Source organism: Hakea prostrata, chromosome 7, assembly GCF_041222555.1.
Source record: "Hakea prostrata isolate BN-2017 chromosome 7, UWA_Hpros_2, whole genome shotgun sequence".
Classification (NCBI taxonomy): domain Eukaryota; kingdom Viridiplantae; phylum Streptophyta; class Magnoliopsida; order Proteales; family Proteaceae; genus Hakea; species Hakea prostrata.
The window spans coordinates 50,007,494-50,151,672 of NC_142606.1; the positions used below are offsets into that span (position 1 = coordinate 50,007,494).

Here is a 144,179-nt window from a genome sequence, read left to right on the forward strand (position 1 = left end):
AAAAAGTTTCTCACCATGGTTTGTTATTGTTTTCCATCAGCTTAAGATAATCTATCTCAAATCTCTCTATGACCCTCCTTCATCCCCTTATCCATGCGATGAACGACCACAACTCTCTTCCCGTTGATGGGTGCAATAAGAGCACTCCATGCACCCGCATGAAGCTTTGTTTCATCATAACTATGTCCCTTTGGTGCCTTCAATATCTTTTCAAAGGTGTTCTCCCGTGCATAGGAAACTTCTCATATTTTTGTAAAGGCATATGAAGAAAAAAAAACAACAAAAAATCCACAAGGATGAGTTCTAAAGAACTCAGTAAGGCAACAATTCCATACATATACCACGATCACATAGTAAATAAAAAGATGAATAGAAGAAGTGCTATGTTATGAATGCACCTAAAAATCTAACTATGTGAGTCTCTATCTAGGCAGACATGCTTTAAGATAAACACCAGCCCTCCTCTAGGTGGGTCTCGACACTCTAACCCCTCACTGACTGGCTACCTCTGTTGGGATATCAGGCAAGGGGTATGGTCCTTATCATCAACCATGGATGGGGTACAGGTCAACACTCTCTCACCACAAACATTGGTCTGAGTACTAGCACATGTCGGCGATTCTAAAGCCAATGCAAAGTCATATGGTCACACACTACATGTGGTCTAGATATCTTCCCTTATGCCTAGTGCCCTTTTGGTCCAGTATCCTTCTCCACCAAGGAATGTAAATCCTCACGAACTGGTTACCTCTTTTAGACCACATTCTTTAACCCTAGGATCATCCACATATTGTTGGGGCGGGTGTCTCTCATGTCTCCTCACAACACTTAAGCTGTCTTTTGGACGCTCATGAGCCCAACCCTAACATATGCAACACTGCCCTTTGTATGATAAACAGTGGGCCATTGTGTCTCTTCAAGGACTGGTTACCTCTATTGAACGCCCACAGGACCACGTCATTGCTATCACAAATCACTCAACTTCAATAGCCCTTCCAAAAGGGTAGTAGCATGTAAGGGTAACCTAACCATGCATCTAGACCTCCTAGTCATGAAGGACAACAACTATGACTGTGCTAGGGACATTAGAGGACAATGCCCCATAACACAACCCTTGATATCCAAGTTAGGAGTACAAAGCCCGATATTTCCCAAACCATAGTCACAACACTCAACAACATTCCCGAAAAGAAGTAATGTACAATAAATATCAATCACAATTCATAATCAATGAGTAACAGGCAAGACAATAATTGCAAAATAATAATAATAATAAATAAAGTCACTAACATGCTTAGAACAATTATCGATTCATCATAATAGGCAATTCAATTACATATGCAATTGTGTCCTTACTTGACTTAGCAATAAAGTACTGAGAAACATGCTAAATCCCTCAAGCAAATAGCCTAGTAGATCCCAGAAAACCCTTAGATTAAGATCTTGAAGTTACATTAGAGTCTAAGACACAAATTGAGCAAAGACCACTTCAGTACAACCTCTAGAACCCAACCAGTAGGTTAAGGAGGTTGATTAATTTGATTGGCCGCCCTAAGCAACCGCTCCACTCTCAAAAAAAATTCATGTCTGAAAATTCAAGCTTTTGATCACCCATCCTTGGTCTGATTTTTGGTTAATCTAGATCTAAACCACATCTTTAGAACTCCAGAGAGACCATTGAGACAACAGATCTCAAAGGGAATAATTTAGATCTACATCATCTTCTTCGGTAAGATCCACCATTAAATCGGATAAAAATCCACTCCTCTAAGCATGATCCAATCGTGATCATCGATGGAAAAGAAATAAATTAATCCAGACCACTACAATAGAACTTAGAGGAAGAATAACCACTCTCTGATAAGAAAATTCAATAGATTAAGAGAGTGGTTAAACTTACCTCCAGTTGGATTTGGAAGTCAAAGAAAAGATTCTCCATGAAAAAAGGCTCTTTTCCACCAACCACATGTTCTCCGACTCTTCTTAGTCCACGCCAGCCTTTAGGAATAAATAATAGGGAATTAGGTGGTGGAAGGCTTTAAATTGGGTTTTGGGGAAAAAAATAGGGTTTTTCAACCAAATTTTCCAATCAACCGCCAAGGGTGGTGGTTGCTTGGCCAATTGACTGCCTTAAGAAACCTCCCCTAGTACTTTTCAGTACTTGGGCATTTTGCACTCCCAATCGATCCTTAGCTCTGTTATAAGCTCAACCAACCTATGGAGGACTCTTACCTTGCTCATGGACATCCTCCAACTCGACCTTTCTTACACTGGATATCCACCTTCCCAGTCCATCCGAGTTTCGACTAAATCTTCTTTCGATTCCCACTAAGGCAGTTTCTTTGCCAACAATATCCAAATCCATGGGCTATAGGGCCGATACATGGGCTTCAATCCAAATGGCCCACAACTTCTTCCAGGTAGAACTTTGGGTGCTCAGACTTATAATTTAGGTTTTGGGTTAGAAATTTGGGGGTTATTGCAACAACCCCAAATAATGAGGGTGCCACCCCCCCCCCTCCAGTTGGCTAGGTTTGGGGAATTGTCTAGGATTCTTCCTCTGTGATTGCAAATCCTTGTTTAATGTATAATGAGTGTGGATGTGAGATATTTTATGCATGATTAAGATTTTAATTTTGGAGAACTCTATGTGGATTTGAACGATTAGTTTGACAATGATGTTTTTAGGATGGTGAATATTAGGAACAAAAATGTGGTGAATGGCGAGAATAGAAATGGCAATAATAATGAAGTTCCTCCGCCTCCTTCTCCTGCTGAAGGAAATCAAAATGCCCAATAAGGAAGTGCCCCACCACCTTCTCCTCCTGGTGGTAATTGTGCGAGACGTCATGAACATCATGGGGAATATCATGCAACAACAATAGGTGCAATTTAATCAGATGATGAAAGGGTTAATGAAAATGCACAATGCAACTTGTGGAACTCCGACGAACACTGATAGAGCTAGCACTTCTGTAGCTAGTGCGAATGCAAGTGGTTATGCTTTGGGATCACATGCTAAGTTGATGGAGCACTTTATAAAACTTTGAGTGCGTACCTTTATTGGAGTGACCAAGGATACCTTGTTGCTAAATAGTTGGATTTGGGAAATGGAAAAGGCTTCTAGATATTTGCAGTGCACTGAGGCTCACAAATATTGTGTGTAGAGTAGAAGTTACAGCATGTGAAATCCCTCACAACCCTAACCCGGAAATTTATATTGTAGGTCTAAAGACCTGAATTGAAGGAAGAAGATACCTGTGGGACATCCAAATTGAACCCATTGGATCTGACTTGTCGGATTTCAAAAGAAGATTTAGCTTGAATGATGACGAACTTCGAAGATGGACCATGAGTACAATGATGACACAATTGGAATGTCTTGCAAAACTAGGTAAGACCTCTCCATAACCTGGAAAAGGACCCAAGAGGAAGATAGAGCTTTCGGAGGACCTAAATTCATTTTATACCAAAAGTGGTACAGGTTGGTCGATTGCCTTGGTCACCCCAAGCGACCAACTCAAGCTACCAACCAGTACTGGGGTAGATTTGTCACTTTTTGAGAATTAGATTTCCGAAGCCTTATTTAATCGATTTCGTTCTAATTTGTACCATGGTTCTCCAAGTATCCGTGAAGTTTTTCGTTTGATGACTCTTCTTCTCCAAGGTTAGTGTTCACTCTCACTCTCCTAGTTCTATATTCTCTTACTATTTCTACCTATTGTAGAGATTAGGGTGAAGGTCTTATGCTATTGTAGTGGCCTACTCTTTCATCCTCTTAATCCTAGAATGAAACCCCATTCAGTCTAGTTCTTCTGTGAACTACATGGTGTGATTTCGGTAAAAGCCTAACGTGAATCTATATGATTGTATTCTCTTTGATTTGTTGATTTCCAATCCATGCTATATCATATTCTAGGTTGTTTTTATACCTTCTTCTACAATCCTCTTAGTCCTAGAGTGAATCCCCATTCACTCTAGTTTATCATGGCATAAGGTCAAGAGTTTCAATCATCTTGATTCATTGGTAGAGCCCCAATATATATATTTCAAGAGTTTTTTACTTGTGGCTCTGATAAGTGGGGTGAAACTGAAGGTACTTCTTTTAAGGCCCAAATATTACTAGTGGCCCACTTAAAAATTATTGGCTACCCATACTTAATAGATTGGCATCGATTATGTTTAGTAATTCAAATTCAGAATATAAAATGACCATAATGCCCTTTGAAAATTGATATTACTAAATTATCCCCTAATTGTCACTCAATCTCCCATAGATGGGTGAGGGGGGAACCCTTCACCCATCTTCTTTCTACACCTTACCTTACTGGAAATCACCCACCACTACCAAGAGCACTCCTTATCCCGGTAATCTCTAGGGTTTTAGAAAGTACATAGGCACCGGTTGATCCAAAATCATAGGTGAGATTAGCTGAGGGTAGATCTGCAACCAATTTCTTAGATTCTATTCCAAACCACAACATTTGGAGTGAACGTCTGAGCTATGAAGCCAACCACATTTATTCTAGGCTGCCAAAATGACAATTGCGAATGAAAGTCGAATACTTGAAGGGCCCTGGTTTGTGAGCCCAAAACCCTGACTGGGTTTTAATTCATCAAAAAACAAATGAAAAGCCCCATGATGGTTTCTCTAGTTAGAAGGGAATTCCAAATCGTTCCCAGTAAAAATCAATCAACTTTCATCTCTGCCGTTAGAATTCGGTTTCCATCCAACCAACGAAGTACCAATGAATCACTATCTATGTTTGAAAATTAAAGGGAGGGATTCCAATGTCAATTGATTCCTAAAATCGATGTTCGTAAGTGGGAGCATTGGGGTTTGCCTGGTGAGTCTCAACCTAGGATTTTTACATCCGTTCCCCTTTTCTAGTTTCGTTGGATTTGATTTATTCTATGCTGAGATTATTTGAGTAGACCTTATCACTCTTGAGCAGGGTACCCATGCAGAAACCCTAATTGAGATGCCACATCTTGTTACATCATTTGATACAGACCCCATCACTCTTGAGCAAGGTACCAATGCCAAAACTCATTGAAATGCTTCATCTAAAAACCTTGAACACCCTAGACTTCTGTTTTAAGGGCGAAGATGAAGGTGGGAAACTTTGAGCGATGAACCGAAGGGGTTTGGAAAGATAGGTGATTTTCAACAAGGAAGGTGGGGGCTGTGGTGGCGAGTGGGGAAGGTGGTTTCCAGTAAGATAAGGTATAGGAAGAAGATAGGTGACAAGAGAATCCCTTCATAGTGGGGAAGGTGGTTTCCCGTAGGGTAAGGTATAGGAAGAAAATGGGTGATGAGAGAATCCCTTCACACACACACCCCTAAGGGGAGTGTGAGTGACAATTAGGGTAATTTGGTCATGCCTAAGGGGAGTGTGAGTGACGATTAGGTAATTTGGTCATGCCATTTTTCAAAAGGCATCATGATCATTTCGCACTTAAAATTTGAATTACTTAACAGAATCAAGGCTAATTTGTTAACTGTGGGTAGTCAGTAATTTAGAAGTAGCCACCAGTAGTGTAGTAATAGATGATCATTAAAGGAGGTGCCTTTGGTTTCATCCCCACTTAATGGAAAAACCAGTAAAAGAACTCAATTTAAATAATTATAAAGCAACCCTTGGGTACAATCTCATGCAACAAAATGTAAGGAATGATAGCTATCAATTATGTGAAATTATAAATGAATCAAAATGACATGTTTATATATGTTTGTCAAAGACTTGGTATTGCCACTATAGAAATGAGGTTAGTGTCTAATACTCGATTTACATGATGGATACCTTACTTATGTGAAAAGGCTAAATACCTGAATTAGGTTTAAGGGATATAAATTAGGGCAAGTGATTACTAGTTCGTACTACCATTGTAACTATTCCATTTTAGGGAGTAGATGAAGGTAGAAATACTACCATAAGGGTAAGGCTGTAAGAGAAGCTTTTAATATGTTTAATCCCAAGAAATGTGTGGTATGTTAGTTGTGCTACACATCGGAGGCTAATCTAAGTGAATGTAAGGGGTGTAGTTGCCACTGATGAAAACTTATAGGTGAGTTGTCTAAACATTCATGAATCCAAGATAAGTGATAAGACTAGTTCAAAAGTCCGAAGTGTGATATAATGGGTAGCTCTAGAAGTTGACCTCTAGGACATGGATAATGGATTGATTTGCTACTCTAATGAGGGAAGATTCAAAGAATTTGACTATATCCATGCTTTATAGCGTGATTCATTATATCTAGTGTAGGTTTAAGTTCAAAAAGACACCTACAATGACGTGTCCTTTAGTGCCAACATAGTCATGCCATGTGTCATTTTTCATAATTTTGAAACTTGTGGCAGATTGTTAGATTATTTTATTAAATTCAAATTTTATATTAAGTTCCAAAATTAATGTTTATATTTTCCTTTATTTTAACTAATTTGATTGTGTGTGTGTGACCTATAACTTATGGATGTTAATTAGGCCCTTGATGACCTGATTGTGAGGCCCTTCATGATTTTGATAATGGGTGGTGAAGTGACCAAGAATATGAATTAGAATTCATAGGAGAGCCTTAAAGACCTTTATCATGGGTGATGAGGTGAGTTTTTTATTTTTTATTTTTTACTTTTTTATTGAATGGAGTTTTCTCACATTCAAGCATATGTTATTTTTTTACTATAAATCACTTTTGGCTCCTTCATAGCTATTCATGGCCATTACCACAAATGGGATTAAAGAAATTGAAAAGATTAACTCCAATTCATAGCCAAGAGGTGAATATGGAAATTGATTCTCCATTTAGTAGGGAAGATTGGGGCAAGGTGATTTATTCTCCATTAGTGGAGATGACACAAGGTTATTGATTCTCCACTAGTAGGAAATTCTTCTCCACTTAAGTGGGGGAGATTGGTTAATGGCTCAATTCATTACCATGAGGAGCTCAAAGGATGTAATGTGTGGTTTTTGGCCTATATAAACCCAACCCCATCCTTGCATACTATGTAATTCATATTATACATACAAATTGTATTCTTATTTACTTTCTTGCAACTTTTGGCTCTTTTTTTATTTTACTATGAGTGTTGTGCTGCAACTTTTGGCTCTTTTGGAGGGAACTAGAAGAATTGCTCCACCTTCTAGTTGGATGTTGATCTATCTTGGAGGTGATGCTACCGAACAACCCTTGGCAGTATGAAGCATCGATTACCTTAATTAAAGGTAGCACTCGAGGTGTGACTCAACCTTTGTTACTAAATTAAGTTCTTCAAATCAGCTAAGAATTTTAAAATTCTAATTCTATTGCAATTTTATTTCCTGTATTTATAAGAATTTATGATAAATTACCAACAAAGAATTAAGGCAGTTATATCCATGGAGAGTCCATTGACTACACTTCACTTTGCAAAACCTATATATCATACGGCTAGAATCCACCCCATTGAGCAATTTTTTAAAAATTTTTATCGAGAAGCCCCATGCGAAACACCCGAGACTCAAGAGATCAAGTATGATTAAGCTAGCTTATTGATGAAGGTAAGGGTAATGCTCGTCAACTTCTTTCCCTCCGCCACACGACCAAGTAAATCCGATTTCACTGATTCCAATCCCTCCTCACATGTATCCTCGTTTGTAAGCGCTGCACTCATCCATGTCTGCAAGTTATTAATGGATACAATGTCAAGCTTTCCCTGCAATGCCGTATTTGACTTGTTCATAAGATCAATGGCGTCTCCATAGGTGTCCACACAATCCTGTATAACCTTATCAGATCTAGGTTTCTTTGAAAGGAGACCATTGATAGTTGTTGCACTAGATAAGCTCTCATGGAGCGCCACGCTAGCTAGACTGGATGGGCTTGCTTGGATCACACCGGCTTTGGGGATGAGTTTGGCGATGCAGACAGCAGGAAACAACGTTGTCTTGCAATTGGTAATGATGAAATCATTGCTAGCAGCAGAGATTGCTAGTGGGAGGAGGAGGAGGAGGATCGCTGTAGAGATTGTTGTTGTCATTGCGGCCATTTTTTTTCTTTCCTTTTTTGTGTTTTAAAGAAAGAAACACTGACGGTTTTGGATGTTCTATTATTATTATAATCAATAAAGGAAGACAGATGGGTAAGGAGTTGGTGGGAGAGGGATTGTATTTATATGTGGCTTTTGGTCTTGTTTGCGTTTCTGGTAGGGATCTTAATTATAGGAGGCAAAAGTGGAAGCTTTCAATACTTTTACAATGGATGGTTGAAAAGCTATTCAAACTATTAATTTAGTTTGCTTCTTAACAGTGAGGATGGACATGAAGTGCAACTGAATCGTTAAATATCGATTTTGTTAAGATTATCCAGAAGGGATGTGTTTGAGGTTGAGGGAGTGAGGGTTGTCAGATTAGAAGCTTTACAACTGTTCTTGCACATTATTTGGCGCTCATTCTTTGCCCGTTTTGTTTGGCGAAGCAATTTAATGAGTATTCTGAAGCAGAGAAGGAATAACAATAAAAAAGATAGGTGTACACACCATACCTTAGACAACTTCAATTAGCTATTTTCCCAGGGCCATGACCTATTTCCTATTGACCAAAAATGAGGCACCTAGATCCCCGCCTTTTTTTTTTTTTGGTGGTGGGGCTGGGGGGTGTTCAATGAGCACCTAGATTTGCTACATAGCTTTTTGAATTATACTAAAATTTTATCGACAAGTAGTGCCTAGTTTGTAGGATCATATATCAATTTCGTACCAATTTAAATATCTCAGCTAGTAGTAAAAGACGGTGGGGGAATCTAAAAGTATAAAAAGGCCCGATGGAATATAGGATGTTTATACTGACTTGTAAGTCCGGAATGTGACGGACACAACTTCTTGTGCTAGAAAATGGGCCAAGCCATTAACATTTCCAAGAAAAAAAAAAAAAAAAAAAAAAAAAAAAAAAAAAATCAACTCCAAGGTGTCTTGATAAATATTGCATTTCTTAGAATTTTTGGCAAAGTGAGATTGTTGTTCATGGATTTATAATTGATCGAGTTATGGTGGGTTTCTTAAAACTCTGATCTTAATGCTAAATACTGAATCCTCGGTCTCTCTCTCTCTCTCTCTCTCTTTCTCATCTCATTTTCTTTTTTTCCTTTGGGGGTGGGGGTGGGGTCGTGGTGTCCAGGTCAAGCTAGTTGGACATCTTACCCTTGCTATGATCTTTACTGAGAAATAGGAGTAGACAATTTTACATAATTGTTCCATTTTTACTAGACATAACTAATAAAGTGGTAGAGGTGGCGTCAGCCTGAGCTAGTCAAGGTGAGTCAAATACTGAATTATGAGTTGACACCAATCAAGGCATCTTCCTATTTCCATGCCTAAAATCTTTGCCATTTAGGCTCAATATGGATTATAATGACATCAGATCATTAAGACCAAAACTTACACCGCTAGCTATTCATGACAGAATTAAACACAAAGAATGAGGCTAACCATGTTATTTTCCGGGTCAATATTTATGGTAACAATATTATGACACCCAAGCTTAGTGGTTGACTCAATTGACAAAGATCATCACCTCATAGCATGAGATGAAGAGCTCAAATCATCTTGAGTTTGGACAAAGTCCTATTGTATATTTAAATAATTATAAAACTACCCGAATGATTTAGTCAAGGTACACATAAACAAACCAAAATGAATAAAAGTTCCAAAGAAAAATATCATGACACTCCAAAAGAGCATAATTGGGCTAAGAGATGTGGCAGAAAAACAAATTTGACACGACAGGTCAACATATAACTATTCGTCATGGTGACTAATTTTTGGCCTTGTCTTGGGGGTTTTCAGTTATTGTGCACCCAACTTCCCAACTCGTGCCTTAATGGGGCTGTCTGGACTTTGTAATAGGGCCAGACTTGGACAAAGCTATCGCTGCCGTTTTCATGTTGGGCCATGTTGTAGCTTTGGTACATAACCCTATCATAAAAATGATAACTTTTTTCATTAATTACCTTATAAAAAATTCTCTAGAGGATAAAAGAGAAGTATTTAGAATGGACGGAGGTGTGAAATGTCATTAAATCTTAGATAAAGAGATAATCTAATGATTACCCGAAGTAGAGAAGGATTAACCATAAAAAGAAATGGATGGATGTACACACCACACCTTATACAACTTTTTATTAGCTATTCTCCCATGGGCATTGTGTTGAGTCTAATTCTTAATGACCTTCTTAGTGGTTACCTAGATTTGGCACATAACTTTTTGAATTAGACTGAAATTTGAGTCATGAGTAGTGCCGAAGAATATCAATTGGAATTCATATGAGAGCTATAAAGATTTTTGTCATAGGTGATGAGGTGGGCTTCTTTTTATCGGATGGAATCAACACACATTCAAGCCTAGGTTATCTTCTTAACCATTCATGAGAGTTAATAATGGGTTTCCACCGATTTGCAATGCATTTCGAGATGATTTTGTATACCACCATATACAAGCTAATAGGGCGCAAGTGACCAAGTTCCGTGTAAGGAGTACACATCCAAGGATTACTGCTGCAAATGTGAATGTGCGGAGGGACAGAGGTTGAATCCAGGGTCTCCTTGATTTTATTGCCTTCATATATGAAGGCCATAGGTCTAGAGGATGGAAAGGTAGCGCTGCAAAGGTGTGGAGGGACGGAGGTTGAACCCAAGGTCTCCTTGGTCTTACTCTCTTTATATATGGAGGAATAGAGGTTTGAACACCTGTGCTTTGTCATAAGTGTTATGAAAATGTCCAAGTTTCTGATAGTTGCATTTCATTTTCCATTTGTAAAATATGAAATCCAAATCGAGCTAATCTTGCAATGCTGATCACCAAAACATAAGTATCATTTCCTAAACTGAGCAAGGCCAAACCAAATATTATCATTTTGATATCCAAAAATCTCGTGAATGATAGGATCAGTAATATAATTATGTATGAAAGCTAATGTTTATAAAGTTTAAAGTGATCATGAATGCTTAAATACTTAAAAGTATGTGATATGGAGAAAATATAACCAAACCTAGTTCAATCTTGGTTCGACCCTCGACCCCGGTCAGGACGAAAGGAATCGACTCGCTTCCGAGTGAGCCGGGTCTAGGAGATAGCTTGCTGAGGAAGAAAACTACTTAGTCACAAGCACGCCCTAATCCGCTACGATCGGAATAGGCTAATTGACATAGATAAGGGTAGCAGCATTTGGTGGCTGTCACTTATCGCTATCATATGGATAACTACCATATAACGATTGTATTATCAAATGAGTCATCTACTAATCCAACCTAGTAGGGATCTATCACTCAACGGATCTATCCGTTAAGATCTGACAACTATCTGAAGAAGGCTCAAATACATCCAACGAAGGAGATTTGAAGGTACACTCTATATAAGACATCACCTACTCACAAGGTAGAAGGACACATACAATCTGAATTGTATTCTCGTTATTCATTCCTTAGCTCTGTGCTCCAGCAGAGCTGTTTGTGATTAAGTTCATCAACTGACTTAGCCTTCGGAGGTGGACTCCCAATCCCACAGTCGGGCCACATCCGACGTTCGTTTTTGTAGGTTATTCTCAGGACATCTGAGGGCTTAGTAGATTTTGGACGCATCAGTATGCTAGAAGTCAACACTATTAATAAGTTTGTAATTTTTGGAGGTTATAAATATAAAATTCCGTGCTACCAAACAAAATTATGAATTTTTTTTCCTCACTGTTTCCAGGATCATGTAATTGTGATTCACCTCTCCTGCATAAAGCTGATTTTCAACAAATTTCATGAAATATATGGAAAGATAGCCCAGTATGTAATGATCAGCACTTCTTAATAAAGAGGTCACCAGTTCGACACTCCCTGTAGCTAATGTAATATTCTAGACCTCTTAATATAAAGTTACTAATTTCACACACACCCCCAAAAAAAATCCCATGGAGTATTATGTAATTATATAATAATTTATGGGAATATAACTAGGTGAGTCTTGTATTAGTTTTTACTATTTTATTTTAAAAAGCCTCTATATCAAAAGAAAATGAATTCCCAGCACCTCAACAAAATGCAAAGGTCACGTGTTTACACAAGGCTTCAATGCTTCACAAGGATATGATGAGCTAGCTAAGAACTGAATGGTGCAGTGAGAATAGATAATTCAAACATATAAAAGTGAGGAATTGTTATTATTCTTCTCTAAACACAAATTTTTTTATTCTAAATTCGGGTAGTAGTAGAACTAAGATATTTGAGGAACTAAAAACTGAACCTTAGATTTGTCTTAGTCATTTTGCTTGCAATAAGCCATTGATTGGGATGTCATAAATCTTTTACTATTGTGAAATTTAGAGAAGAATGAATTTTTCGAATTTCTCGAAATGAAAACAATAAGTTTTATAAACCTACAAAAGATTTGTTCTTATATTTTTAAACATGAGTTCAACACTTTAAAATTGGCTCTCCATTGAGTTGATCGTTCACCAATTACAAGGCAAGAAGTTCAGCTAGTGCTCTAGCAACTAGAGGAGATAAAACCAGAATTTTTTGAATTTCTCAAAAAGGATTGCACTGGGACAGATTGGACATCCAAATCTTTTGGCTCTCTGAACTTATTACTTGGGATCCCAGTGGAGCGAAGCTTCTTGTGTTTGATTTCATGTCTTAAGGGAGTTTCACATCATTTTTCCATGGTATGCTCCCTTTTACTAGTGACATTTCCCCCCTACTATTTTACAATTATTACGAAATCATTATCATCTTTTATCTAGAAGGACTGGACACCCCAGTGGATTGGCAAACAAAAATGAACACAACCATGGGTATGACAAGAGGCTTGTTGTAATTTTACATAAAGAAGAACACAATGTATGGGAACTTGACGTCAAACAACATATTGCTAGATGATAACACCAATGCCAAGATTGCAAACTATGGCCTCTCATACCTTATGACTACTGATGTCAATTCTAATGTGATTGTTGTCGCTGATGTGTAAGGCTATCATGCACCTCAACAAGGCCAATAGAAAGACAAAATGTCTTAGATTACTCCTGGATCTACAAAATATGGTAACAATAAGTCTTTTGTAGGTCTATAAAAATAAATTGAATAATATTAAACCATTTTTTTTGTACAAAGGGGCTTTATTAAGCCGGAGATGGAGATATTAATATGCCTTAGCAAGAGTTGAACCCACGACCTCTTCACTAGAGGTGTTGGTTTCAACCACTAGAACAGCTCTGCGTTGACAATATTAAACATTTTTATTAAATCAAAAGATGAACAAAGAAAATTGACCGAATCGAGAGATTTGATCCATGGTTTAAAGAAGAAATTCAACCCCAAATATCTTGTGGAGACAAAAGAAATCCTCCAATGGAGATGATAATCAACAATGAAGTTTTACCAAATGCATGAATTAAAGTAGAGTTTTTTTCTATGGTGCCCCTTAGTGTGCCTCAAATTCGTGATTGCCCCCTTCTTTGGTCTAAATTCCATGATGCCCCCTTGCTTAAGGTCAAATATTTCAAGTTACCCGCTTAACAATCAAGCCTTTTGACCGTAAAGTTTGGGTTGTAAAATGACTCATTTACCCTAGCTACTATGTGAAGACAAAATTACTCTTTCACTCACTTATGTGACCCAATCCTAAGTGGGTGAAGGAATTCTTCATTCACCCATCTTCTTCCCAGACCTCGCCAAAAACCCCACATCTCTTGCAACCACCACCCTTCCTCCCATTTTGTTTCTCTCTCGCTCTTCAAAAAATTGAAGGAAAAAAATAATTAAATTGCCAACCACCACCTCTCCCCTTTTTCTTTTTACCTTTTCTTCTAATTTAGGGTTTTAATCTGACAATAATAATTTCAGAAGGACAGAGCACTGCATCTGTATGAAGAAGAACGAATGCACCTGATTAGGGATGACATTGGTCTTCCTCTAAGATGATTTCGATCACTCCGCAGCTATTGGAGGGTTCTTCTCATCGGCAAACCAGGTCCGATTTTCATTTGAGCAGCCAGTCGGTGATTTGGTTGGATATCGTCCTAGTGCTCAGAGAAGAAGATAACTTAGTGAGAGAGAAATTAGAGTTAAGGGATTAAAGATTATGGACAGTTCGATTAGAAGTCTACACTAGTTATTAATATAAGGGTTTTTAAAGAGTATATTTGTAACATCCACCTAGCCGGTACCCTACCTGGCATACCCAAGTGTGTGATCCACAACCCCAAAGAACAAATATCGAGAAAACCAACCTCCCACACATACACAATAACATAATCATGAACATGATGTAATCAATGTAATATAATATAAACAATGAGATCAAGATAAGAAGAAGAGAGACAATATAATCATAGTGCGGAAAGAAATAATACTAATATATAAATAATCAAAATGTAGAGTGTGCGGAAAATCACTCCACAACTACAGTGGAAATGTAGCTTGAACAAAAAGGAAGATTACAACCGATTTCCAAAAGAAAGGAAAGAAAAGAAGTAAATCAACTAAACTAATGTCTCTTCTGTCTTATAAGGAATGTCTTCATAAACATAAACAAAAGAAACTAAGCATGGCCGCTTCCACTCCAGAGTAGGGCTAATCTTGGTACGCAGCATAATCACTTGAGGGATCTTCAGTGTAATCTTCGTAACTACTAGCACCTTGAGTGAAGTATGCTTCATCGGTTTGCGCCTCGTAGTACTAGCCTTCATATTCTTCAATACCTACAGGATAATCTAACAAAGATATTTGCACAAAAAGGAGTGAGTTCAAAAGAACTCAGCAAGGCAAGTTATTCCACAACAACATAAATAACATGATAGCAAAACATAGCATGATGCAATATGATATGAGACAGACAATGCATGTATGAATCTAACTCTATGTATGCTAGTCTCTATAGGTAGACATGCTTTAAGTCATAGCACCATACTTCTTTGGGAAGGTCAAGTCACTCTCCCTCAACCATCTAGGTATCTTGGGCTCTACCGGTGGTAGTTGGGTCCTACATCCCTCAGGACATTCCATGGCTAGGGTTTAGGTCACCGCTCTCTCGCATCACCATTGGTCTAAGTATTGGTGCATATCAAGGTAAAGCCTAGCCAAATGCAAGTCATCTACTTAGTTATATCAACTTAGATCTAGATACATCCATTCCTCGCCCGGGCGATCCTTTCCCAGTATCCTTCACACTAGAGTCATCATAGTCCCGGACTACGAACTCATCAACCCTATTGGTCATCCAAAAATAATAGACGGGAAGCTCTCATGTCCTCTCACGGGTTGGCTACCGGTCTTAAGCGCCCATGAGCCCAAGTCTACTATTTGCAACCCTACCAATGAATGGCCTCTCATGAGTATCCACAATGTGATTCATGTCCTCTCATGGGTTGGTTACCGATCTTGAGTGCCCATAAATCCCCATTACTACCACGGGTTACTCGGTCTCAATACCCTTCCAAATCGGGTCTAATATAACAGGGACATCCTAGCCAAACACCGCTAGACAAGCCCTAGGTATGACAACCAATAATTCGGGAAAGCGTCAAAGGGCACCATCGGAAAAATCCCATACTATTCCCACTGATGTCCAAGGACAAAAATATCAAAAGGACATTCCGTAATCCCAAATCATACCTAATCAATCACATTCCCAATTCAGTCATATCATACACAATCAATATTCCATTGTACAGAAAGATACATAATAACATGATCAATCGCATATGACAATACATGAACATGATACTACTATACTTGAAGTACTTACAGCAGAAATACAATACTAAGAAGATACAATAATGGTAGTGAATCTAAGAAATTCCCAAAATAGAAACTAAGATTCACGCAATATATGTAATTATGGAAACAACTGTCCTTACCTTAAGTAGATTCAAAGATATTCCGGAAGTCAAAGAAATCAAGTCCAAAGTTAGCAAATCAACCCTAGACAAGAATAGATACAACATTAGGAGAAAAACCTAGAAGATTGGAGGTCAAACAGATCAAATCGGATGAAAGCATCAATGCTGTCCACAGCTAGCTGAACTGTCTGGTTGACTGATCCAATTGACCAGGCAGTCGACCAGGTGAATAGTAACCGAAGCCAAACTGAATTTTTTATCCGAAACCATACTTCCGGGACTCGAAACACTCTGAAATTCGAAAGGAATCTTAGGAACAATAAACTAAGACTATCTAGCAAAGATTAATCATCAAACAAGGATCAAAACCATAACTTTCTATTTAGAAAACATGACTTTCTAATTGATCAAAGCATGGTTTTCAATGAAAAACAACCATGGATGCAAAGGATAATGGAGGATCATATCACAAGGATCATTAGCAATGGATCAAAGATGAATACTATCATAAACTTAGATCTAACATGCTAGAGAATTCAGATTAGAAGAATGATCATGCTTTCATGAAGAAACCATAAGAAACATGGCTAGAATCAAATACGATGATGATAGCATTCATAGAATGAATGGAGATTCATTTTAACTCAAAGGAGATTGTAGAAGAGGTGTTTGCAAGGTTGCAATATCTTCTTCATAATCATAGTAGTAAGAACAAGATCAAACAAGAGTAAATCAAAGAGAAAACAGGAGATTACTAACCTTGAAGATGAACTAGAGAAGAAGAACAATAGATCTTGCAAGAGTTCTTCACAACCACCAAGGAGAGGCTTTGAGAGAGGCTTCACACGTTCTCAGAGAGTTCTAGCAACAAAGGAGGCTAATAACCACGAAGTCTACTTAAATAGAACCTTAAAAGACCTAAAAATCAAATATTCTTGGATCTTACAATCAGCTGGCTGAGTGGTTGGTTGACTGACCAGTGGACTAGGCTAGGACAGCAAGCCCAGACAGGGATTTGACAACCTAGATCAACTCAAAATCAAGTGGGCTTCTTCCTACTTCTCAATTGACTAGTCTAGGTCATAGAATTACCTTCAAACCATGGCCGAGAGTGCATTAGGTCCATCAACTAATCTCTCCTTCTTCAAGGTGCAATTTCTTATCAAACACTGCCAAAGCTTCCAAGTATGGAGCACCATCATCAATCTCCATGGGTTCGGAGTCAAACACCATGTCTTCTATTAAGAGGGTCCATAGTTGTCTTCTTCCTTCACTTCGGGTCTTCAGACCTACAAACAACAGGGTTCCGGGTCAAGGTTACGGCTGGATTTCACAATATTAGTCTTTTTACAATTAAGAAGGTACATGTGTCATTTAAAATCTAAACTTAACGGTCAAAAGGCTTAACCTCTAATTAGGGTAAGTTGAAATATTTGATTTTAAGCAATGGGGCATCGTGAAATTTAGACTTCATGGGAGCAATCACGAATTTGGAGCTCACTTAAGGGAGCACCATAGAATAAAACTCATTGGAGTATTTTTGAGACCTCTTATAGGGTTTGAGAATTATGGTTTGTACAACAAAATCTATTTTTTATTTTCCTAAAAATGGAAGAAAGACAAAGAAGGAATGTGATTCCTCTTCTTTCCTCCTATGGTCACCCCCAGAAGTGTGACCAGTTTCATCAATAATAGGCATAGCACTTAATGAATTTTGACATGTCAAATTGCAATACTAAACTGTGCCAGGTGAATCTGAAATCTGGCACGGTGAATTTGAAATCTTGTTTCTTGTCAGAAGCACTCATAGATACTACCACCAGGGTGTCATTCAGAGAATGCCATAGACAATCTTTTTCCATCACATAACAAATCATACACAAACTTCACTTATACCTAGTGCATCTCATTTATGCGTGAACCATGTTAAAATTTTCCTCTTCATAATTCTCTTGTGTCCACTAAAACAATAACTTTCGATAAATTGAAATGTTAAGTCCATTTGAAAGTTCTCAATCCAGCCTCACAATGGGATTCAAGCTTAACTTTATGATTTTTAGCATCAAAGCTGAAAAGAGTACGATTAACATCACTGTTGTACAAATTAGAAGTAAGGATCTGATGAATAGATTCTGTAAAACCTCCCTGAAAATTTAGCATTTCCTTCCAAACATCCTTCAATACCAATGAACATGTTGGAGCCTGTGTTGGTGAAGAAATTCTTAATCACTGTAGCTGAAGGCAAGGGAAACACGGTCCTCAAACATATTTGCATTTATGGGTAATGTCCAACGGATAGAGTTTGACACTTAAAAGGATTTTGTAAATCAGCATTTACATTTACAGTGGCGAGGCATTGTTGTAATCAATGTTTAAAATTACGTTTTGTCTTGGTGGCTCGACAAGATCAAGACAACTGAGGTACCGAGATTTGGCTGAAATCTCGGTGAATCATGGTATTAATGATATATCATGTGTTTGGTTGAGTGTTTTAGTGATTTTAGGTTGTCATGTTTGGTGTTAGTGTTCTAGTGGATTTTAGGTAATTCTTGAGTTTGATTTTTTTGTGTATAGTCTAGTTTGAAACTAATAAATACAATAGCAACCTTATTTTTTTTACTAAAGCCCAACATAAACAGGGCTTCTTAATGCACACTTGTCCACCTAAATATGGACTAAATTGGATCATACATTTTCAAAAATATGAATACATATTTCTATGAAATTTCAATAAAATTTTGAAAAAATTCAGTCAAATGACTAAATCTTGTTTTGACCCTTATTTTATTTTGCCAAGATCGAGACAAATGAAACATGATGAAATTTCATTAATATCTCAAAAACTTTTGTATGATGGTTGCAACTCAAGGTACCTAACTAGGGCGCCAAACTCTCTATGCCTCAAAAGTTCTCCAGTTATAGATTAAAGAACTTAAAAAGGAAGGGTGTGTTGAATTTATTTTAATTTTTTTTCCCAACATAAGAAAATTATATTACCATTATTATTATTCTAAATAGAAATGGTTTGAATAAAATCATATGAATATGTATATTGTACACCCCCAATCTTTGGGATTGTAGTTCAATCGGTTAGCGCACCGCCCTGTCAAGGCAGAAGCTGCAAGTTCGAGTCCTGTCAGTCCCAACCTAGTATCCGATGAATCCACCAATTTCTCTCTCCATTTTCTGTGAAGAGGGGGACAGAGAGTGGGATCTAATTCCCAGCGGTGTCTTTAATGGTTCACAATTTGGAATTTATGGCAAGTGGAGACCTTGATGTTGCATGAATATTTCATTCACCACAGGTTAACTATAGAATTTGATGAGATTAGGAATTTTATTTTGCAAATTGCACATTTTTCCTACTTTTATTGTTTATTCTTAAATTATTTAATATTATATAAGCTTCTTTCTAATTCATGAGATTTTATTATTTTTTGTACTTCTTATGTGTAGGCTAACTAAATGCAATTTCAAGCGCATGCCCATTAGAAGCAATACCAAGAGCAAGCAAAAAATAGTGTCAAATGCATGCTTATTAGAAACAATAGTACATTTATGCCCAATAAAATCAGGTCAGCTTCGTTCCAAGGAGACATATACAGGAAAATATCATTACTGCACAAGAAATATTTCATACTATGCGCAAGAAATCCAACAAACAACTCAGTATGGCCATCAAGATTGATCTTGAGAAAGCTTATGATTGGATTAGGTGGAGCTTCATACAAGAAACCCTCACACTGGCCAATCTTCCGAGTAGTTTGATTGATGTGATTATGAAGTGTATAACCACAGCACAGCTGGATGTTCTTTGGAATGGGGAAGATACAACTTTTTTCCAACCCACTAGGGGCATTCGGCAAGGAGATCCTTTGTCACCCTATATTTTTGTGATGTGCATAGAAAGATTATCACATTGTATACAGGATGTTGTAAGTGATGGGCGATGGAAACCTATCAAAATTGGGAAGACCGAGCCATGCATTTCTCATCTAATGTTTGCAGATGATGTACTTCTTTTTGCCAAAGCCACGATTGAACAGGTAGCAACAATCAATGATTGTCTCAACAATTTTTGTATGGCTTCTGGTAGCAAGGTCAGTACTTCGAAAACCAGAATTTTCTTTTCTAGAAATGTTAGTCGCAATCAAGCTAGAGACATCACCCATGTTAGCAAATTCACTGAAACAAAAGAAATTGGTAAATATCTAGGAACCCAAATTTGGAATGGACGGGTTAAGAAGAAAAATTACCACCATATTTTAGCTAAAGTGAAGAGTAGACTATCGAATTGGAAGGTTAATTCACTTTCTTTGGCTGGCAGAATAACCCTTGCTAAATCAGTTATTATGGCTATTCCAGTTTACTCTATGCAGTCAGGACCCTTACCAAAAGGAATATTTCAAAATGTTGAAAAATCAGCTAGAGGTTTTTTATGGGGTGATACTCAAAACAAAAGGCGATCTCATCTCATTGAGTGGGACACTATCTGCAAACCAAAAGAGATAGGTGGATTGGGCTTTAGAAATCTCATTAAGGTGAATGAAGCTTTCCAGATGAAGCTTGCTTGGGGGTTCTTAAATTATAATACTATCTGGAAATCAATTTTGTAGGCAAAATATGGAAGCAGTAGAAGAAAAGAGAAATTCAAAGCTAGTCCAAGTGACTCTCCCATCTGGAAAGCAATTTGTACTGTAGCTCCCAAAGTGCTGAGCAACAACAAAGTTGATGCTGGCGATGGAACTTCAGTTTTTTTCTGGGAAGATAATTGGCTGGAGGTGGGGCAGAACCTTAAGTCAAAAGCTATATATGATATACCCAGTGGAATGAGTAAGGAAAAAACATCATCATATGTGGATGGAAATGGAGGTTGGAGAAAGGAAAAATTCAAAAATATATTACCTTCTGACTGTTGCATTAAAATTGAAGCATGCCCACAACCAAGTACAGGCGAAGGAAAGGATATATGGCTATGGAATCCATCACATAATGGATGTTTTACAATAAAATATGCATATGAAGTGTTAGAAGATTCCAATAGTCTTGGTGTGGACATTTCTTTTGATAACAGATATTGGGAGGCCATTTGGAAGTTAAAGGTGCCACAAAGAATCTCTTGTTTCATGTGGGTTCTAAGTCTGAACAGGCTGCTAACTAATGATAGGGAAGTGGAAAATGGGACTCATGAACCACTCATTCTGTAACTTCTGTCTTCATGAAGCCGAAACTAGTCTACATGTATTTAGAGATTGCCAATATGCGAGTGGAGTATGGAAATGATTAATCCCAATGAATCAACAAGGACATTTCTTCAATTGTGATCGTCGTGATTGGCTTTACCTAAACATTTGTGGAAATCTATCACAACAACAGAAAGGATGGTCAGCCAATTTCGCCATCACACTATATCTACTGTGGGGTTGGAGAAATCTTGATACTCATGAAGAAGACTTCACTCAACCAGGGGGAGGGGTGGAAATGATAAAATAATACTACTCACATGTGGAGGCAGCTTGGACCCAGGAAAATAATCCACAATCATTATCATGAAGTATTAGAAGAAAGGCAAAGTGGAAAAGACCAACGGAAGGGTGGCTAAAATGCAATGTAGATGCTGCAGTTGGTAAAGAAGATTACAATCAAATTGGAGGGGTTTTTCGCAACTCAGAAGGGGTGTACTTGGGAGGTTTTGTGCATAGAATCCCCAAGACAAGTGTTCTTGAAACCGAGCTCCATGCTATTTGTGTAGGCATATGCTATGCAGTAGAAAGAAATATGATACCTGTTTACGTGGAGTCTGACTCTTCACAAGCAATCGATTGTTTGAAACTGAGTGCTCAAAATCAAGGAAGGATGACAAGGATTATTGTGGCGATTCGAGAGTTGGTAGATTTGCATGGAAATATCATCATTACTCATACTAGTAGAGAAGCAAATATGGTTGCCGTTGGGGGGGGGAAAAGAACAACAACACTGGGGCCCCCCCCCCCTTCCCCCAAAAAACCCCCCCGAGGGGGGGGGGCCCCCCCGGGGGGGGCGGCCCGCCCCCCCCCCTTTTTTTTTTGTGGTTTTTTTTCCCCCCCTTATATAAAAAAAAATATATATATATATATATATATATATTTCTCCTAATAAAAGCATGTACTCTACCTTTTCGCAAATCTTTCTGTCCTTTGTTGTCCTTAGAATTTTTCTAAATACCAATAATGTTGTACTATTTGTTATTTCTTTAGTTATTTTTGCAAGGATAATTTGGACATTGTATCATGAATTATTATGAATTTATTCTTAATTTTAATCCCAATTTCTCTCATGACCTCTTTCAATCTCTCTCAAACTCTATCGCTCTCTATATCCCTCTCCCTCTCGAACTCTCTTTGAATCTCTCTATAAATTAGCACACTCTCTCTCTCTCTCTATATATATACTTTTAATATTAATATCAGGATCATGTGTGATTCCTCTTTATGGTTTATCTATCTCTCGCTCGTTTTTTTTGGTAATCAATCTTCGCTCGTTCGGAAATTTGAAATTTGAAATAAGTGTAAGTCTAATTACTTGATTACGTGATGCTTATTTTAGTTACATCCGCTCATTGTAGATGTGGAGCCTAGCAAAATTACATATTTGGATGGGTATTAACAGAATTAACGCCAATTAAGTATGAGAAATCAGTAATTTTGAACTTGGATTTTGGTAGGTTCTTTAGTGGATTGCAAAGGGATTCGTCTGTTCGTGAACAATCATGTTTCTTCTTGATTGATTCGATGACGGGAGTCCTTGCATTGCTCGTCACTGGTGAATATCTTGTTTCTAGGGCTTGATAATTCTGGGCTACTCTCCTTCATACGATGAAAGATGAGTTCTATATATGTTCTTCCTTCTTGGTGATTATTTCTCTTGTATTTTTTCCCTCTCTTGATTTCCTTGCACAATTTAAACTAATCCTAATATTCTGTACTGTATCCCTGTCGGATTTTGTTTGGAGGTGGTGCAAAGCGTTGATTTGCCAGTAATTTCTCTTTGAATCAGACACCATATTGGTTGTTTTTCCATTATGGACCTGAAACTCAAATCCCTCTTTTTTTTGGATACTTTGCTTGCCTTCGTTTAGGCGTCGCATTCCAAGGCGGCAAGGTAGCAAAGGCATAAAGAAAGCAACGATTTCTTTTTGGTAAAACTCCACTTGGCAATGGTCTCTTTCTAAATCCTGAAATCGCTTACCATGGTCTCTATATTTTGAACTTTTTAATTTAATTATGAACTAGAGCTCTGATTACTTGAAAAGCTTGTTTTGTTTTATTTTGTGACTTCGTTTGTAATTTTGTCGAATCTTCCCGTATCGGATAAAGAGAGGGTTGGTGAGGTAGAGATCTCAAGCTAGAGTTAACGTCTTTTACTCCAACTATTCAATTTTAGTTAGAATTCCACAACTAAAGCTCCAATGTTTAGGTTTTTTTTTTTTTTTGGTAACCATTTAGGTACTTTTTTCACCTTCTTGAAAAGAGGTTCCATGGAAAAGAAAATACAAAATTAAATAATTAGTTGCTCTTAGACTTATTAGGTGCCTACATTTTAAAAATTATTGTAGAAGATGGTACAACAATTGATCTGATTGGTAATGCATTTTAGTGCTTGATATTATCTAATAATTAGTCATCCTTTGTTACAATAACAACTTATTCTAATCATGGTTGAAGATACAAGGCAACAATTTTCCCTGCTCGATAGACTTAATGATTTCCGCTTCCCTCTTAGAGAAGATTCAAGATTCAATATCCAGTGATTTTATTTTAATTTGGTTTATATAATTTCTTGTATTTGCATAAATTGATAACTTCTGAATTTATGCATAACAATTCCACAAAATAATTCCATTTAGATTAATGAATCTCTTGAAGTGTTTTATTTTTTACATATGTCTTATTAAATTGCATTACTCAATTCCTTTTTCAGGGACTCAATATAACCATGTATCCTGTTAGAAAGCATCTATGCATATATATGGAACTTACCTCAAGCTATCCAACATTATCAATAATTTGTCTCACATGATCTCCTAGCACTATTCTCAATTAAACTTTATGCGCAAAAAAGAAGGAAGAAAATGCTCATTGATGTACAAGTGATCTCCAAGATTTAAAAACTCATACTACAAGGTCAAGAGTTTGACCATTCTTAGGGTTAAGAGTGAAACCTTGCTGTATATGTATAAAGCTACCACAGGAGGATTTAATCGAGGTACGCATAATCTTTGGCTTAAAAAAAAAAAGAAAAAATTAACAAGTTTGAAAAGGTAACAGTCACTTGACAACACTTTCTTGAAGAAGAAAAGCTTCTTTACAAGTTCAAAACCAAACATCTATAAATGTGTCACTTAAATTATAAATTATTTATATGGAAGTGGAATTTGATTAGTGAACCTGGAATTTTCAAAAGAAGAAATTTAATAAATTGTCATGCAATTTAAGAAATCCTATCACCCTTTCTAAAATTGGTAAATTTTATTGCTTTAGTAATGTTATTCTTCATTTTCTATTTTTTAAATTGAGATTCAATCTTAACAAACCAACGAATTGCCATCATTAGGAATTGATTGCTCATGTTATATATTTTATTTTCTATTGGTACAAGACTCTATAATGTATAGTAAAGCATACTAGGCTCTATTAGCACCTCTTAGATTTTATAGTCGAACTATTTCATATTTTAAAAGGATTTATGTTAAAAATGAATAACAAATAAAATAAAATAAAAAACAAAAACATATCCAAAAGAATACATAAACATCAAAAATTTTCGGTCATATATAAATATCAAAAGAATTTCAATGATGCTTGCTTTATATATCTTGTTTACTATTTGGTGTAAAGCCCCTTAAGGTAAATCATTCTCGCACTTGGAGTACCTCTTAGATATCAAAGTCAAAAAAAATTAATACATTGAAATAAGAAAAAGAATATCTAAGCATTATAATGACACTAATGAGTTACTATTATTTAAATTAAGCAATAACCTTAAGAATTGAATAAATAATGTTATAGACATAAATTAATGACTTCGAAAGTCATAAAATAAAATGATGTTTAATATAATTATTTTCTCATTTGTTTTTTCAAATTTATAGTTGCTTCAATTTTTTCTTTCAATTTTATCCCCGTATATCACTACGTGCATTTGCACGTACGTTTTTTTACTAGTATATATATATATATATATATATATATATATATATATATATATATATATATATATATATATATATATTTGTGTGTAAGTAAAAAAAAAAAAAAAAAAAAAAGGAAGAAAAAGAAAAAAGAAAGGGAGGGAGGGAGAGAAGAGAGAATAAAAAAATAAAAAAAGGAAGAGTGGTATAGAAGCATAAAAATTAAAGAAAAAAAAATAAAAAATAGAGTAGAAGTTCTTGTTTATAAAGTTTAAAGTGATCATGAATGCTTAAATGCTCAAAGTATGCTAGAAGTCAACACTATTAATAAGTTTGTATATTTTTGGAGGTTATAAATATAAAATTTTGTTCTACCAAACAAAATTATGATTTTTTTTCTTACTGTTTCCAGGTTCATGTAATTGTGATTCACATTTCCTGCATAAAGCTGATTTTCAACAAATTTCATGAAATATATTGAAGGATAGCCCAATCAGTAATGATCGGTAATTCTTAATAAAGAGATCACGAGTTCGACGCTCTGTGTGGTATATGTAGAAGTCTAGACCTCCTAATATAAAGTTATTAATTCCACACACAACCCCCAAAAAAAATCCCATGAAGTATTATGTAATTATATAATGATTTATAGGAATATAATTAAGGTGAGTCTTGTATTAGTTTTTACTATTTCATTTTTAGAAGCCTCTTCATCAAAAGAAAATGAGTTATGTGCCTCAACAGAATGCAAAGATCACACGTTTCCACAAGGCTTCAATGCTTCACAAGGTTGTGATGTGCTAGCTAAAAAACTGAATGGTGCAGTGAGAATAGATAACTCAAACATATAAAAGTGAGGAATTGTTATTATTCTTCTCTAAACTTAATTTATTTTATCCTAAATTTGAGTAGCTAGCAGAACTTTAGGCTATAGTAAGATAATACTGGAGGAAACTGAAAACTGAAACTTAGATTTGTCCTAATCATGAACTTTAGGCTATAGTAAGATACTCGAGGAAACTGAAAACTGAAACTTAGATTTGTCATAATCATTTTGCTTGCAATAAGCCATTGATTGGGATGTCAAAAAAAAAATCCTATTTAGAAATTTAGAGAAAAATGAATTTTTTGAATTTCTCAAAAAGAAAACAATAAGTTTGGTAGACTTACAAAAGACTTATTCTTACATTTTAAGACATGAGGTCAAAACTTTAAAATTGGCTCTCCATTGTGTTATTCCTTCACCAATTGCAAGGCAAGAAGTTCAGCTCCAGCAACTAGAAGAGATAATACCAGAAATTTTTGAATTTCTCAAAAAGGAATGCCCTGGGGCAGATTCAACATCCAAATCTTTTGGCTCTCTAGATTTACTTGGGATCTAGTGGAAAGAAAATTCTTGTGTTTGATTTCATGCTTAAAGGGAGTCTTACATCATTCTTCCATGGTATGCTCCCTTTTACTAGTGATATTTTCCCCCTACTATTTCACAATTATTATATAATCCTGATCATTTTTAATCTACAAGGACCGGAGAGCCCTGTGGATTGACAAACAAGAATGAACACAACCATAGGTATGACAAGAAGCTTGTGGTAACTTCACATAAGGAAGAATACAGTGCATGGAACCTGATGTCAAGCAACATATTGCTGGATGATAACACCAATGCCAAGATTGCAGACTATGGCCTCTCATAGCTTATGACTACTGATGGCAATTCTAATGTGATTGTTGTTGCTGATGTGTACGGCTATCATGCACCTCAACTATCAGAGGTCAACAGAGCAAATACAAAGACAGACATTTGCATCCTTGGGGTGATCATGTTGGAGCTTCTTACATGGTGGTGACTTGAGAATGTAAAGAATGGCGTAGATCACCACAATATGGTAAGAATAGGTCTTTTGTAGATCTATAAAAATAAGTCAAATAATATTAAACATTTTTATTAAATCAAAAGATGAATGAAGAAAAAATTCAAAATAGCTGGGAAGAAAAGGTAAAAATCAACCGAACCAAGAGATTTGATCCGTGGTTTAAACAAGAAATTCAAGCCCTAATATCTTGATGAAGCTAAAGAAATCCTCCAATGGAGATGATGAGCAACAATGAAGTTTTACCACATATATGAATTAGAGTAGAGTTTTTCTATGGTGCCCCTTAGTGGGCCTCAAATTCATGACTGCCCCCTTGTATGGTCTAAATTCCACGATGCCCCTTTGCTTAAAGTCAAATATTTCAAGTTACCCCCTTAATAATCAAGCCTTTCGACCATAAAGTTTGGGTTGCAAAATGACTCATTTACCCTAGGTACTACGTAAAAACAAAATTACTCTTTCACTCACTTATGTGACCCAACCCTAAGTGGGTGAAGGAATTCTTCATTCACCCATCTTCTTCCCAATCCTCGCTGAAAACCCCACATCTCCGGCAACCACCACCCTACTGGCGATCAACCCCACATCTCCGGTAACCACCACCTCTCCCTTTTTTTTCTTTTCCCCTTTTCTTCTAATATAGGGTTTCAAAAAAAAATTGAAAAGTTCTCTAAATATCAGAGCCAAGTTTCGATCTTGGGACCTGTGGGTTATGGGCCCACCACGCTTCCGCTGCGCCACTCTGATTTGGTATTGATTATGTTAGTTTTTTTTACAATTAAGAGAGTGTATGAGCTATTTTACAATCTAAACTTAATGGTCAAAATACTTAACCTTTAAGGAGGATAACTTGAAATATTTGATTCCAAACAAGCGGGGCATTGTGAAATTTAAACCATATAAGGGTGCAGTCATGAATTTGAGCTCCCTTAGGGAGCGCCATAAATAAAACTCATTAGAGTATTGTTGACCTCTTATAGGGTTTGAGAATGATGGTTTGTACAACAAAATCTATATTTTATTTTCCTAAAAATGGAAGAAAGACAACGAAGGAATGTGATTCCTCTTCCTATGGCCCTCCTAGATGTGTCACTGGTTTTATCAGTAATATCCATGGCACTTGCTGAATTTTGACATGTCAAATTGCAATACTAAACCGTACCAGGTGAATCTTAAATCCTGTTTCTTATCAGAAGCACTTATGTGTTATTGGGAGAATGCCATAGATAATCTTTTTCTATTACATAACAAATAATACACAAACTTCACTTATGGACCTAGTATATCTCATTAGTGGGTGAGTCATTTAATTTTTTTTCTTCATAATTCTCTTGTGTCCGCTAAAACAATAACTTTTGATTAATTGAAATGCTTAGTGGTTCCCACAGGAAAAAAAATCCCCTGAAATTGGAAAGGTCAAGTCCATTTGGAAGTTCTCAATCATAGTCTCACAGTGGGATACAAGCTTAACTTTATGATTTTTAGCATCAAAGCTGAAGGCAAGGGAAACAGGGTCCTTGAACATATTTGCATTTATGGGTAATATCCAACGGATAGAGTTTGACACTAAAGGATTTTGTAAATCAGCATTTACATTAGAGTGGCAAGGCATTGTTGTAATCATTGTTTAAAATTTCGTTTTGTCTTGGTGGTTGGACAAGATCGTGACAATTGAGGTACCAAGATTTGGCTGAAATCTAGGTGAATCATGGTGTTGCTACACAATCTTGCACGTCTCCTCAACCGAATGAAACTGCAAGAATGAGCTCGACCGGGGTGGTCGAGTTTCACCTCCGACGATCTAGTTAGGAAATTCTCCGATTAAGGAAGACAAGAAAGCAATGAACAATAAAGTATTGAGTAATGATAGCTCAATTCAGTGTACCTCTCTCTTGTGTTATCATACCTTTTTAAAGCTTTTCTATGTATGAGTTTGACTGGGACTTAAACATTAGTCAATCTGCAATATGAATCTTAATAATTGAATCCTACTCAAGTATGAGTAGTTGAGTCCCAACTGAATACCGTTTCTTTGGCTACAAGTCTTATTAGATTCGTCTTGCTATTCTGTCGACCTTGCCTTGGTCGGTTCGTCTTGGTCCAGCCTGCTCGGTTTAACCGAACTGGTTCAAGCTAGTTTATTTCTCCTTTATCATAAGCCCCCCAGTCTTTGAAGTCCGGTCTTTAGGCTGTTCGGATTTTAGAGACTTTTACGACCGAACTTGCATTATGAAGCTTAGATTTCCGGCCAACATAACTTGACATTTAGAATTTGATTTGGGAAACAAATTATTACTGATGTCATCTAACAAGATGTTGCGCCGTAAAATGGGAAATGACGGCACACGACTTTTTGCACGTCCTCCTTTATTGGCACGTGGCACTACATTGATGACATCTCATAATGACTTTTTGGATTTTAAAAGTCAAGAATTTTAACCATTTTTAACTCTTCTCCTTTAGCGTTAGATTGGAATCTCTTGAAGATATCATATATTAGTTTCTTCCTGAATCGTTGGATGGTGATTTCCTTGGAGTCGTTAGATTAAAATCCTTTCGTACTCTCCCTTTTTCATCCCTTAGATCTGGATTTTGTAGAAAGTATATAAACTCATCTTTCCTTCTTCCACTTTATTTCTACTGTGTTCATTGTTTTATCTGTGAAGAAGACAAAGGTTGCAGAATTTTCAAGACCTCTTTTCGACCTTTCTAGGAGCTCTTTCTTCAATTCCTTTTGCAAGTAAGTTTGTCTTTTCTTCACGATGATTTTTATCCGCTTTGTTTTTTGCTTCGTGCTATATTCTGAGTGTATTTTGTATTTTCTTTTCATTGTTCTTCTTCTCCTTCTTCTCTGTTCGTTTTAGTCTACATATTTGCACTTGTCTTTATGGGTGTCAAGAAGATGGCCTCTAGGCCTTCTAGGGTTCCCTCTAGCCAACCCTCTTCTGAAAGTGAGACTGTTCATTCTGAGAACAGTGGGGCTTCCTCTTCTAGTTATAGTGACACTGAGAGTGATACTTCTGTTAATCCGACCTTATCTCCTGGTGCTCATCCAAACCTGCTTAGTGATGAGGAGTTTAGGTCATTAAGTATTCGTCCTCGGTTTCGTACGAATAGGAGAAATTGGTTAAATAGTCTTTCTCCATCCGAGCTTGAATTTGAGAGAAGTCGTCCTTGGACGTCCAAACACATAAACTTTGATCCTAGTAGTTCAGGTCCCAGCTTTTTTCCTTCCGAGCTGACTGAGAGTGACTTGGACCTTATCCGAGCTCGGTATGCGGTACTTGATGATTTTGTGATCAGGGTCCCTTCTTCTCATGAACGTGCTCACCGACCTCCCTTAGATGAGTTTGTTGTGTACGAGGATGCTTTCATTAGTGGCTTTAGGCTTCCCGTACACCCAGTCTTTATAGACATTCTTAATCATTTTGGGATGTGTCCGGGGATGTTGGCGCCAAATAGTTGGCATAACATAATTTGTTTTTGGGGCTTCTGTAAGCAAAATGAGGTCGGTGTGATTCCGACCTTAAATTTGTTCCTTCAATTTTTTATGCATAAGAAGCAAGAGCAAAGGCGTTGGTTTTATCTCTCAAAACGAATTGTTCTCCAATCTGGATGGGAGGGTAATTTTGTAGGAACGGGCACCCTTCCTTCGAATACCAAGGGTTGGAGATCCAAGTATTTCTTTGTTCGTCCTCCCTCTCCTCCTAGCTTTCCAACTTCTTGGCCCAAAAATCCTAGGGAGGATTCAAATTCCATCCCTCCCCTTTCTCATTGTGAACAGGAAGCAAGGGATCGTATTCGGATGATCCCCACTAAAGATCGGAACTTGTTTGCTGTGAATGGATATTGTCTAGAATATCCGAATATCCTTCATCATTGGGGGTTCTTGACTGGTAAGATGTGTGCTTTTTCTTTTGTCTCATTTGTTTTTATTTTTTTGCCAAGTTATCTTACTTGGAAATGATGCAGTGTTGCTCAGTGAGGAGGACTTTGAAGATGCTGCATCCACTATGCTACAAGTGGAGGAAAAACATCTGACCAAACCAAATAAAGCACCGGCCAGTACTGCCTCTTCTTCAAAGGGGAAAGTCTCTCGAGTTCGGAAAGAAAAACCTTTCGACCTACCTCCCCGACCATCAAAGAAAGTGGCTAGCTCAAGTGTTAGCTATGAGGAAGCTTCAGATTTTGATCCTTACCCATCTTTGGGTGAGGATATTTTAAGGATGCCCCTAGGTCGGAGGCGGGGGCCTCAAGGCCGACCAACATTCTCCGACCAGAATGGTCGTTGGGTATTGACTCTTCGGTGTTCGATGGCACTTCTTCTGTCATTTCTCGAGTTATTAACGAATGGATGTCTAGAGTTCTTCTTCCTGCTGATATGGCCTATCTTCAGGGGTTCGATCGTCTTAAGGCCCACATTATTACTATTAGGTATGCAACAATCACCTAATTTTGATGATTTATTCCTTTTGTTTTTGTGTATAACCATTTTTTTCTTTTGGCTATAGGATGGCTTGTGCTTTTGTTCAATCTGTTGGTTAGAGTATTCATTCTGCTCGGGAGGATTACTTTGCTCTACAGAAATCCGAGCAACGTGTCAAGGAGTTAGAGGCTGAAATCTCGTCCTTCAGATCGAGCAAGGATTCTTTGATTGCTCGGGAAGCTGAGTTGATAAGCAAGGTTGCTGCTATAAAGGGGAGAAATGAAGCTATAGAGCTTAAGAAGTCATCTCTTCAAACTCATTTAGATGAAACTGAAGGATCCCTGGTCGGCAAGGATGCTGAGATCTCTAGTCTCCGAGCTAAACTGGAGAGTTCGGATACTGCAGTTGCTCGTTTGACCAAGCTTGTTGAGGAGAAGGCTCCTTGCGTCTTTGAAGACATTCCTAATGAACTTCGTCATGAAGTTATTAAGAGATGGGTCAGGACGGCTAGATGCAGGAAATTTATGGCTAAGGTCGTTGCTCCAGGGTACCTTTATGCTCGACGTTAGACCTACCAAGGAATCATAGGGGCTTTCAAGGATTTAGATCTTGAGAGATTCAAAGGTTTGATCGACCCTAGAATTTATGACAACCTCAAAGTTCCTCGTCCTCAATGGTGTGTTGGTGAACCAAGATTTCCCAAGCCCCAAAATGTTGAAGTTGCTGGTTTTTTAGACTTGGATTGGGACCCACTGCCTGAGGTCGGGAGTTCAGCTGTTTCTTCCAAGGACAAGTCTGATAAGAAGGTTTCTGGGTGACTTTGTCTTTGAACAATTGTTTTCTTTTGTATGTATGTATGACCTTTTTGGTCCTTATTTCATGTAAGTTGGTCTTTTTATTCCTTTGCTTTAATTGAATTTTTTTTAGACCAAGTAATCTTGCTCGTTGCATGTTTGATTCTGGTATCTTGGAGCTCTTTGGATGCCTAAGCTTACTTAGGTCTTTTTTATGCTTTCAATGCCGTAGCTTGATTAAGGGAGTGGTCATAATTCATTCCACTCAGAACATCAAAGGTCGTGCCTTTCTTCATATTTTTCGATCACTGTAGGTTGGTTTTTTATTTGATGCCTCAATTTACTTATGTTTTTTGGTTGCTTAAGGAATTAGGTCTTTTTGTGACTAAGGAATTTAGGTCTTTTGGTGCCCAAGGAATTTGGGTCTTTTGGTGCCTAAAGTGTCTTAGGTCTTTTGGTTCCTAAAGTGTTTTAGGTCTTTTGATGCCTCAGGAATTTAGGTCTTTTGATGCCTAAGGAATTTAGGTCTTTTTTTTTCTTTCTTATTTATCCCCTGAGCATCATAGCTCGGTTTAGAGCTGTAATGATCTGCTTAGAGATTCAGAGTTTTTGGTGTCCAAGGAATTTTGGTCTTTTAGTGCCAAGGGGCTTAGGTCTTTTAGTGCCTAAGGGATTTAGATCTTTTAGTGCCTAAGGGGCTTAGGTCTTTTAGTGCCTAAGGGACTCAGGTCTTTTAGTGCCTAAGGGATTTAGGTCTTTTGGTGCCCAAGGGACTTAGGACTTTTAGTGCCTAAGGGGCTTAGGTCTTTTAGTGCCCAAGGGACTCAGGTCTTTTAGTACCTAAGGGATTTAGGTCTTTTAGTGCCTAAGGGGCTTAAGTCTTTTGAATGCCTAAGAGACTTAGGTCTTTATTCCTTTTTTCTATTTCTCCGAGCACTATAGCTCAGCTTCTGATGCCTAAGAGACTTAGGTCTTTTGAAGTTTTATTCCTGTTCTTACTCCCCCGATCATCATAGCTTGGTATTCTGATTTGAGATGTGATGGTATGCTTGGAAATTCAAGGGATTGACAAAACTTCAATAACTATATTCAACAAGGAAAAGCCTCAAAAAGTCTAAGGCATAGAAAATCGAAGACTAAGACATGAATGTCTAAAAATTTAAAAAGACTAGAAAGTACAGGTGTCGAAAACTTCAAAATTTGATGAGGACTTAATACTAATCTAATGATAGTATTTTCTCAAGTTGTTCGAGTTTCAAGTCCGAGGTATTAGTTGCTTGGTTTCTAGGTCTCGCAATTTGTATGCTCCAGGTACAACTTGTTGCACTACGATGTATGGTCCTTCCCAGTTTGGAGCTAGCTTTCCTTGATTTGTGGGATCAGAAGCGGGTGATTTTCGGAGGACTAGACCTCCAGGGAGATATTGTCTTGGTTTAACTTTTGCATTGTAATATGTTGCAATGCGTCTTTGATATTCTTCCAAACGATATTGTGCTTTATCCCTGATTTCTTCGATGAAATCTATATTTGCCCTCATTCCTTCAATGTTTGCTTCTTCATTGAATTCTTCTTCTCTGATAGATCCAACCTTAACTTCCATAGGAATCCGAGCTTCGACTCCATAAGCTAGTCGGATTGGGGATTCGCCAGTGGTCGTTCTAGCAGTTGTTCGGTAAGACCATAGAACTTTAGGTAATTCTTCTACCAATCTGCCTTTGGATTGATCCTGTCTTTTCTTTAATCTTTCGAGCATTGATCTATTGGTAACCTCTACCTGACCATTACTCTAGGGATATGCTAGAGAAGACCAGTGATGCTCTATACCATGCTCTTTGCAGAATTATTCGAACTCAGAGTTTTCGAATTGTTTTCCATGGTCGGTGACAATGATTTTCGGGATACCATACCGATACATGATATTATGTGTGATGATTTTTTTCATCTGATCGGTATTGATGAATGCCAGTGCCTCGGCTTCAACCCATTTGGTAAAGTAATCTATTGCCACCACCAGATATTCTCTGCTTCCTGTAGCTTTTGGTAGTTTTCCTACCAAGTCTATCCCCCATCTAGCGAAGGGAATTGGAGAGAGGGTTGATGTTAAGGGCATTGCAGGAGCGTGAGGTATGTTGGCATGTGCCTGGCATTTTGTCACACTTTTAGACATATGTTTTCGAGTCTTCTTGTAGTGTGGGCCAGTAATACCCTTGCCTTATTACCTTATCTGCTAGCGCTCTAGCTCCTATATGACTTCCACAGTTTCCCTCGTGAATTTCTTTTAAGATGACAGCTACCTTTGGAGCCTCTACGCATCGTAGTAATGGTCGGGTCATAGACTTTTTGTAACTTGTTGTTTCTGACTGTGTATCTGGCTGCTCTTTGTTTTACAGCTCTAGCTTCTTTTGAATCTTCTGGTATTAAGTCATTTTCCAGATAATTGATTATGGGAGTCATCCATCATTGCTCAGTGTGTATGTGCATCTGGTCAGTCAGATTTATGCTTGGAAATTGGAGCTCTTCCATGTATACGACTGGTTCTGTAGCATCCGTATTTTCTGTAGCTAATCTAGATAGAGCATCTGCTTGTTTTTTTTTTTGTCCTGGGGACTTGTTTGATTTGGATGTTTTTGAAGTATGGTCTATATTGGTCGACCATAAACAGATATCTACTCATCCGCTTTTCTTTTGCTTCATACAGTTCGTTTACTTGATTCACAATTAGTTGTGAGTCGCTTCTGATCTCTATGTTCTGGATGTCAAGGGCCTTTGCTATACAAAGACCTGCGATCAATGTTTCATATTCTGCTTCATTATTCAAGGTTTTGAATTTGAAGCGAAGTGCATATCTTATTTGGAATCCACCTGGGCTTACCAGGAGTAATCCCGCTCCACTTCCTTGTGTATTACTAGATCCATCTACCGAAAGTATCCATTTTTTGACATTTTCAGAAGTGGTAGCTTTTTCTTCTTGTTTATGCTCTAGTTCTGAAGTTTTGATGATGAAATCAGCTAGGACCTGTGCTTTAATAGCTGGTCTTGGTCGGAACTCAATTTGATGTTTGCTTAATTCGATTGCCCATGTCACCAGTCTCCTGGCCAGGTCTGGTCGGTGCAGTACTTTCTTTATAGGAAAGTTTGTTAATATTGCTATAGGATGTGACTGAAAATATGGCCTTAGCTTTCTTGCGGCTATGACCAGGGCCAAAGCTTGTTTATCTACCTCTGGATACCTTGTTTCTGCATCAAAAAGTACGTGACTCACGTAGTAGACCGGGCTTTGTTGTTTTTCTTCCTCCTATACGAGCACCGCACTGACGGCTATAGGTGAAGTAGCCAAGTAGATGATCAACTCTTTTCCGGTGGTCGGTTGTACAAGCAAAGGTGGAGTAGTCAGCTTCTCTTTTAACTGCTCAAAAGCCTGCTGACATTCTTCGCTCCATTCTGGTATTCCCTTTTTGGATATATTCTTCAGAGATTGAAAGAAAGGGAAACACCTTTCCCCTGATCGAGCAATGAATCTGTTTAAAGCAGCAACCCGACCAATGAGACTCTGAATTTCTTTGATGCTTTTTGATTGTTTCATCTCATGTATGGCTTTAATCTTTTCTGGGTTGGCCTCTATCCCTCTTTGGGATACCATAAACCCCAAGAACTTTCCTGATGATACTCCAAAAGCACATTTCTCTGGGTTGAGCTTCATTTTGTATGTACGAAGTATATCAAATACTTCTACTAGGTCTTGGAGGTGGTTGGATTGAGATGTGCTTTTAACCAACATATTTTCAACATACACCTCCATATTTTTGCCTATCTGCTGTTCAAATATTTTGTTAATTGCCCTTTGATAAGTTGCCCCTGCATTTTTCAAGCCGAAGGGCATTACTTTGTAGTAGTAACCATCCCTGTCGCTCATGAATGTTGTATGCTTTTGATCATCTGGATTCATCAAAATTTGATTATATCCTGAGTAGGCATCCATAAAACTCAGCATCTTGTGGCTTGCAGTTGCATCGATGAGTAGATCTATTCTTGACAAAGGGTAACAATCCTTTGGACAAGCCTTATTGAGGTCGGTATAATCCGTGTACATTCTCCATTTATGCTTGCTTTTTTACCATCACCACATTGGCCAGCCAAGTTGGATGATCAATGGGTTTTATGAATCCGGATTGCTTTAGCTTTTGCTCTTCTATTCAGATAGCCTCATGCTTTTCTAGAGAAAATTTTCTTCTGTTTTGAATTGTTGGAATTGCATGAGGTTCAATGTTCAATTTATGCTCGGCTACCCTTCTATCTATTCTGGGCATGTCTTCGGCCGACCAGGCGAAAACGTCCGAATTTTCTTGTAGAAATTTGGTTAGCCTGACTTTGAATTCTTCCCTTTGTTCTGCTCCAATCATTGTTCCTCGATCTTCTTTTAAATTCAAACTAATTCTTTCCAACTTTTCTACTGGTTCAGCCCTTTGCATTGTCTCTTCATCTCGATCATCCCTGATTTCGACTGACATGGTCGACCTTGTTTTTGTTCTTTTTCTCATGTAGTCAGCGGAGCATTCTCCTATACCCTCTTTTGTGGGGAATTTCATCTTCATGTGTAAGGATGATACTACTGCTTCTAGAGTACAAAGGGTTGGTCGTCCTAAAATCACATTATAAGCAGACAAATCCCGAACGACCATAAAATTTGATTGAATGATCCTATCTCTAGGGTATTCGCCGATGCGGAGATCTAATCTAATGGTTCCCTCTGCTTAGGTTGAGGATCCTATAAAACCGTATAGGTGTGTCCCACAGGGAACTAGCATCTTTTTGTCAATAATCCTGATCTGGTTTCACCTTGATCGACCTCCTTTTCTCTGTCAGATCCGTCTCCTATCAATAATCCTGATCTGGTTCTCATAATGGCTTTTTTATCAAAATTTCCCACAGACGGCACCAATTGTTGCTACGCAATCCTGCACGTCTCCTCAACCGAATGAACCTGCAAGAATGAGCTCAACCGAGGTGGTCGAGTTTCACCTCCGACAATCTAGTTAGGAAATTCTCCGATTAAGGAAGACAAGAAAGCAATGAACAATAAAGTATTGAGTAATGATAGCTCAATTCAGTGTACCTCTCTCTTGTGTTATCATACCTTTTATAGCTTTTCTATGTATGAGTTTGACTGGGACTCAAACATTAGTCAGTCTGCAATATGAATCTTAATAATTGAATCCTACTCAAGTATGAGTAGTTGAGTCCCAACTGAATATTGTTTCTTTGGCTACAAGTCTTATTAGATTCGTCTTGCTATTCTGCCGACCATGCCTTGGTCGGTTCGTCTTGATCCAGCCTGCTCGGTTTAACTGAACTGGTTCAGGCTAGTTTATTTCTCCTTTATCACATGGTATAATGATATATCATGTGTTCGGCTGAGTGTTCTTGTGATTTTAGGTTGTCATGTTTTGGTTGAGTGTTCCAGTGGATTTTAGATGATTTTTTAGTCCAATTTTTCTGTATACAGTCTACTTTGAAGCCAATAAATACAATTACAACATTATTTTTATTTTACTCAAACCGAACATAAACAAGTCTTCTTAATGCACACATGTCCACCTAAATACAGACTAAACTGGATCATATATTTTAATAAATATGAATACATTTCAATATGAAATTTCTGAAATACTGAAATTTCGATAAAATTTTGAAAAAATTCAGTCAAATGACTAAATCTTGTTTTGACCCTTATTTCATCTTGCCAAGAACGAGACAAGCAAAGCATTTAGTAATTTCATTATATCTACAACATTTTGTACGATGGTTGCAACTCAAGGAACCTGACTAGGGCTTCAAACTGTCTATGACTCATAAAGTTTTTCTCCAGTTATAGATTAAAGAGCTTACAACGAAGGGTGTGCTGAATTTATTTTTTTATTTTTTGTTTTTAGCCTAAGAAATGATATATTAAAGGAAGAGCGTGTTGATCACAGATGCAATATGTCTCGACCAAAGATCAAGATCTTATTTTCAAGATTGGCTTCAACAAAGCCACGAATCTTTAGCTGAAACTAGAGTTTCTCAAGGTAAAACTTGACGTGTGATAGACTGATTAAAACCGGTCAAAAATACTAAAATTGCGTTGATACATTGAAACCACTTAAAATAGATGGAAACTTAATTATATCACTCAGAATTGTCAAAACCCGTCCAAATTAGACACTATGAATTAACCTGATTTCTTGGAAAGCTGAATCTCAACAAGTTACCAGTGACAAGAAGACTGACAGATATACCCAGCAGCATTAAAGAAAAAAAATGTCTAACTAGTCCTTTTCCTCGTCATCTGTACAGATTTGTCAATATGGGATTGACCATTCAACACAATTCTGCATTGGATGATTCAGCTGTGAAGCTAACAATCCCTACAACCCCATCTATCCTTCATCACTTGTTCAGTTCAATTTTTCAAGATTGAATCATTTTCTCTAGTAGAAACAGCAGTTACTGCGATGTGGCATCAAGAATGGCTTAGTCGGTTTCATGATCTTTTCACGCTGAACTTGCATTCAATTTAATTGCACAGATAACTTATGGAGAAAAAGTACATGGAGAAAACCTGATATGACTATACAGATAATTTCTTACCGAGAAACAAGTACATAGAAAAAAAAAATAGCAAGACTATAGATAATTTGATGGTAATCTGCTATCCATCAAAGAGGATTTCTAACTGTGAGTTTACATAATAGAGGATAAATTAAATTTTTAATATTAACACTTTCCAGGGAGTGCTTCCCTTTGTAATGCAGATTCTCCTCTACCGCATGTGCAGCATGTCCGGTTATCGGTTGTCTTCGACTACATTCGTAAACGTGTTTTCCCATCTGCACTGTTTGGTTTTTCATTTTCGTGCTCAACGAAATTTGTCTTTTACAACAGACCTGTGCATGAGCCAACATTTTCTGGATCAAATCTTTAATTCCTTATCTGCATCCTCTGCCTGCAAATAATATACCTTTCAATCAACAAAAAGTGCTTGAAACATGATTAAGAGCAGCTATAACCGAGAAGACTAAGATGTCCATACAGCAACGAAGGTAAGATGTCATTGCAACAAGGAGGTAAGACACAGTTCACCTTAAGAAAGGGCCCAGAATAACAATCCATTGGCATGTAGCTATGTCATAACTTTCATAAACAGAAAAATACAGCAATTTTAAGACCAGGCGCGTGAAAATTTCAATTCAATTTCCTAAGGTTTCAGGGAAGACTTAATATTTCCCAGATATTCTCGAGTTAATAATCTGGATTCATAAAAAAAAAAAAAAAAGCAGCTTGTGAACTCAGGAGCTATAAAAAAGTCATGCCATAGATTCAAGAACCCTATTCAATACTTAAAGTAGAACACACACTAAAAGGAGCAGTACTACCCCTACAAAGATCCTACAACACAATTACGAAACCATATACAAAAAGAACCAACATTTGCAAAATGTGTTGTTGGTAGATATCTAAACCATGCGCAAAGAGAACAAATAATAGATACCTGGGCTCTAATGTAAGCTACAAACATCACCCTCTAGAACAAATCTTTATCAATCATAATGTAGCTAAGTTGCGCATAACCTACTCCATCTTTGTTCCACTTACATCAAGACCTTTTGGTTCCAAGTGATCTCCATAATTCCAATTAGGAATTAACTTCTGCTTTTGTCTCATTCAACGAAATAGTATCATGAAAAACATACATCTAGGAATCTCTTGCCTATGGGTTAAATCATCCATAAGCACAAATAGACAAGGTCTTAAAGTTGATCCTTGTGGTGCTTGGCTTTGCGGTTCTTGGCACTGGTTTCATGTACATGTACAATTTTTCTGTTGCTGCTGCTGCTTATCCCCACCACGTTTCGTCTGCCAAAATTCAGAGGGGGTTTGTCAGGTGAGGTTTAGTTGGAGCAAGGTTTTTAAGAGTTGTAATTACATCTTTGCAATGTGCTGAATTGGCTTTCTCTAGAGGACTCTAACGTAGGCTGCTTTTCTAGGTGAATAAAGACCATAAGAAACACTTCTTACCTTCTCCATGTGATAAGATCTCACATAGAACACAGTAGAGCTCACAATAGCAGAAAAATGGAATGACAAAAATAGCAAAAACTCAGGATTACCTAGAATCCAGCACTCCCCTAAGCAACCCTGCTACCTCCACAATCTCTCTCCATCCTTGATGCGCACACCATCCCTTCTCAGCCCCAAATCAACCTCCCAAATTCTCATAACCAGATTGCCTCCTCCCTTCCTTTGCTCTCTACCTGTCCCTTTTCTATTCTCTTTATTCCCTATATTCCTTTTTTTTCTTATTAGCTGCCTTAACTACCCAGCAAACCTTCCATAAGCATAGACTCGTGTAACCATTGGCCCATCAACACCTCCCCCCTTGAGTCTCACCTTGTCCTCAAGGGGAAAGTCAAGAAACTGCTGGTTCATTTCAAAGTATTCCTACCTAGTGTTTTCAGTGTGGCAAGTGCTTCCATTTGATCAATGTTGAAGAATGAACAGAAAGGCACTATGCCTTGGTGTGCAAGTTTCTTAAAGAGGATCTTACCTCTTTTAGATGTGTATTACTTTCTAATTTTGGTGTAGGAGTCTTGGTGAACAAGGTTTGGGATTTTTGAAAGTTTTAGTTTCTATTTTCTATTAGTTACTAATTCTAGAACTTTCATTTTCTGTAGTTCCTATTTTGGACAGATTTTTGGGGTTAGAATGCTAGTATTTTCTGTCCATAGATTGTAATTTCTTATTTCCTTTTGGAGGACAAGTGATTTGTCTCTCAAGTTGTAAAGTTAAAGCTATAAATAAAGGCTCCCTGCGATTCTAGCGCCTCAAATCTTCTTCTCTTTTCTTCTTATTGTTTCTTTTTGTTGCCGCACTGTTTTGGCTCATTAAGGTTTATTTTCTAACATGGTATCAGAGCTTTATTGACTCAAAACAGTGCAGTACCATTATTCTTCTGAAGTTCACATCTGTATTCAGTTTTCCTTAGTGCGCAACCACCTAATGTTGTACCTAACGTATGGTTAAATCAGAAAATTATATGAACTGATCTATTCTACCCATTACCTTACTTTTAAAGGTCTCAAAACATATATCATATTCTGTTTTTCTACCTCTCTTAGTCAGTTTCTAATTCTGCAGTTTGCAGAAAATTTTCTCTCTCCATTCAGCTGTTCTTTGCAGATTTTTTTGCATTTTCCCCCTACTTCTAGTTCTGGATATTGGTTGGAAAACTTCTACTCTACTAATTGTGATATCTACTACAAGTTATAATGTCTTTAATTACTGGTGATTCGACTACAAGTACTGCTGAACCCAAAGGACCACAAGTTGATCCAATGAATGTCCAGATAACCTCCATCAAACTCAAAGATGGTTCTAATTATTTGCTTGGGTCACAAGTCATTCATGTTTACATACATGCAAAAGGTAAACTTAAATTCATTGAGTCTGAACCTCCAACTAAGACTGATAAATCCAATCCTAGTTGGACTTAAGATGATGCAATTATCAAAATTTGGATGTAGAATAGCATGGTCCATGGAACTTGATATTGCACTCAATGTTATGTTTCACAAGACTACCAAGAGAATATGGGATGATTTGTGAAAAACCTATTCCCAAGCTAAAAATATGACTCGGATTTATAGTATTTGTGAAAAGTTATTTTAATTTCAACAAGCAGACAAGTCTCTACGGGATCATTATAACTCTTTTAAAGGATGATAGAGGAATTTAATGTTTTTCAACCTCCTACTATAGACAGAAAAACTTAAGGCACAATGGAATGAATTTTTTATATCTAAGTTTCTTGCAGGACTAAACCCCAAATTGAAATCTGTGAAAGGACATCTTCTTGCTGAAGAACATGTTCCCAACCTTAGTGAAGCATATGCTAGACTTCCGACAAATTGTCTTGATTAAAGGTGGTTCTTCTGGAAGTAGCTCTAAAGGAGAGACTACAGCCTTACTACATCTCATAGAAGAGGACGTGGTCGTGGTTCAGGGGGAGTGAATCGAACTCTTGGAAACCGTGGAGTTCAGCATTCTAATAAGGCATCTAGGCTTTGCACTCACTGTGGTAAAATTGGGTATATGGTGGAAGCTTGTTGGGCCAAACATAAAAAACCAAAATGGGCCAAACAACTTACCAATCACATTGTATCTGATGGTGGTACTGATACAATAGCAAACAATGATAGCAGTTTTGGATCTTCTTTTGGGACTCGTCTAGGACTCTTTGAGATAATGTAAGCCAAATCCTTCGCCGTACAGAACATTGAGGCAGCCGCTTCCACATCCACTACTATCTCATGTTGCTAATTTTCCTTTTAATTTGTTATCTGTTAGCCAGTTAACTAAAGCTTTGAATTGCTCCGTAACTTTTACTCCTCATTCAGTGTTTTCTAGAACATTCACATGAGAAAGACAATTGGTGGAGGGTGTGAAAGGAACAATCTCTACTATCTAGATTATACTGCCCCTACTGTGGCTCTTTTTGATAATTGGTGTAAATACCCTCTAGTGGCACTGTTGTTTAGGATATCTTTCCTTAGCTAGATTAAAAAATTTGTTTCCTTCTTTGCAATCTATGCCAAGGTTAAATTGTGAAGCATGTGAATTGAGGAAGCATCACGGTGCCACCTATCCTCCACGTTCTATCCCTCGTAGTGAATCTTTGTTTTCTTTAGTTCATTTAGAAATTTGGGGTCCTTGTAGAGTTAGTAATAGGCATAGGTTTCGGTATTTTGTTACTTCTGTGGAAGATTTTTCATAACTTATATGGTTATATCTTTTAAAGAATCGAATTGAGTTCTTGGCTATATTTAAAATTTTATTCATGAAATAAAGACTCAATTTTCCCTTCCCGTTAAAGTTTTTAAATCCGATAATGCCTTAGAATATGTACAAAATGAGATGTTTGGCGGTTGAACGTGTTTTATTAATTCAGATGAATGTTCCTAAGAGTTACTTGTGTATGCTGATTTAATTGTTGGTCATTTAATTAACAGAATACCTATGACTTTACCTTCTGATAAATCTCTGTTTTCTATTTTTTTCGAATAGAGAACTTTTTTTAGTTCCACCCAAAATTTTTTGTTGTGTTTGTTTTTGTTCACATAGCACATATTGTGGATAAATTTTTCCTTCGATCTATTAAATGTATTTTCCTTGGGTACTCTCATATGACCCTATTCATCGGAAACACTTTGTAAGTGTTGATGTGACCTTTTTCGAGTACACCCATATTACACTAGTTCATCTCTATTTAATGAGTCCCATGTTTTGAATGATCCTCCTATTCCCTCTCAGTTCCTTCAACCGGCAGCGGCAGTGGCAGTATCCCTCTACAGGTTTATCAGCGGCGATGTAAGTTGGCGAAGCATATTGTGGATAGTACAATCCCTCCTGTTGATGCTGGCAGCTCTCCCTTAGTGGAGGTTGATGCTGGTCCTACGGAAGTTCCCTCTTCACTGGCAAATTCTTCTAGTGGAGATCCAACTTCTGCTTCAGATGACTTACCAATTGCTTTGAGAAAAGGTACCTGTAATTGCACTTTATGTTCTAACATCGTTTATCTTGTTTATCATTGTGTCTGTTTCACATTTACCTCCCAAATTTCATTGTCTTGCCCTTTCTCTATCTTTTATTCGTATTCCAAACCATCAAAATGAGACCCTTAAAAACCCTAGCTGGAAAGTCACCATGGATGTGAAAGTGGAAGCTTTACAATCTTGTCATACATGGTCTCTGGAAGACTTGCATCCTAGAAAAGATGTGGTCCATTGTCAATGGGTGTATGCTATTAAATATCATTTTGATGGTACAGTTGATCAGTTCAAGGCTTGCTTGGTAGCTAAGGGCTATACACAAACATACAGTGTGGACTATTTTGAGACTTTCTCTCCTGTGGCTAGACTTAGTTCTATTCGGGTATTGATTTTTTTTATCAGTTAATTATGATTGGACTCTATGTCAACTACACATAGAGAATGCCTTCTCGTATGGTGACCACAATGAAAAGGTTTATATGAAGTGTTGAAGTATATAAACTTGGTGCTTCAAAAGTCAAAGAAGAACAGCCATTCACAATTACTACAGCAAAGGTTGGGGCTAGCCTAGATAAGAAAAAGGAAAAAAAAAAAAAAAAAAAAACTGGGCAGCCAAGAGAGAGAAAACAATCCCTAGGTTGATTAACCTGGCTTTAATACCATGTTAGAAAACAAGCATTAAATAATCAAAACAGGAGCTGAACTTGAACAAAGAAAAAAGAGAAGAAGAAGAAGAGAAGAGAGATGAAGAACTAGTAGAAGAGGCTTGTGATTCTTGCTTAAGAGTCTAGAATCACAGAGCACTTTTATTTATAGCTTCAAATGAATCTAATACAACTTGAGAGACAAGTAATTGTCCTCTAGAAAAAGGAAACAAAATATTACAGCTTTAGTAACTTCCTAACTCCTAAAATAGAAAGTTCTGAAAATAGAAACTACCACCAAAATAAAAACTATACTTTCTAAAAACTCCCAAAACTTATGTAGCAAGACTCCCACATTAGAAATAGAAATATAATAAAAACAATAACATAATACTGTTCACGTGAATAGTAACACATATTTTACTGTTCACGTGAACAATACCGTGAACAGTAAATAGCCCAAGTGTATATACTTCAACAAAGTATAATGTCATAAATAGACCCGCTGCTGAGAGGTTATAGGCTAACATTATTGATAATTCTCTAAGCTTTGCTGCAACTCCTTGAGTGTCCACTCGTCAAACTGTCAAAGGTTCAAATTCTGTGGTGAAGTACCTCCAAATTGAGTTTCTGCAACAGATCTTGGAAAAGAAAAGTCAAGATCCTTTTTTGGTTGAGGATTTGACCAATATCAATCCACCCCAAATCCTCCACAGCACATACTAGCCTCCCCCATCTTGGTATGTGACAGCTAGCACCCCTTCATACCACCCTCCTTTTATGTTCTTGAACTTTTAACTTGTCAAGGCGACAAGGCAAGGCGATAGGGGGCAAAAAAAAACTAAGGCAACACCAAGCAAGGTGACAAAGCATCGCCTTGACCCAAAAATGAGCCTAGGCACCTAAGCAGCCACCCAGGCGCGCCTAATCCGACACTTCGACAACCATGCTCTACAGTAGCATCGAGTGTACCAGTGCACTCCTTCCCAAGTAAGTGAAACCCAACCCTTTCCTACTCCACTCCCTCCCCTAAACCCTGCGCAACCCACTCCACCCCTCCCCTATGGCAGCAAGCTCCCACCCCTCCCCCTCCTAAGCCCAGCGGCAGCAAGCCCCCACCCCTGCCCCTCTTCAAACCCTTGCAGCAACCCTTTCCCCACCCTTCCCCTCTCCAGTCCTTCTCTGTGGCCCCTTTCTTGATCTTGGGGCAGCTTGGGAAAGAAAATAAAAAGAAAAGGAAATAAGAAAGAAAGAAAGAAGTTTAAAGAATTCCCAATATTTGTCCCTTTCCCCTAACTGCAGGTTTCCCACTCTTATCCCATCCTACCTAGGGTGTGTCAGGACATCTCAAAACCCTTTCCAACACTATCCACCATTGCACTTTAGAATTTGCAAACACCCAAAACTATCCCATCTTAGTCAGATGAAACCCAAATCTCCCGCCAATTGTTCCCATCCTATTTGGTTAAGATCCAAAGTTTCCCAAAACCCTTATCCAACTAGGTTTTGTTAAACCCTAGCTTAACTAACCCTCTATAACCAAGAAGATTTTTTCCCCAGACCACCGAAATTTTGCTAACCTAAAATTTCAAATTTTCTCCACTAAAACCATCCCATCCTAGATGGTTAAAACCCTAACCCCAGGGATAGCTCAATTGATAGCTGGTTTTATTTAAGAAGGATCCTGAAGGCTGGCCCAAAACCTGGGTTACATCAAAGAGCAATGTAAAAAAATTAGCAGGGGAATGAAAGTGAAAGGACCTGGGTAGACATCCTATTATTAGCATGGTGGGGGATCTCGCGAGATATCTCGCTTTTTCAAAGAAGAAAGATGAGATGGAGATCAAGAGAAGAGAGTTGGGAATCTCGCCATATCTCGCCCTGGAACTCACCATATCTCACTGGAACTCTCAATTTTTGCCCTTTTTTGAGGATTTCGGCTGGATTTTTACTTGCAACTACTCTTAGCGCATCTACACCATCGAAGGAAGATCAATCATTTCTCTACTTATCTTATGAACTTATGATTTAGTGGACTTATATAGAACTTCTAAAGGTTGTATAATTTTGTTATTTTATTCTTGAAAATTGAGATTGTGATACTCATATATGGATGGAATTTTGATGACATTTAGGTTATTTGATGCATTTGATACACTTGCTTTTCATTTATATGCCTTCAAAGGTTCTATATTACATATTGTATAACCTTGCATTCCCTAATCTTACAACATTTCGATTTCACAATATGGGTAGACTTAGAAATCATACTTAAGAGTTGTTTTCTGACAAATTCAAGGCCACCAATGTGTTCAAAAGGCCTTAAATAAGCTAAATACCAAGCTTCAGCCCAATTGGGACTAAAACCCACCGAGTTGACGCCAAAAAATTGCATCTCATTGAGATGATTGAGATCTCGCTCGAGAGCGGGATCTTCTACCATGATTATTAGGTTAGTAGTAATAGTGCCAACACCCCTTTAAACCCCCTCCCCGGGGAGGGGGGGGGCCCAAAATTTTGTTTTGGAGAGGGGCAAGAGAAAAGGGGGTTGTGAACATGGTAAGCTAACATGAGTGCTGTAGTAACTTCCAAGAGGAGGTGACTTTTTCCATTGCTGCCACCACATTTTGAATGGATTATCAGCACAACTAATTTGGTGAATAATCCCATGGGCAGCTAGATACTGTTGGAACTGACCCAGCACATATTCTTTGGCATTGTCACTCAATTTTGAGTGGCTTCAAACCATTTTATGAAAATGTTGAAAATAGGGGAAAACTCCATTTCTAGTCTGCATCGTACATACCCAGATGGTCCTAGAGAAACAATCTACAGAGGACACAAACCAGTGATGACTGCAAAAAGAAACTTTTCAACTTGGACCCCATATCAGTATGAACTTAATGAAATAGGGAATACTTCCATAGGAAAATGAATATGTTGAACATTGTCTATTTTTCCACAATATGGTCCCACTATAGATCATTGTGTATGAAGCATAGCTTTTTCAAAGAACTTGGCTTTTCTCACATTCATTTTAAGTTAGCTAACAGCTTGAAACAAGACATTGTAGCATTTAACTTTCAGATATAATTGACAAAGTCTTGTGATGTGATTGTTTAATATCCATATGACAGAAAGAAACTTCCAAAGCACTGGCACATGCATATATCTGTCATGGAATGATACATACCTTTCAGAATTTGAAACATGAGTTCTAGTTCTGCGTAGCATAGTATTGAGGAGCTAGTTCGGGTAACCAAAATGGATCAATTCTTGTTATGTTGCGTACGTAGTTATGATTCGTTTGAACCAGTTCATTGAAGATTATGCACTCGGGCTTCTGTCCGAATAGTAACATCGAAGAAGTAGGACATATTCTTACCAGCTGACTACTTGCCAAAGCCCTGGGCATATACAGAGAAATGCACAAAAACATTGAGTTATCAGAGTAGACACAATTACTACCTTTTCAGAAACTAATAAATTTTCACTGGTAACTAATTTTGCATGAAATGATGAATTGTTAGCCCCAAAAATAACAGATAGGTCCCACACCATACCATCGTAGTTATATACCTGTATGAACCATCAGGTTGCTTTAATGCTGCATTGAGGAAGAATGAAGCAGCCAGGCATCTACGGAACTGAAGCATGTCATCTCCACAAGAAGCAATGTGAAGACTCATTTGTTCAACAAGACCTCGTATCTGACTGCAAAAGAGCATATAGATGAACAAAAAGTTCATGTCAAAAAGAAAACATATCCATCAAGGAACATTTAAACAGTTATGAAGTTGGAAGATCAATTAGTGAGATCCATCAACTACTATGCTTTTACTAGTTCAACAACCACAACATCAATATCATTACAAAAGGTTTAAAGTGTTTGTCCGTTGATTTTAAGAGATGAGTTGTATATTTATTGGAGATGCATATCAAACAATATAGAAACATATGAAGAATAATTTACAACTGAACAAATTCATTATGTTTGTAATAAAAAATGAGGCTTCCAACGTGTTGTGATAGATATAGGCTGAGCAATGCAAATGATAGTGTTCTTTCAGTCACTGGTTTGTTCTTCATGTCTACAAGTGTGAAAACAAAGATCAAATGCAAGATTTTAAACTCTTGATGTAAGTTATCCTTCATTTTTTGTTAGAATAGCAGCACAATATAAAGTCCATGAGTGAAAATGGTTCTTTTATTGAATGCATCAATATTATTGGTACCTATCAAGCCATTTCAGATTCAATAACAAAAAAAATGGATTCACAGAGCTCTTTATTGAATGTATCAGCCACATCATATCGCATCGGTCCAGATCAACTGATACATATTAATATCTCCACCTAAGCCTTTCTGAATCTATCAATGGTATCGATACGCATCAGTCATATTGTAGCATGTAGGCTGATGCATTTCAGTATTATCCAATACAACCCACTAAAAATAAAAAATAAAAAATAAAATTAAAAACAGAGGAAAAAGAGAGAGAGATGTATTGATTTGTATTGCATGACATCAGCAGTAACTGATACCAGTACTTAGATGTATTGGCAGATACAATATGCCATGTACCAATAATTCCATAGCCTCAACCCAACTTGATGGAAATTGCTATTTTGATTTTCATAAGAAACTAATTGAAGGGAATAGAGCATACAACATAGCACCACACACTCAAAGGCGCTAACCATAGCAATGAACTACCTCCTAAAACCCAATAATCCGCACTAGGCCTTAAAAATGTGTGTAAAAATCAGAAAACAGTAAAACATCATCAGAGTCCAATTAAAGGGATTGACTGTATGGATCTTTGATCTCCACTGAGCTCTATTTTCAGGTAATACCAGGAACAAAGTCTAAGATAAGCATGTCCTTCTTTCACCACTTCTTCAATGGCTATCTTTTGCCTGCCCCGGTTCTTTTAGTTCTCTCAATTAGGATCCCATCACTCCTCCGAACTAGGGCTTCAGGCGCTCTCCATTAAACATGAGCATACCATCTCAAACAACTCGCTTCAAGGTTTATCATGTACTAGAGCTGATACTGAGATTATTCCTTACTATATCTTTTTCTAGCTTCTCGCACATCCATCTCTTTGACACCAGTTATATGACACTTCTTCGCAGCCCAGCCTCTGGCCTGGTACATCATTGTTGGTCTAATGTCAGTATAAATCTCACATATGTTCCAAAGGCATACAGCGCACTGTCGCACCTGTCGAATTCATCCAACCTACTTTAATCCTTTGGGCAACATCATCATCTCTTTCTCTTTCCTTGTTTATGATCGATCCTAAAAATATCTAAGGTGATACCTTGTGGGATCTCCCCCTTCAATATTGTCCACCTCATGATCCATGCTGGAAGTGCTAAAGTAATACAACATATATTCAATCTTTGTTCTACTTGTCTTCAAACCTTTGGATTCTTGTTCTCCAAAGTTTGAATTTGGAGTTAATCCCAGCTTTAGTCTCCTGATCTCCTCAAATAAAAAGATATTATCTACAAAGATCATACAACATAATATTACCTTTTGTATTCAGCTGCACAGTTCAAGAACTCGATCTCAAGGTCCAACTTGCCACCCAGAAAACCAATTTGGGGCAAGATCTCAGAGAGTTGGTGCACGTTTTTCTTTTCTTTTCTTTTTTCTTCCTGGGTCAACTCAATTGGCCGTATGGTTCCGCCCCTGGTGATGGAGATGATGCAGAAGCCAACACCAACACCAAGTTAAGGGCCGGCCAAGAGAAGCTTCTCGGGTTGTTCCCCAGCAGCACACAGATAAATGAAAATCTTCCTTACCTAGTTCCTTTTTTTCATAGCCATGTAATTTCGGTTATTTAAGGACAGTACAGTAATAGGGACAATCTAGCCCTTCTTTAATTAGATTGATTTAAGTCATTTTTTTTTAAATTAAAGAAGCCCATAGTCCTTACAAGGTCTACATATAAGAAGTAAAGACCTATAGTAGCTTCTATTTCATTCCATAAATAGGGCAAGTCTTTTTTCAGAGTCCTAGTACAACTATGATTCCATATTATTATAAACAGATATCCAGTTCGAGGAGATGCTGTACACTTCAGATTATTAATTATTTCCTTGGAAGTTTTGAGAACTTTTTGTGAGTGTCTGTTGCTGCAGCTCCAAATTGAAGAGACCCGAAAGTTCTAAAGGTAAGATCAACTCTAGATCCTTGCAACAGCTTTCAAGACTCCATCACGACTCTATCCGAGCATCTACAAGGCTCCCCCATCCAGTTATCTGGAAGCCTACACTTCATCCCCCTTCTTCTATCACATTTTCCCCGCTATTTTTCTTGGATTTTCAATCTTCCTAAACAAACCCCTCCCTCCGTGCCCCCCTCCCCACACCCCCACCCACCAACCCCCCCCCCCAAAAAAAAAAAAAGAGATAAAGAGGAAAAAGAATCTTTTATCTTCCAACTTTGCCATCCAAACCCAACCAAACTTGGAGGATCATATCCCTATACTGTTAACTACATTCCCTCCAAGTTTCAGCCTTTCCTACCAGCCATAGTTGTCACGGCGACGAGGCGATGCAAGGCGGTTTCGGCTAATTGAGGCGATGAGTCGACGAGGCGCCCTCCGAGGCGCTTTTGAGGCGATTGAGGCGTTTTAAGTGAAATTTTTAGTGTACATCTCATTCACTCTAAATCTATCATATCTTATATAATAAAAAAAAACTAATATCAGACTACCTCAAGTCATCCAACATACTACAAACCACACATAAAGGTCCTAAATAAAAAGTCGCGAGAAGAAAGGAAGAGAAGAAGTTGTTTGTCGCTGGCCATTGCTTGCCAGAGTGTCGTCGCGTGGAATGGAAGAGAAGAAGAGAGAAAGAGATTAGGGACTAGAGTGAGAGTGAGAGTGTGAGACTTGAGTCAAGAACTTATTCTCTTTTGATTTTGTTTGTTTTTATTTTTATTTTAACATTTGATCACATGTAGCGTCATTATACATATGCATATAGGTTCAAACAATAGATACTTTACAATCAGAATCTAATAAGTATTTCAATATATGCCTTTGATTAGGCATCTTTCTCGTGATTTAAAAAAGAAAAAAAGCGGACGCCTTATTGCCTAAAAATAAGGTGACGCCAATTTGAGGAGCTCCGAAGGAGCCCAGACGCCGAGGCGACGCCTTGACAACTACGCTACCAGCCAATCCTCAGATCTTACAAATCTTGATTTGAACCCTATTTTGACCCTTTAAAATCAAGAAACCTATAACTCCCAATTTAACCAACTCAATCACTCTAAACTTTAAGGAGTATGATCATTCTAGTAACCCCTACATTTGATCAATGTTCCATTGGATTTTGAATTTTCTATCTTAGGATCAATGCCTGCTAGTCATCAAAAAGCTTGGACTGGTTTAGAAGGTGCAACTTTATTTCCTTATAGTCTAGCCAATGTGCATCATGGTTTAAGCTGGATTCTAGGCTAGACCTTGTGCCACCTTAATACCATCAAGGTTCCCACAATCCCCCGAAGTCAGGCCACTAGGGAGACTTGAACCCATGACGCTTTGGTACCACTTCTTAGGATCAAGCGACAGCGTCTGCCAATCATCCAAAAGCTAAGACTTGTGGAGAAGGTGAACTTTAATTCTTCATAGTATAGCCAGTGCACATCACAATTCAAGCCAGGATCCAAGGGCAGACCTTGGGCCACCTTAGTATATCTAGGTCCCAACATCTTTGACCTCCAATTAGTTCTCAATTATCTCCTTTTTTTCTTCCTAAAATAATTGAAACCTCATATACTTTAGGAATTTACCATGTTATTAAACCCAAACCCAAGGTTTAAAGTATCGATATTAAGTATCGTGTCAGTCAGCTGATTTTAAGAGACATTCTCTCGTATCAAGTATTGCATTACTTTGGTCAATAGATTTTGGTTTTTAATCCAATACATACCCTTTAACAAAAAAGAGAGACGTATCACTATGTACCATATCGGCTGTATCCAACGTGGATGCATATCAGCTAGTATTGTATTGTATCGTGGGATACTCTAAACTATGCCCTAACCTAAACCAGTTCTTTGGACTTACCATACCTTTCCACATCAATCATTACCATCTCTAACACCAAGGCTGCATTTGTTTGCAAAGGTGGGGTGGAAAAAAAACATGGGTCCCATGTGTAGTGGGTGAGGGAGAAGGAAAGGAAAGGAAAGGGTTTTGTGGAAAAGTGATAGTGGTGGGTCCCACTTTTTACTTTTCCAAACTTTCCCACAAAATCCCACCAAATTTGTGGGGTTTTAAAATGCCTTGGGGTGGGAAAATTGGGCTGCCACCTCACCAGACAAGCTTCCTTGAATCAAGGAAGCTTGTCTCTCACTTTCCCACCCCAAGCAACCAAACAATATATACTTTTAGGAAAAGTAGAAAAATGTTGCTTTTTTCAAGAATTTTCCCACCCTTTTTTTTCCACCCCACCTTTATTCCAGCAAACAAACGCAGCCCAAGAGATTTAATTCCTCCCATAACAAACCATCCCAGAGATATCAGCCAAACCCACCCTATGCCTTGTTTTTGGAGCTTAAAGTTCCTCTTGACCTACATATTGGCAGCTTGGTCCTCATTCGATAGAGGCTACATTAGAAGATAGGGCTGAATCTTGGTATATAACATAGTATATAACCACCTATCTTTAGGCCTTCTGAACACAAAGGCCCTATCAGTTTTATGAGAAATATTTCTATATTAGAGTTTGATATCATACCACAAGTAACAGCCGCTATGATGAACTAGGAGTATAAAATGACCTATTCTAAACATAATATCGTCATAAAAAGTAACCAAATCAAACATTCAAGTAAAACAACGTTGTAGGCAATAGGAACATTCAAATTAGAATAAATTTGCATACCTATGAGTATTAAGTACATCACTTTATTTTGAAACTAGAAATATTCTGTATGCACAAAAAACTTGAAGAACTAGCTTCCAACAGAAAAATATACGAACTTAATAAAGTTTGGATGAGATATCTCCACTTAGTTGAGTTTTGGATCCCCTTTTAAATGTTGGGTCAGTTCAAAATCTGGTTGAACCAAGATCTTGAGTTGATCGAGATATCTCATTAGTTGTGTAGCTTTTTATTTCACCACTAATTACATCTTTCTAGTGTAAGATAGCAAGATATACCAAGATCTCGGCAGTTCTCGATCTATGTGCCTTAGTATGAGATCTTGCTAACATCTTACAAGTTCTTGACCCATATGCCTTTAGTTAAGTGGTCCATAACAAACATAAATCAGCAAGGGCTTAAAGTTAACCCTTGGAGTAGCCCAACCAAGATTAGGAATTCACAACTAGGATCCCTTCCCTCACACCGATCTAATGCTAGTCACCAAATTTGTATATATATCTTTAACAATATGCCTACATTTATAAACTACAAGACATTGATTCCCAAACAAATGGATATTAGGAAGGGAGTGAAACCCAACCTTTTCCCATGGGATTCTGGTCTCTTATACATGTAGATACAACACGGGCAAAGCAATTTGGGCCATACTACTATGCAAAGCAGGCTGATTCCTTCTAATGAGCAAGTCATAGATTTGATAGTTTATAATCAACAAATCGTCATCATACCAGATACTAGGGGGTGGAATTATTGATCCTACTCTTGGCTATTGGAGCGATCCATAACTAATTCAGGAGAATGATAACATATCTGATGTCAACAAGGGCCCACCCCTGTCTGAAACCCTGGTGTGGGCCCCAAGGCCCCAGCCAGGTAGCCCACCTAGGGCTGGCAGAACCCCAAGAAGGGGCATATTGGTCAATATTAAGCACTAATTCGCTACTGAAATTTAATTTCCAGAGTCCCAAGTCTAGTTTGAATTCTTACTTGAGTTAATAGTTGAATCGTAGTGTCTTAGGGAATCTACTTTCAAGAAGATTCCATTAGTTGTTTAACTTCCTGTCAAAAATTTGTTGTTTAACTTCCTGTCAAAATTTTTCATTTTATAATACCTTGGAATATGTTCAATGCCATATTTTTAATTTTTGTAGTACTCATGGCATAATTCATTAAACAAGGTGAGCATATACTCATCAATAGAACAGAGTTACCAAATGCAGAAACCTGATGCATGTTCTTACAGAATTTGTGTGACGGAATTTTAACTACCTGATGTCTTATCAATGGGATGTATTCTACAATCCTTTCTAATAAGTTTCCTTTCTTCCATAGCTTTTTCGGCTTTGTCACGTTTTTCTTTTCATGACAATTGTTTGGTTGTGTCTACTTTGTCAAAAATTTGGCAACTGTTTATAATAAGTGTCCCCCTCATTCTACTTGGTGCCTTTTCTTAGGGTATTCTCACACTCAAGAGTAATCAACGTTCTGCACTGTTCCCAAGTCCCAACCCACAGTTTGCCAATGTCAATGTTTCTTTCTCCTTTTTTTTTTTTTTTTTTTTTGTTTGTTGGGGGGGGGGGGGGGCATATTATATACTATCTACCTCTTTCCCCCTTTTTTCTCCTAGGTGCTAATTGAGATGATCCCATTCAAGCTTCTTTACCCTCCATTCCCAAAATATTGCATCTTGCTAGTTCTCCTGCACTCCAGGTATCTAAATACAAAGCCTAACAGCTAGTACCAATATATACACTCTTCACAACCTCCAAGGCACCAACACCTTCAACTTCAACATGTTCCTTCAGTGGAGTTCCTGAGCTCTTTGCTGTCTATGACTTATGTATGGCTTCCCATAACGGTAAATGTAGTTGTCTCATTCATTCCAATGTTGTGTATCCTACTGTCCATTTTATGTCTTTATCTCGACTTCTTATGTTCATAACTTTGATTTCATTTTCTACCTATACTATTTCTCCTCATCACTCTATGGTCCTCCAAACCCTTGCCTGAAGGCTGCCATGGATGCAGAAATGAACACTTACTTACGCGTCAGACATGGAATGCAGTAGATTTAACCCCTGGTAAGGACCTGGTTAAGTGTCCTTGAGTTTGTACTACTATCACTGTGATGTCTCGGTTGAGTGGCTCAAAGCTTGTCTAGTTGCCAAAGATTATTCCCAAACTATGGAATTGGTTACGTTGAGACCTCCTCGCCAGTTCTGTTGGATTCTATCCATTTAACTATTTCCCTTGCAGTTAACTTTGATGGGCTTTTACATCAGTTAAGCATTAAGCATTAACAACACTTTCCTATATAGTGACCTTCAAAATATCTATATGAAGCAACCTCCAGGGTATGTTGCCCGGTGTCTAAACCTGTAGAACCACTTTTCAAGGTTCATTTGCAAGAACCAACCTTAAGTCCTTCCACTTTTAATGGTGTTCACATTTAAACCACCCTTCTTCACATACTAGGCACTTTAGAAAACAGGAATAAAATAGGCAGCAACAACAACAGCAGAGAAACAGATTATTCAAATTCTTTAGCACACAAGGACATAATGGCAACCTGTGAACGTTCACAGCATGAAGCAAGGATTGGTAATTAATGAAATTTTCCTGGCACCATTTTCTCAATCGCTTCTCATTTGCTTTTTCTCCTTTATTTGCGACTATGGTCTTTTCCAAAATCTCAGTAGAAGCACGATAGACATTCACCAAGGTGAGATGGTCCCCCTCAGAGCTTGAAAACCTTTTCCGTGCAACTCGTGCCTGCCAATAGCAAGTAAATATTACCAGATTGAGATTCTACTAATAAACTTTAGAACTGAGATTGACCTAGAAGTTGGAATAGAGCTATTTCCACAGGATAATTGGACTCTACCACAAAGGCTAAAGAGCCTCAGGAGTTGCTACCTATCCAAATGCCCAACCAGAGAGCATTCTTGACCTCTTCAGCTACAGGCATTCAGACCCTTTATCAATCAAAGAAGTTATATTTCTTCCTCATTATAGGGGAATTACGCTTCCATTTATCACCAAAGAAGGTTTAGGGAGAGACATGTTTAAAAAATGTACATGACAGAAGTGTCAAAACTAACAATTTTAAGAAACAATATACCAAGGTAGCTTTAAGAAGACAGGGCCATATGAACCTCAGTGGTTGGCTGCATACTTGATTCTTTCTCCAGAAATTGGAATCATTACACGTGCATCGTAGACAGTATGAGCTCTCTACAGAAACTATCACTCACATTGTAACGATGGATAAATGATTAATTGGCTCTAGGAACTCTCAAAGTTTTGGATCCACTGGGGCTATAAAGGTGTAGGCAGAGAATATATCCTTAAAGAACCTAACGGTGAGGGAAACATACGTGGAAAATTATCACTCACAAGAAACCGCACCTGAGAACCTACTTAGAGCATACTTCTAGTATATAAATAAGAAAAACATACATTAAATGGTAAATTAAGTGAATGGCACATACCTCTTGCATCTTATCACGAGGGGCATAAAAAATAGATTCCACTGAAAGCATAGCAACTGTTATCAGCATCTCTTCCAAGCAATTGAAGTCGCTTGCTAAGATCAGAGCTCTGGAATAAATAGGGTCCAGAGGCAACCGTGACATTTGATGGCCAATCGGTTTTGACAATTTATAATCATCAGTAAGCGCACCAAGCAACAGTAACTGCTCCAGAGACTTGACAATAGCCGTCCTGTTCAGTATTGTCCAAGACTCAAATAAAGCCAACAGAAATAATTCAACTTCCAAACAGCAAAAAGTCCTTGAGGGAAACAGCACTAGAACTTTCAGTTGAAGTGGACAATAAGATACCAAACAGTAGGGAGATGACTTAGTGAAGTACAAGGTAGAAGAAATTAGTAAAGTAGCAGATTATCTACATGATTTAAATAAATAAACCATTGGTTTCTCTTTTGTATGGCACCATTAAAGAGGTTTCCCAGAGGAAGAGTTTTTAGAGTTTTTAGGCATCCCATTTAGGGATGAGTGGTACTCATTCTGTTAAGCAAGGTTGTCAGGGTGACAAGGTGAGGCGAGGTGATAGAGGGCAACGAAAACCAAGGCAACACCAAGAAAAGCAACAAGGCAGCATGTAGACAGCAAGGCGACACTAGGGTCTCCTTGACCTAGAAAAGGGTCAGGATGCCCAGGCAACGCCTTGACAACCTTGCTGTTAGGCATGATCTCATTCATTTAAATGGGACCATCCCTTCCATATACAGATGAAACTCCATGAGGGAAAGTTTTTATTCTGTTAGAATATAAGGCAAAGGGTAAATAAAGGAGGAAGAATACAATCTCAAGATTAGTGCTTGGCACCTAATGTTGGACTTTGGCTTTCTTTCTATTTTCTGCTTCCTAGTTTGGTTGGAAACCTTCCTCTCTCACAAATCCAAAATAGCATTGGTATGCTAAAAAATCAATGATTCAATAGGTCTACAAGATCATTTGCACTGGAGACAACATTAAAGTTCCTATACTCACCTTGATGGTTTTTCCAAAAAATCAAACCCTATAATATCTTCAACACCCAAAGCTTTTAGCTGCAATATGACATTTGAAAGGTTGCATCGCTTGATCTCCGGCACAGTTGAATCCCTAAGCTTACTAAATTCACTCTCTGGGTAAAGCCGGAAGCACTTCCCGGGCCCCTCACGCCCTGCACGGCCACTGCATTATACAGACAAAAAGGATAATTCTTCTCGACAAATGCAGATGTATGCAATTGCAGTGTGTATTTGTATGTAAATGTGTTTATCAGAACAGCTGTGAAAAATACTGAGCACTTTTATTGAATGAAAATATAAAAGGATAATCCTCAATATCTTTTAACTAGAAAAGAAAAAAGGTCTTTAGAAAATATTACAGGACAAAAAAATTATGACCTTGCTTCTCTCTCCCCCCAGCTACAGTCTGCAGCCAACTGTAGATTACCACTCATAATAGACAGCCACTTTGTTTAGTTGGTTTTAGAGATTCGAAAAATTGTACAATCTATAGTGGTAATTTTTATCTGGTGGGACCAAACTTGATCTATCATGTAGGACTGACGAACCTAGCCAGTAGTAGAATCAGGATTTTGTGCACTAGACCATCCAATCTGTGCATTGGTATTTCCCAATAGAGATCCAGGCTGCAATACCAATCTCTAGATAATCATTCAAATTTCTCCTACAGTATTAAATATATTGCTGAGGGAGTAACAATTCCAACTTGGCAATCCATTTAGATTGTCTTCATGAGCACAAAAATAAGCATGATCTAGTAGGTGTACCTCCTCTGAAGAGCCTGAGCTTTTGAAGTTGGAATTACAACCAATGACTCGATTCCTGTGAGAGGGTTGTAACTGCGTGCTTTCACAAATCCTGGGTCGATAACATATTTGATTCTAGGAATAGTAACAGATGTTTCAGCTATATTTGTCGCCAATATGACCTACATATCAACAATGAACATTAACTAGTAATAAATATTGATTCCATGGGTTGAAAATTTATTGAAAGGTGAAAAGACTAGCCACTGTACAACAAAAATTTTCATCAATCAGAAACATTGCCATAATTTAGCTTAACAGTACATGTTAGAAAACAAGCTTTAAACAATCAAAACAGTAGCTGAACTTGAAAGAAAACACAGAAGAAGAAGAAAGAGAAGAGAAGAGAAGTGAAGAACTAGCAGCAATTTCCTGGGATTCTAGCTAAAGAACCTAGAATCGCAGGGTGTCTCTATTTATAGCTTTAAAGAGTGCAAATACAACTTGAGAGACAAGAAAAATGTCCTCTAGAAAAAGGAAATAAAAAATACAACCTAAGGACAGAACTTACTAATTTTCCAACTCCTAAAATCTGTCCAAAATAGAGTGTCCTGAAAATATATAGAAAGTATCCACTCTAACTCTCCTAAGCCTTGTGTACCAAGATTCCTTCACCAAAAGATAGAAAGGCAGCACCAAAATAGAAGGTAAAGTAAAAAGGAAACTGCTGCCAAGGCTTGCACACCAAGGCAGCAGCCTTGAAGTCTCTGCACAACTTTCAACAGTACAAATGCAAGACTAGAAGAAAAACAAAATCAAGAGGCATGGTGACAGGTGCGTGGTCATTGTTTTTCTATTACATAAATCATTATTATTGCCTATACCGCAGTCCCATGTCACTTGCTTAAGCAGCAGGTTCTTTAAAGAACCAGATGGTTGAATGATTGTTGGTTACAAGACTGAGTCCAAACCATTACAATTACAAGTAATTCATTGAATTTTTGACTTATTATACCTACAGCAATTCAGCCTTGTCCTAATTTATTAACTGATACATATAGAATAATCACATCCTCTTTACATGATCCCACAACAATATCCACATGTCAACCAAAAATAAAATATCCACCTGAGTTTGATATTTTCTGGAACATGATATTTCAGCATATGAATGGATGTACCAGACATATGAATTATAATCCCCCTCTCAAAGGTGAAAGTAATTATCTATGAGGACTAACATTACATGGCTCTAAGGAAAACTTTGCTCAGATGAACAAAACAGCCAAGTATAAGGATCATTAGATGGCTGAAGCTGGAAAAATATTTGAAATGACATGGCTAAATGTCTAATACTGGGGTAAATTTCATGTACCACGCCTTATAGATATCTATTTCTCCCATTAAATCTGAAGAAAAATCAACTGTAATTCTAAAACCGATGCTGTTAAAACCTCAAAAAATTTATTTCACCTTATTATAATATTTCATGCAATGCATGATTCAACCCTTACATTCACCTTCTTCTCCTTCTACTTTCTCCTGCTTCCTACAAAAACACTGCCCTCCCTGATCAACGATCCTGAAGCGAGCATTGGATTCAACAGAAGGATAAAATAGCAGAACTAGAAAGCTTTATTGGTCCAGGTCAAAATTACATGAATAATTATTTTCCCGTTCTTTTCTCTTTCTTTGGTGGTTCAATCTCCTTATTCCACATTTCCGTTTCTAAATCCGTTGTTCAAACCTAATTTGGACTGGTTATATGAGCTCATTCAACTACTGTTAGATTGGATCTCCCATGCTTCAAAATCTCTGAGTATCATTATCATAATTCACAATATGATAGATCCAATTATAGTTGACAACGAGTCCATGTTCTAGAAGTGTCCCTTATCTTCTCTGTTAAAACTTAGCACTATAGCACCTTCCTCTTCCTAGGACCATATTCAAATTCTTCTTTATGGTTTGTAGTCTCTTTCCCATATAATGGGTGGGACTCTGCACTCTTGGGGGATAATGTGGCTGCTCCTACAGAGGGGTCATCTAACAGTTCATTAGGTGAGCTTGATCACCCAAGATCCATGCTAGTCCTTCATTGAAGAGAGAGTCTAAAGGAAGAAAGCGACTCTTCTTTGGATTTTGTTGAGAGTAGTTTAGGGATTAACCGCAATATAACCTGATAATGTCTTCACTGAACAGTAATCAACTAGCCAAGTGGACTAATCTGATACTAGAGAATAAAAGTGGAGGTAGTACAGGATATTTTCTCATAACATTATATTAGGCTATCTAAAGAAATTTACCCTATCAATAATAAGGACAGCAGTATTTCCAGATAGCAACCTTGGAAGGACAATCCATGTTTTCATCAAAAGCCAATTTTTGGCTTGGAGGATCTCCTTGGTTGCACATATATGTATCACCACTAATAGAAAAATGCACCATGCTCAAGGTGCACCAGTAAGACAACTAGGTCATTTAATTCACAGTTGCAAGTTACATCCTTCATCACCTTCCAACCCCCCCCCCAAAAAAAAAAGCATTTTTTCCTCCTCTACCATAAACCAGAAAAGATGTCAAAATCCAAACCATAGCTAAGGAAATAATAAATATATCTCTGCCCTGGGTGCATATTCAGAACATAAAGGAAAATTGACATTTATCATTCAGCTACCTTACGAAACCCAGAGGGGGCTGGCCTGAACACTTGCATTTGCTGCTCTGACGGAAGAGATGAAAATATAGGACAAATCGAAAGCTTTTGAGTGTCTTCAGGTAATTGTTGAACTCTCCCTCGGATAAGTCTCTCTACTGATTCAATCTCATCTTGTCCAGTTAAGAATACAAGTATATCACCAGGGCCCTCCTCCAAATGTATCTAAAAAATAACAGAGACATGTTAATCCATATTTGAAATAAAAAGATTAGTACAATTAAATTTTGCACCATAAGGCTTAGAAACTTGAAAATACTCTTTTTACATTGAAAAAAATGTCAAACTAGCCTCAAGATGTAAAACCCAATAAGGACACTCAGCTATGAACTCAAGAACAAGGGCAGTGCTAGCTTATCTCGCTCAAGAAGAGACATCTCACCCCAAACCCAAATCAGCACCAGACCAACATTTTTTTTTTTTTTCTTAAAAGAAAAATTGTCTTGGCAATCTATTAAAGACTAGAGGAAACCTGACTAAAAATTACAAAACTGAGACAGTTTTCAAGCTCATAAAGCCCAAATATAGATGTTAGACTAAGAAATATGGATGACATAATGTTGTAATGTAAATTACCTGAAAAATAGTAATCAAGGTTGCATCAAGGTAATCTGGCTCAGCATAATGGGTATAAAGTATATCTATAGGGTATGGTCGCCCTTGAACGTGAACAGCTCTTGCATTGCCAAAGTATTCAGAGAAACATTTTGCATCCAAACTTGCAGACATTATGATCAACTTCAGTGGAGACAGTTTTGTACCATTACATGGCTTCAGAAAACTAAGGTCCTGACCATCATTTTCTTTTCTTAGACTTCCATCGTTGTCTTTCACCTTTTCAAGGTTGGCACGTTGTCTTGTGGTATGTGACCTTACTTTTTGTACATTTTTCAATATGCCTAGTAACACATCAGAATGGACAGTTCTCTCATGAGCCTCATCAACGATGATAACTGAATACTTAGAAAGTAATGGATCCAATAGTGCTTCCCTGCATGGATCAAACATTAGATTAGTCCTCAACCACACAAACTTCAAGTAAACGAAATGGCTCCTATAACTCTTCAAGGCATTGGACCACCCAATACAATACAGATCTCTGATGATTTTTCAGAACTAGAAGCCCAATCAACTAGGCTTTAGAAATTAAGATTAAAGCAGAATCCTGTGAAAAGGTCAATAAATCAGATCTCAGAAGAAAATGTAACCATATGTCGAAGGGCAGAATAGTGAAGAAGAATTGCTCCAAATTCTGGATAACTAGGGTTCTGGGATAGTCCTAATGCAGGTAGGATTTTAGAAACAGACCTAAAACCAGAACTCCAAACCACTGACTCAGGAACTTCAGACAACTGTATGAACCGATTTAATGGATAGACAGTGGCTTTGAAACTATGAACAGAAACAGATATCAGATCTGAAAGATCAGCCATGAGACTGAAGAATTTAAAAATGCTAGTGAGAGAAGGATTCCAGGAAACCACTGTAAAAATTGAATTTTTAATTCCAAAACAATAGCAGAACTTGAAACCAAAAGGTTAAAGTGAAATCAAATTTTAATTCCAGTGGTTAAAATCTGTAGTTCAATTAATTCTTTGTTGGAATGGGAATTCAAACAAGAAAACACAACACACACTCTCTCTTAAGGAAAAGCCGGTATTATGCAACGATCAGAACCAGAACGTCAGTGCAAGTTTAAACAAGACGATAACATTTTCAGGCCACTAACTAGTAACAGATTCAGCAACTAGAACAAATAGATGAAAGAGAAGTCATGTTATAACTTGGAGTCAATGGAAAGACTAAAGAAGAATACAATAGGACATGACTATGCTACTCATCTAGCCTTGCTGGAATCCACCAGCAGAATTAAAGCCTGACTGATAAAGTAGTTGAATGACACCAAACAAATTCCAAGTCCCACATAAACCAGAATCTCCAAATCTCCAAATAATTGAAATAACACAAAATTGAGGGATCAGATCAGCTAAAACTATAGACTCTAATTTGATGGGAGAATATAATAGTAGAATTTAGAAATCAAATTTGATTCCAGCGGCCAGGATCAAAAGCTTCCTACATAAGGAATTCTTAAATCTGAAAACCAATGAAGGAGTCAGATAAACCGGATTAGAAATTGATTTCATTGCCACATACCAAGCAGCAGCATCAACTTAGAGGGTTTGAGTTGGGAAACAACCTCCACGAAGCAGGGGGTTGAAATGCACACATTAGGATCCTCCCCCCCGACCCCACAGTGGCGGGAGCCTCGTGCAATTGGTTAGATTTTAAGTTTCACAAATCTCCTAGTTGGAGTAGGAATTTAACACATGGCATGTGCGCAGGGGGTGGGGGATGTGGAATTTTTATGCTAAGAACAAAATCAGAACTGTAAATTGATATGAAGAGAGAAGAGAGAAGATAATTAGAAACACAAAAGAATAAGGAATAATCACACCTGATCTCATAGATGGTCACTAACAGGAACATGATCATACCTAAACTTTAATCCCATTGCAGCTCACCACCACCAGAACTCTTAGAAGTCTTAATTCTCCTTTCTTAAAACATCCTCAGTTAGCCAGAGGTGTATTATATACAAAACCTTCTGGAATTCATACATTCACTAAGAAAAGGACTCCTAATCACTCTCAAACATAAAAATTAAATAAATAAAAACCAAATATTAGTCTTAAAAACTTATTCAATATTCAGATCTAACAGTACACTTACTAAGTATGAACCGTATATACTAACTTCACCCTCACTTTGTTTCATCCCAACCCAAAAAAATAATAAATAAATAAACTTCACCCCCACTTTATTAGGCCTAGACATTAGGCCCATTGCAATGAAACTTGTAAAGATAAAGGCCCAACCTATAAGATAAATAGTAGATACTACCAAAACGTCAATTTCACTCCACTTAACTGCCTCCAGCACCTTGTACACCTGTAAGCTTGTGCATAGGCCTCCATTGGGATTAATGTCTAATTTAACTGCAGATCTTGGGGTCCAACAAAAGTTCTATTAAGGAGAGGGGGGAAAAAAGAGTAGTTCAAATAGTACCTCAATAGCAAGCCATCTGTCATGTATTTGATCCTTGTTGAGCTGGAAGTCACATCCTCAAACCTTATTGAATACCCGACCTTCTGACCCAATTCAACACCACATTCCTCTGCTACACGTTTTGCAACAGTAACAGCAGCAACACGACGGGGTTGAGTGATCCCAATAATTTTTCCATCACGACAGTATCCTCCATTAAATAAAAACTGTGGTAATTCTGTAAAACAGAAGGTAATAAACGATATTGCTAGAAAAGTGATGCTCAATCCCACAAAAGAAAACAGGAAAAAAGGGGGGGGAATAAAGAACTAGACAGTGAGCTCATAGAAAGTATTCATATATATGCTAAGTAAATCATGTGTACAATAAGTTTTATAAGTCTGCATCTTCACTTCTTCATCGCAGCAGTCTCAAACTTAGGCTCACAATGGAACTTACATTTACAATTGCTTTTTCTATCAATCTGAGGCCACCATTGTATTTAGAAGGCCTAAGATAAGCTAAACTAGAAATTTGCAGCCCAAAAGACCTTAAAAGTCTCCAAGATGGGCCACCGACTTGGGACAAGAATAGGTGGAATTTTTTTTCCTCCAACTCACTGAAATTTCACGAGATCTCAATTTTTTAGCCCACCGAAATGACCACTGAGATCAAGTTCTCGAACAATGATGTTACCATTACCCCCAGTCCTTGACACCAAGGAGCAGGCTTAATGTTGTTAACTGGGGTCTTAGTCCCTCTATTTTGAAGCTCTCCTAGTTCAATTTCTGGTCCCCTCCAACCTCCTTCCCAATGGGTTCTCTTGTATATCCCACTCCCGCACTTCTTTCCTTCTTACCCATTTTGGGTTTTATAATGATAATTTATTTCACACCAAAAAAAAAATCATTACTTAAAGTAGATATGAATGCCCAATAAGCTAAGAGAGGAAAGACCAGTTGTGGTCAAGGGAGGCTTTTACAGAAGTAAAAAAAGAAATAAGGTTGATGCTGAAGAAGATAAGAAAGTGAAAGCCCCAAAGGAGCAAAGCAGATAGAAGAAATGCAGTGGGCAGCAAATATCTAGGGTTAGGGCAAGGATCCCAAGTGGTTCCCACCATAGTCCAAATTCTGACTGCAATGACTGAAATTTCAGCTGAAATCTCAGTTGTTTCCAAAACTGAGACGAAATCCTATGGGTGAAGCTTTTTTCCAAGGTTTCAACCCATCTTGGTCAAAGGTTTCAACCAAAATCTGTGAAACCCTATTCAGAAGTCCCAAATCGCAGGCCAAAATCTGCAAAATTTCATAGAACTCGCAGGTGCTGCCAGTCATTCAAGGATTTTCCCTATTTTTGCCATTTTTCCGTTTTCAACCGCTTTTTCACTAAAAAATCATCACTCTTTTCTCTTCCTTCACCTTGTTTGCTTCTTGCTCCATGGTTATAGTCCTTATGGAGTATATGGTGGAGTTGCAAGATTTGAAGTACTCTAAAACTTTATTTAGAGACGCATCTTTGAGGGATGGATCCAACCAAGCAGTCAACTTAGAACTGAAGCCTAGGAGTTTCTTTTTGGTTATCGTGTTTGTAAATTTATATCAAATTTTTTATGTATACAATACATTTTGTTCAATTTTACAATGTTTGTATTTCGTGGAACCTCTCATGTATACTAACACTTGAATGATAAGTCTTCACTAGTTTTTTAGCAAAATGCATATGTCATTTTGTTCTTTATGCTTTATAAGTAGTACGCAAGAAATCAGACCAAAAAACCTTACTAAAACCCGTGAAACTTGGTGTCAAAACTACATCTTGATTTCAAGGCTATGCAAGAAACCAAACAAAAAAAACCTTGTAAACCCCCCCCCAAAACATGGTGTCATAACCATGTCATCAAAGCATCCGCATTTTTGGGCCAAGGCAACCTAGTGTCACCTTGTCGCCTGGGCAACGCCTTATCGCCTTAGTTTTCGTTGCCCTCTATCACCTAGCCTTCCCTTGTTGCCTTAACAACCATGGTCGTAACCTAGGAAAATCTGACCGAGATTTCCAAAATTTTGGTTATGAAATCCTTCAAAACCTTAACCCGAAAATCCATATTGTAGGTCCAAAAACCCGGAGTGCAACAAGAAGGCGACTGTGGGCCATCCGAATTGAAACCATTGGATTTGACCTTAAACCAATGGAAGTAGAGATGATGCTAAGTTGGGATTTCTGTCAGATTATGGAAGAAGAACTAACTCGAACGTTGACAGACTTGATAGATGGATCAAGAGTACAGTAATGACACAAGTAGAATGTCCCAGAAAATCAAGTAAGACATTTCTATAACTTAGAAAAGGACTCAAGAAGAACCTAGGGCTTTTGGAGCATCAAAACCCCTCTTTGACCAAAAGTACCTTGCATTGGCAGTCTACTTTGGTTGCCCCACGCAACCAACTCAAGCAACCATCCTATTTCTGGGCAAAAAGGGCATTTTGGGAAAATTAGGTTTTTGAAGCCCTATGTAATTATTTTTCATTTTAAAACGTGCCATTATGTTCTAAAGCCGTCAGAGAACTTCAAAGACTCTCTAAAGAACCCTCTCCAAGGTGAAGGAAGGTATGGAAGTATACGTCAAGGTTTTTGTCCATAGTTTTGCTTTCCAAAAGGTGAGCATTCATTCTATTCATTCTAGTTCTTCTCTTTTGCTTGTTTCTACCTATTGTATAGACCTAGAAGAAATTCTATACTTGATGTGATGACCTATCTCTACTATCCCTTTTGTTCTAAAGTGAGTCCTCATTCACACTAACTCTTCTGTGAATTTCACAGTAAGATTTCGGAGAAAACCTAGTATAGAATCTATTAGGTTTGCAAACTTTTGTTTGGTTTGATCTCTAAACCACATGAGACCATGATCTATTATGATTTCAGACCTTTATCTTCGATCCTCTTTACTCTAGAGTGAATCCCCATTCACTCTAGCTCTTCCGTGAATCTTGCGGTATGATTTTGGTTAGGGGTGTCAACGGTGCGGTTTGAGGCAGTTCTTAATGGTTTCGGGCTGAAAAACACACAGCCCAAACACGGCCCATTAGCAAAATAACGGTTTCGGGCCGGTTTCAGGTCGGTTTCAGTTTAGTGCAGTTTGGGTTCGGGCTAACTAACGGTTTGGGTTAACGGTTTAGACTCGGGTTGACTAACGGTTTATGGTGTGTAAGAAAAGAACAAGAAGAAACAATTGAACATCCTACAACAAAAACAAAAATTATATGAAAAGCAAAGTTGCTATTGGTCAATTTCCATTAAAAAAAACCCACCCATTCTATAGAAATCAAGAACCTAGATATTAAGTAGTAAAATAACTATTTAATCTTTGAATTCATGCTTAATTTTTTTAATTGTCTATGCCAATTATCTAATGGTAATATAACAATTCAAATATTATTTAATGTAAAATTACAAAACGGGTTATAACGGGTTGTGGTTCGGTTTCGGGTTAGTGCGGGCTCCACCACCCTCAGCCCAATTACGGCCCATTAAGATTCGGTTCGAGCCGGTTCGGGCTATAACAAGCCAATGTGGTTTGGTTTTAAGGGTTCGGGCAATAAATTGACACCCTAATTTCGGTTAAAACATAATATAGGATTCGTTAGGTTTTCATTCCTTTTGCTATGATTGATTCTTAAACCATGCTAGATAATGTACTACCATGATTTCAGAATTTTCTAGTTAATTTTGGAGTTGTTTGGAACCCAAACGAGAAGTTTTCTATCAATCTAGGCACTTTCTGTCTGTACACAGAAGCCTTGGTCGCCTGCCTTGGCAACCCCAGGTGACCAAGCTTGGTGTTGGCAAATTGGTGGCTGGATTTTGTTCTCTTTTCAACTCTAAACCTCTAAGGTTGTTTCTAACTTTGAATCATCATGTTGTTAGGACTCTTTGACAAGTTTGAACTCATTCTTTGACCTTTTCTACAAATGTTGCAAATCGATAACAATGTGAGGACGTTCACTTACACATAACCCTAATTACATTCTTGTTTGTAATAGGACTTGAATGATATGCTATATTGTTGTTTTAGGATTTAAAAATGATTACTATGACTATAATTTCAAAATATAGTTTAGTATGAATGTTATTCATATATGATCCATATGTGACTGTTTTGAATTTGGAATGAATTGTGATATGATAATGTGATTGGAATCATATTGGTAATGCGAATGTTAGGTTGTGGTTTTGAATTGGGGAATGCCATTTGGGTGTTTCTGTCTTGAGACATCAGTGGAGGTGGTATGGGACACAATCTTATGATGCCTATTGGCTCTTTTCATGATCACTGGATGTCATGACTAGGAAGTTTAGATGTGTTTGGTTAGAAACCCCGGCATATTTGTGTATTGATGCCGAGTGACCCATGGCACCAATGTGGAATTTGGGCGCTCAAGACCAGTAGCCAACCCGTTAGAGAACAAAATTCACATTGTGGGGGCCATTAATTAGCAGGATCGCATCATAATAGACTTGAGTTCATGGGCCTCAAAACCGGTAGACAACCCATTAGAGGACATGAGAGCTTTCCGTCTATTATATGTGGATGACCAATAGGGTTAAGAGTCCAAAGTCCGAGCTGGTTGGTGCCATAGGATACGATAACTCTAAGGGGAAAGGATACCGAACCAATTGTGAGAGGCATGAGGGGAAGTATTTGACCCTAGGCTGATGTGACTCAATAGATGACTTGCACTGGGCTAGGTATAACCCTAACACGCACCAGTAGTCATATCAATGGAGTGGTGAGAAAGAGGTGACCTAAACCCCAGCCATGGTGATAGTCTGAGAGGGATGCCTTGACCCCTTACCATAGTTGTCAAAGTGTCCACCTAGGCGCGCCTAAGCAGCCACCTAGGCAACAAAGCGGTTTTTTAACCGCTTTTTTTTTAACTCTTAATTGACAACCAATCTGCAAATGAACTCCAAGGCCCAAAGTGACAGAACATATTTTTTGCTCCGGGGACGCTGCCCCCACACCCCCGCCGGCAACAAAATATGAAGCATAAGCCATACTCAACATCAATAATCAATGAATCAGTAAATGCCAAGGCAAACATTTTGACAACCATGGTTTAATGAGATGAACTTATGTTTGTATTCTTTTTTCCAATTATTTTACATAATTATGATTCTTGAAATGTTTTTGTTTGGGATGAATGTGACTATTTTGAATATTTGTTTAGCTTATTATAAAAAGTAGTTGTATTGAAAAGTAGTTATATTGAAACATTTTGACCCAGCCGCTTTGGTCGCCTTATTGCCGCTTTGGTCGCCTTGCCGCTTTGACAACCATGCCCCTTACCCGGGATCTCAAGACCGGTAGCCAACACGTGAGAGATCAGAGTGACAATAACTTCCTTGAGGAGGCTGGTGTTCCATCTTAATATGCGTCCGCCATTGAGACTAACATCTGTTAAAGTATAGTTGCATTCTTACATACTTCTCTCATATCATAATTCTTGAATTGGATTGTAATTGTTATTTGTATGTGAACTACTCGCTGAGTTCTTTTAAGCTCACCCTTCGGGGACAATGTTTGTTTTAGATGATTTTGCAGGTGATGAAGAGATCTTGAGCTCCTGTTAAGAGATTCTTCCCTTATATTTTGTTTTGCTCATCCGTACATGTACAAACAAGATAGAATCTTCCCTACTACCATTGGGGGATGTTCGCACACAAGTACAAGAGAGACTTCCAGTGTCCCACCATTGCCATCTTTGTTCCATTCCTATGGGTTAATGGATCGCTTTCGAAACTCAAATGCGCCAAGGGTTTGGTATTAGGATTCCCCCGGCGCTACATACGTTGATTGGTTTAGGTGAGCACTAGATAGATACCTTAAGGCATGCCCCAGAGACAAAGAAAAAACGACTTCTTTAAGCTCCGGTCATGGAATGTTCTTTTTGTTCATACAGCCTCTCAATCGTGTTTATACAGCTCCTGAGAAGCATTGAGTTGAAGAGGATCCCCAATTAATCATAAAAAAAAAAAAAGCCAATTCTTCCCCTGATTCCACTAGCTATAAAAGAAGATTCATCGTAAGTAACAATTTTTTCGTGATCGCTCACAGTCGAGAAGGAAGATGGTCCAAAGGAATGCTTCGTCGCGTCATTTCGACTCATCCAATTCGAAATTGACTCAAGCTCGAATGCCTTCCTCTCAACGAGAGAGAATCCCCTCCGAGAATTCCCTGGGTCGGTACATCAATAGTTTGAAAGATCTTTATTTCATCATTCAATCTCAGCTTGCAACTTCCATAGGAATTAATATGGGTAGAGTACAGCTCCTCAATCAATATCTGGGCAGGGAAATCGCTCTAATAATATTTGTTTTCGATCTCGGTAGAAAAACAAAGCTTTCGATCAACAGTTATGGAACTAACCATAGCTCTTTTAGACCCTTTCTTTGTCTCATCTCGATCTGATGTTTCACTCGTACGGGTGTGGGTTTTGCTTCGCTATTCATATCGTCAGGTGTGAGTGGGGTAGAGAAGAAGAAAAAGAATGGACATATGAGGAAGCAATGGGAGTTGACGGTAGCTCGTGGGACGGTCCATAGTCCAATATGGAGCACTATTACGACTCCGATCAACAATGATAGAAGACGCCTTGCACGCCGGTGGGATTATGAGTTGGAAACCAATCCCAAGTTACAAGAGTACAAGCCATCGGAGAAGAAGGCAAAATTGGAAGAAAGCGGACCTCTAGAGACAAAAATTAAATTTGATCTTTCCTTATTCTTCTTAGTTGTATACTTTAGGTTTACTTCTCCACTCTAAATTACTCTGATTATTTAACATCACTTCCGCACTGTGATATTTGTTTTAAGATCCTTACTTTTGATTTAACTCTTTAATTACATTAATACACTGATTGATCCTCGCTCATGATTGTACTATTGTGCGGAATGGTTGGATGATTGTCTGAGACTTGATCTTCGGGGTTGTGGATCACACCTCCGAGTATTCAAGTAGGGTACCAGCTAGGGGGATGTGACATTGGTACCATCAACCAGCCTCGAAGCCGAGATTTCAAACCTTTGTTCCCACTTAAAAACATGAAGAGAGCCTTAGGGAAAAGATGACTTTTCACTTGTTACTCTAGAAAGCAGACATGTTCTACTTATAATAAGAGAAATAAGAGGAATTGCAAGTATATACTTACAACTATACAGAACTATAAATATATAACCAAAGAGCTCTAAAGCTCACATTACAACAAAAGCAAACAGACAAAGTTCTAAGACTTAGGCAAGGTATAGTTGTATGAGATTGAAAAGAGTCATGGCCTAGCTTATGAAATAAAGGCTAAATTTTGAGGAACGTATAGCCTAAGAGGAAGATTTAGAATTAATATCTCAAAATGTTAAGGTGATGAAAAGGTCATGACAGATCCATAGGTCTTGGGTTAAAAATTCAATCACATGACTAAAAGAACCATGACCCAAAACTGGAGTGAGTAAGAGCTCTAGATTATTGATTCACTCTGACTTAGGAAACCCCTGTAGAGAATAAAGAGGGACTTGGAAAAAACCGATCATCCTAATCGTAGCACCAAGAAGGTGAAATGGGCTAACCCGACCGTCATCGTCTTTCTCTTCATATCTCCATGTCCCAGACCCAAGCCCTTTACACTACTCAACGTGCAAACATCATTTCTCAAGCCCAGTAGCTTTCTGTGTTTATGTTGTTTGAAACCTCATGGAGGTGAGCACCATACCCGCCGTAATCTCCTGTTATTCCTTGGCTTGTTGGAAGTATAACAGGGGAAAGTTTGAATATATATAACTTGTGTTCAGGATTTAAAACAATAACTAGAACAAATGTTGGTTTTGCATGTGGTTGAAAGATCATGTTCCTGAAAACAAACTTAGTATGCCAGACCTGTATTTTCCTGTTAGTGAGAACTACTATTTTTTAATAGGAAAAGTCCAATCCTATGAAATATATTTATTTCCCCCAGATTGCCCCTCGTAGACTGTGAACTTACATACAAGGAAGACATCATCTCTGAACTCTTTAAAATGGAGTACTAGAAGTATGACTATACTCCCTTTACTAGCTGCCTTCTTCCAACATAATTATTGTATGAAATCATCCACTAAAAAAATGTACTCATGCAAATATAGCATCACACACCTACATTCATAACACTCAACAGATTCAGATATGAATACAAAAGAGGCATAATACATTTAACTTTCCTCATCAATCTCTATATCCACCACTAGAAGTGGTCAAATAGGACTCTCGGGGCATTGCCAAGGGCATTGTGGCAACACAGGAGTAATTAATAATTATGAGATCTCAGCGGTGCATTCCTTTCACCCACCATGAAGAGAACTTTCAATTAATGTATACATAGGACAGGAGTACTTACGTGTAGTTTTTCCGCTACCAGTTTCACCAACTATGATCAATGTGTCATTCTTCCTCACTTCTTCAACAAGCTGTCTCTCAACTAAAAAAGAATAGTTGACCAGAGTAAATAAAAACACAGTTAAGGAACAAGCTCCAAAAAATAATTCTAATTTGTAACTAATAAAACAGAATACTGACTACAAATGAACTTGACGGCATAAATGAATCTTCTCACACACTGTTTCATTTTCTTTATTTTTAAACGACAGCCATAATTAAGGAACAAGCTCAAGAATCATATAGAATTTTAATCATAAGGAGAAAAAATTAATGACACTAAAGAGGAAAACATTACAAGCACACACACTTGACTTTCTGATACTGACCAATTTATCCACCATTTTTTTTCATACTGCAACACATGCATTTCAGACTACAGAAACATCCTTAAGGCAGTGTATAGAAACTTGGATTATAATTTTCGATTCTAAATTCAAAAAATTGAGATCTAGAAACCACTTGAATCTTTGTATTTAAGCATCATTATCAGAGGAATTTAACCACAAATTCCCTAATTCATTGTTTGGTACTGAAGAGGTTATGATTATTTGGAATTTGAACTCTATTAATATGCATAAAGCATATTATAATAAAATAGCGAATGATCTAATCTCGATTGGACGATCCAAATTGTGAATATAAAGCTATTTAGCATTGACAGGATCCCACTTGTTGACCTCCATCAGAATTTTGATGCAAAGCATATCGGTCATTCTGTATGACTGGTCATATCGGTCATGCTTTTTCAAGTGATAATGGTTGATTGACTCAAGCCTCCAGAGGGCTATTGGAGTTGTTCACACAAGGCTTTTCCAGTTGTTGAAACAAGGAGGATCTCCAACAACTGACTGCACGCATGCTTCAAAGCTCCATCAATTAATTCACTGCCCAACTCTTACTAGAAGGCTGCCCACTTAAGTAGACTAGATTAAAAACTAGAAATAAGAAAACAGTAACTATTAAACATAGCAACTAATGCCAAAAGAAACTAATGGAAAATAGAGACTAACAGTAGGCATTATACCAGCAGTATGCAAAAGCAGCTAAAAAAGAAATCAATGCATTTGACAACTAAGTAAAATGAGATCTTCATATCTTGTAGCAGCTGATCCTCTTCTTGTCAAAGCTTGGATACTCACATCGTCCAACCAAGGGTCTTCTACTCTCACCAACACAATGTAAGGGGCTGTGACATGTTCACATGATTTCTCCAACATCATTTCATTTTGGCTTGTACATAGACTATGCAGAGTGTTCTGATATAGCCTTACCTTACAACTGTGTGGGCAAGCAACCAAGATTGATAGACAGAACCAGCTTTAGGCTAATGTGGAGCTTATCTTAGGGTTTGGTTAGGGCACAAAGTGTTAGGGAGTAATATGTAAATATTCCTTTTGTTACTATGTCCCTTGTCCTTTCCTTGTATTTACTTCTACATATGTAACCACAACAGTATACAATTCAAGGAATTCATTCAATTGGTTATGATTTCCTTAACATGGTATCATGCGCTGGCTGATCCTACGGATTTTCTCTTTCCATTTTTCTTGTCTTTTGTGTGTTAGCTTTTGGAAACTGTTTCTTGGAAAATTCCCAAATTCTTGAACTTCCGCTGTTTTCTTTCTTTGCTTTCATGGCATTGGATACATCTTCTGTCTCTGCAATCTCCTTCTCTGAAACAGTTCCTTCGCTTTCTTTCTCAAATGTGCATCATTATCTCAGTGTGAAGCTTACTCCTTCCAACTATTTGATTTGGCGTTCACAATTTCAGCCTCTGTTACGTGCCTCTGGTTTGCTAGGGTTTGTTGATGGCACACAATCTTGTCCTCCACCCTTTCTTGACTCTTCTTCTGCATCTCCTGAGTCAAATCCAGCGTTCTTTGCTTGGCAGCGTCAAGATCAGGTGTTGTTATCTTGGAATTTGTCCTCTCTTACTGAATCTGTTCATGCTCAGGTCGTCGGAATGTCGACATCTTTTGCTGTTTGGTCTGCTTTGGCTGCAGCGTTTGCATCTCCTTCTCAGGCTCATGTGATGCAACTGTGAATGCAGTTACTGACTGTCAAGAAAGGAGCTGATTCAATTGCTGATTATTTGCTTCGTGTGAAGTGTATCGCTGATGCTCTGGCTCTTGCATCTCAGCCCGTTTCTGAGTCTGATATTGTTCTCTATATTCTTGGTGTTCTCGGTACTGAGTACCAAGTTTTTGTCACGTCTGTAACTACACGGGAGACTTCCATCAAACTTGCTGATCTACATGGTTTGTTGCTTTGTGAAGAGATTCGTTTGCAATCTGCTCTTCAAGATATCACCAATGTTTCGGCTCAACTTGCTATGACTTCTCTTGGATCTCCATCTTCTTCTGTGCCTTCGGTTCGATCCTTGAATGTTCACTCCTCTCGCCCTGGTCATGGTGGCAGATATAATTCTTTCCCATCTGGTGGTCGTGGCGGCAGATTTTCTGGCCGTGGTGGTGGTGCTCGTGGTTCAGATCGATCCTATTATTGTCACATTTGTGATGGTCCTGGTCATCTTGCTCGGTTTTGTTATCACAGAACCTCTGCTGGCTCTAATTTGCAACCTAGTTCTAGTACTCCTGTTCAATATGCTGGTACTCAAGCTCATGTTGTTATGCCTCAAGCGAATTTTGCTGGTGCTTCATCTTCTAGTGGTCTCACATCATGGATTCCAGACTCTGGGGCTTCCCATCACATTTCCCCTGAACTTGGAGTCATCAGTTCTTCTTCTTCCTATCATGGTCCTGACTATGTTCGCATTGGTGATGGCTCTGGTATGCCTATTCAGCATTCAGGTTATTCTACTCTTCAAATTGGCAATTCCAATTTTCTTCTTCGTAATATCCTTCATGTTCCTTCTTCTTCTCATCAATTGCTTTCTGTTCATCAATTTGCTACTGATAACAAAGTATTTTTTGAATTTCATCCAACCTGTTTTCATATTAAGGAGCAATCCTCGGGTCGCCTCCTCCTCACAGGTCCTTTTGAGAATGGTGTTTACATTTTGCCTACTGTTTTTCGGTCTCCTACTGCTCTTACTGCTGTTCGGGTATCTCCTGACATATGGCATTTACGTTTTGGACATGCTAGTTTTAAGACAGTTCGTCGGTTGATTTCCTCTTTTAATCTTCCTACTGTAAACACTATTAATGGAACTGTTCCTGGTACTGTTTGTTCTTCTTGTCGGCCCTTTCTTTTAATACTTGTCACTAGGCATTCCAGCTCACTTCAATTAATCTTTTCTTCTTTTAATACTTGTAGTTACTCATTCGGTTCTCGGTATTACATTGCTTTTGTTGATGACTATACTCGTTTCACATGGATGTATACTATTACACACAAGTCTGATGCTCTTCATGTTTTTAAAATTTTCAAACAGTTTGTTGAAAATCAGTTCTCTACTACCATTAAATCTTTTCAGTCTGATTGGGTGGAGAATTTCAGGGTTTTAAATCATACCTTCAATCTTGTGGGATATCCCATCGTGTTACTTGTCCTTATACTTCTAAACAAAATGGCCGAGTTGAACGAAAACATCGGCAAATAGCTGAAATGGGTTTAGCAATGTTAGCTCATTCTGGACTGCCCATGTCTTTTTTGTGTGATGCTTTTGGGGCTGCTGTTTTTCTTTTAAACAGACTACCTACTGCTGCTCTTGCTTTTGATACTCCTTATCATAAACTTTTTGCCAAGTATCCTGATTATTTGTTCCTTCGTGTCTTTGGTTGTTGTTGTTTTCCTAACATGCAACCTTTCAATCGTCATAAACTTGATTTTCGTTCTGTTCCTTGTGTTTTTATTGGGTATAGTGTTTCTCATCATGGGTACAAATGTTATAATCCTACCACTGGTAAGACCATTATTTCCCGTCATGTTGTTTTTGATGAACACTTATTTCCTTTTGCTCTTCTTCTTCTTCTCCTTCTATTTCTTCTTCTTCTTCTATGTTCATTACATCCTCCTTGTCTTCTTCTCTATCTCTTGCTCCTTGCCCTTTGAGTTTTGGAATCCTTGGCTCTAATCCTTTATTAGAGAGATCTACTAATGGTTCTAGTATAGCTGGTGTTTCAGCTTCATTTGATACAACACCTATAGCACCCTGCTGGTCCAGCTCTTGAACCTAATGCACCTGCTGTTTCAGCTCTTGATTCTAATGCATCTGCTGGTCCAGCTCTCTCTTCTGCTCTGGTTTATGAAGGTTCTTCACCTACTACTGATCGTTTGGTGTCACATGATGTTTCTGCACCCTGTTTGCCTGATAATAGGCTCTCTAATATTTTGGTTGATAAAACTTCTGATTTCTTGGCTGCTAATGGGTCTCCAACAGTTTTAATGGATGATGGGCCTAATACAACAGCTTTAATGGATAATGGGCCTAATACAACCACTATAATGGATAATGGGCCTCCTTCAACCGTTTTAATGAAAAATGGGCTTATCACCACAGATTTGCTTACTAACGGGCTCTCATCAGAGTTACAGCCCCCATCATCATCAAATTTACTTGTACCGGCTAATGGGCCTACTTCAGTTTGTTTAATTGATAATGAGCCTTCTACATCTGTTTTGGGTACTACTAATGACTTGTCTATGGATAAACATAATTCATCTGTTATTGGACCATCTCGTATTCATTCCATGACAACACGGTCTCAAGATGGGACTCGGATCCCAAGGGTCCCTAAGAGTCTTCTTGCTACTCGGTATCCCTTACCAATTGCCTTACTCTCTATTGGCCCTCTAGAGAGTGAACCTACATGTTTTTCCCAGGCCTCCAAACATCATGAGTGGCGTCAAGCTATGGAGCCGAGTTTAATGCTTTATTGACTAAACAAACATGGGTTCTTACATCTCCTCCACCTGATCATCATATTATTGGTTGTAAATGGCTTTATCGTATTAAGCGTCGTTCCGATGGCACTATTGAACGTTATAAGGCTCGTCTTGTTGCAAAAGGCTATACTCAAGAATATGGTCTTGATTATGATGAGACCTTTAGTCCGGTTGTCAAGCCTACCACTATTCGCATTTTGCTTTCCCTTGTGGTTTATAGGCAATGGTTCATTCGCCAACTTGATGTCAATAATGCGTTTTTGCATGGCCATCTTTCAGAGGATGTTTATATGCATCAACCTCCTAGCTAAACTGATTCTCAGCGCCCTGATTTTTGTGCAAGCTTCAACGTTCTTTATATGGATTGAAACAGGCACCTAGTGCTTGGTTTCAACGCCTTAGTACATGCCTCATTCATCTCGGTTTTATGGGCTCCAACACAGATTTGTCCTTATTTTATTGCCATCGCTCAAGTGGACCGTTGTTTCTTCTTGTCTATGTTGATGACATCCTCATCATTGGTCCTTCATCTTTGGATATCAACACGCTACTGTCTACTTTATCCTTGGAATTTGCCCTCAAAGACTTAGGTCATGCTCGATTTTTCCTTGGTGTTGAGCTTATTCCAATGGGTGATGGTCTTCTTCTTTCCCAACAGCGTTACATTAGTGATTTATTGGCTCGAGCTGATTTGTCTACCGCCAAACCCATTGCAACTCCTATGGCCCCCTCTACTCATTTGTCTTTTGATGGGCCACATTTTCCTGATCCAGCTCTTTATAGAAGTCTTGTTGGGACACTTCAGTATGTGACACTTACTAGGCCCGACCTCTCTTATTCTGTAAATAAGTTGTGTCAATTCATGGCTCAACCCACTGAGGCCCATTGGACTGCTTTAAAACGCTTGTTGTGTTATTTAAAGGGTACTATTCTTCTTTGTTTACATCTCACACCGTCCACAACTTTTGTTCTTGAGGCATACTCGGATGCCGATTGGGCTGGATGTCCCATGGATCGCAAATCACAGGGTGGTTATCTTGTCTATCTTGGGGGTAATCTTGTTTCATGGCAATCTCACAAACAATCTACTGTTGCATGCTCCAGTACGGAAAGTGAATATCGTGCTCTTGCTCTTGCCACTACGGAGTTAACTTGGATACAATCTCTTCTTACTGAGTTGGGTCTTTCTTCTTCGAGCCCTCCTGTTCTATGGTGTGATAACATCGGCACCACTTACTTATAGGCCAATCCGGTCTTTTATGCTCGCACGAAACATATTGAGGTTGATTTTCACTTTGTTCATGATTAGGTTACTAAAAATGATTTGGTGGTTCGGTATGTTTCCACTGTTGAGCAACTTGCCGATATTCTCACCAAGGGACTTTCTACTCCTCGTTTTCGTTATCTTCGCTCCAAACTCAAGGTTCATGAAGGACCCTTGACTTTGCGGGAGGGTGTTAGGGAGTAATATGTAAATATTCCTTTTGTTACTATGTCCCTTGTCTTTTCCTTGTATTTACTTCTATATATGTAACCACAACAGTAAATACAATTCAAGGAATTCATTCAATCGGTTATGATTTCCTTAACACAGAGAGGGGTTTGGGTGGGGCTTTACGGCTGAATAGGCTTTGAAATAGGCTAGGAAGGAACAGGTGATGGTTTGGTTGAGTTTTAGTAAAAAGGTAAAAATTCTCGAATAGAAGGATTCAGAGAGAACTGGCCGAGATGGATTTTGGGGAACTTAGAGTTTACTGTTTGGTCTGAAACTTGAATCAAATCAGGGTTTGATTCCCAAGAGACATTCACAACATTTTGAAGCAGATCCAGCCCCTAACTATGGCCCTCAGACTTGCTGCCTTAGTGATGCAATCCTAGGATCGCCAAGATCAGTATGGAGGATAAACAAAGCAGAAAATAAAGGATAAAGAAAGTGGTGTCATTCTTCAAGATGATGAATAGCTCTCTAAGGCTACAAACAAGGAATCTTCAAGGTCCCACATCAACTAAGACATGAGCAAAAATTGATTCTTCCATTAGCTCCATTCATAAGCAGCCACAATGTCTTAAATATAAAGAAAATTAAGAAAATACATATTAGGTAAGTTAATAACACAACCTTTTTGTTTAAGGTTAAAAATAAAAAATAAAAAACACTAATGACTTAATTAAATGGGTAGCAAATATGCTAGATACTTAAATAGGTGGCCAGAAATATGCTAGTTATTTGAATTGATGGGTAGTAAATATATTATATTAGTTACTTATATGGATGAATAGTAAATATACTAATAATTTACATAGATGGGAACCAAAATATTTTGTCCAAGCTTGGATGATGTCAACGCACTTTCCAAGCTTGGATAATGTCAATGCAAGATTGTATCACTTAGCAAATCAGGTGAAGGCATTAAGCGCATAGGCATGCCCTACTTAGTGTTTTTTATTTGGTGTTAGTAACTTCAGTGGGCAGTTAAGTAATTCTACCAAAATTTGAATCAGGGTTAGCAAGGTCACTTAGGTCATCAGTCTTTAATTTCAAATAAAACCCACAACCTGGGGCCTGTAGTTCTTGTAGAAGTCTAATTATAAAGACCTAGTTAGTAGCTATTTTATTTACTAGTACAAGTCTGATACCAAGTCATAACTTCTATAGAATTTATTTTCTAAGCCTAAGCTTATGTAAAGCACCCCCCCCCCCCCCAAAAAAAAAAAAAAAAAAGTGGCGCCCCTGGTCAATTGGAGTAGATACCAGTTCAATGCTAGTAAGATTCAAGCTATTCAGCTCCGTTTATGTGTTTGCTTTCCTGTGTCCTTAAGAATAGTGATTTAGCTTTGGTAAGGAACCTCCAAAATGCATGCGTTTGGGTTTCTTGTGGAGACAAGCAACGATCCTTTATTGGCTGTGGATTTCAGCCTGCATGCAAGCCATTCCAGCTCCACAGCATAAATCAAGGGTCTGGCATCCAAGCAGCAGCCAGCTATACCCATCCCCTTCTTCTCTTCCCCTTTATTTTCTATTCAAGACCCCCCATTCAGTCCCTTCTCTATTATCACAAACCCAAGACTAGCTTGGGTCCTTTTGACTAACATCATTGACTCTTACATGAACGCCCCCTCATGAGATACCTTATTATAATCTAATTTGCATTAAAATACTTACATAACTTAAATAAATAGATGATAAATAGATGGACTAAACTATCCTACTTGGCTGACCCTTACTCACCCAAAAGTTATTGGACTGTAAGAATTCTTTTTAGGGGAGAAAAAAAACAGTTTAAGTATAGACAGAGAGTTTGCTGCTGGACACCAATGTGCCATTTTATTTTCCACTTGATGTAGGTCATGGAACCTAAATCGTGTTCATTTAGTGATGCCATTGAAAACACACCCAGAGTATGGACATTTTGGCCATTGTGTAATGTAATTGAACACCTAAGTTTCCAGCTTTTGTCAGCATGGAACTTCTAAAACTTTTTCTTTTGGTGAGACGGGTGTTAAAGGAAAGGGGATCAAGAGTAAAACAAGTATAGGTAGGCCCTTTTTTGGGTGGTTGGTCTGTGGATGGGTGTTGGGGAGTAATTAGATCAAGACGAAATATTGAGATAAATGTAAAATCCTTATGCAAGTGATTCCTTTTCTCTAAATGCTGCTGGCAGTGAAAGGAAAACTCAAAGAATATTTGAGGTTAAGGAGGGTAACTTGCTTGTGATATGCAAACCTGCCTCCTTTAGAGTATACTGGACTACTAGGTACTGGACAGCTTTGGCTATAATTTTACTTTTTTTTTTTTTTTTTGGGTTGGGGGGTTGAATTATTATACTTTTCTTTGTTCTATTTAAATATGCATTATACACTTCTGCAGTGCCTTCCTGAGAAATTGATAAATAGCTGGCCAACAAATTGGAAGGCCTGTTTAGATTAATGATGGACTGAGGAAAAGGTTGACAAAGCACTGATAAAGTCATATTCTTTCTCCAGATGAAATAAAGTTGACCCCCAATGAGTGCTCTCACCCATCGCCCCCGGGGCACCCCAGCCCTCCTATTAATGCAAATAGGTGCTTTAAGACTCACTGATGCACCAACTCAATGACTTAAACAGTTAAACCACACGAGACGCCTGTATTTGTGCAGCCGCCAGGATTGTGCCACGTAAGTCCAATTGGATCTGACAGGTACATTAAAAAGGTGGGGGTGTACTTGTAATTCTTAGCTTCTTATTTTACATTTACTCATTATTTTCATTGGAATAACTTGGGATCGTAGTTGTACTTGGGACATCACAATATTGACATATGAAGGTACAAGAAAATTTTCTTTCAAAGAAGTTGCCACTCAGAAAGACCCTAGTCTTCACTTACACTGATATCACCATACCATATAAGTCTTTGATGATCAAAAGCATGTGTAAATCCACTTGTTTAAGTGTTTGAGCACAATCCCACTAATTAATTGAATAAACATAATCTTTACCAAATAAATAAACAAACATAATTTAGAAGCCTCTTTGAATTACAGTTTAGTATTTTTTTAACCATTAATCATAAAACTACATTTAAAAGATAAGATGGTTCCCTACACCGATAATGTGGGGAGAATCTCCCAAGCCGCATGAATCAAAGTGTCGGATGCAGTTTCATCTGGGAATCCACATGGTCAGGGAAGATACAGTATGTCAATAAGGAATCACATAGTCAGCACATGGGAGGGTGTGGGAAAACATCCCCACATTGTTGGGTTGGGAATTTGTTTCCATCAAAGAAGTTGAAAACCACTATCGGAATCAAAGCAACTAAGTAAGGAGCCCTACACCTGGAAACTCAATGCCACTTATAGTGAAACTTTTAAACAAAATTATAATAAATACCTTCTGCAATGGGTAGAGATTTCCTCTGTCGCAAGAGTTTTTGCTTCCTGAATAACCAAAAACAATCTTCACATTCTCCACTAAAAATTATAATAAGGAGGGCAGAGGAGAAAAAGAAACCCACCTTGTAGCCTTGTTGTCATTTTTAGCAATCCTCCCATTGAATTGTTGGTTCTTCGAGAGATTCTTGTTTCCTGGGTCTGCCAAGGAAGGCATCTTCAACCAATATGTAGCTTTGCTATGGTTTGCTGCTGCAGAAAATAAAAGAAGAAAATCGGGGCGGAATCAAATTTCCTCCACTGGTATCCTTAAATACACTTGGGTGTAGATAGAATTACAATAACACTCCCCCTGCCCCCACACATTCTTCTTTTCTGAACTAAAATCAGATATGAACCACCATACTGTCAAGAAGTGATAGGACTCAAGTCATGCATTAAGAACTAAATAATAGAAAGTTGAGGTTTGTTGATAATTGCTTCCTAAATTACCCTTTTCTGGTTTGATTGGCCAATATGTGAGCCACCCTCCTATCCTGTCGTAGAATAGTTGCACTCCTAGTTAATGATAATGAAAACGGAAAAGAGAAGGGGTGAAGGATGGCATTCAGGACGGTCATGTTCAGTGGCAGACCCAGGATTCAATAGTGGGGGGGGGGGGGGCCAAGAATAGTTAATGATAATGAAAACGGAAAAGAGAAGGGGTGAAGGATGGCATTCAGGACGGTCATGTTCGGTGGCGGACCCAGGATTCAATAGTGGGGGGGCAAAGAATGAAAGCCAGTAACCTTCCTATTTGGGGTCCCACCGCTAAATTATTTTATTAAATTAAAGAATAGACCCACATATATTTTGTGGGGCCCACACTTATTTGAAAAAATGATGAATTATTGATAATGATATATTTTTTTTCGACAAAATATACGTAAAATTAAAGCAACAATATAAAAAAAAATATACACATGACTTCAACCCTAAAAAGTTAAATGCAAACCAAAATTTTCTTTGATAGGAGATGTAAACCAAAATTTTTTTTTAGATAAGAGATGCAAATCAATGGTAATTAGTTACCTACTAACTATAGACATTTTATTCACAATATAAAATCAAATAACAAAAATTGCAGAAGAAATAAAGAAACATAGAATATAAAATCAAATTAAAAAGAATAACAAAAGAAAAAAAAACAATAAATAAATTGAGAAAGAGAAAGAGACTTAATTTTGGAGTAGATTTTTTTCCAAATTTTCTTAAGCCACGCTTATAGAAAGGGAAGAGAATAAATAGGAAAAAAAGAGGATAGAGAAGAGGAGATAAGAGAATAAATAGGGATTGAAGAGTTAGTTTTTAATTAAAATAACATTTTGATTTTTGAATACCTAATAAGATTTTTTTTTTCAAAAATTTCCTTTAACCCACGTTTATAGAAACAGGAGAGAATAAATAGAAAGAAAAGATGAGAGAGAAGAGAGGGGAGAATAAATAGGGATTGATGAATTATTTTTTTATTATGAATGACATTTATACCCGTCATTTTACCTTTAAAAATTGTTCACAATATTGGGGGGGCAAATAGTGACATTTCACATGTGGGAAGAGAAAAAACCGGAAAAATTAAAGGAATTAGAAGAATATGCATAAAATTTTAAAAAATCCGGGGGGGGGGGGCATGGCCCCCTCCGGCCCCTTCATAGGTCCGCCCCTGGTCATGTTTTAAACATATAAAAAAGTAAAACAGTACAATAAAAAAAAAATACAGTCAAATACGTCAAGAACAGCAAAAGAAAAAAAACAAACAATATGTATTTTAGACATTAAATTTGAACAATATGGCACCAAAAGAAGGCAACATACAGGCATAAATTGTTCAACAATTACCTAAGTACCTCAATCTTAGTAAGCTCAGGAACAACAATCATACAAGTATGGATACGAATGCACACGGTAATAAAACAACTCGATGGTAATAATACTTTCCTAAAAGCCAACACAATAAAATATGATTGGGTTGAACAAGGCTGCTCCATAGGCACTAAAGCAGACTGTATCAGAAACATTCACAACCTAATATGAGAGATTTTTGGCACTCATGCATAATGAGATGCTAATTTTTGGTACAATCATGTTCATTATGAGATGGTAAATGAACCAAAAGATTGCTGTAAGTTTGAGCGATCTCTAATGCCTGAACAGTAGAGTTTCCTTTTAGAAGTCATGTAACTAAATGAATGAATGCAAGACTATAAGGGTCGTGAAAGTAACAGCTTCACTAAGTACAATTAATATTGAATATTGGGAAGATTTGGGTGTTTTCCATTGGCTGCGCAGGTGACAGAGGAAACTTTTGAGAAAGTCCTCAAAACTCTGGCACAGTTGGTACTCATGAAACAAATCAAATAGTAAGCTCAGAAGACAACGTGTTAATGATATAACTCGCCATTCATCTAACACTATAAGAAGACTAGCAAAGAGGGGAGTCTTATTAGATTATCAGATTATGATAGGACTCTCCTACAGCCGATGCAAGTGTAACCTCATATAAAACTCTCTTGAGATTAGACTTCATTCCTTACACTTATGAAAGATCTTATTCTAAACAACCACAACCACATCCAAACAAGTTCAGAGACAAATAAAAGCAATCAACATTGTAATAATGAACACTTCAGCTGTGTTTTTTTTTATTAATTACGGTAATGGAGCTTTTGAATTAATTAGCCATCTTTCAGGTCCCCCATCCCCCTTTGTAACATGTAGTGACTAAATGATAATCTTTTAGTGGATAGATGACACGAACCTGTTTTAAACAATCAACCTGAAGTTTTGCCTACTCTTTGAAAGCCTAAATTCGAAATTCATGGAAACACTTCCCAGGTAATCAACAACAGTAACCAGTGCCCTGCAACTATACTCCTTTGTGTTCTCTGCCACCGTATACAAGGATAAACCAATCAACTACTGGTCCGACTGCTTTTAGCCTATAGTTGGTTTCTTTACTGGTCTATTACAATCAAATATCCCTTTGCTATTGGTTTTCAAAACCAGCAAATTGACTATACCAATTGATAGACTGAAATAGGGAGAAAGAATAAGAATACAATTCAAAAATAGATATATGACTACAACATCCTAATATCTAATCACATTTGAGACCGCAAACCAACAAAACGGAGAACAAAAAATCACAACCAAAGTGACAAATTACTCAGATTATTATTTCGAATAATGCATAGATATATGACTGCGATTTCAAGTTTCACCTGAAGATCTCCGGCAGGAAACCCTGAAGTGGCCTTCTTTCCTTGAACGTTGGATACCTGTGGTAGCCTAGCAGGGGGAGTGGGCGCTAGGATTGCAGGAGGAGGAAGAAAGAGCAGAAGCGAGCAGGGGCAAAGAAGAAGAAGAACTAAAGAGAAGAGGAGAAGATTACTACCTACTACTGTAGGAGAAGTCACCGGAGCATTAGCTAAAGAGGAAGAGGAGGCTACGATTCTGCAAGTCGTAGCGAGAGAGACTTGAGTTCCGCCTCTGCAATTTGTATTTCCTTTTTGAAGCTGGGTTTGTTAAGTATCGACATGTACGGCTTGATATGCATCGATACTATTGTCGATACACATCTATAAATACTTTAATAAATATATTTTGTTAAAAAAGAACCAGAGAATATCATCCGATACGTATCATTTTGTATCTTTTATCGGAAGTTAGAGTAACCTAATTTTCTGAAAAGATAAGGGGTTATATGGCAACGATTTTGTGCCAGAATTCCCAATTCGGCACAAAATCCATTTTTTATGCTTCTGTGCCGAATTGGGCAAATTTGGCATAAAATCTATACTGAAATCTTGTATTGTTAGACACAGATGAGCACGTTTCTTTGGCCCATCTTGGCACAGAATCTTGTATGGTATATACAATTTGGCACATAAAATTGGCACCTTTTTTTTAATAAAATAATTAAAAAACTACAATACACGTCAGTTGATACACAATTCACATATAATGTTTCAAGGGATTGGAAGGTTACACGAGCTCAATAGTTGGGCTGGCACAGCAAAGTCATACACACCTCTGAGCGAGATAGAGAGACGAGGTGAGAGACCTTGAGAGCAGAATCTACAACCAAAAGCTCTTCGGTAACCTTGCTCGAACTACAGAGTAGAATCCACAACCAGAGGTCAGGGTAAGCCCTAATTTCACTCCAATCCGAATATAAATTATTGGGGGTCTTCTCGCGACAGATCCTTGAGCGAGACGAGAGAGGGGCAAAGAGACGAGAAAGAGCAGAGAGAGACGACAGAGATTATTTAACGATTAGGGCTGTGAGAGATGACCGTTGAGAGAGACGATAACCAAGAGAGAGTTTTAGAGATGACCGTTGAGAGAGACGATAACCAAGAGAGAGTTTTTTTTTTTTTTTTGATAACCAAGAGAGAGTTTTTTTTTTTTTTTTTTGAACTGAGGTTCATCCGGGTCAGCTTGCGCGCACCACGATTTACTTCCTCGGGGGGAGCTTTATATTAATGCCGCCGAGTGGGTGCGAACCCAAGACCTCCCCTAGGGAAGTTGGGTCTTTAACCACTTTAACATACCACCTTTGGCAGAGTGTTGTGAGAGTTGAAAGATACGAGAGAGATGAGAAGCTTTCAGGGTTATCGTGAAAATTACATCGATAACCCTGATCAGCGTCACGAGCGTCACTTGTGCCCCGCAAAATCGTAGAGAATTATTTTTGTGTCACAGATTTTCTAACACACGATCAAGATCGGACAATTGGATTGATTATACCATTAAAAAACTCAAAACCCATGTTAATGCCCTGTTTTTGTTGACGGTTCGATCCAAATCCTTAAGGCGGTCCGAGTTGGGTGGTTTGAGTGATATTGAGTTGCTTTAAGCCGGTAATAAAAAGAGTATATGTATTTGTAATGGTATTCCATACAATTATAAAATACATTTTAAAAACAACATACCTACAATAACACAAAAACAACGGTTTACATATATTGAATTTTTGAAAAGGAAACGAAGGCGCGAACCAAGGCAAAAGTTTGCAACTCTTCCACAAAGAGGGCTTCTGAAGGCTTCTTCGTTCTCTTTCTATCTCTTCAGTTTCGTAAGCAACTGTTAAAGCAGCGGTTCCTTTTGCAACTCTTCCACAAAGAGGGCTTCTGAAGGCTTCTTCGTTCTCTCTCTCTCTCTCTCTCTCTCTCTCTCTCTCTCTCTCTCTCTCTCTCTCTCTCTCTCTCTCTCTCTCTCTTCAATTTCGTAAACGAGTGTTAAAGCAGCAGTTCGTTATTGGTATTTGTAGTGTCTAGCTCTAAAGCTCAAGGGCGGTTCCTGTTCGGATTCGATTCGTATAGCCTTTGGGTTGTCTATGGTCGTCAAAACCTGCCAGAAATTTAACAACCACCACCAGAAGAGAATCACTCCTTAAGGCACAAGCAGAGCTTCCGTTTGTTGTCGTTCTTGTGGTTTCTCTACTGCTACTTACCCTCTGTTGTCGTGTTCTTCATCTTGCTTCCTTGGTTCACACTTCAGGTATATTATCCTTTAACCAAAGAAAAAGAAAGGGTGGATGAGAAGAGAGAAACAAAACATTCTTATCTTTTATGGATTTGGGTATTTCCAGTATTGATTAATTGTGGAATATGGTTTTGGTAAGCAAGGACATGAATCCGTTTTTGCAATTATAACTTTTGAAGTTGTTTATTTTAGCTTTTGATTGTTTTGGAGTCTTTTTTTTAGTTTAGATGCTTGAGATACTAGATTAGTCCTTCAATGTAGTTCGTCGATTTAGAAGGTGCTGGGAGAGAGGAAGAACGATATAACTTGTGGTTATTGAGTTCAGTAGATCCATGTGTGATCGGATGCAAGGTTCCTGTTATCTCATCGATTTGATTACATATGAGTTCGATGCAATGGGAAATTGTGTTAAAGTGTTGTCATCTCATATGGAAATTTGTCACCTTACATTATTTACTTTAGTTATAATTTGACAATTGATGTTGTCACATCCCCCCAGCCGGTACCCTAACTGGCATACCCGGGAGTGTGATCCATAGCCCCGAAGATCAAGTGTCGAGGAAATCATCCTCCCACATATACAATAACATAATCATAAACAAGGAATAATCAAGGTTTAAATATTACAAACAAAAGATTAAAGTCAAGAAATGAATAAACAAAATAATCAGAGTGCGGAAAATGATACCAGATATCCGAAGATATCAAAAGAAGTAGAGTGAAGCGGAAACTCACTCCACAGATACAACGGAACGTAGCATAAGTCTAAAAGGAATAACAACTTAAACAAAAGAAAAATAAGAAAGAAAACTAAACTAAGAGTCTTCTATTCTATAAATAACATCTTCAAAATAGTGGACTTCGTCAGTCCAACAGAGATGCTCCAACTCCACATTGCCTCTAATCGTAGTACGCAGATTGATCACTTGAGGGATCATCAGAGTAATTTTGATTGTCGCCAACACCTTGCGTGTAGTACGCTTCATTGGCTTGCGCTTCATCGTACTGTCTGTCATAGTAATCAGTACCTGTAGAATAGTCTAACAAAAGATTGTACAAAAAGGAATGAGTTTCGAAAGAAACTCAGTAAGGCAAGTTAACTCATAACAGCATAGATAACATATATCAGAACATAACAAGATGCAATGCAGTATGAAACAAATAATGAATGTATGCATCTAAACTCTATGTATGCTAGTCTCTATGGTAGACATGCTTTAAGTCATAGCACCATACTTCTTTTGGTAGACTAGTCACTCGACTCCAGTTGGTAGTGGGTCCTTCATCCCTCAGGACAATCCATGGCTGGGGGTTAAGTCACCTCTCTCTCACATCACCATTTGGTCTAAGTACTGGCGCATGTCAGGGTAAAACCTAGCCCAATGCAAGTCATCTACTCAGTTATATCCACTCAAGTCTAGATACCTCCATTCTTCACCCCGGGCGATCCTTTCCACTAGAGTCCTAATAGTCCCGGACTAAGGACTCATCAACCCTATTGGTTATCCACATATGGTAAACGGGAAGCTCTCACGTCCCCTCACGGATCATTTCACCGGTCTTGAGCGCCCATGAGCCCAAGTCTAGCCATATGCAACCCTCCAATAAATGGCCCCCACAATATGATTCCCGTCCTCTCATGGGTTGGTTACCGGTCTTGAGCGCCCGTGAATCACACTGCTACCACGGGTCATTCGGTCTCAATACCCTTCTGATTTGGGTTAGATATAACGGGGACATCCTAGCCAAACACTGCTAGACAGCCCTAGGTATGACAACCAATGATTCGGGAAAGCGTCGATGGACATCTTTGGAGAACATCCCGTACTATTCCCTCCGATGTCCAAGGATAGAAGCGTCAAAAGGACACTTCCCAATCCCAAACCAATACTTAATCAAACACATTCTCATATCAATCATGACATACACAACCAACAATTCATCGTACAAAAGAGAATGTAAAAGCATAATCCGATCAAGCAGTAATAAACATCACATATAAGCTTGAATAATGAAAAAGTATACATAAACAAGTGCTACTGTACTTACAGTAGTATATCAGAAGTATAAAGTACAAGAACAGTAGTTAAACTCATAGTTTCAAAAAGTAGAAACCAGAGAGTATGCGATCTATATCATTATGAAATAACTGTCCTTACCTTGATTATCGCCGAAGATAATCCAAAGATCAAAGAGATCAAAGAGAGTAACTCCAAACTTAGCAAATAAACTCCTAACAATCATAGATACAACATTAGGAAAGATGCCTAAAAGATCAGAGAGCAAACTAATCAAATCGGGCGAAAAACGAAGCTACTGACTCCTTTGGTCAAGTGCTTGGTCGAGTGGTCCACTCGACCAAGGAGTCGACCAAGCAAGTCAGTATGGAATTGTACAGACTGCTTTGGCCATAACTTCCTTGTTTGAAGTCGGATTGATCTGAAATTCGAAGGGGCACTTCCTAGGATATATTAGAATCATATGGGAAGATAAAATTATCAAGTCATGGTCAAAAATTGGGTTCTTTATTTAACCCAAGAAATTAGGGTTTCAACCTTTATGGCTCCCCAGGAAAGGTTATGATCACAGGATGAAAGGGAATTAATGATTGGCCAATTATAATAGGAAAATCATAGAAAGATCAGATTTAGATTAACATAAATATTACCCATGAGGTTTCCTCGCATGGGAGGTCACCAAAGTTTTCCAGAAATCAAGCAAGGGTTAGGGTTTCAAGAAAAATATTCAGCTAGGGTTGAGATCATGACGATGATCATAGATCTCAAAGAATCGAAGGAGATCATGGAATAGATGGTTGCAAGATTGCAGCATCTTCTTCCTGATCTCAATCAAGAATAAGATTAAAGAAAAGAAATTCGCAACGTGGAAGCGATTACTAACCTTGAATTGTCAGAACAATGATGAGAGGCTTCAGATCTGCAGAGGAGTTTTCGAAATCACCAGAGAGAGTTTATGAGAGGTGTTCTCACGTTCACAAAGTGTTTAGGAGGCAGCCGTAACAAAGAAACATGAAGTAGGGTTTAAATAAAAGTGAAAAACCCTAAAATTACAAATTCTCGGATTTCATACTCCTTTGGTCGAGTGCTTGGTCGAGTGGTCCACTCGACCAAGGAGTCGACCAAGGCAAACAGTAAGGCCAAGATAGGGAATTGAAGGATCAAATGGGCTTTAAACCTTATGGGCTTTTGCACACACATCAAGTGACATGTCTAGTGTGAGGAAACACCTTCAAACCAAGTCAGATAATACTCCAAGTCCTTCAACTAATCTCATCTTCTTCAAGCTGCAGCTTCCTTTCCAAATCTGCACAGACATCCAAGTATGGAACTCCATCATCAACATCCATGCGTTCAGAGGCAAACACCATGTCTTCTACTGAGATGGCCCATAGTTGGCTTCTTCCTTTACTCCAGGTCTTCGGACCTAAAAACAACCGAGTTACCGGGTCAAGGTCAGGGTCAGGTTAGGGCTGGGTTTCACAGATGTTCTCATTCATTTCCATATGTATTATATATAATTTGATATGAAAGCAAATGACTTCTATAGTTTTGTGGTTTTGGGTCCTCTAACCAGGCCTAAGTCCAATTTAACCCTACTTAACATGTCCTAGGTCTATCTAAGAGTAAATTGGACTTGATGCATGAGTGTGTGGATTTACATGTGTACATGGTGTCCCAAGTGGACTTGGTCCTCTTGATCTTGGTTTGTTCTTGTTCTTGATTTTCAATGATACATAATGTCTTCAAACTTCAAGTCCACATGCTAGTCTTGGGTTACACATTCTTCATGAGTCTTCATTTGAGTGATTCATTTGTTGATCCATTTTGCCTTGTTTCAATTTTATTGAGTTGATTCACTAGGCTTGATCTAATTAAACACAACTTAAATAACCAAGAACATGTGCCACAACTTAAATACTTGTCTGTATTTTAACTTAATAACCAAGAACATGTGCCAAGCATCCACCCACCCACAAGACATCACAAAGAGAGGGAAAGAACCCTCTATTCTTAAAATCAGAATGCTTCAAATTTATAAACCCTAACAAGTTCAACTAGGAACCATCAGCAAAAAAACACGCAACAAATTTAATAAGTATCAAAATGTTCTTATGTATGCTCATGCCATAAGTTTGGACAATTAATTATATTGAATGGGATTTTCATGATAAGTAACTACAAATAAGTACTACAATAGTACTATCACCCTTTCACTTGTCCAGACAAAATGACCCCAACCTTGGAAGCATTGAGTATGCCCACCTACAACATTTCTAGCAACCACGAGGACACACTAGCTTGACAAAGACTGTATGAAAAAACACCATAGCCCTCAACTCTGATAATGGTCCTCGCAGAACAACTCCCTGACTGAAGCTGTTTATTGTTTTGAACCCCATGGTGTAAATTACAAGCACAATGTTAAGATCTAAATCTCGGACACCACCCCCACCCCACCCCCAAACTGATGACAAACCTTGTAGACGAAATCAAAGTATCTCTTGACATTGAAGTTTTGAAAGGGTGCATACAACAGCAGACATTGGTTTCCATCTACTCAACAACACCCAAAGAATATATGGTAACATTTCAATTTGAACTGGTTTGTGAAAGAAGTTTAACAGCTTCTAGTGTTGTCTCATAAACCTATTTGAGTCATACAACTTCAAAGGTTGGAACAGAGACAACAAATTTTACATAAAGTGATGCAGATGTAGATCAATAACAAACAAACATCCAGAAGGCTAAGACGAAATGTTACCTCTTAACTGAACAAATTATCTAAAGAAGAGAGGCAGAGAAGAATAACGAAGTGTTGTTGTGGGTTTATCACAGAAGCTTAAGAATTGAGGGATTTTGAGGGTTTCTTCTTCTTCAAACCTTAAGACCAGTGCGCTGGAACCTTATCTCAAACTAGGGCTTCTTTCTTCTACTTCAAGATTCTTCTTCTCCTTCGATCGGAAAAAAATCAAAATTAGCGACTGAAGCTTTTAGGTTTTCTTCTTCTTCTTCAAGAACGCTAGAACCTCTCAAACTAGGGCTTCTTTTAGGTTTTGCTACTTCAAGGTGCTTCGTCTTCGTCTTCTCCTCTGCGAGCTTTTAGGTTTGCTGATTTTGATTTTGAAATGTTTCAATCGAGCTTTTCACATCTCACCGCTTTTGATTGATTTTGAAAACGTATTCTTGCTTTTGAAATCGTATATACGAAAAGAATTGGATTATCAATCGAACCGCCCAACTTGAACCGCCTTAAGGATTTGGATCGAACCGTTCAGCAAAAACAGGGCTTACACACTTCTTTTGAATTTTTTCAATGGCATTAATTGCGCGCAGACCTCAACAAAATTGCTTGTATCGTAAGCCTACAAAACTAGTACTTATCAGTTGGTGTTGATACTCTAGATCTTGGTTGGATTTTTTCTCTTTTTTTTTTTTTTTTTATATTTTTTTATTATAGAAATATGAGACCGATATGAAATGGAGAGAAGAGACAAGGCAATGAAGGAAAAGTAAAGATAAATGTGGATGAAAAGTATATTTTTGGACATTCAGTACCCTACATTGCATTAAAATATTTTTTTAGACAATACGATTTTGGATTAATATAGATAAACCTAAGCAAATCCCTAAATTAAGTCTAAAAAAAAAGAGATACAAGGTTGGCAAAATTTTAAGGATTTATTTTTTTATACAGAGATAATTAGGAATGGAGATATTACATATGCCGATATGCGTTCTCAACCATTCCACTAACCCTTCATTGGCAATTTTAGGAATTTATTAAATTAAGTTCTTAATTGTATTCTACTTCGGACCCTTGGATAATTAATTTCCATGTGTTTCAATCTTAGATAGAAAATAAGGGAATTGCATGGGGTGAGAATTGTTAAGGATGTGAACAAAAAATTTTAATTAGAATAAAAATAAAGTAATTTTTCTACATAAAAAATCTATAAAACTTTTTCTAAAATATAAATCAAAGTAAATCTTTTTTGAGTAATTTTCATCTGGACCCCCCTGAGGTTTGGTCTATGTCATTTTTAGTCCAAAAAACTGAAACTTTGCATTTGTCTCCCTTGTACAATAGAAAAAGTCAATTTAAGGACAAATTATCACTTCTATAACGAATTTGCCCTTATTCCTTTTTTTAATTTAAATTTTTAAATTTTTAAATTTAAAGGGGTTAAAGTTTATTAATTTACAAAATCAGGCCCTTCTTCATTACCCGATTCCCAAATCCCTGGTTCTACCAATTCTAAATCCTTATTTTCCAAATCCCAGTTGAAGATTAGGAAATGAAAGTTAATGGGTAAATGACTTAGAAAATTGTATTTCGTTCTTTTACTTTTGGGTGTTCAAGCGTTGACAGGTTCAGGTCCAAACCCATTAATTTTCATTTCAAAATCTTCAACTAGGATTTGGAAAATAAGGATTTAGAATTGGTAGAACTAGGGATTTGAGAATCGGGTAATGAATGAGGGTCTAATTTTGTAAATTAATAAACTTTAATCCCTTAAAATGTAAAAATAAAGAAATTTAAATTAAAAAAAGAAAGAAAAGGAATAAGGGCAAATTCATTATAGAAGTGATAATTTGTTCTTAAATTGATTTTTTTTTATAGTACAGGGGAGGCAGATCCAAAGTCTCAGCTTTTTTGAAATAAAAATGATAAAGACCAAACCTCAGGGGGTCCAGATAAAAATTTCCCATCTTTTTTTCCTGCACCGCTATTTCGTTACAACTAGGGCTGCAAGTTTGGCCTTGGTGACCCTAACCCACCCTAAGCCCGCCCTGAGCCCGAATAGGGATTGGGCTAAAGATTCCGGCCCTAAGGGCAGGTTAGGGCCAAAGGCGAACCTTGGATTACTCTCGAGCCCGCCCAGTCCATCCCACCCCATCCTTGATTTTATACCCTGACTCAGACCCTAATTTTGGACATGATTTTAGCCCTGATCTTGGCCTTGATTCTGGCCCTGATATTGGCATTGATCTTGGCCTTGATCTAGGCCCATGATTTTTGCCCTGATCCTGGTCTTGATTTGAGTTTGGACCCTCCACTCATATGGAGAGGAATTAATTCTAATCCACATGGGTGAATACTTGACATGTGTCAAATTTTAAAAACATGATCATGTTTTGTAGAAAATTAGTAAAAATAAATTATACCTTCATTACCAATGTAGTAAGCATCCATTTGATTTTGGCCCTGATCTTTATCCTAATTTTGGCTCTAGTTTTGATGTTAATTTGACCCTGATCATGTACTAGATTTTTACCCTAATCTTCTTATTAACATTAATATAGTTATAAGTCTTGATTTTGACCTTCAATCATTTTGATCATATTTGACTATAAGTTCACTTTTTATATTATTTTTAAGGAAATTTTTATTTTTGGAACTAAGTCATTTTAAGTTCCCAAAAAACATTGACTTTTTTTTTGGGACTAAGGCGAGATAATATATTATAAATAATAAAAACTAGTATATAGAGAATTAATATCTAACAAATTTACACTCCAACTTCTCATTAGGAATATTGACATTTTTCTTTTGCCTCCAATGTGATATTTCAAAAAAACTTATTAAGGACTGATAGCTGTGTTTGTAACTAAAATATCATTTTCTTTAACTATGCAAAAAATACCGATACTAAATTATCATTGATTTACTTGTTAAAAAGGTTTTAAATATGGATTTTTTTTTTTGTTGAATAAGGATATCAATGGGAGAGGTTTTCAATTTCCATCACCAAAGTAATGGAAGAGGTTTTCAATTTCCATCATCAAAGCAATGGGAGACTTTCAGAGCTCAATATAGAATGATGGAGTGTGAATTTATTTATGTTTAAAGCAACACTATCAACTTATTGACTATTTTATCATTTTGTAGGAGCTTGAACCATCTTACATTTATATGAATTTTATTTTTCATTTACTTGTGATACTTTTATGTTTTTTTTTTTAATGGATTTACATTTGAAATTTTTGGTCCAAGGATAGCACAAATTAAGGCTAAGGACAAGGCCAATCAGGGCCAGGGCTAGGGCCAAGATATGATCAATCAGGGCCAATTAGGGTCAGGGCCAGAGACAGGGCCAATCAAGTTAGTGTCACACCCCACCCGCCGGTATCAGTTTCGGCCGACAACCGTGGGTGCGATCCATCACAGGATCCACGGTCTTACCATCAATAGTAATAAATGCAAGAAATAAAAATCAAGAACAAGAGCAAGTTCAAATAATTAATAAAAAAGGATTACATGAGTCCAAAATACTCCAAGAATAAATCAAAGAAAATAATCAAATCAAAGTAGTCAAGTTTCGAAAATTATCGAGTTTAGCGGAAGCAATAAAATAAACTAAATTAGTTTCTTTCCAGTAGCTTTCTCTAAAGCCAAAGTTTTCTTTTCTAAAACAGCAAGATAGGGGGTTCTCTAGTTCTTCTCCAAAGACTTCTCAAAATGCCTAACAATCTGCCTCCTTGTGCCTTCAATGGGTGTTGTAAGCACTCCAAGCATCCACAAGAGGCTTCGTGGAATACATCTCTGTCTCCCACTGTGTGAAATCCAGCTTTAACCTTGACTCAGAAACCTTGTTGTTTGTAGGTCTGAAGACCCGAAGTGAAGGAAGAAGTCAACTATGGGCCATCTCAGTGGAAGACATGGCGTTTGTTGGGAAATGTCATGTCAGCATTTGCCACATCAACCTCCATCAGTTTTGATGATGACAAACACAATCTACTAATGTTTTCATTAAGAGTGTCTTATCTAGCTCATCACTAAAGTGGATCTCGATGCAATGTGACTAGACCAATAACTTATTGGATACTCAAAGCTCAAGTCAAGTCAAGCTATCTTGGACTAAGAACCAAAGTCAAGATGAGTATCAAGTCCGATGCACAAGATCAAGTCGAGATCAAGTCGAAGATCAAGACTTAGGTTGAATTAGGGCTTAGGACACTCTCGCATACACGCATATGTAAATTCATGTATAACATGTAATTCATTTCACTAGACTGACCTAGGACATGTTAGTAAGGTGTATGAGGCTTAGGGTTGACAAAAAAGTCCAAAAACCCAAGCCAAGTCCAAGCCCCAATGTGATTCAGCAAATGTGCACTAGATGGTCGATCGTCTAATGGTCGACCATCTAGTTTGCTGACAGTGATTATAAGTCATAGAACACTAGACAGAATTCCGTCTAGGCTACTTAAGCTAGACAGACGACCGTCTGGGTTGTTCGTCTGGTCCTGGCTTAACTTAAACGGCAAGTTTATAACAGCTAGTTTTTGAGACGGTTGACCGTCTGAGTTTGGAGTAAAATTTCACTGAAATTTTATATCCGTTGGGAGGTTGGGCCAAGCAATTGGAGGACTTCTTTATAAGCCCAACCACCCCCATTTGAGGGGTTCTACCTTGCCAACTGAGCTATTACTTCCTCACAAGTCAAAAAGCAAATACTTGAGTGATCTTGCATTGATTACTAGCCTTCTAACTCCACCCAACTTTGAAGATCATTCAAAAGTTATTAAGCAAACTCCTTGGAGTCAAGCTTGGAGTTATTGAAGGTCATTGGGACTTCTTGTTGATTCATTGCATTTTATTGAAGAATTCATTAATTGCATCACACTCACACAAGGGGTAAAGTGTCAAACTCCTTCTTAGGTAATATCCAACACTTCTTATACTTGTATTAGCTGTTGAATTCTAGTGTAGGTTGATTAGAATTTGGTATTGCGTGCTCTTGCCCGTGAACAAAGATTGCAAAAGGTGCTCTTGCCCTATTTGATAAACAAAGATTGTAAAGGGTACTCTTGCCTCGGAACAAAGATTGTAAGGGTTTGATTCTCTACCCATCGTATTGAAAAAGATTCATTAGTGGAACACTCTTTTGAGGCTAAGAGAGGAGTGGACGTAGATTTGTAAAGTCGAACCACTATAAATTCTTATGTTGTGATTGCTTGTCATTATCGAATTTCAATTTATCTTGCAATTGTAAATAAACTGAAAATTTGGGATAATCCCTAGGTACAACCTAATCACCCCCTCTAAGTTGCACCAACAATTGGTATCAGAGCGGGAGCTCAAATTGAGATTGAAATCAATCTCTAGAAGAGTAAAAGATCATGACATCATCATCCAACCAATTCTCTTCAAGACCCAAAGGACTTAATACCTCTAGGCCTCCATACTTTGATGGAGAAGGGTTTGCCAATTGGAAAACTAGATTTGAAAGACTTTGTATGTACCATTGATATTGATGTTTGGGACATAATTACATGTGGCCCCAATGAGATTACCAAATTCGACAAAGATAGTTATAAAATTCTCAAACTAAAGACCAAATGGGATGGAACTGACAAGGTCAAATCCCAAGCAAACCATAAGGCCAAAATATTTCTACAATGTGCCTTAAGTGAAAAGGTATATAATAGATGTGGTATTTGTAAGAATGCCAAAAAAATATATGAGAAATTGGTGGTTACCTATGAAGGAACCAACCAAATAAAAAAAGATGAATTTTGATGTTTACATGCTTCAATATGAAAACTTTAAAATGTTAGATGATGATAATATAACATCTTTATTTACTAGATTCACTAATATTGTAAACAAATTGCATAGTCTTGGTAAGGATTTCGCAAATGAAGAAGTGACAAGAAGAATCCTACGAGCTCTTCCACATTCATGGAGACTCAAGAAAACTGCAATACAAGAAGTGAGAAATCTAGAGAATATCACACTCGATGAGCTAATGGGATCCCTTCTTGCACATGAGGAAGAGCTTGAAGAAGATAAGAGATATGAAGAAATTCATTCAAAAGAGCCAAAGAAGAAATCAATTGCTCTTAAAAGCTCCATCAAGAAGGATGATGAAAGTGACTCCGATAGTGATATTGCACTTATCACAAGAAAGTTTAAGAAGTTTCTTAAGGGAAGAAAAGGAAGATTTCCACCTAAAGGACAAGGGTCAAAAGAATCTAAAGGTAAAAATTTGTCAAAAGGGAGAACCCCACCCACTAACATTCAAGATGTCATTTGCTTTGAGTGTAGGAAACCGGGGCACTTCAAAACTGAATGTCCTAACAAAGGAAAGAAGAAAGCTTACAAAGTCGAAGTGACCTACACTACAAGCGACGACGAGGAAGAAAATGAGGAATCCGATGAGGAAAAGATCAATTTAGCCTTAATGGCTAAATCGGATGAAGATCAAGACCATGAGGTAAATTCTATATATAATAGTCTTGATTCCATTCATGATAAAAATGAGATAAATGACATTGATGAGGAAGACTTAGTTAGTGGCTTTCAAACCTTATATAATTTAAGCAAGAAACTTGAAAAGAAAAATAAGGTCTTGAAAGGTAAAGTGTCCTCTCTTAATGACACCGTAAATGACTTACGGGAATACATTAAGAAAATAGAAAAGGAAAATATTGACAGAAATAACGCCCTTGTGAAATTTACAAATGGGCAAAAGAACCTAGATAATCTTCTAGGAACCCCCCAAAGAGTCCACAAGATAAAGAAGGACTTTGATTCAATGGTGAGACCTCCTCTCCTAGAAAGGGGAAGGAAATTCGATTTGAAAAAGAAATATCTAGTAAGAATCCTTCACCAAAACCTACAAATGTTTAAGGAAACATTCAAAGTGGAAACAAGACTTAACCTCAAACAAAACAAAGGGAAAATTGGAAAGGGAAATTACTATTCCCAAAGGAAAGGGCAAAATGGAAATCAAAGGAATGGATCAAAGAATAACCAAGGAACAAGATGACCAAACCATTCTAATCAAGGTTATTCAAGAAGCAATGGGGGAAATCAAAACCATTATGACCATAAGTGGCAAAAACCTCAAAATTATCAAATGTTCAACGCCAACAACATCACCAATTTTGGCCAAACCAAAATCAAATGATGTTTGGTTATAATTGGCCATATCCCTACTATGCACCTTATGAGCATATTCCTCAACCTCCATTTAGGTCACATATGCCAAATCATCAAAGACCTAGATGAAGCGAAAACTTCTACAAAAACACGGACAAAATGAATGGACAAAGAAGTCAAAATTTCAATGGACCGAGGAAACAAAAACCTCAAGTACAAGAACCGTTTTTGACCCAAGATTTCAAAGACTAAAGGGATATCAACCTAGTTGGTTCAACATGGAACCAATAAGATCTAACCAATTTGGACCCATGTAGATATGGGGACTAATGCATATCTTCTCTTTCTTATGTAGGTTTGCTTGATGAACACCCAAAGAAGCAAATGGTACATTGATAGCGGTTGTTCCAAGCATATGACGTCAAATCCAAAACTCTTCATAAAGCTTAGATCATATGATGGAGGATGTGTCACTTATGGAGACAATAGTAAAGGAAAGATAGTTGACATTGGTCAAGTTAACATTGGAGGTACCTCTATCTATAATGTGTACCTAGTTGATAAACTATCATATAATTTACTTAGTGTAAGTCAATTATGTAACATAGGCTATAAAGTTACATTTGATTTTCTTGTTGCTATGTGAAAGATGTGAATGAAAATCTAATCATTAAAGTTATTAGGAGAGATAACATTTATACTTGTGTGTTTAATGAATCATCTCCTAATATGACTTGTCTCATGTCACATGAAAAAACTCTAGTTTGGCATAGAAAACTAGGTCACATCAACATGAAGTTAATTGAGACCATTGCATCAAAGAATCTAGTTAGAAAATTTCCAAATATAAAATTTGATAAAAATTATTTTTATGATGCATGCCAAAAGGAAAAACAAACTAAAGTATCTCATAAGTCCAAGAACATAGTCTCCACTAGACCACTAGAACTTCTTCACATGGATTTATTTGGACCTATTACCATAGCTAGCCTTGGTGGTATGGTAAACACTATACCTTTGTCATTGTTGATGATTAATCAAGGTATACATGGACTTTGTTTCTAAAACATAAAGATGATGCTTTTGAGGAATTCATTATTCTTGCTAAGAAATTCAAAATCATAAAGGATGCCTCATAACCACCATTCAAAGTGACCATGGGAGGGAATTTGACAACAACTACTTTGGAGAGTTTTGTGATAAAGAAGGCATAACTCATAACTTCTCCACCCCTAGAACCCCCAATCAAATGGAGTAGTAGAAAGAAAGAATAGATCACTCCAAGAAATGGCTAGAACCATGCTTAGTGAATTCTCAATGCCAAAGTATCTTTGGGCGCACTACAAGAAAAAAGACCTACAGCCGCGTTTCCGCTGTAGACTTTTCCCGGCACTTCAAAAACGTTGCATAAAACGCCGGCAAAAGTAGTGCCGTATTGTTATAGCGGCACTAAATGCAAACGCCGGTAATAGTAACTTACAACGACACATTTACCGGCATTTAGGAAGTGCCGAAACAAGGAAAGAAACGAAACGCGAAACGGGCGCGCCCCGGAAACGCCCGACGAAACGGGAACGCGACGGCGACCGACACCACGGGAGAACCGACCGCGGAGGAGAGCCGGAGCGAGAGGGGGGGACGGGGAACGAGCGACACGGGGCGAGGGGGAGAGACCACAGGAGGGCGCGGGACGGAGGAGGAAGGCCGGCGGGACGGCACGCCGGCGCCCACCACAGCCCACCAACCCCACGGCCCCAACCACCAGGGCGCAAAACCGGAGCACCGGCCCACGCAAGACAGGAGAAAAGTACCCAAGGAAGGCGTGTGAGCAACCCGGGCGCGCCGCCTCCACCCCGGGAGGGAAGAAGGAAGAAGGAGCAGACTCAAACCACTGCAAAATTAAAGAGAAAGGAACCAAACCCGGGACCGAAGATAAGAAGAGTGAAAGCATTAAATGAAGAGTAAAGTTAAAGTGCAGAGCTGGCACGCGAGTTTCTTAAGAAATTTTCCGGCGAAATCCGGGTTGTGGTAACTGGACCATTCTCGAAGTTCTTCCGGTTATAAGGTTCTATTTGTGGCATTTATTAACCGCGGCGGTTGAAAAAGGAAGTGCCATAATATTGCTAGCGTTATGAGAAATGCTGGTAAAAGTAAGTTATTGCGACGCTTAAGAAATGCTGATATAGACGTTTTTCTCCATTACAGGGCGTTTTAAAAACGTCGGGATAGTTTTTTTAATTAAAAAAAAAATGGTTCTAAAAGCCAAATTCAATTTTATAAATGAATATCCAATTCCATCAATCCAAATTCAATTTTCAAATGAGTATCCAATTCCATCAATACAAATTCAATTTTACAAATGTAAATGTGCCACTTTCCATTATACATATACCAACAATCCAAAATGTATACTTGAATCATGTAATCAACAATCCAAAATGTACAGATTAATCATGTAATCAACAATCCTGAGCTTTCAAATTGCCATATTGTCCTTGCTGATGTCTTTCCCATGCTTCTTCTTGATCAATTTGCTGATGTATTTCATAAACCCACCTGCTAGTTATATCTTTTTGAGAGATGAATTTTCAGTGGCCAATGACCCTGATAAAGCTCCTGAAGCATCAAGCGCTCACAACAAAGAGAACTTTTCTTGTGTCAAATCTTCAATATGCTGCATGAAAAGAGAAATGACATAAGAGAGAGAGAGAGAGAGAGAGAGAGAGAGAGAGAGAGAGAGAGAGAGAGAGAGAGAGAGAGAGAGAGAGAGGAGGAGGAGGAGGAAGGGAGGGTGTAAAGAAGGTTAAGTAAAGATAGATTCTTGCCATGACATGAGTGTGTAGTTATGTTCAGCAGAGGTAACAAAATGACTTTAACAATTATATATAAAATATAATGTTCACGAGAAAGGAGAAAAGATTTGTACCTGCTCTAATGCTGTGAAGTCCTCATTGTGCTTCAATGAAACGAACTTAAGCTGTAGAAAAAGACTTTGATTGCCAAGGTGCATTTTCCACACGATGACCATTAGAGCTGCGAGCTTCAGGCAAGGTTGAATAAGGTGACACATTACCATTCATGGATTGTTTAACTTCAGTAGCCAAATTTATTGAGTTGGTTGTTGAGTGTATGGAATCTAAAATGTAACCCAAAAGCAAAGAATAATTTTTAGTATTTCTCCGTACATTGAAAGAGAAAATTAAAGAAACAAACAAAAACAAAAAATGAACATGGAGGGTGCAGAAAATTAAAGCATGAGTCACTTGTGGAATAATAACTAGATTGAAGAGTGCTCCTATTGACATTTTGGATGTCATGTCCCAAATGAAGAGCACTAGATGGCTCTGTAGTAAATCCAAAGGCTTGTCCTCCATGATTTCCAGAATAAGCATCCAGCTCACTCTTGTCTTCCTGATGCTGATCATAATAACCATATACAGATCTAGAAAGACTAGAATCAACTGTCTAAACAAAATCTTTTTCAGAAATATGAGACCCCCTTTTCAGTAGCCTCCCATGGATCATTTTCCTAGCATCTGATGTTTCAAACATGTACTCCAAAAATATATGGGTAACATTTCCTCTGAATCATCAACGTCCAGAAAAACAACACTCTTGAATTGAACACTGCAAGAGATCTCTCTGGCTGTGAGAATGGAGCTTTACGAGAAGCACCTCTAATAATGGCAAAGGATAAGATAGTGCCATACACTTGTGTCCATCCACCTACCTGAAAAGACAACCAACAATATTCTGTAACACCATACACAAAAATTCTAGCACGCTTGATGAAATTCATGATGTGCAGCAATAAAATTACTTGATGAGTTCTGGGGTTTTGACTTTATAATTTCGAATAAAAGGAAAATCTTATATAGACATCAAGTGAATGAAGAAAATTGAAAGACTAACCTGTTTTTGTGAGAACCAAGCTCTGTAAGTCACAGCTGTGTTCAGTCCCAACTCATTTGCTAACTTGTGAATCAATGTTCAACTCCCCGTTAATGGTATAACAGAATCTTGATCTCCACTGTAATGGCTATTAAATATATAATTAGCCCCAAGAAAACCCCGATTATTTCATCAAAGAAGATCATGTATGCAATCAAAGCAATGTGATGATTGAAGATTTGAAGTAGAGTGACTTTTAGGAGTGTTTTTACATCCCTCAAGTAGACATTTTCGGATACTCTTCATTCAACTGCACAAAAATTCACTTTCGACATATAGTGTTTTTACTATATGCTTTTGCACTATAGTAATTAAAACCTACTGCTTATGTCTTAATGATTTGAACTGTTAATTCTCCAGTTAGGAATATGAGTAGACAACACTACAAAAGTTAAATTTATAAGCACAATCCAACATAATTTTACCAACAATCTGCAGCAGCAATACAATACAGCGACAACTAGTAGCACTGAAGTAAAGAATTTCCCAGGCATGACTTCTAATTAGCTTCTTTGCACATAATTCTTCAGTCAATTTACTTAGTAAGCTCTGTTAAACATAAGATCAAATAGATTATGTTCAGTTTGAATTTAAATTCAAATCCCAAAACTAATCAAATTTGTCAGAGTTGTCAATTCAGCACACAGATCTTCATCAGAGTACTTAGAAGCTAAAGACCAAAAGCTGGTCCAGATAACGACAATATTTATCTCTTTTCCAATTTAAACAAGAGCAACTGAGTAAAACATTACCAGATAACAACAAATTTTATAGTGGATTCACTAGAATCACGTGGTTAACTTAAATCATGGTTAATTTCAGGGGATTTAGATTATGATCACCGACTTGCAGTAGGAGTTATTTTATTTATTTTAATTCATTCTCAATTTATCAATATTCTACTTATCAATAATCAAAATTAGATCAACTAAAAATCTAACATGATTAATCCGGCCAATTATGACCAGTATCCAACAAATTCTGGCCAATTCCTATTGATTTAGATGATCCTCGATTTTTGCATATCCCTGCAAGTAAGCCATCCTACACAATTTAAAGTCGAACCTGGAAGTTTGTAGAATCTGTACCTAATTTGAGTGGCATTGTTTTTTAATAAGCCTAGAGGTATAGAACAATTAAGTTTCAATCCCTGAAACACAGACATGAATCACATTTACCAATAATCTAGAATTACAAATATGAAAGAGCTGATTTAGCTCTACAGAACAACAGAAGTTGCTATGGGTTTATTGACATAGAATAGAGTTGACCGATGAATAACAGCTCTCTTTTTTTAGCACTACAAACAATTTAAAATAGTACAAAATCTTGCAAAGCACTACAAACTCATCACGTTCTCCAATTAACAACAATAAAGCTGATATAATAATCAATTTGAGCAGCATTTTGAAAACAGAGCAGTAAACACGGGAGAGTTGCAAACATGAAGTGAATAGAACAATGGCGCAAACCCCTCTCAGGAGGAGATACCTCAGAAACTGCAACCTGAAGCAGGCGAAGGGAGAAAGGAAAAGCCCCTACTGGCCAGAGTGGATCCTTAATCAACGAAAGCTTACCTGAGTTTTAGAGGGGGGAAAAGCCCTAGTTTCAGGGGAGCGGTGACAACATTTATCCCACCCCTGTCGATTTCTCTGACCTACCCGACGATGCCATGATTGAAACTCGCATGAGCCTTTCAACTTCTCGTTCCCTCACTTCTCTCTGAGAAACCCTAAACCTCCTCTCTGCAACTTATCGTACCGCTGTCTTAATCATTGATAACTTGAGCACTGATGCTTTTGATGTAGCCAAGGAACTGAAAATTTCCTCTTACCTCTTCATCGCCTCCATAGCTATGCTTGTGTCTTTGGCGCTTAATCTGCCAAAGTTCGACGAAGAAATCCTAAATCGAGGGAGCGAGAGAAATGAGAAGAGAAGAAAAAAACCCTAAGTGAGGGAGCGAGAGAGACGATCTGAGAAGTAACTTCGCCTTCCAAACTCAAAAAAAAGCGCGGTGTTTTGGAGCCAAAAATGGGCGGGCTATTTGGGAGGAAATTTGGGTTATGTGGGAAAATGCTGCTATAGGACGGCGTTTTAACGAAACGCCGTGACAAGCATGAAAATGCTGCATATACGACTTGAAACGCCGTGACAAGCATGAAAATGGCGCAGTGAAATATGGGCGGGAGGAACTTGGGCAACGACGGCATTTTTAGGAAATGCCACTAAAAAAGTGACATAGAATTAGGCCAACAACGTCATTTCTAAAAAATGCCGCTAAAAAAGTTATACAAAACTAGGGTAACGACTTCAGAAATGCCGCTAAAAAAGTGACACACAATTAGGGCAACTGCTAAAAAAGTGACACAAAATTAGAGCAACAATGGCATTTCTAAAAAAGTGAAATGTGAAAGGCTAAGAAAGTGACAACATACAACGGTGTTTATGTGATAAAATGACATACAGTGTCACTTTATAAAAATGGCGTTACATGTTACCATACAATGATGTTTTCCTAGAAACGCCACTATATGTCAATATACTACAGCATTTTCAGAAAATGCCGCTATATCCTTATTCGAAGTGTCGCTGTAGACCCATTTTCTTGTAGTGGCGGAAGCCACAATCACCGCTTGTATGTCTTGAATCATGTCTTAATTAGAAAAGTCCTAAATAAGACACCATATGAACTCTATCACAACAAAGTACCTAGGGTTGATCACTTTCAAATATTTGGATGTAAATGTATTATATTGAACACTAGAGACCTTAAAGGAAAATTTGAAGAAAAAGTTGATGATGGAGTTTTCTTGGGATACTCCCAAAACAGTAGGGCATATAGAGTGTTAAATAAAAGAACCTTAGTTGTGGAAGAATCAATGAATGTCACATGTGATGTATTCCCACCTAAGGAAAAATATAAACCTCTAGTTGATGAGGATGATGATGGAAGAATTGAACAAGTCATTAGAGAAAAAGTGGATAACTTATCTCTAGAAGTACCTATAAGTGATTCCAAAGATGGTGAGACCCCTTCTCAAGAATTACCTAAGGAGGTAATCCCATGGAAAGACCATCCCCTTAAACAAGTCATAGGTGACTTAGGTCAAGGAATCCAAACTAGATCAAGAACTCAAAAGTTTTGCAACTATGTTGCATTCTTGTTAACTATAGAACGCAAGAATGCTAAAGAGGCCCTAACCGATAGTTATTGGATCATGGCCATGCAAGAAGAATTAAATCAATTTGAAAGAAATGATGTTTGAAAAACTCATTCAAAGACCCTAAGACCATACCATCATAGGCACCAAATGAGTATTTAGAAACAAGCTTGATGAGAATGGTCAAGTTGTTAGAAACAAGGCAAATTTGGTTGCCCAATAGTATAATCAACAAGGGGGAATTGACTTTGATGAGACCTATGCACCCGTAGCCCGATTAGAATCCATAAGAATGTTATTAGCATTTGCATGCCATAAGAACTTCAAGTTATATCAAATGGACATAAAAAGTACATTCTAAATGGATTCATTATTTTGGAAGTATATGTCGCACAACCTCCGGGCTTTGAAGACCCTACCTTCCCCAACCATGTTTTCAAACTTAAGAAGGCTCTTTATGGACTTAAACAAGCTCCAAGAGCTTGGTATGAAAGATTAAACAAATTTTTAGTCCAAAAGGGATTCTTGATGGGAAAGGTAGATACCACGCTATTTGTAAAGTACAAGAAAAATGATGTTATTATTGTACAAATATATGTGGATGATATTATCTTTGATGCTACAAATGAATCCTTATGTCATGAGTTTAGTACTTGTATGAGAAATGAGTTTAAAATGAGTATGATGGGTGAATTAAATTTCTTCCTTGGGTTGCAAATTAAACAAAATGAAAATGGTATATTCATTAGTCAAACCAAGTATATTAAAGAACTCGTAGAGAAATTTGATGTAACATCTCAAAAGGCTAGTGGAACACCCATGAGCACATCTTTGAAATTATCAAAAGATGAGGATGGGAAGCTTTTTGATGCCACTAAGTATAGAGGTATGATCGGAAGCCTTCTATACTTAACGGCTAGTAGATCGGACATCATGTTTAGTGTTTGTGCTTGTGCAAGATATCAAGCCAATCCTAAATAATTTCATGTTTGTGCCGTTAAGAGAATATTCAAATACTTGAAAGGCACATCAAACTTAGGATTATGGTACCCTAAGGGTCAAGAATTCGACTTATTGAGTTTTTCGGATGCCGACTTTGCTGGTTGTCATGTTGACTGGAAGAGAACAAGTGGAACATGTCACTTGCTTGGACCATGCCTAGTGTCATGGTTCAACAAGAAACAAAATTGTGTTGCTCTCTCGACAACCGAGGTGGAATACATTGCAGCCGGTAAGGTTGAGGTTGAGTTGGTTGGGATGGTGCAGGTGAGTTATGGGCTAGGGTTTTGGGCTAGGTTTTCAGGTGGATTATGGGCTAGGGTTTTGGGTGCAATGAGAGGTTAAGATAGAGTTTCCAAAATTTCAAAATTTGAATTTGAATTTGAATTGAATCAACTAGGAAGGAAGCCAAAATGAATTGGAGCGGTGGGGTGGGAAAATTCAAAATTTGAATTTGAATTGGAATTTTGGGTGGGATGGGAGATTTCAAAATTTGAATTGGAATTTGGAAAGAGATTATCAGCTGTAACTATGGTGGGATTGGAGTGAGAGCGAGAAGGGTGGTTAAGAGATTGAGTTGCAAAGGGAAACTTGGTTTCATAAAAAATTACACGTCTAGAGATGTAGAATCGGCCAAGAGTTGGATCATAACATACATACCCGTTGTGTGAGTTGTTGTATCCAAGAAAGATACATTGTCTGGAGCGATATTGCAGCTTAATTTTGTTATAAGGCCGTTACCAAGGAAAACTTGCACATCCGAAGATTCTAAGAAATAAAAGATCTGAATCTTTGTGATATAAATCCTGAAATGGAGATTTATTCCTAAATATCGATGTAAGCTTTTTGTTAATTAAGAAGATGGCCGTTTCAAAGGCGGCTGGACAAAAAATAAGGGGGACTGAAGCACGAGCCATAAGAGCGAGGTCTGTTTCTACTATATGTCTATGCTTCCGTTCCACTCTCCCATTCTGTTCAGAAGTGTGTGGGCATGAATACTGATGAGATATACCATTCTCTTAAAAAAAATGATCAAAATATTCATATTCCTTGGCACCATCAGATTGAAAACTTGAATCTTGGAATTGAAGACATTGGCTGCATAATAATAGAATTGCTTGAATATTGAAATTGCATCATAATGACGTACAAGTGGAAAAAGCCATGTAAATCTGCTATAATCATCCAAGAAAGAAATATAATAACTATAACCTTGTGTAGATGGTGACGGAGAGGGGTCCAAATATTAGAGTGCAATAATTGGAATGGAGATACATCCCTTGATTTATTCAACTTGAAGGCAATTTATGCGATTTTCCCATATGGCATGGGACACACAAAATTGGCGAAGTAGATGAAGGTTAATGCAGGTCAAAACTGTGAAAGAGAGAGTCCAAAGTTTTCTTCGACGGATGCCCTAATTTGTCATGCCACGCTTCTTGAGACACACATTTGCTTAGATGAACAGAGGGAGATGCAATGGATGGAAGCGATAGAGGCCAACTTCAATTGATCCTTGAAGTAGAATAGTCCCCATTTTGAGATCCTTCACAAAGCAAGAACTTGGACGAAATTCCACATAAACATCATTATCACGTGTAAATTTACTCACAAAAAGCAAATTTGTAGTAATAGAAGAAACATGTAGCACTTTAGATAAGGTAAGAATTTTTGAAGGGGTTAATAGAGAAGCACTTCCAATATTTTTTATATGCAAACTTGAGCCATTACCAATGTGAAGTTGATCAGTACCATGGTAAGGCATTGTTGTATCCATGTGGGTTACATTGGATGTAACATGATGAGTGGCACCTGAGTTAGGGTACCGAGAAGGATCATGAAGCCGTGGGTGCTGCCAAGAAAGCTTTTGGAGAAGAATTCAGCTTGGAGGCATTGTCACCTGGTGCATAGATAAAATAACATTGCACCACTGTATGATTAGTTTTGTTGCAAATTCGACAAGCAACCATAGGGGTAGGGAGGAGAGATGGAAGATGTTTTGCATGTCGACCACGATTGGAGTAACCTCGAGCTCATCCTCTGCCATAGCTTTGAAAGGGGCCACGATTTTGGCTAGTGGGTGGGGTGGGGGGTTGATTTGGTGGATAGATTAACTTCTGATGAAGGCAAGTCAAGTTGTTGTCTTGTTTTATCTTTGAAGATTTCTTGATTCAGTAAAAGGCCTATAAAATCATCAAGGGGAAGAGGGTCAAGATGGGAGGTAATTGAGGTGGCAAAGGATTCATATTCATGGCCTAGGCCACGAAGCTCTCTCTGTAGTGCAAGTATTGAAAGAGTATGAGTTCATTTTAGGACAATAGCTTAACTTGGGGGCCCTGGCACTCCGAGCCACATTAGAAATTGTCACATCCACCCAGCCGGTACCCTATCTGGCATACCCGGGTATGTGATCCATAGTGCAAGGATCAAGCATTAAGGGACCATGTAACACAATCATGAACAATGATAATCAAGGTAAGAGCAATAAATAATAGATATCATGAATAAGATATGAATAGATAATCAGAGTGCGGAAATAAATGATACCAAGTGTATAAGTATGATTATAAGAAAGAGAAAATGAGCGGAAGTCACTCTCTCAGTGGTAGTGGAAAAGTAGTAAAATCAAATTAAGTTACAATCTAACATCTAAAGAGTAACTCAGTGAAAGTTAATTACATATCCCAATGTTTAACAAAAATCCAAGGGAATGGGGCACTAAGCAAGGGTTTCTTCTATCTTAATAATTATATCTTCATAAGGGTGGACGAAGAAAGCCCAGCACGGCCGCTCCCTCACCACAGTGGGGCTAACCTTGGTACGCAGTGTAATCCTCCTCGGCACCATAACCCTGATCTTCATTGTAGCTACCACCTGGAGGGTAGTATGTGGAATCATAGTCCGTCTCGTAGGGTGCACCATCGGAGTCTTCAACACCTGCGGGATAATCTAACAAACATTTGCACAAAAAGAATGAGTTCAAAAGAACTCAGCAAGGTAGTTATTCCATAATTCATAACCATATAAGTACAAATCATAACATGATGCAATATGATATGAAACACATGATGCAAGTATGATTCTAACTCTATGAATGCTAGTCTATATGGTAGACATGCTTTAAGTCATAGCACCATACTTCTTTAGGTAAGTCTTAGTCACTCAATACCGAGGGGAATTGGGTCTTGCATCCCTCTCGGACAAATCCATGGTTGGGATTTCGGTCACCGCTCTCTCACATCACCATTTGGTCTAAGTATTGGCGCATGTCAAGGTAAAGCCTAGCCCAATGCAAGTCATCTACTCAGTTGTATCAAGTAAGATCTGGATACTTCCATTCCTCCCATCCTGGGATCCTTTTCGGTATTCTTCACACTAGAGTCACGGATATTACCCACCGGACTCATCAACCCTATTGGTCATCCACAAATAGTAGACGAGAAGTTCTCACGTCCTCTCACGGATATGACTACCGATCTTCAAGCGCCCGTGAGCCCAAGTCTAGCTATTTGCAACCCTACCAATAAATGGCCCTTTTTGGGTATCCGTAGCATGGTTTATGTCCTCTCATGGGTTGGTTATCGGTCTTGAGCGCCCATCAAACAATACACTACCACGGGTCGTTCGGTCTCAATGCCCTTCCAATTCGGGTCTGACACGACAAGGACATCCTACCCACAAAACTAGACAATCCTATGTATGTCATCCAATAACCCGGGAAAGTGTCAATAGGCACCTTCGGAGAACATCCCATACTATTCCCTCCGATGCCCAAGGACAAAAGCGTCAATAGGACACTCCCCAATCCCAAGTTATACCTAAGCAATCACATACTCAAGTCCATCATAACGCATACATTTGATACACCATCATGATAGAAGTTAAATCATAACATCGAAAAGATCCATCATATATATACAAGTAGTAAGAATAATAAATCATTATAACAAGAGTATATGAAATCACAATACTACTGTTCTAAAACATGTATTGCAGTCCTATGATATTCAAAAGCAATTAAGAGGCTTTGTTCACTAAGTTATGAGCATCAAGACATAAGTACATAGCCTATGTATTTATGGCGATAACCATCCTTACCTTATGTGAAATCCCCCGGATTTCTACCCCTTTAACTGGGCCTTGATTTGGCAACAATCGTGGACCATTCAAGTCAAGCCCAAAGGATTGGAAATGGAACCAATGTTGGTGGATGACCCTTGTAATGACTCAAAAACTCTCCTAGAGTTTAAGTGAAGAGAGAAGATTAATCACGATAGTGTAAAAAGGGTGAGCTTGAAATGTCCATAGGTCAATGATGGAGAATCCGATTGACACGAATAAGGTATCAAATCGAAGATCGTCGAAAGACCTTTCCAATGAGCCAAAAATCATCAAAATCGGAGTTTGTGTGTGGGGTCCAACCATGGACCAGAAGTTTGAGCCATTTGGGTGAACCAACCCCCACCCCATTTTCTATTTAGGGGCAAAATTGGAATTTCGGATTTTTAAAGCCTTTTTTATGTTTTATCTCATCCGTAAATGCATTTTTGGAGGCTAGAAAGAGGCGGAGGCTTTGGAGAAAAGGAGAAACGAAAGAGAGGAGTGATTTCCATTCTTCCGAAGGTGTCCGTGATCCGAATCTTCACAAAATCACTAGGAAATGTTAGTTTTCTTTAACACTTCTCTTTAATCATAGTTGGTGAGAGTTTATCTTCTCTTCTTTCGTGGAGATCTTGAAAGGGAAGGTTGTTAGGTATCTTGGATGCTTTCCTTTCTTGTATTAATGTCCCTTCCTAGTTTGTGGGAGTAATTTCTCTTCTCTTCTTTTGAGGGATCTATGAAAGGGAATAATGATAGGTACCCTAGATGTTTATCTTTTCTTATATTAATGTTTCCCTTGAGTATGGGAGTAATGGTAAGATCCCATGCTAAGGTTTAAGCATTTTGACTCTCTAGGTCACCCACGGGTGATTTATGAGAGCCAAACTTAGGGCTTTTTGAGATGGGTCAAATTTAATCAAATTGAAAAGTACCCGTAGGATCCTTTTGTTGCCAATTAGACTTTCCCAAAGTTTTGCTTCATTATAGACTTCAAATTGGTGGCGAATTAGAGACCATTCACTAGTGAGGTTGAGAACTACCCTTTTTAACCTAGTTTTCAGATTTGGGTTTTCGTGGGAAGATTTTAGGATATCCTTTGAAACCCAAATTGGCTCTAATTTGTGATAATTATTTCTTTTGCATGAATAGGTTAATATATCTTTACTCACTAATTTGTGGGAAGGAATTACTGATCTTTGGAGAAAAGAATCAAGTGGAAGGTGAGGAATATACTTAACCTTATCTTGCATGTTTAATTATGTTAATTAATTTTTATTATTAATATCTTGATTTGCTTTAGTGTTATCTTGTGATTATATCTTCTATCTTTCAATATCTTTGAATAGTGATATGAGAATGTATGAGATGGATGATATTGAATGGATTGAGTTTTTCTTTTACTTAAATTATTGTTATGAAAATATATGGAAGATATTGAATTAAATTTCTCATTTTATTTCATGTTGCAAACTAGGGTTGTGGGTTCACCCATTGCCCTAGTGATCTTATGTGATTGTCTAGGTAACATTGGGGAATGGGGAATGCCCTTTTGGCATTTTTGCTATAGGATACCAGAGGATGCGGTATGGGACGCATTCCTATGGTGTCCTTGGCTCTTTCCCGATTACTGATTTACATATTTAGGGCATGTCTAGAAGTGTTTGGTTAGGTGACCTCATGAGTACTACTACCCTTTCGGCAGGGGTATTGAAGCCGGTTAACCCATGATGTTAGTGGTTGGGTCTTGTGTGTCAAGCAGGCCCACTATCATCATAGAGAGGTAGGGTTGCATATAATAGATAAGGGCTCATGGACGCTCAAGACCGGTGAAATGACCCGTGAGAGGACATGGAGATCATCCTGTCCATTATATGTGGATGACCACTGGGTTAATGAATGGGGTCCAACAGATGCCTCCCGTTGAGGATTCCATTCATAGGTGGGAAGGTATTGAACCAATAGAGCACTAGGCGTGAGGGGAAATATCCGGACCATATGTAGTACGAGACCATATGACTTTGCATTGGGCCTAAGATTATCCTTGACACACGTCAGATCTTATACCAATGGTGATGTGAGAGAGTGGTGACCTAATCCCCGACCATGGCTTGACAGGACTTTACACAACAACCGTGGAGAACCTGACAAACGTGCTTGAGTGCCGTGAGGGAAGAGTGATGAGACCACCCAAAGAAGACTGGTGTATGACTTAATGCGTGTCTACCATAGAGACTTCATGATAGAGTTAGGAGCATAATCTTTCACATATCATTGTCATTAATTACATTATTGATATTCATGTTATATGTGTGGTGTGGAATCTTGTGAATGAATGTGTGATATGATGTTGAGTTGACCTCACTGAGTTCTGTTGAACTCATTCCTTTTATATGTCTTTTTCTATTAGAATATACTACAGGTTATGAGGACTCTTTCCAAATGGAGGATTCGTTGCCGACACATCTTCTTGAAGGAGTGAACAAAGAAGAAGTGGACGCACTTGGAGCTTAATGTCAGTGTGGATTCCATTAGAGAACTAGTTTAGTTTATTTTTCCACTGTGAATAAAACTACTCTCTTTTCTTTTCAAAACTCTGATGTTATAATTTTATTTTGAAGTAATGGATGATTGTAACCATTATTTCAGTTTTGATAACTTTATATGAGAAACTTGATTTATTCTTGTCCATTTAATATACTATATCATGTTTTGTATGGATTTGTCACTGAACCTAGATCTTGTGGTGTATCACCCCCACGGGCATTCGGGTATGACCGGATCCTGCTAGGTGGGGTGTGACACCTTAAGTTGAGTTGATGATGATCCAAGAGTTACATAGGAATGATCCAATAATAGTGTTAAGACCCTTGTAGTTGTTTATGGAGACAAGGAACAATGATTGACAATGATTTGGGTGGAATCTTCTTCACCAATGTCAAGGAGGTGCTTTGGGAAGCTCTCCCCCACGTTCTCAGGAGTGGTAATGATTAGAATAGGGCTCAAAACACGAGGCTAACATAAATAGGATAGGGAATATTCCAAAGAATCATTAACTTCGTAGTCTGGGACACTTTGGTCGATGGTCTTGGTTGATGGCATCGACCAAGGAGGATCGACCAAAACAAGTTTCAGCAGAAAATCCAGAAATAGTTCAGCAACTTTGGACAAGGATTTGGAGGGCTATACAGGGTCAAATTGAGTGGGGTTTTCTTCTACAAGTCAATCAAGAAGTCTAGTTTCGGGAAATACCTTTGGATTGTGCACGGGAGTCCATTAGGTACTTCAACTAATTCATTCATCTCCGATGCGCAAGAGTCTCACTAAACACCGACAATGTACTCAAGTAAGGGGTATCATCATCAATGTCCATGGGCTCGGACTCCGACTCAAAATTATCAATCAAAAGGGTCCACAAGTCTCTTCTACCACCGCTTCGGGTCTTCGGACCTATAAACAACAATGGCTCCGGGCTGGATTTTACAAAAATTCTATTTGCTTTATCACGGGTATTATTAATGAGGTGCAGTTGCATGGTCTTTACATTGGTCTCCTACATCCTTTGGGAGGTCCAAAAAGCAGGTCCTTATTTCCTACATCATAGACAAGATGCAATATAAATTGTTTGGTTGGAGAGAGAAGCCTTTGTTGTATCCAAACCATGCCTCAACCAAGTCAAAAGCTAAATCTGCAACCAAGAAGGGGTCAATTGTTATGTTGGGAAGATGCTTCCGACGATCAAGTCAATCCGGGAATAGTCAATAGCTCCAAGCGAAGTTCACTTGGAGGATTATCAGATGATGAGTAAGAAAATTACTCATGCCTACCTTGGGGAATGTCTCCTCTATTTAAGTTATTCCACTTACCTTCTTATCCATAGGGAAATCTCGGCCGTGTGGCTGTCTAATTCCTTTGATTAGGCCCCTTAATTGGGGCTTTTCCTTAGATGAATAATTGTTCCCATGTTTGGCATTTGTTGACTTATACATTTCCAATCACCACCAGCAATTATGGCAACATCCTATTTCAGCATACTAGTTTTGTTTGGTCCAGGTCCCGGTGGATACCCGAACGATACAACGAAAATATTTGTAACTTAACACCAGCCCTAAGATAGTGCATTGGCACTTTCTGCGGCCATGGGGGATGCTTCACTACCTTCTAACTTATCAGACTTCTGGACCCTCAATGTGAGTGGCTTCCAAACCGCTCGAATTAAATGGCCATATAGCCATTAAGCTTCTCGAGCCTTGGCTTCCAGTCACAATGTTCCACATTGCCTGACAAGACGACTCGTTATAATGATTTCTTGAGCAACTCAATCGTCACATGATCTCCACCATTAATTTCTTTGAATCTCCATTGTTTGATTGAAATTTCTTATGCATCCTCCAGATGTATAAATTTCCCCCAATTGCTCATGTTGTAAGTATCTTGTGGGAAAAATTTGCTAGCTGCTCTTGATCTTGTTCCTGGTCTTTTTGTGCTTCACTTGCCTTGCCTTCTTCCTAACCAATAAGTTTCTCTTTCCTTTCTCGCCATGGTTAGAAACGGGGTCCTTGTCACACCCCACCCAGCCGGTATAGACTTACCCGCATACCCGTGGAGGTGATCCATAACCACAAGATTTAGGTTCGCAATCAATCCATAGCACATAATACACAATAACATAATCGAAAGAGCAAGCAATTAAAGGTATTAAATATAAGTTATTACAATTATCTTAGATTTAAATATCAAAGTATTATTAAACATTTAAATTCATTGTTATAACAACAAAAAGTTAAAATGTTATCAAAAGGTTTGAAAGGGTCAACCTTAATTTCTCTAATTAAAGTTATGCATTCCCAATCAAATTCCACTATGTCTCTAAAGAACACTTTACGCATGGACATGCGTTGCCATGGGTCTCAATCTCCTCACATGCCGATGCATCGTAAGACCCTGGTGTTATTAGGTACTCCAAGAAGACGGTGTCCACATAACCTATATAAGAGTCTAAAAGAGTATTTTCACAAGAGATGCGAATGATTGTAAGATGCAATGTAAGTATGGATATGCTCCTATAAATCCAAGCATGCTAGTCTCTGTCTAAGGTAGTCACACATTAAGACATAGCATCAATCTCCTTTGGGAAGTCTCATACCCAAATGCTACAATCGACTAGGCATCATGATTGAGGTTTGGGATCATAATCCAATCATCGACCATAGCTGGGGAAATAGGGCCACACTCTCTCACCATGACCATTGGCATGAAATAAGGGAAACTCTCTAGCCCAATGCATGAGGTCATAGAGGCAATCATATCTTTCAAGGTTCAGATGTCGTTCCTATGATACCAACAAACCCGGTCCTATATCCTTGCCTAAACAAAGGAATGTCAATCCTCATCAAAGTGTCTATCAACTGTTGGGAAAGCACCTGTAACCTTAGGGTCATGCACATATAATAGGTAGGCTACCCATGTCCCCTCACTTACTACAATAAGCTATTGGACACTCATCAACCTCTTATTATATGTGAACCTACCATGAATAAACCGTGGTATAACAATGGTTCCCTCACCTGCTATAATAGGCTATAGGGCCCCCACCACTTTAGAACCACGTCATGGCTCACTTGATGTCGATGCCCATGCCGATAGGTAACAACATGATGGGGACCCTAAGTATGCCTCTAGACAGTAAAAACATATGCACATATAAAGTCCATATGAAATGCAAGATACCAAGAGTAATGGGCAAACCCATAACTCCAGATACAAATACACATGTATGCATAATTCCCCCATTCTCATCATAACGTTAACATCATAATTGTAATTGAAAATAAATAACAAAATAATTAACATAATTGAAATTTCATTTCACTACCTTGCATGCTTGTCCTATAACAAGGTTGCACAGTCACACAAGAAGCATGATACACAAAGGATAGAATATGAATTTAAACACATGATAATATGAGATTGTCTCCCTTAGCTAATAAGGTCCTAATACTCTCCAAAGGAACCAAAAGTGAGCAATTAACAAGCCAAAAGATCACTCAAGACATAGCAAAAAACATGAAGAGTAGCTACATTACAAGTTGGACAAAACATAACCAAAATCGGACTCCAAACAAGGTCAACTGAATAGAGCTTGGTGGTCAAAGCTAGTCGACCGCCCACTAGCTCCAAACTGAAAATGCCCTCTCTTGCTCTATCTCGAGACCCAATCCTATGGGAAAATTTGGGGCTTCAATAGAACATCAACAAAGTCCCAAAAACACCTTCTAAACATCCCAATTAGTCTCCAACACCAAACCTCCAATTTGGTTCTCAGAGAGTCGCGTGCGAGCATATTAGAAAGGGTAGATCAGTCTCAAATGGGTGAAATGAAACCAACCAATACTCAAAAAGACTATGAAACATGTAAGAAAACTTCAACTAATATTCAATAGCATTCAACAACCCATCAGCCAACATTCTCCACCATAAATGCCGACCACCAACTTAACTAATCCATAGAAAATGAAGAGAGAGGGTTTCCTTACTTTCACATGCGATAATCTCCGCAATTCGCTCTTTGGCACACCTCAATCCTCAATGATTTGGCCCAACACTCCACATATCTCTTCTCCCAAGCTCTCAACCTCCAAAAGAACATAAATAATTAATTTGGGAGCCATTTGTGCAACAAAATGGGGTTTCTAAAGCTAAAATCTCAAAGTTACCCTTTTTTGGCTAGAGGTAGGCAGTCAAATTGACCAACCACCCCTATAACTTCTTCATATGATCGCAGTTTCCAAAAGGCGTTGGAGGTCAAAACCTCTAAATATTCTTGACTCAATGGTATACTTTACCTTGGCATTGGAGTCTTCTTGCATTGGTTTCTGTGTGTGCCAAAATCGCATTTTTAAGCCTTCCATCGTGACTTTCTTTCTCCTCTTGATATTTAGAATGGTGGTCTGGTCATCTCCTTCATTGTCTATATTCTTCCGGACCCATGGCCTCAAGTTGGATGGCCCACAACTGTCTTTTAATAGTGCTCCAAGTTCGTGGACTTGAAATAAGGTTTATCGGGTTAGGGTTCTAGGGGTACTTTGCTCGCATTCATCTTCCTTCTCCCATGATGCTTCTTCAAGAGCATGATTCTTCCATCTGATCTTCACTAGTGGTATAGTTCGATTCCGAAGTTGCTTGTCCTTGCGGTCTAAGATTTCCATAGGCTCTTCTTCATATGCCAAATCTGCATTCAAACTCATAGGGTTCTTGTGGTAAGAGGTGTTACGGGTTTTCTATGCATTGTCAATGCATAAAAACGTGGAACACATTGTGCACTCTAGATAAAGATGTAGGTAGTGCTAACCGATAAACCGCTAGTCCCACTTTATCTATGATCTCAAACGGACCGATATATCTTGGACTAAGCTTCCCCTTGATGTTAAATCTCATCACACCCTTCACTGGTGATACCTTTAAGAATGCCCACTCTCCCACTTGAAGTTCAATATCTATCCTTCTCTAGTCTACATAGGATTTCTACCTTGATTGAGTTGTCTTGATCTTCTCCTTGATCAAATCAACAATAGCTCCTATAGCTTCTATTAACTCAGGGCCCAAAAATCTTCGCTTTCTAGCTTCATCCCCTTACAGAGGTGTCCTACATGTCTGTCCATAGAAATCCGGGAACGGTGTCATGCCTATAATGGACTGATAACTGTTGTTGTAGACAAACTCTACCAATGCTAGGTGGTCATCCCAACTTCCATCCATCTCAACCACACATGCATGAAGCATATTTTCCAAAATATGAATGGTTCTCCCAGATTGTCCATCTGTCTAAGGATGATGGGTAATGCTCAAATTCAGTTGAGTACCCAAAGCTTTTTTGCAAACTCTTCCAAGATCTCAAAGTGAATCTTGGATCTTGATCCGACACAATGGTCACTGGCACACCATGTAGTCTCACTGCATTCTTCACATACAAGCTTTCCAACTTATCCATGGAGAAGGTAATCATCATCAGTATGAAGTGCGCCAACTTCATCAACCTATCCACAATTACCCACACAACATCATTTTCCTTGTTAGTCCAAGGCAAACTTGTGACAAAGTCCATCATAATATTTTCCCACTTCCAACTAGGCATGGGGAGTGGTTGCAAAAGACTTGAGGATGGTTGTTTAACAGCTTTTTCTCATTGCCAAGTTCCACACTTGGCTACAAATTCTTTAACATCATTCTTTAATCCAATCCACCAATAATGCTCTTTCAAGTCATGGTACATCTTAGTGCTACTGGGATGTATAGTGAATATGGAGTGATGTGCCTCTCCCAAAATTTCCTCCTAAGCTCTTCATTGGCTGGCACACACAATCTTCCCCTATACATCAAAGTGTTATCAAAAGACAAGGAAAGTCTAGTACCTCTTATGGATCCAAAGAAATTTTCTTAGTCTTCTCTTTCAAAACTGGATCCGAAGACTACAAGGTGATGATTCTATCTCTTAGTGTTGGTCTCGCAGACAAGGCTGCAAGATTCACGTCGAAACTTGTGGCACAATCTCCAAATCTAACTCCATGATGGAATTCAATAGAGGTTTAGTGAGGGTTGCTAAATCAATCACTTCACAGTTACTCTTCCTACTTAGTGCATCAGCAACCACATTTGCTTTACCAGGGTGATATTGAATATCATAGCCATAGTCTTTTACTAACTCCAACCACCGAAATTGTCTCATATTCAACTCTTTTTGGGAAGAAGTACTTCAAGCTCTTATGGTCGGTGTATATGGCTATTCTTTCTCTATAAAGATAATGTCGCCATATCTTCAAAGCATAGATTACGGCCACCAACTCAAGGTCATGTGTAGGGTAATTATGCTCATACTCCTTAAGTTTTCATGATGCATAGGCAACCACCTTTCTATGTTGCATCAATACACACTCGAGACCAAACTTCGATGCATCATGTATGCCGTCAAATCTCTAGAATTATCAGGCACAATCAAAACTGGTGCATTGGTCAACCTTTTCTTCAACTCTTGGAAACTTCTTTCACAAGCATCACTCCACACAAACTTCACTCCCTTTCGTATCAACTTTTTCATGGGAGCTGAAAACCTAGAAAAATTCTCAATGAATCTCGGATAGTAACATACCATTCCCAAAAAGCTTCTAATCTCAGTGACCATCTTGGTTTGGTCCCAATTTGCCACTCCCTTGATCTTATCAAGATCAACTCTAATTCCTTCAAAAGATGCCATATGACCCAAAATACCACTTGCGATAACCAAATATCACACTTAGAGAACTTCCCATGCAATCTCTTCTCTCTCAATCTTTGCAAAGCAAACATGAGATGTTTGACACGCTCTTTCTCATCCTTAGACTATATCAAGATATCATCAATGAAGACTATCACAAGTTTATTCAAAACATCTTGTAATATCTAATTCATTAAATCCATAAAAGCGGGTGGTGCATTTGTAGGACCGAATGGCATCACCTTGAATTCATAATGTTTATATCAAGTCCTAAAGGTTGTCTTGCATGTGTCGCTTGCTTTCAATCTCAAGTGATGGTAACCTGATCTCAAGTTGATCTGATAGAATATTGCTGCTCCTTTCAATTGATTGAACAAATCATCAATCCTCGGTAAAGGATATTTCTTCTTGATTGTGAGCTTGTTCAACTCTCTATAGTCGATACAAAATCTCATGCTTCCATTTTTCTTCTTACCAAACAAGGCCACTGCACCCCAAGGAGACACATTAGGTTTGATGAAACCCTTCCCTAGTAGCTTTGGATATAAGAGCCTCCTTCAATTCCGTAGGTGCCATCTTATATGGAGCTTTGGATATAAGAGCGTCTCCTAGAATCAAATCAATAGTGAACTCCAACTCTCTCTCTCTCTCCAGGAGTAATGCAGGAAAATTTTTGAAGAAAAACATCCTTAAAGTTTTTCACTACCTCAACGTCTTTACTATACTTATCTTCTTTCTTTTCTTCTTGGGAAAAACAAAGTCTAGCACCACTAATCAATTCCCTAACTTGTAATACCGTCACTATGATCTTCTCACCATGCTTCCCTTGATCACCTTGAAATTCAAAAATTGGGGCACCCTCATGATGAAACTATACTTTCTTCTCTAAACAAGAGATGACTGCCTTGTAAGTTGTCAACCAATCCATATTTAGGATCACATCAAATCTCTCATATCTAGCTTCACAAGTTGTGCATTCAGAATCTTTCCTTCCACTAACACAAGACAAGGTCCAACTACCTAATCTAGTTTCATTATGGATCGTGTAGGTGTACTTATCACTAACTCGTGACTCAATTTTGTAGTTAACAATGAGATACACCTTGCAAAATATAATGAAATAAAATAATGTGATGCTGAAATGTCAAATAACACAAATGCAGGAATCAAAGCTATAAGTGTCATACCTATTACCACATCATGACTCTGATCCATCTCAGTTCCCATGAGATTGTACACCTTCCCTGCTTGTGGAGCTTGAGCTGATCTTATTGCTTCTACTGGCTAATTTCCCTTATGAGGGCATGCTTTGGAATAAGCCCTGCTTTACCGCAAGAATAACAACATCCTTTTGACCGGTTATTGCAACTGCTAGTACTGCTAGCCTATAAGATGGACGTGGTTGGCGTAAACTGACCCTGTAGACTGATGTGCACTTACCAGGCAAATTGCACCATTGGCATTAGGGGCGGAATTATGATTCGACACTGGGGGGGGGGCGAAGGATGAAAGTCTAGATAACCTTCGTGTTGGGGAAACACTATTACTTTTTCGCCACACATGTAATGTGGGCCCTTATATGACCCATGGGGTCTCACCTTTATATTATTTTATTATATTAAAGAATAGACCCACATATTTGAAAAAAATAGTTAAATTATTGATAATGATATTTCTATCGGACAAAATATAGGTAAATTAAAGCAACAATACAAATATATATATATTTTACTTCAACCCTAAAAAGTTAGATGCAACCCAAAATTTTCTTTGGTAGGAGATGCAAACCAATGGTAGTTAGTTACTGTACTAACTATAGACATTTTGTCACAATATAAAATAAAATAAAAAAATTGCAGAAGAAATAAAGAATTAGAGAATATAAAATCAAATAAAAGAATAATAAAAAAAGGAGAAAAACAGAAACGATAAATAAATTGAGAAAGAGAAAGAGTACCTAGTTGTGGAGAAGATTTTTTTCCAAATTTTCCTTAACCCCACTATAGGAAGGGAAGAGAATAAATAGGAAGAAAAGATGAGACATGAGAGAATAAATAGGGATTGAGGAGTTAGTTTCTAAATAGGAATGACATTTTGAATACCTAATAAGATTTTTTTTTTCAAAATTTTCCTTTAACCCACGTTTATAGAAAGAGCTGAGAATAACTAGGAAGAAAAGATGAAAAAGAAGAGGGGAGAATAAATAGAGATTGAGGAATTAGTTTTTAATTAGGAATGACATTTATACACATTATTTTACCTTTAAAAATTGTTCTCAATATTGAAGGGGGGCCAAATACTGATATTTCACATGTGGGAAGAGAAAAACTGAAAAAAAAATTAAAGGAATTAACATAAAAACTTAAAAAATTAAGGGAATTAATATTTAAAAAAAAATGGGGGGGGGGGGGACTGTGGTTCCGCCCCTGACTAGCATTCCCAACATTTCCATGACCAAACCCAACACCTCTAGGTTGGTATTGTGGGGTGGGATAAGGTGCTAGTTTGTTGAACTTCCTAAAATGATTCCCGTTCACAAATTGATTGTTACTCCTGTTGGCCAAACTTCTTTGCAAGTAATAACTTTTTCATTCCCCTTCAATTTTTTGGATGATTGCACCACCTGTGCATGGCTCTCAATGGGCTGAATAGACAAGTATGTTCTGATGGTAGATCTCAAGTCTTTGAAAAACTTCTTGGCTTTCTCTATGTCAACTTTCATGAAAGTCGGACCAAAATAAAAGAGCTCTTTAAACCTTTACTGATACTCTAGGACCGATAAAGATCCCTACTAAAGCGCCATAAACTCTGTCTCCTTCGCATCCTAACTCTAGGAAGTAGTTCTTACAAAATGCATCTTTGAAAATTTCCCAAGTTACTTCAGGATGTTGAGCTGCCAAAATGGGTTGCTTGGCGTTCCAACATGCTTCTGCTTCGTGTTGGAGCTTTTGCTTGGTGCATGGAGTTTTCTAGTCTTCGGTGCACCTCAAGTACCAAAATGCCTTTGCCATCTCTCTCAACCACTTGTCTGGTTGCAAAGAATCATTGGTTATGCCGATGAAGGGAGGGACTTGGAGCTTGAGGAAGTGCTCAATGAGCTTGGTGTGGGGTCCCAAACCATAATCTCCTACATGTCCTATCACATACACCCAGCTGGTATTCAATCCACCTGAATACTTGAGGGAGTGATCCACAATCATAAGATCAAGTTTCACATTAATCACACACCATTCCACACAATAACATAATCATTGAGCAAGAATCAAATAAAGAATCCATTATTAAAGTAATCAAAGCAATGAAGAGTAAATTAAAGGATCTCAGGAGGATCTCAAAACAATAAGCTGAAGCAAAGTCAAAACTGGTACAAATGTTAATCCTCAAATGGAAAGTCAATTCGAAAAGGAAAGAATCAAAACTCCTTAGGAATTACACCAAATGAGTTTTTTTAACTTAGTGATAAAATGAATCTCAAACGTATTAGTTTCTCGAGTAATCTTTGTCTTCCTAAGTGTGGGACTACTCTTGGTAAGCACAGTCATGAAGCTCATAATCCCATCGGTGAGCAAGGCAACATTTATCACTGTTGATCGGAGCCGTGATAGTACTCTATACCGGTACTCGAGTTGCATCATGAGCTACTATCAACTCCCATTGTTTCCTCAGTTGTATAATATAGGAAGGGACCTCCAAACAGGGGCTCGGGGACCTCTTCTTCACCTGCAAAGTCATCTAAACAAACATTATCCCTGAAGGATGAGCTCAAAAGAACTCAGTGAGTAGTTCACATACAAATAACAACTATAATCCAGTTCAAGAATAAAGCATGATGCAATATGATATGAGAAAATATCCAAGTATGCAACTAACTCTAATAGATGCTAATCTCTCATGGGGGACACATATTAAGATAGAACACCAACCTCCTCTTGGAAGGTCTTAGTGACTCTTCCTCACGACTCTTAAGCACGTCTTTTGGGTTCTCTGCAGTAGTTGGGTCAAGGCATCCTTCTTGGACTATCACCATGGTTGGGCTTTAAGTCACCACTCTCTCACTCCACCATTGGTATGAGTACTAGCGCGTGTCACGGTGAAGCCTCTCCCAGTGCAAGTTATCTATTGAGTCACATCATACTAGGTCTAGATACCTCCCCTCATGCTTCTCGCCATCTTGGTTCAGTATCCTTTCTTATCTAGAGTCAAGGTCTCCTTCTCGGACTATGCTGACTCTTAACCTGATTAGTCATCCACATATAATGGGCAGGAAGCTCTCGTGTCCCCTCATGCTTCTTTCATTCTTGGGCGCTCAGGAGCCCAAGCCTATTATATGCCACCATACCAATGAATGGCCCCCATGCCAATGTTGCATGTCCCCTCATGCTTCTCGCATTTTTGGGCGCCCACCAACCAAATATTGTTACCATGGGTCACTCAGCATTAGTACTCCACCGATAGGGTGATGATATGATAGGATTTCTAACAAATCACTTTTAGACATCCTAGGTATGACATCCACTAATCATGAAAAGTGCCAAGGGGCATCATATGATTGTGTCACATACTACCTCCACTGATGTCCCAAGACAAAAACACCCAAATGGCATTCCCAATTCACAATCATAACAAGCATTCACATTACAATATGATTCCAAACACATCATCATTATCCTAATTCATTCTCATTCCAAACATTCACATATTTAACAAATATGCATAACATCATTACTAACTATATTTTGAAATTACAAAGGCTTAGCAATCATATTTAAGTTCTAAAAACATAAATATAGAACATGCATTCAAGTCCTATTACAAATATGAATATAACTAAGGTTATATGTAAATGAATGTCCTCACCTTGTTGTCAATTTGAAACCTTTGAAGAGTAGACCAAAAGATAGATGCCTTCCACCAAAGGTCATTTTAGGCCCTAACCATGCTCTTTTAGAGCCACCGATTGAGTCAAGTCACTCCCCCCTGGCAACCCGTGGGCAGTATCTAAACCAGCCTCTTGTGGACATGGCTCGCCCCCCTCGCAACTCAGCTTTTCAATAGCGAGGCCCCCCCCGGCAGGGGAACCAAAAACCCCCCGGGGGGATGCCATGCCAACTCAAATGATTTTACCGAAGCTTATCTTGAATTAGGGCTATTTCCAAACCAGCTCTATTATGAGCATTTCTTAATTATCTTTTCTGGTTTTATGACTTTTTTACCCCTACCTCTAGCATACTTAGCTTACTGATGATGCCTAACTGCCTAACTTAACAATGCCCTACAAAATTTCCCTTCATAAGAGAGGAAGCATACATCCTTTGGATGTTCTTGAATCTGTTTTGACTTTCGGCATCAGCACAATCACACGGTGGAGCTGAAAATTAACTCTTTTCAATTCAAATGTCCCCAACACACGTAGGTTACAGTGACTACTAGAAAGATAATCTATTGTAAGCGTTAACATGGTCGAGATATAGGCGATTGTATGCATAGGGATTGCTCAAAGCACCTAATATTAGAACATTGGTAATCTAAATAACTATTTCTGGTGAATGATTGAATTGGATTTTCTTTATAACAAAAGTAGATGACTATTATCACCTTTCTTCAAGTAATTAAGTTAATCGAATCCATGTCTAATTCACATCTGAAGGCCTGTTCCAATGGTCAACTGACAAGTTTATCTGTAAATTACATCTCGGCCATATTATTGTCCTCGTCCAGAAGATGTTCAAGTTCATCTCTCGCCTAAAAACACAAAGATGCTAGATGAATGGAGGAAAAAAAAAATAAAGGAAATGTATTTCCTTACAAAGCCCCTCAATAAATAAAAGATTAAAATACATCCAACAAGAAGACCTTATAGCCCACATTCCTCACGAATGCTTACTTATTCAGTAGAGGATCAACTTAGGGGATGCAATAACAGTTTTAGTTCAATTTGTATGGGCATATTTGAAAACTAATAGCTCCAATACTCTACTGATCTCTCTACTTGATTAATGAAATATTGTTAGCTTCCCTGTAACTGCAATATTGAACTTTTATATATGTATGACTGAGGGGAAAAACTTACTAAGTTATTGAATGTTGCTAGATGACTTCAAGAGTGCACTTTTGCACCCACGATATGAGATGCATTTCAAGATTCATTCTTCAGAATTTGAAACATCAAATATCAAAAGAATGAACAAAAGATAACATCCCCAGGCACACTGAGGTGTGTGCTCGAGTGATGGGCTGAGCCAGTCCAGGAGTTCAGAGGTGCACACCATGAACTTTGAATTGCCTTGTGCTTGAGATGCACGCCTCATTGACCATTAATTTCACTGGTCAAATCAATTCCAAGGAAAATTTGGTTGATCACATAAGATGAGAAGTGAAAAAGAACTAATGTAGAACCTATATTCATATTGAAGAATGAAATAGTTTAGAGTAATATTTATGCATGCATAGCATCTGGTACATATCCAGACTCATATAGATGCCCATACAATCTTCCCAATTCCTCATAAATACAATCACATTCAGCATGGGTTCCATCTGCTGTCACAAACACATGCACACCACTCTTCAGCTCAACCTAGCTGCACCCTGGTGTCTTCCTGACATTTCTTTCTCTCATCCTGTCTCTAATGTCTGATACCTCCTCATACCAACCTATGGTTCCATAGATATTGGACATCAGCACATAGCTCCCACAGTGCTCTGGCTCCAGCTCTAACAACTGTTGCAATGCGAACTCAGCCAGTTTTTTGTTGCCATGGAGCCGACATGAAGCTAGAAATGCCCTCCAGACTACTGGGTAGGGTTCAATTGGCATCCCCAAGGCCAACTCGTAAGCTTCATTGGGCCGCCCAGCTCAACCTAGCATGTCAACCACACAGGCGTAATGTTCAACAGTAGGAACTATGCCATGATGCTCCTCCATGTGAGCTAGGATCTTGCGTCCTTCATCTACCAGGCCTGCATGACTGCATGCAGACAGAACAGAAATGAAGGAGACTTCGTCTGGCTTCACACTGGACTCACCCATGCGTAGGAATACATTTAAAGCTTCATCACCAAACCCATGCAGGCCATAACCCATGATCATGATGTTCCATGATGCAACATCCCTCTTCTTCATCTTGTCAAAAAACACACAGGCATCCCTCAAGCTCCCACATTTCGCATACATGTCTAGGACTGCATTGTCAATGTACACATCAAAAATGTCCTCACCATATTATATTTTGTCAGCCCATTAACAATCATGTATCCATGAATCTCCAGACCACGCATCAGTGCAGCCAAATTGGAGCAAGCAGGAAGGACAGAAGTGATTGTGATGGTATCTGGCCGAACCCTAGCTTTTTGCATCCTATCAAAAAGCCAAAGGGTTTTATCATGATCACCACACTGCTCATGAACTGAAATGATCGAGTTCCAGGAGAATACATCCCTCTCAACCATCATCTCAAAAACTAAAAGTGCTTCTGAAATGCATTTACATTTTCCATACATGTCAATCAATGGGTTTTCCACTACAATCTCTGAATCACAGCCAATTTTCACTGCATATCCGTGAACAAGTCTCCTATTGTCAAGATCACCAATCATGGCAAAGACTGATAATATCCCAGTGAGTGTGAAATTACTGTGCATAAACCCCTCTTTCCCCATTCTCTCAAAAACTTGCAAAGCCAAGTTAACCTCCCCAATCTGAGAATACCCAATTAACATTGAATTCCATAGCACAACATCTCTTTCAGTCAATTCTTCGAACAGTTGTTGTGCTTCCTGAACGAAATTAAATTTCAAATAGACATTGATCAGGGCACTGGAAACAAAATCATTGCTTTCTAGGCCAACCTTGAATAAGCCACAATGAATCTTCTTTACTTCCACAACCTTCGAGAGGTCAGAACAAGCCTTGATGAGACAAGGGAACATGTACTTTTAGGGACTATACCTTGCAGCCTCATTCTCTCGTAAAATTCAAATGCACTTTGAGAAAGCCCATTAGTAACGAACCCAGAAATGATGGGGTTCCAAGCAAAGATATTCTAATCATGGGCCCATTAAAGATAGAAAGTGCATCATCCAGTTGATTGCATTTGGAATACATATTAATCAAGCTAGTGACAGAGAAGGGGGAGCTTAGCAAACCGGTTACAACTAAACATGAATGGAGTTCTTTTCCTTTAGTAAGGTTATTGTTGAGGGCACAGGATTGAAGGTAGGTAACGTAATGGCTTAGATTCGAGGGAGATTCCTTTGCTAACCTACTGGGAAGGAGGATGAAGATCATTATTGGCATAACGCCAAACTGAATCACACTGAATTTCAGGAGAAGAAAACGAGTGCCTTTTCAGATCTCTAATTCAAGTAGGCCCTTTGAGAGGAAGAAAAGGAAAATAACTTGACTCGTTGGAAGCTGGTCACTAGATTTCGAAACCGATAGTCCCTGATAAAAGAAGTATCAGATATCAAATAAAGCCAATTCTTCGATTCAGAGCAGAAATGAGGGACCGATTGCCATAGCAGTATCACAAGCATTTCGCTGATCAAGTTCTCAATGCAATCAAGCAACGCTCCCTCGATGATGATGACTTTACTTTTGGATTCTCCTTCTAAAGTCTTGCATTTCTTCCCCATGTTCACAAACCCTACTTCCCTTTCCCTTACTTCTCAGGCGAAACATTCAAAAACTCTGGCTTCAATTGGACTACCAGTCGTGCATTTTATATTTATTTTTTTCTCATCATCAATAGCCCACTAAATAGTGACTTGGGCCAAACAGTGAAGGGGAAAGTACGATAAGTGCTGATGTTAGATTTCATGAACTCATTACTTGCCTTGTAGGGGTATCAATCGCAGGAGATAAAATTATACGACTCATGTTGTTGGACCATTAGGCTTGCGAATGGAAAATTAGAATGATATATCTTCTAAGCATGTGTCAGAATTTCCGTTCTCAATTTTTATAGTCACTTTTTATTTCATATGGCAAGAAAGGATCTCTCGGGTATTTTCACAAAATATACCCAATTTATTGATGGTACTTTCTCTAGTAAATCAATAGATTGTAGTGCTGCAGCTACAAGAAAACATGAATAAGGACCCTAATACACAACAAAATGTCACATAAAATTATACTATGTTATCTACTTGTGTAGAAGAGCATATTTGTTCATTATACCACATATTACTAATATTGTGTTAATGTGTGCAGGAATATTTAACAAACGGGTGAGAGTTGCTGTTGAAATTTGTTGAGGAATCTGCACAAATACTTGAACGGTACAATACTTCTTTAGAGCTGAAATGTTCAAGAGGTACTTTCTTTAAGGTATTTAGACACCTCAAATTGTGCAATACGGGTTCTAATCGTGTCTTCACCCCAAGATCAGTCAACCCAAACCTTTAAGGTTGTACCCCAAAAAGGTTACTCAATGTGTAATCAGGTTATGTTCACTGCTTAACAGAATAACAACAGGGAGAGAGAGAGAGAAAGAAAGAGGAGGAGGAAATTCAGGTGTCCGAATGAACTCGAAAATAGGTTTATATAGAGCCCCAAAGGTTGAGGGTGAAAGGATAAGGTCACCTTTCTTTATGAGGGTACCTATTTAGCTCAACTCCCTTCAGGAAAGTACCTATCCAGCTGACCTCCATAAGGAAAATGCCTCTCTAATGGCATCTCCAAGTTTTCACCAAGCAATGGGCTTTCCGGAATAGGGCCCATGACAAAATGGGCCTTCCGGATCAAGGCCTATGACCCACATCCCAAGTTCCAAGTCATATAGAATTATTAATATTAATCAATACATATCTATATAACCATGGCTGGGTCACAACAAGGTTTAGGCTTGATTCATGTCGCATAGGGTTCGATCATTAACTCAAAGTAATATTACATCGGTCCTTACTATATATAAACGATATAATCAGCTCCTCTTAACCCGATGTAGGACTAAATAAAAACCATAGGATAAAAGACATGATTAAAACATATATATATATATATATATAAAATAATATTAATTAAGTTTTAAACATATTTACAACAATCCCCCACAGTATTTAAAACTTCAAATACAAAGAATGAAGACCCACGTAGCAGTGAACACATTAGACACAGTATGACACTTCATTGTTGATGTTTTTCGGACTTGAATCTACACTAGATCTGATAAAGCACGCTACAGAGTACCGGTGAAGTCTGACTTCTTGAACTTATCCTCTTTAGTGTAGCTGGCTACTCCACCATTCATATCCAATAGGTCGACCTTCTTAACAACTCCTTTATAAAGAAAAATAGGCATTTTATTGGCATTGTCTCGAATCTTGGTCTCACAGATATTTAAGGAAGTTTGCCTGTGTAAGATTTCCAACTGAAGGCGGCTTCACCCTCTATATCTGTTTAGGTCAGCATTAGGTGTGCACCACATTTGACACACCCCCACATTTCGTGGGCTACACTTGATGAAGAGTCAGTCACTCATACTATCAACGATATGGTGGTACTACTTTACTATATTTATTCAGAATGGGTATAGTAGTACAAATAGGTCATCTAGTGACTTCGTTGCTTACCCTTTGAACCTAATTTAGGATTTAACCTCTTCACATAGGTTGGGTGTCCATCACATGACCTATGTCACAGGTCTTAATCCCATTCTTGTGAGTGCTTCATTAAAAGCTCTTGTGGGCATAGCTTTAGTGAACATATCAGCTAAATTCTCCTCTGATTTCATGTAATCAATTGCAATTGTTCCTTCATCAATATATTGTCTTACAAGATTATGTCGAAGACGTATGTGTCTTTTTTTTTTCCATTATATACTCGATTCTTGGCCCTTCCTATAGTTGCTTTACTGTCACAGTGCAACGATATAGATGGCATTGGTTTGGGCCATAGAGGTATATTTGCAATCATGTTTCTAAGCCATTCAGCTTCATTTCCAGCCTTTTCCAAAGCTACGAATTCTGCTTCCATTGTAGAAGATGTTTCCCATGATTGCTTAATTGACTTCCATGATATTGCTCTCCACCTAGCATAAACAAATATCCACTTGTAGCTAGTGTTTCTCTTGAATTTGAGATCCAATTAGCATCACAGTGTCCATCCAAAACAAAGGGATTTCCACTATAGTGAAGTCCATAATGCAAAGTACCCTTAAGATACCAAAGTAACCTTTCAATTCCAAGCCAGTGCATTATGAGTATGTTGGCTCAATTTTCCAATTGTTAGAGCAATATCTGGCCTAGTTCAATTTATTAGATACGTCACAGATCCAATAATCTATGAGTATCTTTTTTGATTTACTAGTTCTCCAACATTTTTTTTGAAAATTACTTTCCTTAGTTAAAGGAGTTTTGAATGAACCAGAATCATAAAAACCAAATCTCTTAAGCACATTTTCCACATAATGAGCTTGAGAGTATAATTTCCCTTTCTTTTCTGATGATGCAAATTCCCAGAATTACATCAGCAATGCTCAAACTTTGGTGTCAAATAAGACAATAGCAGTTTCTTAGTTTGATTAACTATTTCTAGGCTTGTTCCCATGATCAACATGTCATCTACATAAAGTAGAATAAAAGCACCCTTCCCTTGATGAAACTTATTGTATAAGCACCTTTCAGAATCATTGACACTAAAACCCTTCGAAATAAGAGCAAAATCGAATTTCTCATGCCACTGCTTGGGTGCTTGCTTCAACCCATACAATGACTTGACTAACTTAGAAACCTTATTAGGTTGACTAGGAGATACATAACCTTCTAGTTGTATTATGTAGATCTCTTCCTCCAATTCTCCATTTAGAAATGTTGTTTTTACATCCATTTGGTGTATCACCAAATTGTAGAGAGATGCAATTGCCATAAGAACTCTCACAATGGTTATTCTTGCTACAAGTGTAAAGGTATCAAAGTAATTTTTGTCTTTCTTTTGCCTAAAACCTTGACTACAAGTTTTGTAAAATCCTGCCCAAACCTAACCTGGACACCTTATCTTTTTTGGGTGAAGGAGGGCTTGTTTAATGTTTGACCTTGAAGTTGGACCTTAAGTGTCACATCCACCCAGCCGGTACCCTATTTGGCATACCCGAGTGTGTGATCCATAGACCCGAAGATCAAGTATCGAGGAAATCATCCTCCCACATATGCAATAACATAATCATGAATAGGATATAATCATTGTATATTGAAATAAATAAGAGATCCAAATAAGGAAAGAAATGACATAATAATTAGATTGCGGAAAATGATACCAGATGTATATAAAATAAAAAAGGAGTAGAATAAGGCGGAATCTCAATCCACAGTTACATCAAAATGTAGCACGTAAGTCTAAAAAATATACAACTGTTCTCAAAGGAAAGTAAAGAAAAGAAAGTCAAACTAAACTAAGAGTCTTCTATTTTATAAAGAATGTTTTCATAGATATAGACTTCATCGATCAAACTCGGACGTTCCCACTCCACATTAGGACTAATCATGGTACGTGTCATGATCACACGAGGAATCAGCAATGTAATTGATGCGTCCAAAATCTGCTCAGCCCTTGGATCTCCACGTGATGTCCTGCAAAACGAAAGCGTCAGATGTGGCCCGACCGCTGGGGTCGGGAGTCCACCTCCGAAGGCTAAGTCGGTTGATGAACTTAATCACAAACGGCTCGCTAGAAGCACGAGCTAATGAATGAAGAAACGGGAAAGGTGATCTAGATAGCGGTGACGCCGATAGTTTAGGTCTATCAGTATGTATCTGAACCTGAGTCTCAGATAGTATTCTCCTTGATCGATTGATCCGTCCCTCACCTTGTATAGTAGTGAGGTTTATATAGAGTGTACCTTCGAATCTCCTTCGTTGGATGCACTCGAGCCTTCTTTGGGTAGTCGTTGGATCTTTATCAATAAGATCCGTTGAGCGATAGACTTCTACTAGTTTGGGCTAGTAGAGGACTCTTGAGATAACCGTTAGGTTATGCGATAGTTATCCCTTTGATGATGATTATCCGCAGCCGTCAGTTTGAGTCTGCCGTCATCAGGGTGATTACCCTAATCCATAAGTAAGATTAGGGCACGCTTGCAGCCGAATAATCTTTCTTCTTCAGCAAGCCATCTTCTGGATCCGGTTCGCTCGGGAGCAATTCGGTTTTCTCCGTCTCGACCGGGGTAGAGGGTCGGACCAGGTATGAACCCGGTCTGATCATAAACTCTCCATATCATGAGCCCCCCAGACCAAGCGTTCAGTCGATCCCGAGGGCTTGGTTTTTAACTGGGTTCGTCGTCAGGTGATAATCTCTGCGTGCTTCATTAAATGTCATATCACATTTAATGCGGTGGTCACTTTTCCTCGAGCGCTGTGAGTGTAAGGCCACATGTCTTCGTTGCAGTTGATCTGTCGTGGCTCACGTCATCCAAGCGACGGTTTCCGAACGCCTATTTCGGATTCGTGAGTTCAAACTTTCAAAACGTCTTTGAATCTTGATTGTCGATTTTGAATCAATCTCGATCGTTCAGATTCCCGAACACTCGTGCGGGAGTTTTAAAAGCGGTTTGTTGTCTTCGTAGGTTTCATTCTTCCTGTCTGGAATTTGAACCTTTGTCGTCTCGCTTTCGCGCCTTCCCGCTCTCAAGCTTCCGTCTCACCGAATCAGTAAGTTTACTTGGTCTTTTCTTTTTGTAGTTTACTGAAACGAGTAATGGCGGACGATAGGGCTTCTTTAGTACCCCATGTTGGTAATAGCAGTGATGCTTTTGCTTCTCCTACTCCCGAACAGTCGGATAGTGATAACAAAACCCTAACCGTCCTCTGGCAGGAGTTCGCTGAAGTTTCTCAAAAAGGTTTTGAAAGAAAAACCGAAACTTCTCCTGTCCTTGTCGAGTCTGGATCTTCCAAGATCGTTGATTCCTCTAGGCAACCTCAAACCTCCGGGTCCAATGGTGGGCCCGGCTGCGTTTCCTTCCATTTATAATGGAGAAACCCTTCTTTCCGCTGTCCAAGATTTTGACCTTCCTTCCTCATATCAGGTTAGGGCTCCCCACCCTGATGAGAGGGTTGATTCATCCCTTTCGGGTGAATTTTCTCTGTACATAGATACATTGGAAAGCGGGGTTCGCTTTCCCTTTTTTAATCCTTTATTTTCCGCAGTTTTGAATCACTGGAACATTTGTCCCGGAATGCTCCTCCCCAATAGCTGGCGTCTCATCGTCGGCTTCTTGGGTTTGTGTTTTGAGCTTGGCATCACGCCATCTCTTTCTCTTTTTGTACATTTTCATGTTCTTTCTATCTCCCATCCTCCTGGATGGGTCTTTCTTTCCAAACGCAATAAGGCTAAACTTGATTGGAGGGGCAGCATCCTTATCAAAGGAACTTGCCCTTCTAACCACAAAAGATGGTGCGAACGATACTTTTTCTGTCGAGCGCCTCCATCAGATCTTAACTTCCCGACCGCCTGGAGGAGGTTTACTTCTTCGTCCGAAAGTAACCGGGGCCTTCCCTTATCCAAAGAAGACGAGGCGGCCATCAGGAAGATCAAATCCATTCCGTGGTATCAAGAGATACATGGATATGAAATGGAGTATAACTCCATCCTTCAGTACTGGGGCTTGGCTCATTGTGAGCTTCTAACCATCATCCTTTGATTTGACTGAAGTGATACTTCTTGAATTCCGATTCTTGTCCTTCTTCTTTGCAAGTGCCTCCCGAACGAACCCCGAAAGCCTGCGGGTGAAGGCCGCTAGGGCCATTGTGACAGCCGAGCAACGATCGCCCAGTGGTCTTGACTGCAGATCAAGAGGCTTCTCTTCCCTCTCCCGACCCCTCTTACAGGGGTATCAGGAATATCAGGCCTGTAGCTGATGCTTCGGGTAAAGGGAAGAAACCAATGGTGGAGAGGGCCACCGTTTCCTCCTCCGTCCGAACTAAGAGGAGGCATGACACAATTGATGCTCCCTCCAACAAAAAATCCAAAGCTTCGACGGATAGTGAGGAAGTCTTCCTCCCCCAGTGGACCTTGAAGATGACCGACAGGGTCACTCGGGATCCTGAGAAAGCTGCAGAGTGGAGCTCTCTCAGTCTTGCTCCTTCTGATCGCCAGGAGTTTGAAGCCCTAGATGACACCTCCCTTGTGAGTCAATCTACAAGGTAACGGTCTTCTTGCTTACTTATGTTTTCATAATTTCTTATGACTTCTTCTGATATCTTCCGTCTTCCCAGGAATGTTGTGTTGAGCTTTTATCAACACATGGAAGCATTGAGCCGTGTTGGTCGCACCAGCTCCTTGCTGCAAACTTGTGAAGAGAAATTGGCCAAGGCCAATTCTGAAATAGACCAGCTGACTGCAGCTACTGTGGAGCTGCAGAAAAAGCATGAGGAAGAAGTGATCTCCCTCAAGGAAGCCCTTGAAGCTTCAAGGATTCGTGTCTCTGCTGCCGAGCGCGAGGCTAGGAAACAAAAGGCAGCTGCCACGTTGTTTGGTGACAGCCTTGAAATCAAGAGTAGGGATCTCGAAGAACATCTGAAGTTGGCAATCCCTAGCAAGCCTGAGCATATAAAGCCAGACCTTCGGAAGGAGTGCATTCAGAAATACCTGAACAGCGTACCTTTCTCCGAATTGCTAGGTTTTTACAACATTCAGGCTTACCGCATGGGGCATAACGACGTTTGGGAGCAGATCCTTGGAACGATCCCTAACTTCAATACTACTCCTTCTCGTGAGGTATGCCACCCAGAGGTCTTCGGGAAAGTTGGTATGGATCTCCCAGACTGGGCTCAGGGAGTAGATGATCCTTTTCCAGCTGACCCTCAATATGAGGCATATCTAGATGACGAGCCGGCATTTCCAGAGGAGAAATCACAAGCCGAGTCTCAAGTTGTTGCTGTAGAGGATTCAGCCGATGCCACTCTTGAGGAAGGCTCTTCTCAGGATCCTGAAAAAAGTCATCCCGACCAGGGTCCCTCGGGCAACAATGAAGAAAAGGCTTAGGGTGTTGTTCCTTTGTAAAAGATGTACCCTCAATTTAATGAATAGACATTTCTTTATTCATGTCCATATCAAAATTTCCCCGTCTCTTGCCGAAGTATTGCCTTGAATATCAAAGTATTAATGATAAAACTTATCACTTAACTCTTCATTCCTCGCCGAATAATGATCTTGTAGAAATATTGTGAAGATGCGTTTCGGGAAGATGCGTTAATCTTCCCCACTACTTCATTTATTGCAAAGTCCGCACGTTTCCCTTCTGCGAAGTTCAAACGTTTTCTTGCTTTTGTGTACCATTCACTGTTTCCAATGAATCGGAAATACATCCATTATTTTAATGGCAGTGCGACGATTGGAGGTTTCTCTGCATCAGGTGCTCGCTTCCACATGTTTCCATGTGGCATCCCTTCGACCGTTGATCTTGCTTTTTGCGGATTTCGAAGCGTCGTTTTGATCTGGGTCGTCGGTTGTCCATAGCCTTCAACCATCGTCTTATACCTGAGGCTATTTAAAGCCTTCGTGGGTACTCTCCATCTATCCTGACTTCTGCAAGATAGATTTGCTAAAGTGCTAAAGCAACCTTTCGTCCTTCGGCCTGTCACGCCCTCCCAGCCGGTACCCTATCTGGCATACCCGAGAGTGTGATCCACAGCCCGAAGATCAGGTATCGAGTGATCAACCTCCCACATAAACAATAACATAATCATGAACAATCATAATAAAAGTGCGGAAGATAAACCATAGATCCAATAAAGAAAGAATGAATCATAAATGAATCAGAATAATAGATATAATCGAGTGTCAAGCAGGATAAGTAAAGTGAGGCAAAAATCCCACTTTACAACCAGCGGAAAAGTAGCTCTAAAAGAATAAACTAGACAAAATCTAATCCCAGTAGCAAGTACATTGGGTAACTAAATTGTTCTCCACTTTATAGACAACATCCTTATAAGTGTAAATCTCATAAATGGCACAAGGACGCTTCCACTCAATGGTCGGACTAAGCATCGTTCGGAGCATAACCACTCGCGGGATCTTCAGAGTAATTGTGGCAACCGCAATCACCTTCCTGGAGATATGCCTCTTCGCCTTGCGCTTCTTCATAGGGACCGTCATAATACTCAGTACCTGCAGGATAGTCTAACAAACATTGTACAATAAAGGAATGAGTTTCAAAGAAACTCGAAGAAGGCGCTTAAAAATCCATAATAACATAAATGGCGAGGATTCCGAACAATCATAAATGCAATATGATATGAGACAAGCAATGAATGAATGAATCTAACTCTATGTATGCTGGTCTCTATTGGCGGACATGCTTTAAGTCATAGCACCGTACTTTTTTAGGAAAGTCCACTCACATCCTCAACCATTTAAGATATCTTGGATTCTCTCACGGATCATTTCACCGGTCTTGAGCAGCCGATTGGTAATGGGTCCTTCATCCCTCAGGACAAACCTTGGTAGGGGGTTAAGTCAACACACTCTCTCACAACCATTTGGTATAAGTACTCGGCGCATGTCGGGGTAAAACCTAGCCAAATGCAAGTCTTCTACTTAGTTACATCAAGTCAGATCCAGATACTTCCATTCCTCGTCCCTGACGATCCTTTCCGGTATCCTTAACACTAGAGTCCTCATAGTCCCTGACTACGGACTCATCAACCCTATTGATCATCCACATATGGTAAACGGGAAGCTCTCACGTCCTCTCACGGGTTGGTTACCGGTCTTAAGCGCCCGTGAGCCCAAGTCTAACCATATGCAACCCTACCAATAAATGGCCCCAACAATGTGATTCCTGTCCTCTCACGGGTTGGTTACCGGTCTTGAGCGCCCATGAATCCCCATTGCTACCACGGGTCGTTCGGTCTCAATACCCCTCCGATTAGGGTCTGACATAACAGGACATCCTAGCCAAACACTACTAGACAATCCTAGATATGTCATCCAACAGTTTGGGAAGGTGTCCCGAGGGCATCTCCGGAAACATCCCATAATATTCCCGTAGTAGTCCAAGGATAGAAGTGTCAAAAGGACACCTCTCCTTTCCAAACCATACTTAAGCATACACATGCATCAATTCATATCATCACATATATGGTAACTTCATATATGGAAAGAAATCAATAATTACAATCACTTGTATAACATTGGTAAGTAAATCATACATGAATCAATTCAATATGAATAAGTAATGCTACTGTAATCAAAGTTATGCAACAGTAGTATATCATTGTAAGAATCTAATTTAGGAATCATATCTATGATATTCAAATATAGAAACTAGATTCATGCTATCTATGTAATTAAGGAAATAACCATCCTTACCTTTTATAACTCGCAAAGGAATCCTAAGAAATCAAGTAAGATCTTGGCAAACTTGAGAAGAATATCCTAAACAAGTATATACAACATATTAGGAAAGATCCCTAACAGAAAAGATACCAAAACATCCAACACAGACCAATTCTGGAGTTGCTGTACTCATTGGTCGAGTGGATTGGTCGATCGCCCAATCGACCAATCAATCGACCAATGCAGATAAAGTAGCCTAGAAAAACAGAGTTTTAAGATATGAAATCCGAATTTGGTGGTTCAAAAGGGTACTAATCAAGGGGTAAACTACATCAGTAGTATTCCAACATATAGGGGACTTCAAAACACCAATCAAATCAAAACATCAAGATCCAAATTAGGAAACAAAAAGTTACCATAATTAGATCAACCATGGATCTTGATGAATTCGAAATAGAAATCAAAGACAAGAACAATAGGAGGATGGATCATTGCTTCAGGTAAAGGTATCATGAAAACATACTTAGATCTTCAAGGAACAAGGCTTAGAAGCATAAATCTAAATTAGGAAATAAAACCTACCATATATGTAACTACCATGCTTCATGAAGAACACATAGTATGGTAGAAGAGAACAACTAGAGATTGATAGATCATGGATCATGGAAAGAAAACACAGTAACTAACTACTAACATGATCAACATAGAAGATCCAAAGAGATCAGAATTCAATTCAGATGTTTAACAAGATTAGATCATGGTTTGATCATGATTCCTTCAAAAGCTTGCAATGATCATGGTTAAGATCATTGTTCTAGCCTCAAATCCTTAGGATGATCATGAGAACATGTTCAGAGATGTTTGCAACAGAGAATGCAGCATCTCTTCTACTGTCTCAACTCAAAAAGGAAAGAAAAACAAAGATGGAGGAGAAGAAGAGAGAGTAGACATACCTTTTGATGCAAAAAGAAGAGTTTCACGAAGATCCGTCAAGAAAACACCAAGGATGCAAGGGAGATGACTTGCAGAGGTCTTTGGTTCGTTCCAGAGAGTTTGGAGGCAGCAAATACGAAGTGGACTCGAGATTGGACTTAAATAGAGCAAGAACAACCTAATTGCCAAAGACAGCACTCATTGGTCGAGTGGATTGGTCGACTGGCCCGACCGATCAATCGTCGACCAATGTCGACAAAGCAAGACCAAAACGAGGGAATTGAAGGCCCAGATCAAATCCAATCCTAAAGGGGTTTTGCACACAAGTCAAGTGACTTACCTAATAGGTAGAAATGCCTTCAAACCAAGATAGAGAGCACTCCAAGTCCATCAACTAATCAGATCTTCATCAAGATTCAGTTTCCATAAATAGAACTTCATCATCAACTTTCATGGATTCAAAGCCAGACACCAAGTCCTCTACTGGGATGGCCCAAAGCTGACTTCTTACTTTACTTCGGGTCACTGGACCTACAAATAACAAGGTTTCCGGGTCAAGGTTAGGGCTGGGTTTTACACGGCCTGCCTCCGTATTCCTCGTACTTCAACGACACCTCTATCCATTTCTGAACAAGTGAGTTTTTTGATTTCTCATCTCTTTCCCCTCTTCCCCCCGAAGTAAACTGCACAGTAGTTATACTTGGGGTTTAGTTTGTTGGTCTGTCAGATGCTTTAGAAAACTAGGGTTTCCCCATTGTTGCTGTCATTTATTTCTGTACTGATACGGCTGTTTTTTTTTTTTTTTTGTATAGTGGCTCCCAAGATCAACCCAGACTTTATCAGAGCAAAATCTCGTAAGAATAGCGTTCCGTCGGTGGTGATTGGGGCCAGTGCGGTGGTTTCAGCTAGTGAATCCTCCAAGCGTAAGGCGACTGCTGGCGGTGAATCTTCAAGTCAGATTCCTGCAGCTTCTGTTGATGCCGTCCCTGCGCCTCCTTTGTCCGAAGTGACCGCTCGTCTTTCCCAGGAAGATCTTGATCACTCCGTTGCCGATGGTGCTGGCGGCAATCCTGTTGGTGAGCCTATCGGTGCACCCCAGAAGGAGACTCTTCGGGCATTTGAGGCAACTATGTTGGCGTCTGATGAAGGTGTGGTCCCAGCAGGTGCTGCTCCTATTTCTAACTCCAGTGCTTGTTTGGCATCCTCCTCCTCTCCTTCTGAGTTGGAGGATTTTGCTATCAGGAAGTGCCGTCGGATGACAAGTGATGAAGCTCATCCTTCTCTTGGTGTAGTTCGTCCTTCTCATCCTTCGCCTGAATTAGTGTCAAACGAGTTTGACAGAGCGTTGGAATGGTGTACTGCTGCTCGAATGACTTCTGAGAGCGCAGTTCTTTCCAAACTTCCGGATGAAGTCTTTACGAAGTCACCGGTGATGTAAGTTTTTCTTCATTATCCTCTGATTTTGAAAAATTACTTTTCTGCTCCTTGCTAACTCGAAAGTTGTTTGCAAGAGTCTTGCTGGTAACTTCCACAACCAAGTGGAAGCAGTTACTAGACTCAGTAGGTTGAGCAATGAAGTTTCTAGGCTTCGGGGAATCTCTGAAGCTAAAGATGTTGAGATTGCTCGCCTTCGGAATCTAGCTTGGGAGGTGGCAGGAGAAAAGAATTCGATGATTGGTCGTCTTCGGTCAGATTTGGATGATGCCAGGGAGAAGATCCGGCGACTGGAACGGACAGTTGGAAAGTCAGGAGCTAAAGGATTTGAAACATTACCCGAAAGGCAAGCTGTCGTTCCTTTGCCCGAATCCCTTCCAACTGATGTTCGCAGAGCCTGCATCTTCAAGTATTTACACAGTAAGCCTTTTGTTGATATGCTAAATGCTTATAACTTGCAGGCGTACCGGGATGGTGAGAACGAAGTATGGGAATCAATATTAAGGAAAGATCCTCATTTTGATACGACTCCCTACAAGTGCTTGTTTGCCATCCCGAAGTATTTACCGACCTGGGTATTCCTCCTCCCGACTGGACCAAGGATAAGATTGATCCTCTACCTTCCGATCCAGATATTATGCAATATCTGGAGGATTCTCCTGTTTATTCTCCACTGGAAGAAGTCAATTATGACGAGCTTGTGCCGAATGCGAGTTTGGTCGAGGACCATTCTTCTCCTGGACAAGCTGGGCAAAGAGTATGAAATTGCAGAGGATTTTCTGAATATCGAAATATTTTTGTAATCCTCATTTCTTCTCTTCTTTTCCTTGACTCCTCACCAATGGTTGACTCATATGTTTGTTCTAGCAAAGTCGCGTCGATATTGTATAACTTGTTAACAGTCACCTGTAATGACTTTCTTCTTTGATCAAAGATTGTATTCAGCTCTTGTAATTGTTTTGATACTGGCCTCCTTGGATCTTCTGAAGAAATAAGAAATTACTTTATCTTTGAACTTTGCTAGCCACTTGAATCGCCGTTGCATTAGGTCTTAGTTGTCTGAAACAATGCCTATACTTAAGGATTTCCGGAGAAATACAATAAGTCTGAGAAGGAACTCACTCGGGTTTTAAACCGATGCCTTATACTTAAGGATTTCCGGAGAAATACAATAAGTCTGAGAAGGAACTCACTCGGGTTTTAAACCGATGCCTTATACTTAAGGATTTCCGGAGAAATATAATAAGTCTGAGAAGGAACTCACTCGGGTTTTAAACCGATGCCTTATACTTAAGGATAATTCAAAAATTCAATAAGTCTCGAAGGAACTCACTCGGGTATTAAGCCGACGCCTTGCAAAAGGAACTCACTCGGATTTTCATCCGATGCCCCGACTTAAGAAAGTTCGAAAGATTTTCCATAAGTGTTGAAGTGTTGAAGGACCCACACGAATTTTCATCCGATGCCTCATTGTTGGATCTTGGTCTTGAATGTGGTGTATGATGCCCCCCAATCAAAAGATAGTTTGTTGAAAACCAAAAATTGCATTGATTGAGTTGAAAATGATTACATCACGAACAAAATTGAAATCATCTTCAAGGATAAAACTTTTTGAGATGCCTAGCATTCCACGAACGATCCAACTCTTCTCGGGAATCAATGTTCTTCACCTTGTAAGCTCCTCGAACCGACCGGTTTCACAACCATATAAGGTCCTTCCCAGGAAGAGTCCAACTTTCTTTGGTGACGCGGGTCGGAAGCTAGGGTGTTTCTCAACACCAAATCTCCGGCTAAGTACCGACGATTCTTCACTCGAGTATTATAATGAGACGCTATCCTTCTTTGATAATGTTGCGTTCGTGCTATTGCCTTTGCCCGAACTTCGTCCAACAAATCAAGACTATCAAGCAGTCCTTGTTCATTTGCTTTTTCCTCGAACTCACGATCCCGTAACGTCCCCGCCATTATCTCCACAGGTGCCAATGCTTCGGATCCATATGCCAACTTGAATGGAGTTTCTCCCTGTAGGTGTTCGAACCGTAGTTCTATAAGCCCACAAGACATTATATAGTTCTTCGACCCAAGAAGCTTTGTCGGCTTCGAGTCTTCTCTTTATTCCTTCCAGTAGCGTTCGGTTAGTAACCTCTACC

At 38.4% G+C, this 144,179-nt stretch overlaps 3 protein-coding genes, 1 long non-coding RNA gene and 1 pseudogene across 5 annotated transcripts; all 5 read right to left on the reverse strand.

Moving 5' to 3' along the window:
* Window positions 1-7,517: 7,517 nt before the first annotated feature.
* On the reverse strand, window positions 7,518-8,018 carry LOC149011311 (21 kDa protein-like). Its single transcript, XM_089162619.1, has one exon. It carries the CDS (start codon window positions 8,016-8,018, stop codon window positions 7,518-7,520), a length of 501 nt encoding a protein of 166 aa, XP_089018745.1.
* Window positions 8,019-33,380: 25,362 nt separating this feature from the next.
* Window positions 33,381-33,878, reverse strand: LOC149011312 (uncharacterized). The gene has a single exon (XM_089162620.1). The coding sequence runs from the start codon at window positions 33,876-33,878 to the stop codon at window positions 33,381-33,383; it is 498 nt and encodes a 165-aa protein (XP_089018746.1).
* A 4,438-nt stretch (window positions 33,879-38,316) lies between these two features.
* LOC149011313 (pre-mRNA-splicing factor ATP-dependent RNA helicase DEAH10-like) lies at window positions 38,317-82,903 on the reverse strand. The gene is made up of 13 exons (XM_089161806.1): window positions 82,622-82,903; window positions 82,498-82,544; window positions 72,737-72,817; window positions 64,338-64,554; window positions 61,845-62,259; window positions 61,230-61,433; window positions 58,574-58,734; window positions 57,784-57,969; window positions 56,761-56,992; window positions 55,839-56,041; window positions 47,934-48,068; window positions 47,548-47,761; window positions 38,317-39,107 (listed from the first exon to the last, which is right to left on the reverse strand). Exons 1-12 carry the CDS (start codon window positions 82,711-82,713, stop codon window positions 47,572-47,574), a joined length of 2,163 nt encoding a protein of 720 aa, XP_089017932.1. The 5' UTR covers window positions 82,714-82,903; the 3' UTR covers window positions 38,317-39,107; window positions 47,548-47,571.
* A 19,330-nt stretch (window positions 82,904-102,233) lies between these two features.
* LOC149011314 (uncharacterized) lies at window positions 102,234-106,105 on the reverse strand. 2 transcript variants are annotated; one of them, XR_016174821.1, is made up of 4 exons: window positions 105,461-106,105; window positions 103,845-103,971; window positions 102,859-103,662; window positions 102,234-102,606 (listed from the first exon to the last, which is right to left on the reverse strand). It is a non-coding gene; the product is annotated as an uncharacterized LOC149011314 (long non-coding RNA). The 2 variants fall into 2 exon arrangements; XR_016174820.1 differs by having other exon boundaries at window positions 103,845-106,105.
* A 21,687-nt stretch (window positions 106,106-127,792) lies between these two features.
* On the reverse strand, window positions 127,793-130,162 carry LOC149011315 (pentatricopeptide repeat-containing protein At3g14730 pseudogene; annotated as a pseudogene).
* Window positions 130,163-144,179: the final 14,017 nt, after the last annotated feature.

Coding starts and splice junctions, on each gene's coding strand:
- LOC149011311 (XM_089162619.1), bottom strand. CDS start 8,018: ATGACAACAACAATCTCTACAGCGATCCTCCTCCTCCTCCTCCCACTA.
- LOC149011312 (XM_089162620.1), bottom strand. CDS start 33,878: ATGCTCGAAAGATTAAAGAAAAGACAGGATCAATCCAAAGGCAGATTG.
- LOC149011313 (XM_089161806.1), bottom strand. CDS start 82,713: ATGCCTTCCTTGGCAGACCCAGGAAACAAGAATCTCTCGAAGAACCAA. Junction 62,260..64,337: donor ACAGATGGCTTGCTATTGAG/GTACTATTTGAA, acceptor TGATCCATGCAG/GGAAGCACTATTGGATCCAT. Junction 56,993..57,783: donor TTTTTGGAAAAACCATCAAG/GTGAGTATAGGA, acceptor AATACTGAACAG/GACGGCTATTGTCAAGTCTC.